The sequence below is a fragment of the Talaromyces amestolkiae genome (assembly GCF_001896365.1).
Source record: "Talaromyces amestolkiae strain CIB chromosome Unknown scaffold14.1, whole genome shotgun sequence".
Classification (NCBI taxonomy): domain Eukaryota; kingdom Fungi; phylum Ascomycota; class Eurotiomycetes; order Eurotiales; family Trichocomaceae; genus Talaromyces; species Talaromyces amestolkiae.
Window position 1 is genome coordinate 1 of NW_024468050.1, and position 137,463 is coordinate 137,463.

The 137,463-nt window shown below is 47.3% G+C and overlaps 40 protein-coding genes across 40 annotated transcripts; 21 read left to right on the plus strand and 19 right to left on the minus strand.

Annotated features, from left to right (window-relative positions):
* Window positions 1–537: 537 nt before the first annotated feature.
* BHQ10_006977 (uncharacterized protein) lies at window positions 538–1,653 on the plus strand (the record flags this gene model as incomplete). Its single annotated transcript, XM_040879621.1, has 1 exon — window positions 538–1,653. The coding sequence occupies one exon, from the start codon at window positions 538–540 to the stop codon at window positions 1,651–1,653; it is 1,116 nt and encodes a 371-aa protein (XP_040735481.1).
* Window positions 1,654–2,641: 988 nt separating this feature from the next.
* On the plus strand, window positions 2,642–5,776 carry BHQ10_006978 (uncharacterized protein; the record flags this gene model as incomplete). The annotated part of the gene is made up of 2 exons (XM_040879622.1): window positions 2,642–3,698; window positions 3,900–5,776. The coding sequence occupies 2 exons, from the start codon at window positions 2,642–2,644 to the stop codon at window positions 5,774–5,776; spliced, it is 2,934 nt and encodes a 977-aa protein (XP_040735482.1).
* Window positions 5,777–7,848: 2,072 nt separating this feature from the next.
* On the minus strand, window positions 7,849–9,568 carry BHQ10_006979 (uncharacterized protein; the record flags this gene model as incomplete). The annotated part of the gene is made up of 2 exons (XM_040879623.1): window positions 7,849–9,496; window positions 9,555–9,568. 2 exons carry the CDS (start codon window positions 9,566–9,568, stop codon window positions 7,849–7,851), a joined length of 1,662 nt encoding a protein of 553 aa, XP_040735483.1.
* Window positions 9,569–9,969: 401 nt separating this feature from the next.
* On the plus strand, window positions 9,970–17,890 carry BHQ10_006980 (uncharacterized protein; the record flags this gene model as incomplete). The annotated part of the gene is made up of 2 exons (XM_040879625.1): window positions 9,970–11,327; window positions 11,383–17,890. The coding sequence occupies 2 exons, from the start codon at window positions 9,970–9,972 to the stop codon at window positions 17,888–17,890; spliced, it is 7,866 nt and encodes a 2,621-aa protein (XP_040735484.1).
* Window positions 17,891–18,127: 237 nt separating this feature from the next.
* On the minus strand, window positions 18,128–18,730 carry BHQ10_006981 (uncharacterized protein; the record flags this gene model as incomplete). The annotated part of the gene is made up of 1 exon (XM_040879626.1): window positions 18,128–18,730. One exon carries the CDS (start codon window positions 18,728–18,730, stop codon window positions 18,128–18,130), a length of 603 nt encoding a protein of 200 aa, XP_040735485.1.
* Window positions 18,731–19,178: 448 nt separating this feature from the next.
* On the plus strand, window positions 19,179–21,821 carry BHQ10_006982 (uncharacterized protein; the record flags this gene model as incomplete). Its single annotated transcript, XM_040879627.1, has 4 exons — window positions 19,179–19,220; window positions 19,291–19,674; window positions 19,728–21,595; window positions 21,647–21,821. The coding sequence occupies 4 exons, from the start codon at window positions 19,179–19,181 to the stop codon at window positions 21,819–21,821; spliced, it is 2,469 nt and encodes an 822-aa protein (XP_040735486.1).
* Window positions 21,822–22,109: 288 nt separating this feature from the next.
* Window positions 22,110–23,039, minus strand: BHQ10_006983 (uncharacterized protein; the record flags this gene model as incomplete). The annotated part of the gene is made up of 2 exons (XM_040879628.1): window positions 22,110–22,775; window positions 22,857–23,039. The coding sequence occupies 2 exons, from the start codon at window positions 23,037–23,039 to the stop codon at window positions 22,110–22,112; spliced, it is 849 nt and encodes a 282-aa protein (XP_040735487.1).
* Window positions 23,040–24,182: 1,143 nt separating this feature from the next.
* BHQ10_006984 (uncharacterized protein) lies at window positions 24,183–25,973 on the minus strand (the record flags this gene model as incomplete). Its single annotated transcript, XM_040879629.1, has 4 exons — window positions 24,183–25,296; window positions 25,345–25,567; window positions 25,615–25,673; window positions 25,720–25,973. 4 exons carry the CDS (start codon window positions 25,971–25,973, stop codon window positions 24,183–24,185), a joined length of 1,650 nt encoding a protein of 549 aa, XP_040735488.1.
* An 8,868-nt stretch (window positions 25,974–34,841) lies between these two features.
* Window positions 34,842–36,273, minus strand: BHQ10_006985 (uncharacterized protein; the record flags this gene model as incomplete). The annotated part of the gene is made up of 4 exons (XM_040879630.1): window positions 34,842–34,951; window positions 35,028–35,212; window positions 35,289–35,874; window positions 35,994–36,273. 4 exons carry the CDS (start codon window positions 36,271–36,273, stop codon window positions 34,842–34,844), a joined length of 1,161 nt encoding a protein of 386 aa, XP_040735489.1.
* A 2,494-nt stretch (window positions 36,274–38,767) lies between these two features.
* Window positions 38,768–39,312, plus strand: BHQ10_006986 (uncharacterized protein; the record flags this gene model as incomplete). Its single annotated transcript, XM_040879631.1, has 2 exons — window positions 38,768–39,058; window positions 39,127–39,312. 2 exons carry the CDS (start codon window positions 38,768–38,770, stop codon window positions 39,310–39,312), a joined length of 477 nt encoding a protein of 158 aa, XP_040735490.1.
* Window positions 39,313–40,042: 730 nt separating this feature from the next.
* BHQ10_006987 (uncharacterized protein) lies at window positions 40,043–46,521 on the minus strand (the record flags this gene model as incomplete). Its single annotated transcript, XM_040879632.1, has 6 exons — window positions 40,043–42,282; window positions 42,349–43,182; window positions 43,243–44,176; window positions 44,226–45,719; window positions 45,883–46,174; window positions 46,226–46,521. The coding sequence occupies 6 exons, from the start codon at window positions 46,519–46,521 to the stop codon at window positions 40,043–40,045; spliced, it is 6,090 nt and encodes a 2,029-aa protein (XP_040735491.1).
* Window positions 46,522–47,316: 795 nt separating this feature from the next.
* BHQ10_006988 (uncharacterized protein) lies at window positions 47,317–48,680 on the minus strand (the record flags this gene model as incomplete). Its single annotated transcript, XM_040879633.1, has 6 exons — window positions 47,317–47,624; window positions 47,689–47,798; window positions 47,856–47,937; window positions 48,005–48,066; window positions 48,127–48,404; window positions 48,480–48,680. The coding sequence occupies 6 exons, from the start codon at window positions 48,678–48,680 to the stop codon at window positions 47,317–47,319; spliced, it is 1,041 nt and encodes a 346-aa protein (XP_040735492.1).
* A 2,550-nt stretch (window positions 48,681–51,230) lies between these two features.
* BHQ10_006989 (uncharacterized protein) lies at window positions 51,231–61,818 on the plus strand (the record flags this gene model as incomplete). Its single annotated transcript, XM_040879634.1, has 8 exons — window positions 51,231–52,187; window positions 54,184–54,298; window positions 54,365–54,900; window positions 55,089–55,284; window positions 55,342–55,529; window positions 55,607–58,444; window positions 58,547–59,721; window positions 59,778–61,818. 8 exons carry the CDS (start codon window positions 51,231–51,233, stop codon window positions 61,816–61,818), a joined length of 8,046 nt encoding a protein of 2,681 aa, XP_040735493.1.
* A 289-nt stretch (window positions 61,819–62,107) lies between these two features.
* On the plus strand, window positions 62,108–65,242 carry BHQ10_006990 (uncharacterized protein; the record flags this gene model as incomplete). Its single annotated transcript, XM_040879636.1, has 4 exons — window positions 62,108–62,482; window positions 62,542–63,130; window positions 63,181–63,962; window positions 64,016–65,242. 4 exons carry the CDS (start codon window positions 62,108–62,110, stop codon window positions 65,240–65,242), a joined length of 2,973 nt encoding a protein of 990 aa, XP_040735494.1.
* Window positions 65,243–65,422: 180 nt separating this feature from the next.
* BHQ10_006991 (uncharacterized protein) lies at window positions 65,423–66,544 on the minus strand (the record flags this gene model as incomplete). Its single annotated transcript, XM_040879637.1, has 1 exon — window positions 65,423–66,544. One exon carries the CDS (start codon window positions 66,542–66,544, stop codon window positions 65,423–65,425), a length of 1,122 nt encoding a protein of 373 aa, XP_040735495.1.
* Window positions 66,545–67,269: 725 nt separating this feature from the next.
* BHQ10_006992 (uncharacterized protein) lies at window positions 67,270–68,223 on the minus strand (the record flags this gene model as incomplete). The annotated part of the gene is made up of 2 exons (XM_040879638.1): window positions 67,270–68,007; window positions 68,131–68,223. The coding sequence occupies 2 exons, from the start codon at window positions 68,221–68,223 to the stop codon at window positions 67,270–67,272; spliced, it is 831 nt and encodes a 276-aa protein (XP_040735496.1).
* Window positions 68,224–72,541: 4,318 nt separating this feature from the next.
* BHQ10_006993 (uncharacterized protein) lies at window positions 72,542–74,623 on the plus strand (the record flags this gene model as incomplete). Its single annotated transcript, XM_040879639.1, has 1 exon — window positions 72,542–74,623. The coding sequence occupies one exon, from the start codon at window positions 72,542–72,544 to the stop codon at window positions 74,621–74,623; it is 2,082 nt and encodes a 693-aa protein (XP_040735497.1).
* Window positions 74,624–76,185: 1,562 nt separating this feature from the next.
* BHQ10_006994 (uncharacterized protein) lies at window positions 76,186–80,017 on the minus strand (the record flags this gene model as incomplete). Its single annotated transcript, XM_040879640.1, has 3 exons — window positions 76,186–78,452; window positions 78,503–78,776; window positions 79,028–80,017. 3 exons carry the CDS (start codon window positions 80,015–80,017, stop codon window positions 76,186–76,188), a joined length of 3,531 nt encoding a protein of 1,176 aa, XP_040735498.1.
* Window positions 80,018–80,454: 437 nt separating this feature from the next.
* BHQ10_006995 (uncharacterized protein) lies at window positions 80,455–82,329 on the plus strand (the record flags this gene model as incomplete). Its single annotated transcript, XM_040879641.1, has 5 exons — window positions 80,455–80,956; window positions 81,006–81,042; window positions 81,106–81,225; window positions 81,273–81,407; window positions 81,462–82,329. 5 exons carry the CDS (start codon window positions 80,455–80,457, stop codon window positions 82,327–82,329), a joined length of 1,662 nt encoding a protein of 553 aa, XP_040735499.1.
* Window positions 82,330–82,881: 552 nt separating this feature from the next.
* BHQ10_006996 (uncharacterized protein) lies at window positions 82,882–84,650 on the minus strand (the record flags this gene model as incomplete). Its single annotated transcript, XM_040879642.1, has 2 exons — window positions 82,882–84,141; window positions 84,192–84,650. 2 exons carry the CDS (start codon window positions 84,648–84,650, stop codon window positions 82,882–82,884), a joined length of 1,719 nt encoding a protein of 572 aa, XP_040735500.1.
* Window positions 84,651–85,805: 1,155 nt separating this feature from the next.
* BHQ10_006997 (uncharacterized protein) lies at window positions 85,806–87,970 on the plus strand (the record flags this gene model as incomplete). Its single annotated transcript, XM_040879643.1, has 3 exons — window positions 85,806–87,573; window positions 87,631–87,695; window positions 87,758–87,970. 3 exons carry the CDS (start codon window positions 85,806–85,808, stop codon window positions 87,968–87,970), a joined length of 2,046 nt encoding a protein of 681 aa, XP_040735501.1.
* Window positions 87,971–88,533: 563 nt separating this feature from the next.
* Window positions 88,534–89,389, minus strand: BHQ10_006998 (uncharacterized protein; the record flags this gene model as incomplete). The annotated part of the gene is made up of 3 exons (XM_040879644.1): window positions 88,534–88,683; window positions 88,737–89,226; window positions 89,283–89,389. 3 exons carry the CDS (start codon window positions 89,387–89,389, stop codon window positions 88,534–88,536), a joined length of 747 nt encoding a protein of 248 aa, XP_040735502.1.
* Window positions 89,390–90,500: 1,111 nt separating this feature from the next.
* On the minus strand, window positions 90,501–92,431 carry BHQ10_006999 (uncharacterized protein; the record flags this gene model as incomplete). Its single annotated transcript, XM_040879645.1, has 5 exons — window positions 90,501–90,941; window positions 90,990–91,418; window positions 91,471–91,922; window positions 91,972–92,159; window positions 92,415–92,431. 5 exons carry the CDS (start codon window positions 92,429–92,431, stop codon window positions 90,501–90,503), a joined length of 1,527 nt encoding a protein of 508 aa, XP_040735503.1.
* Window positions 92,432–94,015: 1,584 nt separating this feature from the next.
* BHQ10_007000 (uncharacterized protein) lies at window positions 94,016–95,122 on the plus strand (the record flags this gene model as incomplete). Its single annotated transcript, XM_040879649.1, has 1 exon — window positions 94,016–95,122. One exon carries the CDS (start codon window positions 94,016–94,018, stop codon window positions 95,120–95,122), a length of 1,107 nt encoding a protein of 368 aa, XP_040735504.1.
* A 174-nt stretch (window positions 95,123–95,296) lies between these two features.
* BHQ10_007001 (uncharacterized protein) lies at window positions 95,297–96,187 on the minus strand (the record flags this gene model as incomplete). Its single annotated transcript, XM_040879650.1, has 1 exon — window positions 95,297–96,187. One exon carries the CDS (start codon window positions 96,185–96,187, stop codon window positions 95,297–95,299), a length of 891 nt encoding a protein of 296 aa, XP_040735505.1.
* Window positions 96,188–98,237: 2,050 nt separating this feature from the next.
* BHQ10_007002 (uncharacterized protein) lies at window positions 98,238–99,233 on the plus strand (the record flags this gene model as incomplete). The annotated part of the gene is made up of 2 exons (XM_040879651.1): window positions 98,238–98,314; window positions 98,366–99,233. 2 exons carry the CDS (start codon window positions 98,238–98,240, stop codon window positions 99,231–99,233), a joined length of 945 nt encoding a protein of 314 aa, XP_040735506.1.
* An 876-nt stretch (window positions 99,234–100,109) lies between these two features.
* Window positions 100,110–105,250, plus strand: BHQ10_007003 (uncharacterized protein; the record flags this gene model as incomplete). The annotated part of the gene is made up of 13 exons (XM_040879652.1): window positions 100,110–100,616; window positions 100,662–100,824; window positions 100,883–101,786; window positions 101,838–101,960; window positions 102,005–102,276; window positions 102,328–102,375; window positions 102,422–103,085; window positions 103,136–103,213; window positions 103,263–103,827; window positions 103,876–104,127; window positions 104,172–104,912; window positions 104,968–105,012; window positions 105,068–105,250. The coding sequence occupies 13 exons, from the start codon at window positions 100,110–100,112 to the stop codon at window positions 105,248–105,250; spliced, it is 4,545 nt and encodes a 1,514-aa protein (XP_040735507.1).
* Window positions 105,251–106,033: 783 nt separating this feature from the next.
* On the plus strand, window positions 106,034–107,286 carry BHQ10_007004 (uncharacterized protein; the record flags this gene model as incomplete). The annotated part of the gene is made up of 2 exons (XM_040879653.1): window positions 106,034–106,229; window positions 106,280–107,286. 2 exons carry the CDS (start codon window positions 106,034–106,036, stop codon window positions 107,284–107,286), a joined length of 1,203 nt encoding a protein of 400 aa, XP_040735508.1.
* Window positions 107,287–107,809: 523 nt separating this feature from the next.
* Window positions 107,810–109,536, plus strand: BHQ10_007005 (uncharacterized protein; the record flags this gene model as incomplete). The annotated part of the gene is made up of 2 exons (XM_040879654.1): window positions 107,810–108,384; window positions 108,447–109,536. The coding sequence occupies 2 exons, from the start codon at window positions 107,810–107,812 to the stop codon at window positions 109,534–109,536; spliced, it is 1,665 nt and encodes a 554-aa protein (XP_040735509.1).
* A 314-nt stretch (window positions 109,537–109,850) lies between these two features.
* On the minus strand, window positions 109,851–110,945 carry BHQ10_007006 (uncharacterized protein; the record flags this gene model as incomplete). The annotated part of the gene is made up of 2 exons (XM_040879655.1): window positions 109,851–110,584; window positions 110,639–110,945. The coding sequence occupies 2 exons, from the start codon at window positions 110,943–110,945 to the stop codon at window positions 109,851–109,853; spliced, it is 1,041 nt and encodes a 346-aa protein (XP_040735510.1).
* Window positions 110,946–111,618: 673 nt separating this feature from the next.
* Window positions 111,619–112,747, plus strand: BHQ10_007007 (uncharacterized protein; the record flags this gene model as incomplete). Its single annotated transcript, XM_040879656.1, has 4 exons — window positions 111,619–111,655; window positions 111,728–112,236; window positions 112,283–112,446; window positions 112,495–112,747. 4 exons carry the CDS (start codon window positions 111,619–111,621, stop codon window positions 112,745–112,747), a joined length of 963 nt encoding a protein of 320 aa, XP_040735511.1.
* A 388-nt stretch (window positions 112,748–113,135) lies between these two features.
* Window positions 113,136–114,269, minus strand: BHQ10_007008 (uncharacterized protein; the record flags this gene model as incomplete). Its single annotated transcript, XM_040879657.1, has 1 exon — window positions 113,136–114,269. One exon carries the CDS (start codon window positions 114,267–114,269, stop codon window positions 113,136–113,138), a length of 1,134 nt encoding a protein of 377 aa, XP_040735512.1.
* Window positions 114,270–115,918: 1,649 nt separating this feature from the next.
* On the plus strand, window positions 115,919–117,464 carry BHQ10_007009 (uncharacterized protein; the record flags this gene model as incomplete). Its single annotated transcript, XM_040879658.1, has 8 exons — window positions 115,919–116,027; window positions 116,081–116,130; window positions 116,187–116,427; window positions 116,478–116,558; window positions 116,616–116,689; window positions 116,745–116,979; window positions 117,035–117,114; window positions 117,168–117,464. 8 exons carry the CDS (start codon window positions 115,919–115,921, stop codon window positions 117,462–117,464), a joined length of 1,167 nt encoding a protein of 388 aa, XP_040735513.1.
* Window positions 117,465–117,735: 271 nt separating this feature from the next.
* Window positions 117,736–118,397, minus strand: BHQ10_007010 (uncharacterized protein; the record flags this gene model as incomplete). The annotated part of the gene is made up of 2 exons (XM_040879660.1): window positions 117,736–118,082; window positions 118,145–118,397. The coding sequence occupies 2 exons, from the start codon at window positions 118,395–118,397 to the stop codon at window positions 117,736–117,738; spliced, it is 600 nt and encodes a 199-aa protein (XP_040735514.1).
* A 1,208-nt stretch (window positions 118,398–119,605) lies between these two features.
* On the plus strand, window positions 119,606–120,859 carry BHQ10_007011 (uncharacterized protein; the record flags this gene model as incomplete). The annotated part of the gene is made up of 1 exon (XM_040879661.1): window positions 119,606–120,859. The coding sequence occupies one exon, from the start codon at window positions 119,606–119,608 to the stop codon at window positions 120,857–120,859; it is 1,254 nt and encodes a 417-aa protein (XP_040735515.1).
* A 383-nt stretch (window positions 120,860–121,242) lies between these two features.
* Window positions 121,243–122,254, plus strand: BHQ10_007012 (uncharacterized protein; the record flags this gene model as incomplete). The annotated part of the gene is made up of 2 exons (XM_040879662.1): window positions 121,243–121,895; window positions 121,951–122,254. 2 exons carry the CDS (start codon window positions 121,243–121,245, stop codon window positions 122,252–122,254), a joined length of 957 nt encoding a protein of 318 aa, XP_040735516.1.
* A 181-nt stretch (window positions 122,255–122,435) lies between these two features.
* BHQ10_007013 (uncharacterized protein) lies at window positions 122,436–125,217 on the minus strand (the record flags this gene model as incomplete). The annotated part of the gene is made up of 6 exons (XM_040879663.1): window positions 122,436–123,468; window positions 123,541–123,680; window positions 123,725–123,830; window positions 123,883–124,143; window positions 124,207–124,436; window positions 124,780–125,217. 6 exons carry the CDS (start codon window positions 125,215–125,217, stop codon window positions 122,436–122,438), a joined length of 2,208 nt encoding a protein of 735 aa, XP_040735517.1.
* Window positions 125,218–127,361: 2,144 nt separating this feature from the next.
* On the plus strand, window positions 127,362–129,911 carry BHQ10_007014 (uncharacterized protein; the record flags this gene model as incomplete). The annotated part of the gene is made up of 1 exon (XM_040879664.1): window positions 127,362–129,911. One exon carries the CDS (start codon window positions 127,362–127,364, stop codon window positions 129,909–129,911), a length of 2,550 nt encoding a protein of 849 aa, XP_040735518.1.
* An 831-nt stretch (window positions 129,912–130,742) lies between these two features.
* Window positions 130,743–134,377, plus strand: BHQ10_007015 (uncharacterized protein; the record flags this gene model as incomplete). The annotated part of the gene is made up of 3 exons (XM_040879665.1): window positions 130,743–131,244; window positions 131,305–134,259; window positions 134,319–134,377. The coding sequence occupies 3 exons, from the start codon at window positions 130,743–130,745 to the stop codon at window positions 134,375–134,377; spliced, it is 3,516 nt and encodes a 1,171-aa protein (XP_040735519.1).
* Window positions 134,378–134,825: 448 nt separating this feature from the next.
* On the minus strand, window positions 134,826–136,247 carry BHQ10_007016 (uncharacterized protein; the record flags this gene model as incomplete). Its single annotated transcript, XM_040879666.1, has 3 exons — window positions 134,826–135,242; window positions 135,297–135,503; window positions 135,561–136,247. The coding sequence occupies 3 exons, from the start codon at window positions 136,245–136,247 to the stop codon at window positions 134,826–134,828; spliced, it is 1,311 nt and encodes a 436-aa protein (XP_040735520.1).
* Window positions 136,248–137,463: the final 1,216 nt, after the last annotated feature.

A 137,463-nucleotide genomic window follows, 5' to 3' on the forward strand; every position in this document is an offset into this window, starting at 1 on the left:
ATATATATATATATATATATATATATATATATATATAATTTTTTGCCTCTCGTTTTGAGTCGAAAATTTTCTGCGATCGTCTAATTTTCCGCCTGAGATTAGTCGGTCCTACATTTGCGAGAGCAACCATGGGTTCGACAATCGGCGACAGAATGATCAGGTCGCTCCTGGAGCGAAGCGTCGCTGATGAAGCCAGTTCGGTCAAATCGACATTTTCTAGTTGGGATAATTGTATGGCCAAGACTTATTGCAAGTGCGTATCTTTTACATGTATTAGCTCCCAAGACGGAAACTGACGATTAGTCTAATAGATGGCCTGTTATTGCCGGTATTATTGTCGGCTCTATTATTATACTGGGTATAGTAGGCTGCTTGGTTAGCTGTCTCTGCTGCGGTTACCAATGCTGCAAAGGCTGTTGCGGCTGCTGTTACAGTTGTTGCGACTGCGGCGGCTCTCGACACAATCGAGGAGGAAACAAATATGCGGAACCTCCTCAACAACAACCATACTATCAACAACCCCCACCGCCAGAACCTATGAATTTCGGGTACAGACAACCCACCGCCGCAGCATCGTCGCTGTCCGCTGGACCGCCACCCGCATATCGTGGGCCCAATACTGCTTCGTTTGACCAGCCGAGCAAGGCGGCGCATGTGCATGTAAATGAAGATGAGCTTCCACCGATGCCGACGTGGGCCGATGCACAGACCCGGCGGGTTGAGGATCATCATGTCGAGCATGAAGAGGTGGAAATGGACAATCTGCAGGGAATTAGAGATCATTCTAAGAGTCCTCTACATCACAATCCACGAGTTTCGCCTGCACCGGTAGCTGGAGGGTTGTCACGCGGTATGTCACGAGGCGGATATGATCAGGTCCCTGGTACATATCCCAGTCCGCATCCGAGTCCTCAGCCAATGTACGATGAAGGATACTCTCCCAACGGAAATACTCCCAACGGACATGGAGGTGGTTATGATGGAGCACACCCCGGCAATGCTATGGGTGGGAACCTCAGCGAACATGACGCATACTTTAACCACGGCGATCAAGGACATTATGGAGGTAACCAAGCGGACACGCATTACTTCAACCAGAGTCCTCATTCTCCTGGAGCCCAGTCACCTGGATATGGCCCGCCTGCCGCTGCGGGATACGCCCCTCGTGCATCGCCTGCACCATATCGCGGGTTCGAAAATCAGCCTCCCCCCAGGGTACAGGTGCCCAACTTCAGCGGACCGCGCGCGTACAACCAAGCCTCATCTCCCCGATCCCCACCAGCCATGGGAGGCGGCTTCTCACCCTACGACCAGCAACAACAACGCCAACCACCAGGCTACCCACAAACCCGCAGTCCCCCACCAGCCTCAAACGGATACTCTCCATACGACCATCAACAGTCCGATTATTACCATCCAACAACCCAAAGCCCACCACCATTACAGCAGCAACAACAGGGTCATCAAGCTCCTCAAGGCCAGTATAGAGCATTTTCGCCACAAATAGCGTCTCCGCCTCCGCTCAATCAGCATCATCAGGGTGGCTCTTTCCTAGAAGATCCGGATCATCAGTCACCTAGCGGAGAGGACCGACCACCTAGTTTGTTGATGGCTGGTCGACGACCAGCGCCGAATACTCATCGCGCTGTATAATCTTGTTTTCACTGGTGTTGATGCGTAAAATTAGAACTTTCCGCAAAATGATTGTTCCTTGTTCTCTTTTCCGAATTTGGCGTTTTGAAGGAGTTTGACTCCGCGGCGTTTCTGGTGTTATTTTTTGAACTTGAGGCTTTCCTGGTTCGGGTACAACGGATGAATGTATACAGACTTGTCTAGATGATTTTGATATCGATTGCTGCCAGGAATGAATGGGGCTTGTTTGCTCTGACTATGTGTAATGGACTAATTCCTGGATTAGGAAAATGGATTGGAAATGAGGACCACGCACTGAAGTCGGGTGGATTGTTTATACATATATACCATGCTTATACGTTTCATAGCTGCAGTACCTGGTTGGTAGGTGGTATCTGTAAATGCATGGACTATTCGATCCATTTTTTCCATATACTGCACGCACTGAGGTCGACATACTTGTATGCTACAGATACATATTTCAGAAGCAATTCACACATATTTTAGGTACATATGTACCCAAGAGCCTAGTGTGGCGGTTCAGCGCTGCGGTATGGGCACTGAGCAGCTCGGCCAATACCTTGTCACGCCATCCGTAGGGGATGCGCTCCCTGCAATGCGAACCGTTGGTTGGTGTGCATTGGTACAGACGGACCGAGTCAAAAAGCGCAGAAGATAGTAACTTTCTGGACGCCGTGTGATGTAATGACCTGTTAGAATTGGACCGTTGTTTTTTTGGCGGAATGAGGCTGTTCGTTCATCACCAATTAGACTGAGACGAGGATACCGTATCATGAGAGCGGCGGGGTTTGTGCAGCCTTTGCCCCTCAGCCTTGTCCTAAAAAGCCTCCGGTGCCTGCCTCCTCACACTTGCGCATTCAGATCAGACATGTACGAACAAGCTTTTTGGTCTCCGAGGTCCCCTCTTATCTGCCCCTCATGATCAGTAGAGGCAGACCAAACCCAGCACCAGCTGCCGAATGTATTCGACAAGAAGATCTCGACTCCAATGTCGCCGTCTTCTGCAGCGCACTCACCACGGCCTGAGTCACGTAGTGAGTTCGAAATTGCCATCATATGTGCGTTACCTACCGAGGCGAGTGCCGTCGAAGCGGCATTTGACGAAATCTGGGACGATGGAGGAAACAAATATGGCAAATCGGCCAGCGATAGCAACGCATATACAATAGGGTTAATTTGCAATCACTATGTTGTGTTAGCTTATATGCCAGGCATGGGCAAGAAAAATGCAGCCAGTGTCGCCGCTCATTTCCGGTCAAGCTTCCCAGGCATCAAGCTTGCTTTACTGGTCGGTGTCTGCGGGGGAGTTCCAAACGGGGGAGATGGTGAAGAGATCATTCTGGGCGACGTGATAATCAGTGACGGGGTGGTGGAATACGACTTCGGGAGGCGTTTCCCTGGAAGTCAATTCGTCCGGCGAGACACACCGATGGACATCCTCAGCCCACCCAGAGCTGAAATCCGAGCAATGCTGGCCAAGTTGCGAACTCAAAGAAACAAGAACCTCCTTCATGACAAGTTGGCGAAAAATATTGATGTATTGTGTCGGAAGCTTGGCCTTCGAGGAACCAGATATCCTGGCACCAAGTTAGACCAGCTGTTCCGCCCTAGCTACCAACATCGACATCGCGAACTGAGCGATTGCAAGGTTTGTACGGGAGGTAACATTTGCGGTATCGCCCAAAAGATGTCTTGTCAGCAGCTAGGCTGTGATCAAACGTATTTGGTATCTCGTCAAAGGCTATCGATGGCGGAGAATGCCACCTCGGCAGCATCGCCAAAGATTCACTTCGGCCGAATTGCTTCCGGAGACACAGTGATGAAGTCTGGAGAGGACCGGGACAAGATAGCAGAAGAAGAAGATGTAATAGCTTTCGAAATGGAAAGTGCAGGAATCTGGGACGTTTTCCCCTGTCTAGTCATCAAAGGTGTTTGTGATTACGCAGACAGTCACAAGAACAAAACCTGGCAGCCATACGCTGCAGCGGCAGCTGCAGCCTGTATGAAGGCCTTGTTGGACTTTTGGGTCACAGTTGATAAAAACAGTAGGTGAAGCTGTTTGTCCCAGAAGGTATAGTGAGCTGAAAAGTATAAATATAGAAAGAACTAGGCCCGCCTTTATTTCTCTCCCTTTCAATATAGAAAAAGAAGGTAAGTAGTGAGCAGATCACCAAGCATCCTTTCCTATTAGATTCCTGCATTAGGTTTTAGCCGTCAATATCCGTTCGATCGCTAACATCAATCAGAATGTGGCCGTACCCTCAGTTTTCGTAACATCGATGCTCGGTATCAAGATATTTCTGTGGCCCACAGAAGCACTTGCTCATGGATTTTGAAAAACTCGGAATTCTGGCAATGGCAAAATCGCCATGACCTCCAGAACAACAACGGCCTTCTTTGGATCAAGGGCAAGCCTGGAGCAGGGAAATCAACATTGATGAAGTACATCTTCAAGCAGACAAAGGAGACACTTTTCAAAAACCATGTCATTGCCGCATACTTCTTCAACGCTCGTGGGACAGATCTCGAAAAAACCCCAATTGGAATGCTTCGATCGCTGGTATATCAATTGATCGATCAAGACAGAGGTGCATGTGAGCGCCTTCTTGTTCTTTTCCGAGATAAACTCAAAAAGCACTTTCAGGGACATTGGGATTGGGGAAGAGGAGAGCTCGAGGAGTTTCTTTCTGTCGAAGCAAATCGGACCCCCCCCAAGCCCATAATCTTTCTCATTGACGCTTTAGATGAATGTGGTGAGCAAGAGGTTCAAAACGTCGTAACTTTTCTCGAGTTGTTGAGCACAGATGCTGTGCAAGCTGGAGTCGAATTACGTATCTGCCTTTCAAGTCGTCATTATCCTACAGTCAGTATAAGAAAGTGTCTGGAATTGATTGTCGAGGAGATACAGGAGCACGACGACGACATCAAAGTATACATTCGGGATAGACTGATAGAACGAACTGAAAAGTTTGAAGGCCAGATTCTCGCCAAAGCATGTGGCATCTTCATGTGGGTTGTTCTAGTCGTGGCCATGCTCAACCACGCGTTCAACCATGGAAAGATAGAGGCGATGCAGACTCTGCTTGATGAGCTTCCTCCTGACATTGAGCAGGTCTTCCAGACTTTGCTGAACCGAGATATGGATAACAAGCACGAGACAATACTTGCAATACAATGGATTCTCTTCAGTAAACGGCCGATCCAGCCGGTTGAGCTGTTCTGCGCAGTGCAAGTTGGAACTACTCCAAAACAAATCAGTCCCTGGGATACTTCGGAAATCACGAGCAACAAGGTCAGTAATCGTATCATTCATTCCTCGAAAGGTTTGATCGAGAGGCGGAAAGGGGAGACCACTTTGCAATTTATTCATCTGTCCGTTAATGACTTCCTGCTTCGTAATGGAAGATTGAGGACTTTAGACTCGAAATTACGGAATAACCCTGTTGGCACAAGCCACGACTATTTGAAAAGATGTTGTTTGGCGTACCTGATGAGCATGCAACTGCCCATTGAGTATGACGCTTTTGTTGCTCAGAGGAGCTACCCTTTCCTGCCGTACACGTCCAAGTACATATTCTACCATGCCGAAACTGCACAAGCATCTGGTGTCTCACAGCGATCGTTCTTGCAGAGCTTTTTGACGCAACCTCACAAAGGCAGGATCCTGACTGCGTGCTATAGGCTGTTCAATGACTTTCGGTGTCGCAATGTGCTGCAAATCCTAGCACTGAACGGCTATATTGAGTTGGTTCGTGTGTTTTCCCGTTGTACAGGCTTTGATGTGAATGCACACGATAGTGGATACTATGGCAATGCGCTCCAGGCTGCTGTCACTGGCGGACATCCAAAAATGGTGAGTTTGCTCTTGGGCCTGGGGGCCAATGTCAACGCAAAGGCTGGCAAATACGGCAATGCTTTGCAAGCGGCAGCATGGCAAGGTAACAAGGAGATTGTGGGAATTTTACTACGCCATGGAGCCAATGTTCATGCGCAGGGAGGACGGTATGGAAGTGCTTACAGGGCGGCTGAAAAAGCCGGGAAAGTATCCATTATGAAAATGCTAGATACAGCAGAGAGCATCAAGGCGGAGAGCTCAAGGTCGAGTGCTTGTATCATTCTGTGATCTTTCAGTAACTTGCACGAGGTCATATGGTCCATCAATGTATGTATAGGTGTTGTAACCTCATTTGCGTCATCAGGACATGGCTTGTATGTGATTAAATCCGGCATATGATCTTCATTACCTCGGGCATTTCTCGAGCATTTTTGAGAAATACACATGTCATACTACCCTGGGGTACAAGAGTCCCGATCTACTTCTTTCTCCGTCACGATCTAGAATGGTAAAAGTAATATAAGGTCCTGTGGAAAATAGAGTAGAGTAGGATGCCAGGGGAGCAATTTCAATTGCTGTCAAGGGCCCATTTCACACAATCAATGTCGGCGAAGGGTGGTACTGTCTCGGACCAACCATGAACTACCGATAAGAAGTGACTGGACGAGTATAATCTGAAGAGACACGGGTTTCGAACGATCGCGGTTGTGTTTGTCTAGGATGCGGTGGAATGAATGAAGATAGAAGACAAGTCGACAGGTTGGCGGGAGAAAAGGGAGGAGGACAGCACAAAAATGGCTCCTTCCAGCCGCTCTCCACTCTTCATGGTTTCATAACCCTTAGGCCTAGGGCTGACAACGAAGCAGTCTACGTGTATTATATCAATGAAAGTAGTAAAGCTGCTGCATACTCGTACTATGTGTATATAGTACCTGGAAATCCTGACTGGACCCGAAATCATAATTGATGCAAACATCGATAATTATACATTCTCCTTTACCCTTCGCAGGGCGTATCGGTCAAGTGGTTTCTGTATGAGAACATTGTGGTAGAACGAAGGAACAGATAAACAGAACGCAAAAAGCCAGAAACAAGCAGTAAGAAAAGGATGGAGGTGGGTTGACATGGATTCGTTCGTTGCGTAGCCTACACTGTCAAAGCTCTGCATCCTCAAGCGCTATCGGTGGGAACGAGCGATATTTGATACTCAGGCCGCAACAGACACACCTATTTCATTCGCATCTCATCGACATCATCGCGCTACTTCTCAACTCGATCCACGAGAATTGTGATCGGCTGCGTTGACTGTCTACGGGCCAAAGGATCCGTCCTGCTAATGAGAATTGTCTTTTTATCCATTTCTTGCATGGAACTGGTGCTGTCGTTTGTCGCAACAGATGAGGCGGATGACGAAGCAGACAAATTGATCCGAGTTAAAGCATTGACATGACATTCGGGGGATGTCGGATCATCCAGCGATTCTGATTTAGGCTGCTGCGGGGGCCTTACAGTTAGAATTCTCGTTTCATATGACACATCACATAGCTAGCGGCATGTATGCGTGCCATAAGAGCAGCATGCTTCTCGCCTTGGGAAGAGATTGCCCGACGTACCTGTACGGAGAGTTCCATGATTTTCTGAACTCGTAGCCAGGAATACGCTGCTGTTTCAGAAATTGGAATTCGTCCAGACTTGGATGATGGATAACGAGTGACTTGTGAACGATTCTGGGTGGTAAAGGAAAAATATGAGGAAGATGTGACAGCTGTAGAAGTCGTTTGTTGTGAGCTCGACATGTTGAGTTGAAGCACGAGGCTCAGATCGTAAATGTTAGGACTCTGTAGTGTACAGTGGAGCATTAAAATGAGGATTGAATTATTCACGCGACTTTCTGCCAAATCCAGACTCACGTCAGCTTTTATACTTCGTAAGCTAAGAAAAGAAACGCACTGCTCCAGACTCCTCTAGACTGGTCAGGACCATATGTCTCATGCCAGTGATTGGTGGCGGTTATTGATATTGTTGAACAATCACCGTTGTCATATGTTGATGCAATGAGCGAATAAGGCGATTCTATGTCGAGCTTTGTAATGAATGGTGGAGTCGAATAGTCTCGCTTAATGGGAGTCTAAGCATACAACAATATGATATGGTTAGTTGACAGGTTGGATGAAGAAGAAAAAAAGATACGAAGATTGACTGGATTAGATGTCCTATTCCGGGAGAGATTTTAGAAGTCTTTTACGGAAGGAGACCGTGACGATGGGCGGCTGAGGCAGTTCTGACGGATCGCTCCTTCCTTCCGGACAAAGCCAGTTGATTCGTTCTATCTCTTCATATTCTTGGCCAATTTTCTATTTTCATTCTTCTTCCAGGGAGAAATCGTGTTTCTTGAAGGCGTCCTTGAAAGCCTCGACATCTGCAACCTCGTCCTCCATCGATTGCCCACATTCCCTCCAATCTATTCTCTTTTCGAGTCGTAACAGCTTCGCCATCACCCGACGACCATATTGCAAATCGAATTTGAAGTCCGGATTCAGCGGCAGAATCAAAATCTTTTCCCAGCCACCGTTCGTCGACCCCGCTTCTTCCTTCGAGTCATCGGCGTCGGTTGCGGGTCGTGATATCCAGACTCGAAAGTAATCTCCGACTTCGTTTGCGCCATCTTCATTTGAAGAGGATGTGATCTTTGGGTATTGCAAGTTTTCGGCTTCGACTTTGAACGCCGCTTCTACCAAGCCTTTGGCAATTAAGTCCGACGCAACAGGGAGGTATTGCCAGTGTACGTGGATACCATTGCCACGACTGACTTCCCAGGTGACTGATCCCAGACTGCTTTTGCTTTTCTCACGAACCATATCGTTTAATGCATTACGGTACCGTTGCATCTCATCATATGTGCTCTTTCGCGCCTCGGGATCCGCTATCGATGTGAACGTAGGGGAGTGTATGAGAGGGATTATCAACATATGGCCAGGAAAGCCTAAGAGCGGGTAGGTATCCGACTTTGTGAGCGGACCTTTTGCTGTGGTCAGGTAAGCGTCATTGCCTATTGAGGTAATGATGTGTGTAGCAATGTTCGGATTAGATAGACAGAAAAAGCACTCTCCCGGGCCTGGTGGAGGCCGTCGCGCGCGTTTATGGGGTCTCTCATTACTGCCCCTTGAGAATCGATGAAAGCCTTCATTTTGACTCTCCAAGGCAGGTCTCTTTCTAGCAACACTGGTAAGAGGGGATATTGTGGTACCGGTAGGTACAGTATCGGGAATTGGGGCTTTCGGATCATATGTAAACGCATACATCCATTTCTGCCCTGCTGTATTTCCATAAGGAGCCATATTGATAAAACGAGTCAAAGATTTCACGTCCGGATTGTCATCTGTCGGCACGTGAAAGAACGGTTCTCGTTCGTAGAAAAAATCGGCCTTGGAGGAGAAATGATACCGCGGTTTCAATGTCGAGCAAACATCAGCTACGCACTGAACGCCTTCAGGTGCTACTTTGCCGTCTGATAGAAGAACCTGAGACCGTGCTGTGATACCCTTAGGCCACTCATACGTAATCAAGATGTCAGTATCATGAACGCCGTAAAGCGAACGAGCGTCAGATTCCGTATAGAGCGAGTGAAATCTCTTGTTGATGTTTGGGTCGGAATGGCCGTCTGTAGCGACCTCACCTCCGAGAGTAGCGATTCTGATGCCTTCTGATGTCTTTAATGTGCCCCTTCTTCCGATGAAATACAGGTTAGGGCATACTTCATCGTCTGCCTGAATTTTTTCAACAACCCTAGTCGGAATCGGATGTTTGCCGACACTGAAGTATGTTGGCAGAGGAACGGCAACATTGCCCGCGAGTAGAGCTGAAATTTGATTCAGTTCCTCCTCGCTTGCGCCCTCACCAAATAGGTCGCCAACTATAATGGCAAACGCGAAGTTCTGCTTTATTTGAAGTTTGGCGACCTTGGTGAATACTTGTTGAAAGGAGCAATTGACATTGCCCAGGACCAAGCTAGTGGATATAGTCAGCTCATATGATCTTTTTGTGCACGGGAAAGGAAAAGCAATACATTTTTGATGCCATTATTATTCAAAGAACTTGTCCAGAATTTGACGTGTATGAACTTCACAACTCGAATGGCAATGAAATAGCGAATCTGTCACCATTCAATGTTTAATATTGACCGGAACTTCATTTGACGCGCTTGTAAGCTCGGATTCGCCAATATCAGGGTGCTTCTGATGTTTTCGACGGAGAGAAATGAGCGAATGCCGTCATTGGAGAATGCGAACGGATCACGTGCTTCTCCGCGGAGCTGTTCGACTGAAAAGGACTAGCGTGATCCGATAAGCGGCGCAACGTTTCTCCTGATCCGACAACATTTTTTTTATTGATAGCGCCTACCTCGACTGCCTCAATCCATATCAACATGCCATAAATAACCCGCCTGCTGCCCACCCCAGTCGCCTATCCATTCTCCGACAATGGTGGCACCTTCATTAAGCTCGCGGGGGAAACCTGCGAAGTTTCTGAAGAAAGGCACCGAAACAACAAAGTCTCATCGCTTCGAGACTTTTTCGCAACGAGTCTCGAAGTTGAAGATCGACCCGATTCACCGCGTGCGACGAACTGACTTCGGCGAAGAGGATGGCGAGGATGATGAGACATTTTCACACTTCCGGTCCTCATTGGACCATTGGAGTGAAATGAATTTGTCTGAGTTTTTTACCGAATTCGTTCGCCGTGTCAACTCGCTCTCAGAAAGTCTTCCGCAAGTGCTATACCATGAAGAAAAGATTATGGCGCTTTTGGTCGAGTTTATTGATAAGAGGGACAAATTGTCGATCGAACCGCTTTTGAGTCTCTTATCACAATTCGCAAGAGATTTGGGTGTACGATTTGAAAAACACTTTGCGACTAGTGTTACTTTGGTCGCATCCGTCGCGGCACTTCATCCAGATGTTGAAGTAATAGAATGGAGTTTCACATGCCTCGCCTGGATCTTCAAATTTCTCTCTCGACTTCTTGTACCGGACTTGAGACAACTTTTGGGTATAATGAGTCCATATCTGGGAAAAGAACGACAGAAAACATTTGTCGCACGATTCGCCGCCGAGTCCATGTCCTTCCTGATTCGCAAAGCTGGACTTGTTTACCATAAGAATAAAGCTCCATTGAATCGTGCTATATCTTTCTTGTTTGAAGATCTACGAAACTCTACAGAGTCGCGAAGCCTCGAGACCTACAAGGAAGGCTTAATGGTCATGTTTTCAGAATCCATTAAGGGAATCAAAGGAGGCCTATATTCCAATGCTTCAGATATTCTGAAGTGTCTGATAGAAAATGCCACCGTTGATGATGAAGTGCACTTTTCTTTGGCTGAAGAAGTGGTCTGCGGTGTCCTGACGAATATCATTCACGTTACAACGTCCGAAACATTCCCTGAACTTTTGAAAGTGGTCTGCGCATACGTTGAAGGTGGCAAAGCAGTACTTAAAGCGTCTCATATGAAGCTTTCTTCGCATTTAATATTTGTCTGCGTGACTACTCGAAAAGCAACACGAGTCAAAGATTGGAAGGACGTCCACCAAAGTTTGTTGACGCTGCTACAAAGAGCATTACAGGGATTAGAATATCATCGCGATACTCTTCCGCGAATTCTTACTTCCGCCGCCTACGCCTTGCAACTCTCGCCAATGGACGAAATGATGCCTTTTATGCGACCCATCATGGAACTTGTATCCGACGAGCGTTTGGCGCCCTATTTTTTGTCCTTTTGCTCAACTTTCTCCGAATTCGGGCCTGAAAGATTTCAGATCGTTGTTTTGCCATATCTCCAGAGGTAAGAGCACCCATCTTCATTCGGTCCCTTATATTGGCTAATTCTCGTGGTCCAGATTTTTGATTTCTTCTTGGAAGACTAAGGAAGAAGACTTGTGTTTTTCACTCATTCAGCTAGAGGAAGTCGGTTGTGTCACGTCCATACCTTCACGGCCAGGCTTCATTGCTTGTCCAGCAGAGTGGAGATCGCATATTCTCCAGAAATTGAAAAAGCCTGGCTCGTCTTTGACTGAGACCGCCTTGCTCAATGCTTATACCAAACTTCGCGCGGCAGTCTCACTTTCTAATGACGCTGCTTTTCTTCCGCAGATAGTGCAATCGCTCCATAAGTTGGTAACGGAGTCGTTCGATGAATCAGCTCTCGAAGACCAGCCACTGCATATGTTCTCCAGTGGTCAAGGGTTTCAGAATTATGTTTTTCTCGCCGATCAATGTGCTTCCCTGGATAGATCCCTTTGGCAGTCGATATTGAAAGTCGGACCTCGATTCATTCGTCGAAAACCATTTTTAGAGGCCACGTTAAATTATATGACACGCCTACCCGGCCTTATCACTGAGACCAAGGAGGATCTGGATAATTTTGCATTTAGTCTTATCGACAATCTTACATCGCCGTCACAGGCGTTGAGATTGCTCTCACTGAAAATACTTCTCGAGCTGGCCAATGCAACAACTGGTGATCTACAAAACACCATCGGCATCGCAATCGAGATAGAAGAAAGTGAATTATCCCTACAGACTTCTCGATTTCTATCTATGCAGGTCCGCAAGCTTGGCTTGTTATACCCACAGGTCATCGATCATACTTGGCTCTGCAGATTGGTTCCTAAGTTCTGCTTTGGCCTGTTCTCCAAGCAGCTAGGACAATTGTGGATTGATTCCGCTGAGACTTTGAAAAATGTCAGCAAAAACCCTGCTGGGGAAGTTGTCGTCACTGAATTGTGTATGCTGTGGTTACAGCATAATGTTGATGCCACAAATGATGAATCTACAGACGAAGAGCCGGGGAAGAACTGGTCGGAGTTCAAATGTGATAATTCGCTGAAGATCGAAAAAATAATTGAGGCCAAATTTGAAAAAGCCAATGACCCGAAAGACGAATTGATAGAAAGCTTCACTACTGACCATAAACTGTCTGAACTGATTCCCGTGACCGCCAGAGCTCGATCTTTACAAGTTCTACATGTTATTCCTGAACTCGCGGAAAAGCGTGCTCGTCAAATTGTTCCTCTTTTCCTTCGATGGGCCTCGACCGAAATTGACAACGTGAAGATCGTGGAAAGCGATGCGAAATTTTCCGAGGCTGTTGGAGTGGTAGATGTCACTCCGATCTGGGCTTATAAGGATCGCCTAGCGCTGCTTGGCTTGTTCGAGAAGTTCATCAACCCCCGATCTCTCTTCAAGTCTTCACAAGTGTATGATGCTTTATTGAGTCTCACCGCCCATGGAGATTCTGCGGTTCAAAAGTCCGCACTGAAAGGTCTCTTTACCTGGAAATCACCTGGTATACGTCCCTACGAAGAGAATTTGCTCAACATTTTAGACGAATCTCGCTTTCGCGAGGAACTTTCTGTTTTCGTTCATATCGATGATGAAGATAGTAAGATCGAGAAAGGTCACAAGGCAGATATCCTGCCAATTCTTCTACGTCTTCTCTACGGGCGTATGATATCTAGAGCTGCGTCTAGTTCCGGCTCTGGTGGCCAAACCGGAAGGAGGAAGGCCATTCTTCGTATTCTTGCTCAAATGTCGGGGCCAGACTTCGAACTCTTTGTGCAGATCGCTTTTGGGGTTTTCTTTGATGTGGATCTGCTCAAGGATGGCCAGATTGATAACCAATCTTTCGAATCGGAGTTAGCCAGCGAGCGGAAGCAGGTCGGTTTCCTCAAAATGGTTGAAACGATGCTAGAGACCCTTCAGAGCCGCATGCATACATATGCTACCAAGTCAATGGATGCGGTATTCTACTGTCTTGTGCGAGCCTCTCGCTTGCTTGCCTTGGACTCGCCGGACCTAGAAAGTAAAGCCGCAGTGCTGCGAGAGATTCGCAGCGTGGGTATCCGCTGCGCTAGTATGATTTTCTCTATCGCTCCAGATATTGACTGGACACCGTTCGTGGGTCTGCTATTCACCGAAGTAATCAACTCCAGGCTGGAGAACTTCGCCATCGAGAACGCACAAGGAATTTCTTCTTTTCATCGACTTTTCCACGAATGGGTGTCTGCTCCGAAGTCCGTTTTCTACTTGACGCGATTCAGCAAAGACGTGATTCCCGCTGTTGTCGATACATTGACTGTTCCATCTGCGCGCGATGATGTCAAGGTATTTATTCTGGAGCAAATAGTACAGCCCATTATCAATCAGTCTACTGGTAAGGCTGTCGATGAATCTGGAGAAATGAGCGAGGTCTCTTTTCAAGCTATACGCGAAGAGATACTTGCGCCATATGTGGATCGCATTCTGGGAAACCTCAGCAAGCTTTTGCAATCAAATCCTGCGCGTCCTGTTCTTGTGTCTGCTGTGGAAACATTATCCCTAATAGCGCCTTGCGTGGAGACATCTTCTGAAATTGCCAGTCTTGTGCGTATATCCACCTATCTTCTACGACAACCACATGACAAGATTTCACCCAAGACCAAGTCAGGTTTGTTGCACTCTCTGCAGCATTTCATACCCTTGTCTTCAATTGATAAGGACCCTTCATTCTCCGAGGAAGTATTCTGCACGGTGTCATCTCTATTCGACTATTTCAAGGATGAACAGAACCGCAATGTCTTGTCTGCTGTTTTACACGAATTTGCCAAACATGATCCTGAGCTAGAGGAGGTCGGCGCTCTCTGTGCTGATCTCAATTCTATTGACACATCGAAGCTTGATAGCATTGACTACGACCGGCGACTTGCGGCTTTCAGAAAAATCAACGAAAATTTGTGGACAAGTCTCAGTCCTAAGCAGTGGCGCCCTCTCCTGTTCAATATGTTGTATCATGTCAAGGATGAACAAGAACTCTCCATCCGATCGAGTGCTTCATATGGTATCAAACGTTTTATTGAAAGAGCTGCAGATGGTGAATCGAATAGGTCCGACTTTGCTACCCTCAGAGACAGCGTTTTGCTGCCAGCTCTCCAGAACGGTGTGCGTCAACGATCTGAGCAAGTACGATCAGAATTCATAGTAGCCCTGGGTCATTTGGTAAAACTCAATCCCACCTTACCAAGCGTACAAGATATGCATGTGCTTTTAGTTGCTGGAGACGAGGAAGCTTCATTTTTCAACAACATTCTTCACATCCAGCAACATCGACGCATGCGTGCCCTACGCAGACTTGCAAGTGAGGCGTCAAGCGGAAAGATCAACTCTGCGAACATAAGCTCGATCTTCTTTCCTCTAATTGAGCATTTTATTTTCCATATCGCTGAAGACGAGACTGCCCATAATCTAGCTGCAGAGTCTGTAGCAACTTTGGGTTGTTTAGGTGAGTGGTTGGAGTGGAGTCAGTTTCGAGCAATTTTCCGCAGGTATCGTGCAAATATGACAAGCAAGCCCGAAGTTGAAAGGAATATGATCCGGTTGCTTGGTCGCATGACTGACGCCCTGTCAACCGCTTTCACACAACGCTATCCGAGAACAAACTCTGAGGATACTATGGAGGTAGATGGAGATTCTCCTTCAGAACAGCCTGCTAAATGCCGCCTGGCCCTGACGCTACCCACACCAGAAAAGATTTCGACGGAGCTGACAACTCACTTCTTGCCTTTCTTAACGCAGTTCGTGCATCACAAAGATGAAGCTCAAATGAGTCTCCGTCTTCCGGTTGCTGTGACCAGCATCAAGCTGCTCAAACTTTTGCCCGAAGAAGATATGGCTATCCGCCTTCCAGCAGTTCTGTTGGATGTCTGTTACGTTCTGCGAAGTAAGGCACAAGATTCCCGAGACAATGCCAGGAAGACTCTTGCAGACATTGCGATCATTCTCGGCCCGACTTACTTTGGCTACATTTTGAAAGAGCTGAGGACGGCTCTCGCTCGTGGTTACCAGCTCCACGTTCTCTCTTTTACCATGCATTCCATTCTTGTATCGACCACAGATGAATTCGAACAGGGCTCTTTGGATCACTGTCTTGAACAAGCTGTTGCAATTGTCATGGATGATATTTTTGGAGTTGTTGGCCAGGAGAAAGATGCCGAAGACTACGTTAGTCAAATGAAAGAAGTCAAGAGCAGCAAGAGTTACGATTCGATGGAGTTGCTTGCTAAGAACAGCTCTGTTACACGCCTGGGTGCGCTCATTGCGCCTTTGCAAATGCTTTTACGGGAGAAACTTACAGCTATTTTGGTGAGAAAGATTGATGAGCTCTTCAGGAGAATAAGTCTCGGTCTACTGCGAAACCCGGGTGCTGAGAGCCGGGATATTCTTGTCTTTTGCTACGAAGTGATTAAAGAATCGTACAAAGATCAAAATGAGTCACAGGCGCTGTCTCACACAGAATCGGCAAGGAATAGGCGATTCCTCATCAACATGAAAGGTATGAAAAGAGGAGAGAAACGCGGAACTACCTCGTCATATCTCTACAAGCTATCGCGGTTCTCGCTTGATGTCCTTCGATCAGTCCTCAACAAATACAGTTCCATACTAACTGCAAACAATCTGGCTGGCTTCTTGCCCATTGTTGGGGACGCAGTGATTCAGTCCTACGAAGAAGTCAAGATTTCCGCTATGCGTCTGCTCTCGACCATTATCAAATTACCTCTCCCTGAGCTCGACCAAAATGCGCCAACCTATCTTGCCGAAGCTGTTAAAGTCGTCAAAGAAGCTCCAAGCACTAACACGGAGGCCGCACAAGCTGCACTCAAATTCATCGCTTCTGTGTTGCGAGAACGAAAGACGGTAGAATTGAGGGATAATCATCTCTCGTATCTTTTGAAGCGTCTCACAAATGACATTGAGGAACCTGATCGCCAGGGTTTAACCTTCAACTTCATTCGCGCTGTGATGGATAGGAAATTTCTTGTTCCCGAACTTTACGAGTTGGTCGACAATATTGCAAGAATGATGGTCACCAATCAGACCAAGGCTGCTCGTGATCTGGCTCGGGGTGTGTACGTCCACTTTCTATTGGAATATCCTCAAGCCAAATCTCGCTGGTCCAAACAGCTAGCTTTCCTTGCAAAGAACTTTGACTACCAGCACCGTGAAGGACGAGAATCTGTCATGGAAGCAGTGCATCGATTGTTGAACAAAACTGGCGGGGACCTTGGCCAAGATATCATCAGCACCTTCTTCTTACCGGTTGTGCTCGTCATGGCCAACGATGAGACTTCTGAATGCCGTCAAATGGCCGGTCTTCTTCTCAGTGAATTCTTTGGAAGAGCTGATCGGGAGCGTCTACAGATCATGCTGAAGCCACTGCACTCTTGGCTCGAGCAGATGGAGAACAAACAACTCGCAAACACCGGTCTACAGGCTATGAGAATTTTCTTTGAGGCGGAAGGTACCGAGAAGGAAAAGGAAAGCCGATTCGTTGTCGAAACCTTGCCTGAGCTAATCAATCCAATTATCGAAGACACGGAAAGCGAGGATTGGGAGACGGTCTATTTCTCATGGCAATTATTCCTCAAGGTATGCAAAGCCGTACCTTCGGTTGCTTTCAGTGAAAAGTGTTTGGGCTTGTGGTCTAGCGTCCAAGAATCTCTCTTCTATCCACACGCTTGGGTAAAAACGTGTGCAGCAAACTTGGTTGGATTATGGCTTGCAGATATAGCCAAGTCGAACGCGACCGAAGGCTATGCCAATGTTCCTTTGGCCGGTAAACATGGTCTTAAGCTTGACAAAGACGGAATGATCAAACTCACCCGCGGCAGTATCCGTTCCATGCAAATTCCAGGGGTTAGCGAAGAGCTTGCCATGCAGAGCGTCCGTAACATTGTTTTCTTGAGTCGATGCTTTGCAATCAACGGCGTTGAGTTTTCTTCGAAAGAGGCCGAAGAAGCCAAAGAGGATGGACCAGACGATGAGAGCGATGCAGAAGAAGAGAAGGCTGATATGGAAATCGCCTCGCGCAAGAGTCTGCTACGCTACATCTTCCAACAGCTATCTAACATACTACGCCGAGAAACGATCTCCGGAAAACCCAGTGCACTTGTACCCAAGTCCGCAACCATGGTTCTTTTGGCAGCAGTCTGTCGTCACCTAGACGCTGAAAAGCTTATAGGATTCTTGCCAATTATCCTTCTTCCTCTACAGCATTTGATCGATCCAAACATTCCGACTCCTCGATCCAACGATCCAGAATTTCAGACAGGTTGGAAGTCGTTAGTTACAAATGCCCAGGAAATCTTGGATCTTTTGCAGAAGAAGCTCGGTACGACCGAATATGTTGACCAGATGGCTCGTATTCAGGAGAATATTAGAGCACGCCGGGAACAAAGACGGGCCAAACGTCGCATTGAAGCTGTTGCCGATCCAGAGAAATTTGGTCGCGAGAAGAAACGTAAGAACGACAGGAAGCACGTCAAGAGGAAAGAAAGGGGTCAGGAATTCAGGGAGCGGAGACGAGGCTTCTGAAATGTGCATAATACGGCGTTATCTTTGTCGATATCTTTGTAAATAGTTTAGAGATTAAAAGTGAATTGAGAAGTATGAATGACTGTCTATGATACATGTTAAAGATCAACCCAAACCCATGCCTGTAACGCTGCGTAAACCGATCCAGCAAGATAAACACTTTTTCATATATGTACATAATATATTACAAGAGACATCATCCCGATGCTCATCGGATCAAAGCTCCTTGGAGAGAAATCAAGGCGTCTCCTTGGGACTGACATCCGAGCTGATATCAACACCCTCCTTATTCGACCCAGCCTTATACACAGACCCATCCTCCCAAATCTCCAAATCGTCATTCAAAACGCCCTTGGTAATCCTCATACCCTTCGTACCCAAGATATCCTCCAACGAACTCTTCTCATCCATAAATATCCCGAGATGATCACTAATAACGTGGCGCGCGCTGCATGACGGGCACGTAATCAACACTGTGCCCTTGTGATATCCATGCTTGGACATTTGATGATCCGACCGTTCACCGCAGGGCTTGCATGTGAATACAATACGATAAGCTGGTTCTTCTGCTCTCCGTGCGGCGTTTTGTTCGGCGTTGGCTGCGTCGGTAGATGCGCTGGGTACGCGGTCGGTTAGTGGTCGTAGATTGGGGTCTGCTGCGTCGGAGGAGCTGGAGTTGTATCTTCGGGTGTTGTACGCGTATAAAGTGCTGGCTCTCGAGGAGAGTGATAATGGGTTGTAGGTGCTGAAAGGAGATGGAACTTTGATTGAAATCCGAGTTCGGGGGAGATGGCCGCTTGAGGTGCGGAAAAGACGGAGGAGAGTAGTTGGTGAGCGCATTCTGATATTCTATCGTGCTTTACCGAAGTGTTGAAAAGATATTCGCTTCTTAGGAAAAGAGGATAATGCGAAGACTGGACTGAGACTTTTAATATGTCATTATTGCCCGTGACGGAGGCAACGTCTAAAGCTCAAAAGATTGCGACGGATCAATACTTTTTCCGACTCATGCTCTTCCGGAGAAGATCGCGGAGAAGCTCTAAGGCCTCGAGACATCACATCTAGCAAAATCGAGTTCGCTCTCATTTCTTATTCATATTCATCCGATCCCTGGGCTTTATATTTACTTCAGATGGAACGCTGAGTCTGAGATTGACACCGATCAATCTCAGGCTTTGACTGTTCGCAACCCCTCAACGGTTTCCGGCCCCGCCTATTGAGCTCTACTGCACCATCGTCGAACACATTCTTATCTACTCAACGTCTGCTTTTTTCGATCGTCGAGAAGATGGCAATGAGAGCGAGGCAAAAGGTCCGAGCTCCTAGAAGGGTAAGCATACTTTTCAAGTCACAATATAAGCGGTGTCGTCTTAGAAGTATACTAACACCTCCGGCAACAGGCACTAGGCAGCAAAAACGACGACTTTGAAGCCATATGGTCTGTCCTCGGTTCTGCACTACGCGAAATTCACACCAAGAATGCCTCCTCGCTATCCTTCGAGGAGCTCTATCGTAGCTCATACCGAATAGTGTTAATGGGGAAAGGCGACGAGCTCTACGAGCGAGTTAAGCAACTAGAGCAAGAGTGGCTGGGCAGTCTTGTCAGTCAGAACATTATGTCTTCGGTGTCGCCGGTGTTGCTCCTCAATATTGAGCCTACGGATACTACGGATCAAGCGAATGAGCGCAGGGCTGCTGGGGAGAGGTTCTTGGCGGCGATGAGGGGGGCTTGGGAGGATCATCAGCTTTGTATGGGCATGATCACGGATGTGCTGATGTACATGGTAGGTTCAGTCAACTTCACTATGACTGACGACGCTGACTCTATCTGTAATAGGACAAAGTCATGAACAATGATCAGAGGCCTTCAATATACACGATAGCCATGTGTCTGTTCCGGGATCACGTCCTACGTTCGACGGTTCCTGACAGTAACCTGACTATATACAAAATTCTCGAGTCTACTGTTCTTTTCATGGTCCAGCTGGAGCGAACAGGAGAAATGATCGATCGACCGTTAGTCCGGCATTGTATCTACATGTTAGAAGGACTCTACGAAACGCTGGAGGAAGAAGAATCGGCGAAGCTATATCTTTCCGTTTTTGAGCCCACATATCTACAGATTAGTACGATATTTTACCAAAACGAAGGAAAACGATTACTCGAAACTGCAGACGCAGCTACATTTTGCCGCGTCAGCTCCGAAAGGATATCAGAGGAGGAAGAGCGCTGCCACGCTACATTATCACCCTACTCGGAGCAAAAGATCAAAGCGGTTATAGACGAACAATTGATCAGCAAAAATATTGCCGATGTTATTAACCTTGAAGGCAGTGGAGTCCGATATATGCTGGATCACGACAGGACACAAGACCTTGCCAACGTATATGAGCTCAATGCTCGAATCGACCCGAAGAAGGGCGCATTAACAAAGTCCATCCAAACCCGCATTGTTCAGCTGGGTAATGAAGTCAATGCCGCAGCCAAAGCATTTGCGACAGCGCCTCCACCGGCCAAATCCACAGAAGCCGATGGCGAGAAGAAATCTGAAAAGGAGAAACCGACGGCGCCACCTGTGAACCAACAGACAGCGGCAGCAATCAAATGGGTGGATGATATTTTAAATCTCAAGAAAAAGTTTGACACGATATGGGAACGGGCTTTTGCGTCGGATCAGGGCATGCACACATCCTTTACTAACAGTTTCTCGGATTTTATCAACTCGAATAACCGAAGCTCGGAGTATTTGTCGTTGTTCTTCGATGAAAATCTGAAGAAAGGGATCAAGGGCAAAACTGATGCCGAGGTTGACAGTCTTTTGGAGAATGGAATTACGCTGTTACGATATATTCGCGACAAGGACTTGTTCGAAACATATTACAAGAAACATCTTTCGCGACGGTTGTTGATGAAGCGATCCGTCAGCATGGATGTTGAGCGACAAATGATTTCCAAGATGAAGATGGAGGTTGGCAATCAATTTACACAACGACTAGAGGCAATGTTCAAGGACATGGCCGTTTCGGAAGACTTGACGAACAATTACAAAGCGCACATGTCGCGAACAGCGGCTGACTCGAAGAGGTTTGAGCTAGAAATCAGCGTCTTGACGAGTACAATGTGGCCGATGGAGATCATGTCAAGTTCCAAGGATGGCGATATGCAATTACCTTGCATATTTCCCAAGGATGTCGACACAGTCCGACAAAGCTTCGAAAAGTTCTATCTTGATAAACACAGCGGCAGGAAATTGTCATGGCAGGCATCGATGGGAACGGCAGATATCCGGGCTACTTTTCTCCGCGCAGAGGGGAAATATGCCCGTCATGATCTGAATGTGTCGACCTATGCCATGATTATTCTGTTGCTATTCAACGACCTCCCACTCGACGACTCATTAACGTATGAAGAAATTCAAGCTCGCACCCGCATCCCAGACCACGACCTTATCCGAAACCTACAATCCCTCGCCGTGGCCCCCAAAACCCGCGTCCTGAAAAAGGAACCCATGAGCAAAGACGTCAAACCCACGGATCGATTCTTTTATAATGCATCCTTCAAAAGTCAGTTCACAAAGGTGCGCATTGGCGTGGTGAGCAGCGGCGGCAATAAAGTCGAGAATCAGAATGAGCGAACCGAGACGGAGAAGAAGATGAATGAAGAGCGAGGAGGGAGCATTGAAGCAGCTGTTGTTCGCATAATGAAGTTTGTCTCTCCTTTTACTTTCTCTATCGCATTTAACTAATATCGTGACAGACAACGGAAAAAACTCGCTCACTCACAACTCCTCACCGAAGTACTGGGTCAACTTGCCGCCCGCTTCGTGCCGGACGTGAACATGATCAAGAAGCGAATCGAGAGTCTGATTGATCGTGAATATCTGGAACGAATTCCGGATTCCGATCCACCTGCTTATGGATATGTAGCGTAATTTTCTTTTTCTTTTCGGGCCTCTTTTAGCCAGGTGGCGCACGTCAATTATTATATGGCAGGGTGGGTGTTTTTAGACGCATGATACCGGCGCATGCATGGCTTGCTTKGGTGGTGATAGCTTATATTCATCTATAATGGAGCGTTCTGCAGTATCCATAACTGTACATATCTCAATCCAGTTCTCGTAATTCGTGCCATGTTGTAATGCACCACGTACGTTCCAAGCCCAAACGCTGTGCGCATCCCATCCATCTATATATACTCCAAACGCCATTCCCACCTAAGATCACAGGATTTCAACATCCCCCCTCTCCCACGCCTTCTTCACACCTTCCCACCTCCCCACCCAAATCTCTCCCATCTTCATAACCACTTCCCCCTCCCTCTCCTGCTCCAAAATCTCATCCGCGGGCACCACGACCGCAACCTCAGGCACCAAACACCTTACAACGACAACCTCACGCATATCGGGTCCCTGGATCATACTCGTCCCTCCAGCATTATCATCCAGACGTCTGAGTTGCTGTGGAAAGGAGGCTAGGAAGCTAAGCCTATAATGCGATGCGAGGAGATATTGGTGCGAGTATAAGAACTGAGCTTCTGATTTCGATAGCGGCGTTGTCGATATTGTACCAGACGCTGATGTAGGGTTTGGCAATGTATCCTCCGTCTTCACGCCCCCTCCCCCTTCCGGATCCTGCGATTGGGAAGCCGTCGAAGGCGCCGGCGGTGATATAAGAACGAGATAATGCATCGCATATCTCGTAATTTTTGATAATCGTTGGCGCAGATACGAGCGAATCAGGTACTGGGTCCGCGACAGATCGGTCTGCAATATCGAGAGCTTCAAATTGAGCGTATTATTCTTATTATTGTTATTACCGCTAGTATTCGTGTAATCGTTATTCGAGTTCTCGTACGAAGAAGCTGTGAGGTCTTCTATATTCTCGACCTGCACCGACCAACCAACCCGTCAGTACTCCCTATTATTTTCTCCTCTTTTGTGATGTTTTGTAGGGATGGTTTGGGATACCTGCTTCTGCACCCTCTCCATCATCCTATCCATCAATTCCGACGGCCAAGGCAATACCTCCGACACAGCGCGTTCGGCGACCCATAGCCGCGTGAGGTGTTGATGGTCGATGGTCACGGATTCGGGGGAGAAGTGGTTTGTTGTGGCGCGTGTGACGGAGGCGAGGATGTCGTCTATGTCCATGATTGCTTTTTTATAATCCGGCGGAGGGCGTGTTCGAAGGCGTTTTTGGAGAGGCGGTGGTGGTTCATTGTATTGAAGTGGTGTGTCGAGAAAAATGCGGAGTAATTCAAGGTTTGTACTGGTGGGGAAATGTACCTTTCAAGGTGGAGATCGCTAGCCCTATCTCCTACCAGGCAGGTGACTACTACAACTACAGTATTTACACTGAACGGAAAAGATGAATTAAGGATATCATAGCTCAGCTACATACATCTAACGGCGCATCTCATGCTCCTTCCTCGCTTGTTTTCTGAATATGCATATGTACAATTCTTTCTGTGTGCGTACACGTCCAAAGTGATGGTGATTAACAAAATTAGAATGCAAATATCGTGGAGTGCACACTTGACACAACATTCCTCCACAACAAATGCAGTATTAACAAGGCACAAACAGACTCGGACGTATGATTTTGGGCAGTATTGTCGTTGTGTTGTGACAGAAAACAGTACCGCGAAAACTGTACAAAAGAATTTAAGTGATTTCGCTTTGTCGATTAAAAGAGTAGACTGGAATAGGATGCAGAGAAGCGGAAGTTGGACAATCTATTAGTCATATGCAGAGACTGTCCAATTCTCGGCCGGTACCGGGTTATGTATCGAGTGATGTTGTATTGTTGATAGCAGATGCCATCTGAGCAGGTCGTCACATAGGAAAGAGGTTGTTGTTGAGTATGTAGCGATCGAGCCGTGGTTGTAGTCGACTGTCGCGTCCGTCGTGGGTCAAATTGACATAGGTAGATAGAAAGAAAAGGCTGGCTCGAAGACAATAAGTCGTGTCATAAAAGTTGAAATAAGAAGGGTGCCTTGGCACAAGAAATAAAAAGACAGAACCGTATGCGCCTGGGTATCGAGAACATTGTATGAATAGTCGTCTTATACAATGTGTGAAATTCTTCCTTCGGAGTGTGGTGTGTATCGATACAAGTGACGGGGTGAGGCGAGGAGAAGAAGATCCGGTCTTGGAGAGAAATCCGAAAGTCGAAAGAAAAAGAAATAGAAAGAGATAAGGATAGGCATGACAACCATGATATACGTCATGTGTGATGTGTAGTAATAGGCATAAACCGTAAGCGTCACCCATCAAGGGGACTCAAATTGCAGCTTAATAAGAAAGCATACGACGACCAGGCATGCGTCCAGCTTCAGGCGCTTCAAAAGGCGAATCCAGGCCTCGAACACGGTCGTTGTTGCTGCTGCGGCAGCGTCCTGTCGGGCTGTCTTCCATCTGAGGAGACTGCTGTCCAAAAGCAAATGTCTGAGCGCGGATAAACTTTGATCGCTGTTTGACTCTTCCAAGCCCTCGTTCGCAAGCAAATTCGTGTTCCTTGGATGTCATTTCCACATAGTTCTGGGGATAGCAGAGAGATCGATGTTGCGCAAAGAATGCACTGTATCCTCCGTCCAGAATGTACATTTCCGGAAAAGTCAAGTTAGGGTATCGTTCAATGTTAAACGCGCGGTCCTTGTGGCGGATAAAGGACGCCATGATGGGAGCCCGGTGGGCAGAGTATTCGCAGTGGAAAATAATAGTTGTGCCTGGTTTGGGATCGGCAAAGAGCTGGGTGGCCAAAACCTCCTTGTCATTGAAGTTCACAGCTCCGTTGATGTGTCCGCCTTCGTATTCATATTCAAATCGGCAGTCGATGATCATCACGTTTTCGCAACGATCCTTGAACTTTCCATCCAGAATATCGACCAATACGCCCTTTTCAATACGAGGGAGACTATCAGGTTGGTCCGCAGGTACGAAGTGTGGCAGTTGAAGAGTATGTGTAGGCTCTTCGTCCATGATCGATGCTAGAGTAGGCTCAGGAACCATATCCGGCTGCTTCTGGCGCACAATGTCCTCTGGATGTTCAAACATACTGAGGGACCTCCTGCACTGCTTGCGCGGGCGCATGAAAGGGTTCCCACAAGCGTTCTTACGGACAGCATTAGGCACTGGAGATGCAGAACCACTGTTACGACCAAAGGGTTGTCTTGGGCGTGGACCAAGCAAGTTAGAAGACGAATTCTTTACAGTCATTCGATCCTGTGGCGGCGACGACTCATTGAACATGTCAGCTAGAGACATAGAGTTGGACAAGCCGCTGGTTCCACTGCCGAATTGAAAAGGAGGGCACTGGCTTTCGGGTGCCAGTCTGTTGACTCCGGTCTGAGTAGAGTAGGCCTTGGTGCGAAGCAAAGATGGGCGCAGAAGGGGTGGGCGTATACGTCTGCCATCAGTATTAGTAAGGTTACTCGACAAGTTAGGATCGTCTCACTCTTGCGGAACACCAGGCGAATCATCTTCCATGGGTGATGCTTGTAAAGAGCCCCCTGTACTAGTGCTAGCGGTCGAAGGCGTTTCCGATTCCGGTGTCGGTGACTGGAGCACCACATCTGTCGTTGCAATAGTGTATGGGAGTTTGTGAGGAAGCGGAGATGTCTCCATAATATCCGTCATGGGCGAAGAGGCCGGCAACGGAGGTGTGGTCATCATTTCGTCTGAGATGTTAGCTTGACGCCGCATAGCAGGATAGCATTTCTCTTACCATGTCCATGAAAGATGTTTGCTGAGAACAATGATCGACGAGGCGTAGCCAGTTGTGGGCTATTAAATTAGCAATTGATTAGAACGAGACTGTTGTTTGACTCACCTCTGGTCGATGTGAAAATTCTGGGACAAATCGGCAGCCAAACTCGCGGCCGGAGAAGGACCTGTGAATTGTTTGACATTGAAGTAATCCGAAGTAGGAGCCTTCTTCATAGAAAGGTCCTTAAAATTGAAGCTACCAGGCCCAAAACCACCAATTCCGCCCAGCGATCGAAATTTGGGAGCATCGTTCCCAAAACAACGGCCAAACATCATTGAGGGCGGCTGCATTGCAGCGAGTGGTGAGGAATGCTCCATCTTGAGGTGGATTAGACGGGAATCAATTCAGCTCAACCGGTTGTTGTTGTCCCATAGACGATCATCCAAATGACGTGAGACGATTGTTTGTCTTGCTTCGAATGGACGACGGCCCCAGCAATTTTTCTTTCCGTCTTGACTTTTTGTTACTTCTAACTGTATTTCCAATTGTATGCTCCTGAAACCTTCCAACAATGTTGTCCAACAGAGGTGAGGAAGCGAAGTGGTGGTACGGCAGAGGCGAGCAACGGGTTCAGATCGACATTGTTTCCAACAGCGAGTAAGTAGTCCAATTCGTAAGCGATCGTAGGTATCATTCGACAGTTGGCCAGGACTGTTCGTAATTCGACGGCGCGGTCTGTCTGTCGTGAGAATAGTCGGAGTGAAGAGTACGACAGAGGAAGAGGAAGAGAGATAGAGGTAGAGAGGTAGAGGGAGAGGTGAAGGTAGAGAGGTAAAGAGAGGATCGTGGTGGAGCGAACAATGGACACCGTTGTGGATGAAGAAAGAGAGAGAAGAAAGGAAGAAAGAATGTTGAAAGGAAAAGGCGAGTTAAAGAGAGAGAGGGTAGGTGAAGCTGAAGAAGAAGAGGAAGAGACTTGTTGCAATGGGCAACCAGCAGAAGGGCAGTTCCTGGTAATTCTTGTAACTTACCCGTACTGGAAGTGGGGAGATATCCGCTGCCTGAGGCTGCCGTACGCAGCAATACGTACTTCGTACGTATTTCCCTATTGAGTCTATTCTTCTTTTCTTAGCATTAGTATCTTTATGTACCATTTGGTCTATTCACACGTATCCTTATACCCTCTATTCTCAGTATTCTTGTAACTTGTATACACATACAGACATCCATCGGAGGATACTCGCACGGGCTGGCAACAGGTCACAAACCGCCTAGCAGTCGTAGCTAAGAGTAACACGTTCCAGCTGCACCTTAGCGACCTTCTCGGCGCCCATTGGGCCAAACCCACGTCATCTACATAGCTTGGGCGGGCCAAGGGGACAACGATGTGATCTCAGGCAAGGAACAAGCATGTAAGGTATTCTCTGCGGAGTATTCTCCTTGAATATTTACCCCGTTCCTCAATTAACATTTATTTCTATCTGCTAGTACGATTCTATCGAATATAAAGTAGAAGTATGCTCCTTGCGGTCGTCCCTCAAACCCTTGGCTCTAACCCTTTCTCCTACCTCGTACGAACGACGAGAGTCAGAGTACAGCCTTGTACGGGGCTTTACTTAGTAGTCAGATCACTGTAGTAACGAATCTAGCGATTGATTAATTAATCTAAACTAATCAAACGCCAGCCAGCCAACCAGCTCGCCCCAAATTCCGAGCCACAGCCCGTATCATAGGGCAGAGCGAACAAGGCTAGAACCAAGTCAGTAAAGCCGATAGGCGCTGCTCAGCAACAACCGCCTACCTCTGACAGGGTGCTTGCACGGCTAACAATTTAGACGGCTTAGTGCGATGATTATTGGTTTTAGGCTTTAGCTACGTAGCACGTACCGAGTAGTACTGTATGTACGGGGTATGGAGTCGGCCTTGCTCTTGAATCAAGGAGCGATACAAGCAAGGAAATATCCGACATTCACCATTCAATACATATTTCCTATATATAGATTTGAATAAAAATGGACTTTGGATATTAAAGAATAATCGCTTTCTTCCTTCCTCTCTGTTCTTTCAGTCTTTCAGTCTCCAATCTTCTACTAAAAATACAGAATACGGTGTACTCCGTACATTGTACTCCATACATAATGAGGCGGCTTGGTCAACCCGGCAACAGAGCCAGCAAAACTCTGGCTCACTATATCTAGTCTCGAAAATTTTTCTTTCTTTCTTCTTTTGTTCGTTCTTTTGTTCTTTTTTTGCCGAGGGCTAAAATTACCTACGAGGTTGAGATATAATTATCTTGACAAGCATCCATTTGTTTGTATGTTCAGGAACGAATATTCTGAATTTCTGGCGGCTCCTGCCCATGAGTTGCAAAACGAGTAACTCTGGTGTAGTGCGTGCTAGGAAAAATGCCATGTAGATCAATGCTACATTCAGCAATTCCTGTTAGAGTTCAAACATGTGGGTTTTGCGATCGCCGTTCGGTGCGATTCTCAGTGAGTACGCACCTACGTAGTTGTAGGTAGCTGCTGATTAGGGCATCTACTTGACATCAATTGATTCAGACTAATATCCAGAAAGTCAACACCACCGTCTCTCATTTCGATTCCTATCTCGACAGACCAAATCTCGATCATAGACATACAGCATACGTAGCGTACCCACTTGCAACTCCTCTCCGATCCGAAATCGAGCTTAAAATTTTTCTGTTCTGCTTCTCGTCGTGTGCCGTTCTCCACACGCGTTCCCGTGCCTTGGGAGCCCCTCGATCGAGAAGAATGAGACGCATCATATATTACTACTACGTATACGTACTAAATAGGTGGGAAAAAAATGCGATCTTCAAGATATGTGCGGGTGTATGTCTGGATGCTACGTGGTATCCATCTCATCTTTAGAGTCCGGTGTTTGTTTGTATTGCATCGAGTCATGGGCCTGCATGTTCAGCTCAAGAAAACATGTTTGGATGTTGTGATTGGTTGAGTCAGAGGCTCAAAGGGCGTATCTATCTGCAGGACTGCAATAAGTAGAACGATCGGATCCGTCAGCCATCAGCATGGCACACGCATAAGAACGGAGTAGGCGTGAATGACATCGACGGTGAGAATGGCGAGCATCGCTGACTCCGCCGACTCGCCGAGTGGCTTGACCTGATCAACCCCGCACTAGTTAGAAATATATTAGATGATAACTCAGTCGGTCGGTTCGGTCGCGTTTCAATTATTGTCAATTTGTTACAGTCTGCGTTGAATAACTCATGAGTTTACTATGTGTGATCAACAGTGCCCTTGTTCGCTATCGCAAACTGCGGTATAGAATAGGCACTTCCAGCATAGGTAGGATAGGATACCCTGTCATCCGTCGATAGTCATTCGAGCGGCAGCGTAAAAGGCAGAGGCCAGCGGCCGCATTCATTCAGCTCAGCCTTCTCAAACTCTGATTGACCCATCACGCATCTCACTCACGGCGCTTAAGCCTTATGGAACTCGTACGATGCCAACTGATTGGCCGCTGACAGGGATCCTGCGCCATGTGTTTGGAGTTTTGTTCTGCTAGCTGTGCTAGCTTACTCTAAAGCGATGCACTGATGCAGCGACCTCGGTCTAATGTGCTATTTTCGTTTAAGCCGTCACACGCGAGCCATGCAACGAGCGAATCAGCATCCGAACACAGACAGGATTATCGTATCGGATTGCATTCGACGAATCTGATCATGGGATAACTCGTAATGTTTGACTAGCAGATAGATTAAATTGCGTTTTACCCACTAACTGGGCTGTTGGTGTCCCTCGTCCGGTGTTTCGAGATTGACCTTCCAACACTGGATTTACGAGTAGGTAATCCGTGGGTTCCGTACATGCATGACATAGACCATGGCCAGCTGAAGGGTCATCCCGGTAGAACGAAAGTTCAAAAGCTGTCGCGGTAGTCGCCACGAATTGCTCTGAGCGAGAGCGCACTTGTTCGTTGAGTCAAAAGCAAGCAAAAAGAAGCCGCGTCTGCCAAGAAGTAAACAACGCCGAAAACGCGACTAAGATGCCAAGTCCCGTGACCGTCGGCCTGCGTTACGCGCTCTGATTGGCCGAGCCGGATGCTACCCTTGTGCCTTAGCCTTGAGGCACCTTATGCACTCCGTCTTTCTTTCTCTTATCTCTCCATTTTCTACTTTGGCCAGACAGAGACGATTGATCATTGGGGGCCGATTGACGTCAATGGACTCAATCTGCCCCTCTTCGTGAGTCCTTCTGTGTCTCGACTCGCGAGATCGCCCGCGGTTATGCACATCCTTCACATCCTGATTCCGACTATCAAAACAAACACACCGGCATACAAGACGTGTACGACCAAGACAACATGAGACACTACCCCTCATCTTTCTCTCCTTCACAATCGAATAGTAATCCACGCGCGGTAGACTGGTCATGCTAAGAATTAAGAACTCAAGCCGAAGACAAGCCGTGAAACGCGTTCCTCAGCACAGACCTGTCGCTGAGCCCGTCAACACTAGCGACTCTAGTCTTGACCATCAGACCCGTTTCCAATGGCTGGACCATCTGTGACGTATCTGATTCTGATGATTCCTTCAAATCTTGTTCTGCCCTCCATGTCGACTGTGTGGTGAGTTCGTAGTGTTGGTTATGACGCTATACACTTTTCAATCGACGCGTCGTACGTACTAACAACAGTAATTAGACATCATGAACACGGGACCGCTCAAACCCTAATCAAAACAACTAACAACTCTACTACGTATACAAGTCACTAACGAACAGACTACGTAATTGACTTTTGATCGTTTGATGTTTGTTATTGGCAAGAGAATCGGGATTGGATCAGTCGAAAGTTGAGACTAATGCAAAACATGAGATGGACTAGATAGCTACACCGAATGTCTGACATCATATGTAGTATCATTCTAGTACTGATTTTCTACAGCATAGCATGTAAACAAAAAAATTGCTGCTGCAGTATTGGTAGATGACTTGCAGTTCTAGATGCGAGTAGTAGTTTGATGGGATACGTGCTAACGTAGTTGCCCAAATCCATGGGACGGTCGTGGAAAATGCCATGATCCACGCCATGCTTCATCAACAGACGCCACGTTGAGAGGTGCATTGAGTGTTGATTCTTTATTGATGGCGCATGTCTGTTCAGTGTCAGGAATCATGCAAAGTTACAAAAACATGTGGTGTTTTGCGTATACATCAAAAGTGTAGATCGAACCCTAACCCTTGCCGCGGTGAGTTAGGGTTTGTCTGATCACGTCAAAGCCTACTTCGTATTGTATAGGTGTAGACATCAGATGACTTCCAATACTTAAATGTATCGTAAATTAGCAGATCGCGATCTGGTGTTACATTCACTCGATCATCAATACGGTCGTTGTTTCTCGTTTGTCAGTATTGACAATGGATGCTGTATAGAGATCCATGAATATATATGTCACGTCCCGCTTTGTATAGCAATACTGGTTCCTAACATCGATGCCGTTGGAGGATAGATTAATTGATGTCTGGTGTATACTTCATGAAACGAGCACTCTCGAGACTATCCAACTGATAGAGAAATATAGCTATGTTTCTAAGTAGACATGCCTCCTTAGCTGTCAATTTCGAGGTACCACTTACGAAACCAGTTAGCCTGTCGGGGCACGGAATTAAACAGAGGAGTGATTGAACAATGAAGCATATTCTTTGTTAACAGAAATGCAGTTCTAGCTTTGAAGTGAATACGGATACGGCGTGACCATGTGCCTAGAGCAAGGAATCGAATGACTTGTGATTCATATGCCAGGGAGAGGTTATTGCATATCCAAGCAACCCGGACGTTGTCCACAATATGGAATTGTTTATTGAATGATTATGTACGTTGATCCATTATAGTATGTTCTGGAGAAAATTCAATGTACTCCAGGCTGGATATGGGTAATGCCTTTAGCTTCAATATCATTCAACACTTGATTACCGGTTGTAGTCTTTGATAAAGATAGATTATCTGATCGTAACTATCCAAGAATACTATTAGCAGTCTATCATGAAGCAATATTCCCCTTGCAATCTACTAGACCACGAGCAAGGAGAGTCACCGCAGCCCCACGATTGATATAGAGCCTCACACCATTGAGCGAGATCCTTGAAACCTGCAACTTAAAAGTCACATACAACTACACAGCATCGAACGATTAGTCAAACTATACAGATTCCTGTTTGGAGCCTTTATCAAGGAAACGAAGGGGTTACACAAGAATCCCTGTCTTGGCGAAAAATTCCTAGTCAGGTTAAATCTTCAATCAAGGGGGGCACCACGAGCAAGGAGACAAAAGATCCATTCTACCTAGTATTACTTAGTATATACATGCATAGTAAACTCCTGGCAGGTGGTCGGAAATGTATGAAATATCCCCAACTCTCCGCAATTTTTGCATCTTTACTTTTTCTGGTTTGGCTTTCAGAGCGGGCGGGAGGGAGGGAAATAGATCGCCCTTGAATCTTGCATTGTCTCATTCTTCATCTGGTCAACTGGTATGTTCGGAGAATTTTCTTTTTCTTTGATAGACAGTTAAGACGGTGTCAAGGTCTCTTTCTGTCATTCCTTTTGTCCTCGCATGTCGTCTTTCTGCATGCCGTTGTTTCTTTCTTTCAGCAGATGATCAAAAAATACCGTGTACTATATATTAGATTAGAAAGAGCAAGTCTGAATGCAAAATCTTCTTCAGTGTCAAAAATCAAGATTTAAGGAATTGTACCTCCTTGCTCTCTAGTACATAACCCACGGGTCAAAAATCAAGATTTAAGGAATTGTACCTCCTTGCTCCCTAGTACATAGCCCACGAGTCAAAAATCAAGATTTAAGGAATTGTACCTCCTTGCTCCCTAGTACATAACCCACGAGTCAATCTACTCAACCCGGGGAATCTGCACATAATAACCTGATGAACCTGGAAATCGAGATGCCAAGTCTATAAAGAATGGGTCTATTGGATCTACTATATATTTATATTCCCTTACCCCTTCAAGCAGTCTGGTTTGATTTACGTGGTTCGTGCCTTGTGTAGGGATGTAGTTGCATACATACGTTGCATAGGCACGTAGTAAGGGGCTCGGCGGGGGTAATTGTCAACGTGGAGAGATGTGACTTGCGTGAAATAGACCGATTCAAATGCTGGGGTTTGATGTGATTTAGATTTAGAGTCGTATCAATACTTGAAAGTAGTCAATCGTGTGCATGTATTTCGTTGTAATGCGCTTGGGATATCTACTAGGGGGCGGGATACAGAAACACAGTTGTAGATAGAGTGCATCGAATTACTGTAAGACATTGAGCCTGACACGAATTGAAAACGAATCGAGTTTGGACTTCTGAGTAGAGCCTTATGAATAGAGCCTTAATACAGAAAGGATAGGAAATATGACGATCCATCGATATCTTGCACCTTGTGTCAACATCTAGTGAATGTAATTAATTACATCAATAGATGTAATCCTACAGAGAATCTCTGGAACCTGTACGCCACATGGTGTAGAGAAGAAGGTGATTCTTAAACGCTCCGGCACTGAGAAACAGTTGACAAGTATCTTCATTTCACTGACACAGAAAGCGAGTAGCATCTATGAACGATCTGAGATGACACCTGTGGAGTGGAGTGCAGTTTCTACCTAGATTATATTCAAATTCAGAATTTAACTCGAAACAGTACGAAGAGAAGATTCAGAACGCTCGTAGAGAGTTTAGAGAGAATCTCATTCGTTGGGCTATATGACAGGACTTCTTGACTTGTGTATGCATTGATTATCGGACAAGAAATCTTCTCAGACTAGCAGCGCTTATGCATATATAGCAAGATATAGACAAATGTAGACAAAGTCCATACCCCAGAGTCAATTTAATCGACATATTCATGACCGGCAAAATGGGCCTAGTCTTTACAGTCTTTGCGGGATTTCAATCTTGCTTATAGACAGTTGTTCATGATAGCAAGAAATTTTTATTTCAGAATGAACTAAGAAGCATGGTAGTAATTCCCCAAGAATAACGCAACAAATTGGATGCATGTATTTTGGTGTAAATAACATAATGAATAAAATGGGAAAAGAGAATGGATATTTTTCAAGTCTTATATGAAAGAGTCAAAGAGTTCATGAATCATATGTTCTATTGGAAAAGAAAGTTAAGCATTGATATCACTAATGATCGTTCATACGCCCCTCTTCTTCAAAACTTTGTTAAGATTACGTTGAAAGCTGCCGATATTCTCAGGTAGCAGCATCGTATAATGAGCTCCATTGACTTCATGATATTGCACATCCACGACAAATTCTTCCCAAGCACGAAGATGCTGATCTAACCATTGTTGCTTCGTAATACCTAGGATTGTCAAAGGTCTACAATAAAAGACGTCCATCGCGGTCACCTTGCCACTAGGATTATAGTCAATGGCCTGTGATTGTAGCGTGAAACCAACATCGGCCCAGTTTTTCAGATTGGCCTTCGAAAGAGCCAACTCTTCAAGTCGTTCCGGGCTAACAATCTCTAGCAATTAATCTATTTGAGCGGATTTGGAAGATCATGTGGGCATATATGGAGCTACCGTGGCTTGTCATACTTACGAACCGAATAGCACGGCGCAGATACAAGCGGTAAAACCACTAGGCACAGATATTCTTGCTTATAATAGATTCTGTTGTAGTTTGAGAGATTTTCCTCTAAGCGAATTGAACTATGTCCGTATGGTTGATTACTTGTTCATGCAGGATAATGATGTACATGAGTGACGACCCTAGAAAAGCCTCTACATATATTGAAAGAAACATTTGAACCAATCGGGGAACAATGATAATAATTACCACTTTGCTCATTGGAAAATTACTGTACAGCGTGGGAGATTACTTAGAGGGAACTATTATCGTTGCATACTGGACTCAAGTCTACTTAGGTACAGAGTACAGTGTAAGTTTGTAAAAATTGGTAGCTTATGGTTGCACACGAATTAGTGACTATTCCTGCATCCTCAGGACAGATGACAGGATATGGCTTCTAGTCATAACTTTGAACTTCGCTTCTAATTATATAATGTGTAATATTTCATCTCGGTCTTAAATTGGGCACGCAAAACAAGCTCCAATGACTTAATAGGTTTGTTTAATTCGGCTGTTACCAATAGATGTAATCTCTAAGGCATTGTCAATCTTTCACTCATGACCCGCTAGACTCATATTGCTTTGACTTGTGTAAATGATATCAGAATACGACTATGCAATTTCTGCCTCGATGACAGACTCGGCACCGAGGCCATGGTGATAGATTTGGACAATCTTGAAGCCCGACTCTTCCAGCAAAGCAGTCCACTGTGCTTCAGTTCCTGTATCATGGTTAGTCGGTCATAAATAAATCCTTCAAACCTTGAAAATTAATATAAAGAAATGTCATTAACGTACTCTCCATACCGGAGACCATTGCCATCATTGCAATGTCAGAAGAGGTACCGGTCTCCTTGGGCTCATTCGCATCAAGGACAACTTCATGAAGAAGTAATTTGCTGTAGCCTTTCTTCATTCCTGCTTTCTGATTACTGAGAATCTTCTTGCAATCTGCGTCAGGCCAATCATGAAGAATGAAATGTCTATAGAGAGGCATTAGCAGAAAATTCTTGAAAATAAATGGCGTGTACACTCGTCTAAGAATTTCTCACAACTTACAGGTAATAGGCTGCAGCACCTTCAACTGGCTGAGGTGTGAAAAAATCATACTCCATCTTCTTGATTGCTGGAGTAAGCTCTCCTGCATTCTCAAGCACAGGAGCTCGATCTTGAAGCACGAGAGTTTCCGGCTTGAAATCCGAGATTTTCGAGAAGGAGAGCAGATCATGACCCAGACTACCACCAACATCAACCAGAACAACGCTACTTTGATCAGTAAGGCCGCTTAGTAACTTATCAGTAGGGTAAATATGAGAAAGAGTCGGTCTGTTTCCGGCATAAGTCTGCATGACAGTGCCAATGACTTTCTCGGCGTCAGGATGCTCCTTCAGCCACTCCCAGAGAGGAGCTTTGGCCCATTTGGCAAAAGAGCCATTGGCTTGATCAGTCGGGTTCTTGAAGCCAAGATCCTCCACGTAACTCGGGAGTGTATGTAGAGCAGGCCCCTGAACGTCAAAGTACAAGGTGACGGTGCTTGCAATTTGAGGGCCACTTCCGAGAGCTGCGGCGAATGGGGTGAGACCAAAGACTCCGGGCTTGACAACTTTGAGCAGATTTGTACCAGCCAGCTGCCAGATAATTCGGGCTACAATTTTCGCATATGAAAATAAGCATTATGGTCCTGGTTCAATTCCACCGTCTCAAATAAGAAATGGTATTATCCTCTCGAGAGAGTACAACTGCGCAGAATATTTCGAAACTTACAAAGTAGCTGAATGTCACAAGTGACAAGGTTGGAAATTTCTTCCACAGTCTTAGGAGCGCTGCCATCAGCGACCCATTTAGCCCATAGACCAATTTTATTGCCTATTTCTAAACAAGCCATACGTGATGGCTCAATCCATGATTGACGAAAAGCTGTTTCCCACGGCGACTCAAGGCGGGCAATTAGGGCTCGCGCCTCCCTAACAGCCTGTTGACGATCAGACTCGGAGGTGAAGGACTCTTTTGAGATTGAATGCAAAGTTGAAGCAATTTCCGCCATTTTGAATATTTTGCGAATCTAAGACAAATTATAAAAATTTTTGGGTTCCATACACTGAGGGAGAGTGCTGCTCTGAGGATTTAAACTCGCTACGTTCAATCATGATTCCACACCTAGTGGTATCTAGGGAATTGTTTTCAGCTTACTTTCAGCCGATTTCTAAGCGATTCAGCTGTTGGAAAATATTTGTCAATGAGAGTGTTCAAACAAAGACATCGTCAAATTACCCCTCAGCGAGTATACATAGCCCCCTCATCATTTGCTGCGGTATACAAGGGTGCGAAGACTAGTCAACGGCTAGAAAGGCGGCGCAGAGGCACAGGGAGGTCATCAGAGTCCAATCTGGACGATTCCAAATAGATTAATATGTAGGGTAAGTTCTAAATATAAGAAATTACGTGGGTGAGTTGTCACGTTGAAGCCTGTCGTCTCTAACCCAATAATTCCATGTCGTGGAGTGACCTATAGCCGCAGCTTTTCCATATTTCAGCGAATGAAATTATACTGAGCGTGATGATACTGTTGGCTCATATGAGTGAACTGACTCGAGTGATTTCAAATCAATGCTGCTTAGCTGTAGGCAACAACAATTCAGCGCGTTTCGGCGAGTATGTGGGTATGTGGATGATGGCCGTATATGTACAGATTTGACTTGACTACAGGGAGTTTTTAACAGAGTTGATTATACGAGATTTATGACATGCCTTTATATTATCATCTAATAATATGACGACCTTACTCAGATAAGGATATATACACAGTCGGATGATAAGCTAGACATTGACGAATGGCTTCTTAATGACATCTCTCTGATAAACGTTATACCACGTGCATATTCTAGGCATGGATGATTATGTCTTTACTACCTAAAACATGAGTCATCCGACTCTCTTCATGGCAGGTTGAGTCGTTGGTAGTCAGCCATACCAAAATTCGGTTCTTACAGTGTTTCCACAATTATGAATACAAACCTGTGTGGGTTACATTTCTTGGTCTTTCGAAAGTTCATCGAAGGGTTATCTCTAGGTTGCTCGACTGTGGTATATGAATCGACTGTATATGTCTATCACTCCAAATCTTATTTGACGTAAATCAGGTACATTTCGTTGCGCATTTGTCTAATTTCTGACTATACCTTAGGATACCTAGCTATAGTTAAAAAAAAATGAGTCTTACATTCCCGAGTGGACATCAGAGATTTAGCCGCTTCCTTTTTCCATCTCAACTACACGGGGTCCATAGACTTGTTTGTCAACTTCTGGCTTCCTTAGACTGTCCGGGAAAGGGAAGCGATGACAAGGCATCGAAGAACATAAATACTTAGCTGAGCACCCCCTCTCATCGGAAGTGGATACCTAGACAGGTCTGTTGCTAGCACAGCAGGAGCGACAAAAAGTACCCTATGGATAGACACTGTGGCAGCAACGACAAGATTCATACTGAGAATATGGTCTAGATTAAGCACTCTTTCTCCGTGTATGGTTTACCGTTCTTCGCCTGTCAAATGCAGTCATCTCACTATATTAGCGTCAATGCAATGCTTCCCATAAGCCTTGGTAGATCGTGCACTATGAATCGCCACATTCGAGAGGGTCACACGACAGTACATTCGATTCTATCTACCTCACTCAGTATACATGAAAATCATGCTTGCGAGCCATTATGAAATACAGAATACCAAAAACATGCAAATTAGCTGTAACGGGACATGACCTCAGCGCTTGACAGGGGATCCCAATGTGGCTGAACACTTGCACCGCCTCCGATGGCGTAGACCATATCAAGAAATTGCAAGTTTATGCTATATGCTACCTAAATGGAAAATTATGCCGACCTTCCTATCCGGACAGAACTTGTGTGAGTAATTCGGTCCTGTAGGGTTCAGCCTAGGGCAAATTTAATCACTGTGCCGCCCGAGAAAAAGATGGAAAGAGATCGCATGAATTTACGACTGTCAGGCTGTAGCATTGTACGTGGCTTAGTCTTTCTCAGGTATTGTAGCCAATAGCGCATATTTTTTAAATTCTATGTCTGTCCAAGGACTTTTTACCTATAGTAATCCATGTCATGATAATACCTTCTCAGCCACTTGATGTGCCACGACGAGGCACCTAGAACTGCATTCACTCTGAGGACCTTTTATGATTGGCTTATTTCTAGTAGAGACTGCGCCATAAAAAAAAATAAAACAAGCACTCAGGACAAACGGATTGCTTTAAGAAAGGCGTAATTCTTTGTACTATGTCATTAGGGCTAGAAAGAGGCAGAATTTCACGCAAATTGCCGTCCATTATGCCATATGACAATGACCAAAAAAAACCAAAGCGTGTCGCTCGTAGACTCTCTATTATTATAAATTGGTATCTCATCTAAGTTCAGGTTACTTTGAAGGTAGACAAGCCGACTGCCTAACATCTCTCATCTTCGTTCCGCAAAAGCCTATATTGCAGCTGTCCTGGAACTCTCATACAAGGTTTCATCGGCCAGAGCAACCATGGCCAAGAAATCGAAGCCTACCTCTTCTTCTCATATCAAATCCTTCTTCGATGACTTTCCTGATTTCGTACCTGAGCCCCCCGCCGGTCTTCGTGAGAATTTCGCCCGTCTAGCCGCTCACAGACAATGGAAGAATGGTTCCAAGAACTACAAACGCAACTGGAACAAGTATGTCAGAATGGAATTTGATAGTGAGTTCGGAACAAACTATACTCGATTGGAGTCATGGCAGAATCTCTGCACCGAATTGGGGATCGAGCGTCTTCCGTCAATTACACAGTGCAAAAAGGTGAGAAAAATTGTTTCCATTAGAAGATGGTAGAGCTTGGTACTGACAGTAAGGGGCTGGCCCTGTAGGCACTGTCGGTAGTCAACGTGAACATTGTCGATTTAATGGACTGCCGGAGATCTGGGAAGAAACCTCGCCTGTTTTCATCTCTGAATGCGCTTCGAAAGTATACCAAAGAAAATGATCTGTTTTTTCCCCGAGACGCAGCGAAGGAAGAAGGATTTGTGAAGATATTGCTCAAGCATATACTCTAGTACTGTCCTGCCTTTCAAGGCGTGAGATATGTTCAAGGAAATCACTAGGTTGAGGATACAAGGAGGGGATTAGGGTCCGTTTTGTGTGTGAAGGATTGAATTTTGCTTTGCTTTTCGTTAAAAACGAGTCTATGTAGCACGTGCCAATAAATTCATCCTCGACTAGATCAGTTCACAGTCAGAGCTAAAGTATCATAATGGTCCTCTTTAAAAAAATTAGCAGGTAGCTGAATATTAGCCTAGAACATACCACGACAGCCACAATATGAGTAACCAGAATGACTGAAAGACAGTAAGTTATGTAGATATAGCACGACTAAATTGATAGAAGAGATGAGAACCAAAACCTCCTTTAGATAATCAAAAGAGCATTTGCTAGCGTTGCAACTCCACCTGGCATATTCAATGATGCTTTCATGAACAAGAACGAGTTTTTACCAGCCTATCTACCCTTCTCCGACATGCGAACGTTGCGAGAACGCTTTGAAAGTGATTATCAAACACGTATCGTCTCTATTCAGCCCAATGTGGAAGACTAAAACAAGGATCTATGGACATTATACGGCGGAATGTGGCTGTTTTCTTCGCTATATGTTTCCGTTTATCAATTGTTTCAATTCAATCTATCATATATAACGTACAATTTGTAATTGATCTATATTAAAACACTCAATTCAAATTCACTTAATCCCTTATGGAATAAAATTCGAATGCACGAAGTCCAATAATATTAATGTGATGAAAAGTAGGTAAAAGCTTTTTCCATTTGCGCCTGGAGAAGATGGACATGTCCAGGCGAGGACAGCTCAAAATGATCTCCCGACACAGATAGAGCCATAATCTCTCCGCTGGTGAACTTTTCCCAACCATTTGGGCCCAAATTTTCGGCTCCGCCCTTATCTGGGACAAGGCAAGCAAATGTTCCTAGGTTGGGGTCTTCCATAAAGCCCGGAAAAGGCCTGGTTGGAACTCCCTGTTCTTCTAGCTTCTTCATCAGCTCAGGGTCATCTGAAACACGGTTGACCAAACCTCGCTCAGCCCAGATGACGGCCGTTCTCGCAGGTCTCTCCGCGGGGGTCATTGGTTGCGGTGTATATTGGTTCATGGCAATAAAGAAGGCGCGAAAATGATCACGGCTGGATCCGAGTGTATTCCATAGACCGTCCCTGTTGACGGCTTCCTGAAAGACCTCATAGCTGAGCTCATCCTCGGCAAGGAGTGTGCGCTGATCCGATAACCGCGACCGCGGGCAGCACATGTCAATCAAAAGGAGACCTTCGACCGTTCGCCCAGCTGCGGCAAGCTGCCGCGAGACCTCAAAGGCGACGAGACAGCCAGCAGAATAGCCACCGATCATGAATGGACCTGTATCGTGCGCTTTGATCAAAGCCTCTACAATTAGCCTAGCGACACCTTCAATACCGACGTCGCTCGTCATGCGGGATGGGCAGCGGAAGTATGGAGAATCGACGCCGTAGACAGTTTGCTTGGACTTGAATGGCCGCAAGTGGATGAAACAGGCAACTGTGCCTGTACCGTCGGCTATCAAGTACAAAGGCGTTTTGCTGGTATTTGGGCGGCCATGCAAAAGTGTGATCCTAACGTTGGGAGGTGGTGAAGTATCAATCGCTTCCGAATTTTGGGATTCTAGTTGTCTGTCGATATTTACCACACTTGACTGAGTGTTAGAGACCGACTCTGGTACCGAAATAGGGACAAAGTCACTATCAGGAGTCGGGGAATAAGAATCCTCATCTTCACTAGAATATATCGCCTCCATAACATCTTCTGGGGCTTTGGCAACTTGCCTGTCAAACGCGAGACGGATATCGCCAATTGTGGGATAGTCAAAGATAAAATTAGCAGGTAGTTCGACGCCCAAGTCCTTAGTAGCGGCGACAACCTCGATGGCCATGATGGAATCGACTCCAATATCAGCTACAAAAGTATCGTTTGTAAACTCAGAGATGTCGCTCCCAGTCGCTGCGGCAAGACAGTCCATAATAACCTGTACTTCTCTTCTGTCTGAATATTTATCTTCGATATGGGCCTTATCCATTTTCTGTTCCAAAGACGCTACTGCTAAAGTAGCAGACAGGTCATTTCGAATCTTACTTTTGGCAGAAACAGACTTTTGGACTCTGGAGGTCGCATCGACATCTTGGGATTCTGAAGAATGTGCACCTTCAAGGATATGACGCCAAACAGCCGTCTTGAACTCTTGGTAGCGCAAATCAATGGCTCGCATAACGATCTTGAACGTTTGGGGGTCGAATACATAAGCTGCGCAGAAAGCCGTGCCATTTTCCCATCGCGAGATGCGTGTGTATGTCAAATACTGCTTTCCAGGCACGACAGGAGCTAGCTGCTCAACAGAATCGTAGCCCATGACAACAAAGGTCGACTGGGGCGACTTGCTCGGGTTGCCGTTGACCATAAATCCCGCCAAATGCAGCAAGGCCTCGGCCCAGTATGGTGAGAATGTGAATCGGGTGCCCACCGGGTCAGGCTGCAGCACGACTGTGGCTGCAGCCTCTTGAAAGTCGCTAGCTAAATAAGCCTCCTGAACGCCTCTAAAGTCAGAAGAGAACTCAACAGCATTGGCAAAGAGCGCGAAGAAAATATCGGGCTGGATTCTATGACCTGAGCCTTCCTTAGAAAGCCGGATTCGCTCTTCCATTTTAGCCCTAATGAAGAACGACACGCGGTCCAAGTCGATCAGTGCCTTTTCAGGGTTTCGATACTTGACTCTCATTGACCCGAGGTTGTGTGTTTCGCCTCGCTCTGAAGTGACCTTGAACGTAACTAAAACGAACTCGGCAGATGCAGTCTCCATCGTGGCTGTGGATATCAGTGTGGCCTCTGTTCCGGCTAGGTCTCGAGTCAAGGGCGCGAGGAGCTCAGGGTCGTGGAAGCTCAGATGGGCCACGGTAACATGTTTCCTGCCGCTGTGTTCAAGTGCATACTTAGCTACCGTTGCAGCAGCATCACTAAAGACACTTCCTGATGCAAGCCCAATATTTTGCATCTTGTGACCTTCAATAAGGCCCATAAATCCGTGTCCAGAGATACCAGCTCGGAAGGTAATTTGAACCTTTGGGGAGAGTGTCTTTTCGACGAGATACTGTGCGGTCGTTGATAAGAAAGGCTCCGACGAGAATTCAGCTCGGTTCCTTTTGGCAGATTCAATCGCAATATTCTTGTCACTGTCGGTGATCCAATAGTTCTTGACGTCCCATGTATATGTTGGGAGTGGCAACAACTCGAGGTTGCCCTCGTAAGGTGCATGTAGTGCAAGCCAGTCCACTTCGACACCACTCGTATACATATTCGCTAAGCTGCTAGAAATACATGACCAGTTACTCTTATTTGCATCCATGCTGTAGTTGAGTTTATGAGGCGGCGGTGCAAGTGTATTGCGGACAAACGAGGTGCAAACCGGACCCGGTCCGATCTCGAGCCAAACCGGATCCTTGAGGACAGACTTGACGACATTGAGGCCGCCGCAAAAGTCGACTGCCTGGCGTGTTTGCATGACAAGGTAGTCTTCGCTGAACACGCCTGGTCTATCGACTAGCGATGCCAATAATGTTGAGACTACTGGAATCTTGGGTGGCAGATAGGTCACACCGCTTGCGAGAGTCTTATAGTCATGTAGAATTGGATCAACCTGGAACGAGTGAAATGCAAATGGGATGGATAACATAGCAGTGCGCGTTTTGACGTCGTAAGCCGTCATATCGGCCTGGATATCCGCCAAATCCTCAGCCGTTCCACTGATTACAGTAGCATTAGGGCTATTGATGCAGGCAACGTCACAGGATGTGTCGCCGAACTGGGCAAGATGCGTCCGCACAATGTCTACTGGAGCTGATATTGAAAGCATAGCGCAGGAACTTGGTTCACATCGCTCTAAAAGCAGTCGCGCACGGTGGCCAACAAGGTACAGTGTATCAGTGATTGACAGCACACCTGCTGCGTGGAGGGCGGCGTATTCTCCAAGACTATGGCCGATGGCCATGACGGGTACTATACCGACGGATCGCCAAAAGGCAGTAAGGGCAATTTCCAGCGTGACAATAGCAAGCTGGGTCTGCGCGGCGTTCTTGGTCAACAAATCGATGGTTCCATCAGTGATGATGTCTAGGAAGGCTGGAAAGCCGCTAGCGTCGCAGACTTCAACGCAGAAGTCAACAGTTTTGCGAAAAACCGAACTCGTACGGTACAGCTCAGCACCCATACCAGCGTAGCTTGAGCCTTGACCGGTGAATGCAAAGATAACCTCAGCAGGTGAAGACTTGAAAGATTTGGACCGCTCGATCTCGGTCTCGAGCTTGGAAATGGCCTCTTGTCGCGTAGGTGCTACAATCGCAAACCTGATAGGATGATGCATTCTCCGTGCTGTGGTTGAATAGGCGATATCCTGAATCCGAGCATCGGAATTTGCTCGCAGCCAACTAACAAGTTGACGCATGTGAGCAAGGTGTGATGACGGCGTTCTGGCCGATGTTGCAATCACATGAGCCGAACGGGGATCAGCGTCTTTGTGTCTAGCCGGGTTTTTCTTGTACTCTTCGAGAAGTACGCATGAATTGCCGCCCTGGAGATTCTGTGGGTTAGCATAGCCGCGAACAGTACAGTATGGAGTGAGACTTGCAGCCGCGTCAAAATTGTTGATGAGAATTCGTCTCGGCTTTCCAGTGATGTCTTGGAACTGGATTGCCTCTGTCGGAATCACAATGCTGCCATTTTGCAAATGGACACCCACATTGGGGTTCAAATCATGTGGCATGCCAGCCTGTGGGGGAATCATACTTTTTTGAAGCATCATGATACTCTTCAGTAACGAAGCCATTCCAGCAGCCTAAAATAGATAAGCATCTACCGGACCTTACACAACAGGGAATACTCACTGATTCACTGTGGCCAATATTGGCCTTGACGGCTCCTACCGGTAGAGACTGCCCGTTCGGCCTGGGAGAAAAGACTTTGGCAACTGCTGCCATTTCTGCCTTATCCCCGACTTGGGTTCCTGTACCATGCATCTCGATATAGGAGACATCGCTGGGGTCTAGACGGGCGTTTCGTAGAACTTTGTGAAATAAACGCTCTTGTGCGTTTGCGTCCGATGTCGTGATGGATGTTGAGTTTCCAGAGTGGTTTCTGGCCGACGAAGCGATTACAGCCAATATGCGGTCATTGTGGGCGATGGCATCGTCGATTCGTTTTAGAACAACAGCACCACTAAAATCTGCACGGCAGTATCCATCTGCATCGTCGCGATATGTCTTACAGTTTCCAGTGTCGGACAAGACACCAGCCTTGCTAAGAATGGAGAAAGAATGAGGATCAGACAATATATTTGCAGCGCCAGTGACCGCCATGTCTATATCACGAGAGAGTAGGCTCATACAGGCAAGGTGAAGAGCAGAAGTGGCTCCAGCACAAGCTGAATCAATCGCATAGGTTGGCCCCTCCCAATTCATCTGATAAGCCAGTCGACCTGGGCCAAAGCCTCGCTGGATACATTGCATCGTATAGGCGTCGCAGCTCAGTGCACGGTGGCAGACCTTATGCCAGTCCTCGGCGCTTTGACTGAAGAAGACGCCAATTTTGTTCGGATCAGTCGTCCTGGTTTGTCCTGCAGAATATCCTGCCGTCTCCAGCGCCTCGTAAGCATTCATCAAAAAAAGCCGGTGATTCGGGTCCATCAGCAAGGCCTCGCGCGGCGAGATATGGAAGAATTTGGCGTCAAAATGGCCCGGATTATTCATGAAGCACCCATGCCGACAAGTTATGGTACAATTCCCCGCTCCAACTGTCCCATGCTTGGAACAGTAGTATTCGCCTAGATCAAAGCGATCTGCTGGAATTTCTTGGTAGCAGTCTTGGCCAGTGACAACAACATTCCAAAATTCATCCAAGTCCTCGCTGCCAGGTCCTTTTCCCGACATTCCCACAATGGCAATACCACCTTGACGCATACTCTTGTTTGACGGACAAGCCATGATATCGTCGATCGACACGTGTCTTTCTAATGTACCAAGACCAGCTTTGAGAACATTGGCGAGATACGCTGTGTGACCGCTGGGACCAATCAACTTGACATCGATATCCTGTGACGTGTCTAAGTAGGTACTGAGCTTGCCCACCGTTTGCACTACATCCAACCGTTGAGACAGCGTCTGTAATGCCGCGACCCTCAGCAGGTGTCCCCAGTTTGAATACGTTTTCTTTGCATCATTTTCAGCCATCCCCCATATTTTGTACCCTGGTCGAAGAGGTGTAGATAAGAGACTGGAATTTCCAACAACGAAGTCAATGTCGGCCTCGGAGATGTTGAGCGTGTGCTGCATGGCACGTATTCCTGATAGCTCGTTTTTGGGAAACCTTTTCAGTTCCGAGCACTGGTTAATAGTAACCTGCAATACAGAAGGCGGTCCTATTATTGTATTCCAGCGATCTCCCGTGATGGCGACTTTAACTCTTTTTGAACAAGGTATGCCCTAGTTATACGTACGAGGTCAGTGTGCTATATAAAAGTCACTTTCTTAAAGGAAATGGTGTTACCATTGCATCTTGAAATCGTTTTAGAATTGATTCGAGCTCATGAGCGGCCACGTCGACGATAACCCAACCCCAGACCCCAGTGCGATCTTCCATAGCTCTCGATCGAGTAAACGTAAGACTACAAAGTCGTGCGTATGCCCGGCCGGCCTCGATAGAAGCATCATACATATTGGAGAAGTTGGAAGCAATTGGCGCTGCAACGGCGTTCCAAAGACCTCCAGATATACCGACTAAGTGCGTCTCTGGCGTACCCTCACCTGGGTTGAGCAATAGTGGTTCTCGGTATGCTACGCTTCGAACGGTCAGCAAGCCACGTTAGATCTTGATTATCGGGGAAACTCACTCCAACATGAGTGCTGATCTCACTGTGTAGAGGAGCAAGGCGTGCACCATGCCTACCGGGTCGCCTGAATGGCGATATTTCTGAGCAAGCTCTTGGAAATTGGAACAAGTTCCAAAAGTCTCCCGCAGAAAATTTTCCATAGCTCCTACCTCGGATTTGAGGGCAGCGAATAACTGTACCAAGAATGACTGGAGCCATGGTGTTTTGGTGGCGTAGTCGTAGATGTAGTCTATACCCTCAACCCATGAGTCTGTTACATCCCCACAAAGGAGGACGACGGGATGAGTTGAGCCCATCGCTGTTCAGTAGTAACGATGAGTCGCAAGAAATGCCTAGCACAGCATTGATGAAGTGTGCCATGCATATCCTTTTGTTAAGCTTCTTCGACTAGGACGCCCCATAGTATTTGCCTTATGACACCCTTGTCCCTCTTATCTCAAACCTTTTAGAGGTCCCCACCCACCGCAATTGCAATCTGGCCTGGTTCCCGATTGCTCAATAGTCATGTTACCTAGTAGCACTCGAGCTATACCAATATCTGTCAGGCATATCTTCGATTCCCGACCGGGAATACAGGGGTCTTCCCCCCGGGCTCTAGGATCCGCGCGTGGCGTACTGTCGGCCAAGCGGCCTCTCGAGCAACACTTTCGGATCCGCTACTTAAGCGAGTTTAGCACTGCTATATATTCTATGTAAATTACTAGTCTGTCACAAGACTGACTGGGCATTTAGTTCGTTGAACCTAGCCTAGTAATTACGCCAAATACCCTACAGGTATTGCCCGCTGGGTAACTCGAAATCCTAGGGCTAGACAGAGAATAGCCCTAAGATGATCTTGACAGCAACATCAGTTTATTTTAACTTGGATTATGTAAGGGCAGTAATCAAGGATCAATTTGCTGGCAAACATCACTTGTCTTAAGATACTAACATATTCGCTATTGCACACCTAAATACTGCTGGCACTTACAATATCCTAGAACAGCAGATTGTAGATATGTCTTCACTGAGCTGCAAGATTCCTAATTACATGTGTATGCAAGATTGCTAAATCACCCAGGGATCCTATATTTACCAAAAGTCCTCGCAGTTCAAGCTAAAGTAGCCGCAAGGGCTGCCTTTGACTCTGCAATTACGTCGAACGACAGCACGTAGTCATTAATAGCGTCGGTGGAATCAAACTTGACTCCAGGAACATACTTGGCAGCAGCTTCACGGACGCTTTGCGGTGGAGGAGGGTTGGTGTTAGAAAGAACTTGCAATGCTGAACCTCTGTTTCGTCTGACTTGCTCAAAAATCTGCAGCCGACTTTCAATTTCTCCTTTGTCATGAAGCTGGTCAAACAAGACACCCAGCGCTCCTCCATCCTCGATTGCCTGTCCACCACCTTGACCCTGGACTATTTTTCTGGAATTAGCAAACACTACTCCTAAAAACTCGGAACGATTTAGATAATTACTTACAAGTAAGCATGGGATGAGCTGCGTCACCAATCAGAAGAAGTTTGTCCTTGTGCCACTTGTTTATCGGTCCTCTAGCAATCAGTTTCCAGAATTTAACGTCTCTCGCTTTTCTGCATCGTTTGTAAGCAGGTAGCGCATGGTAAGCGCAAATTTCTAATTCTACTCACTTGATGACGGTCTGCAGAGTTGGAGCAAAATGATTTTTGGAATATTCTAGCGGCGTGTTTGGCTCCACCATGGTCCGGAAATCTATATTCAGTATCATTATGGAGTGCTCGTCGATTGTCAAAACGGCTGAACAGTGCTACTCCCATACCTTCTCCTACGTGGGAAGTATCGAATTCTCGCGAAAGATACAAGAAATTCTGCACCTCGTTACTACACCGAAGCTCAGTCAGCAGCTTTCAGATAATCTTGTTTAGGAAATCACAAACATACCTTCGACAAGGATACCAAACCAAGCCAGCGGCACCCTCGGCTGCCGTAAAGTACCTCGTGGTTGAGTCTTGGATCATATTCGCAGTCTCTGGATCTGAGAATAGCTCATCTTTCGGCACCAACCACCGCATACAGGCCCAACCTGTGTCGCCAGCTGTGACGACCTCGTCACCGAGGACGTGCTTGACAGCTTCGGAATGCACTCCATCTGCAGCGATGATGAGATCGGCCTGTAAAATCTCCCCAGTAGCTGTTGTGACTTTACCATGTATGGCGTCCTGGTGTGAGTGACAAGCGTGTTAGCAGCGTCTCATACAAATTTCATTCGAATTCTTTCACTTCTGCTTGCGTACGTAGTTGATAACCTTGGACCGCACCAGGACCCCACAGGGGCGTCCAGGGCCCTCCTTTTGGGTGGCAAGCAACCTCAACTGGCTGTGAAGATCTTCTCGATGAACAGCATACAAAGAGTCATTGACATCCTTGTAATAATTTGGAACCAGCACCTGCATGTTGGTGCCGTTGACAAGGCTCGTTTTAGTTATTGAAACCATTCTGGAACGTTCAGGGACAAAGTCCCACGACTGAAGGACCCGCGTGGCATTCGGCTTTATCGTGATAGCTGCGCCTACTTCGTGTAGCAGAGATGATTGCTCGAGTATCTGTACCATTCAGATGATACTTTCGACCAAGTCAGAAGGATACTAACTGTTATATTATGGCCTGCTCTACGCAAACTAATCCCTGCTCCGAGGCCAGCAATTCCGGCGCCGACGATGATAATGTCCATGTCTCTACTAGGCTAGATGCTACCGTAACTGTTTCCCAGTAATAGTAAAGTAGATCGTGATCACAACTTGCTGCTGAAAACGCGCCCTCGCTCTACTTCTTTTCATATATACAGTTTTCGTGATAAGAATCGAAATTTCGGCGATTCTGATTTCCCCACTCATTGTCATGCAACTAAGTCGAACTGAAGATTCTTCGGGATCAATCTACACTAAACATCGTTTCTCTGCGGCAGCATCGAAGGAGCACTGCATTAGCTCCAGCTTTCGGCGAAGCGGCCCGCGGGTCCAGGCGTTTTGGCCCCTAGCTAGCCCTAATCGTTCCTGCGCCGGGAATCGTTAGCGGAGGCTTTAAGGCATCCAACTAGGGCGTGGACGAAGCTCTAGTGCGACTTAATACGAAGGTACATGGTACGTAGTATTTAAGACATTCTGTATCCGTATTAAAATACAGAATATACATCGACACGTATTTGGCTGCCTTGACGTGCCGGTACAGCTGGCGCCTAGGAACCCCTTCCCGTGTTAACTGTTCTGTTATGGCCACCAGGTGATCTAGATCCCATCTGACACATGGTTAGCGCAGCTGTTAGCCTAGTTCACTACTTTATCTTGATGACTACTCCGTAGTAGATACAGTGGCTGCCCCCGAAGTATCCGTTTTCGATGTTTCGTTGTTCACCGCATTGGTTACTCAAATTAACCTGGGTCGTTAGCCCAAATAATTTCTTGAATTTCATTTGTTTCAGCACATAACCGCCCCCATTCTCTTTAGTACTGGTACGTATTCAATCTATAACTAATTAGCTATGGAGAGTCACCAATAATTATCTCTAGAGACTTTCTTCTAGAGCAGTAGAACTCGTTTAGATATCCTTGATGGGGTTAGAGGCGAATGAATATACATAAGTATCAAGGTTGTTCCCCTACACAAGGTTAAGAGCTCTCAGGATCTAAGTCTGCTGGACAGTCCGTACCCACTAGGTAGCGTATTTTCCGGTGTAAAGATTCCCCTTTTAAAAGTAACTCCGGGAGCTTTCCCTTATACGTAGAGTTCTTCAATAACCATGGCAGTTATAGCTCCACCAGTAAACAGAGTATTTGAGGTTGATGGCGTTAGTCGACCCTTTTAATCGAACTGCTACCCCTCCAAAATGTCTTGCTAACGCCTTTACTAGTATGCATTTTTAAGCATGTTAGAATCTCTTAGTTGTTCGCTGGGAGAAATTAGCGCATCTAACAAGATTGATATTTCCTTCCTCATTTGGCAGTGCATTCGGAGCCCTTCTGAATCTAGGTACTTAGGTGTTACCAGACTGTAGAGATCTCAATGCCATCTGGAGCGTGCTTCTACTTTCTCTAATGGGTTTGAAGTTATAGATGAAGAAGTTCTTGCTTTTCTTCTGCTCTTAGCTGTTCCGGATCTCTGGTATGAGCTTGTAGTGTATTATCTATGCCTTTATTATCCTTTTAAACGATAATGTGTGATTTATACGACATTTTACGGCGAGCCCCGGCGTATAAACGATATTAGAGTTGATAAGTACTGCTAAAGCTTGCATATACGCACCGTTCTATCCAAGGGCCTAATTCCCTGTACAGTCTAGAGTGCGTGGTTCTCAGCATACTTCTCTATAAAGGGACCTACTATAGGTCTCTTTAAGGTTATATGCAGCGCTACCAAATACGCCTTCAGCTGTAATTAGCGTATGCCCTAGACTTTCTATGTTCTAAAGGTGGAGTTGGCGATGCCTATTCTCCAAACCACAGTACCTTGGAAACGTGCCACGATTGGTCTACATATGGGTATGTGCTCGTATCGCGCTGGCCTAGCGCTGGTGCAAGGGTACATTAGGCGATCAGAGTGCAACAATTATACGCTTTTAATACTGCTGTATTAAATCATAATTTACATATCTCACAGATGTTTGGTGTATGATTGACACATACCTCCCGTCGAGAATGGAGTCATGACCGACCTTCTAGTACGGCGCGATCGCCGGTAGAATGAGATAATGATCACTGAGGGGTTGACCGCAACTAGCACATGTCGAGTGCAGCTTCAAAGCATGCCACAGGTCTCCGTAATCTATCCAAACTCTATACGCTAGGTGAGAAGTGTCTTCGCAACAATCAAGTTCATCAGTGGCAATGTCAGGAAAAACAATCCGATTACGAGCGTCGTGCAACGCATGCAACGAGTCCAAAGTACGGTGTAGTCAGGACAAACCGACTTGTGCTCGGTGTGAGCGTAATGGATTCGAATGCATATATGGTCTTTCGCGGCGTACACACAAGGATGCCCCGCGCATCTCAATGACGCCGTCGCAGCGACCCTCGCGGTCTTCGTCCAATTCCAATTCCGATACCAGGAGTGATATTCAAAGGCACGGATCGTGGTCAACGAAGACAGCTGGTGATATCGTAGCCAAGAGGCGTGCGATGTCTGGCAACCGTTCAGCTGGCACGCACGATGCAGCCCTGCTTGACGATTACATGTCCTCTGCCGAACTTCACTTTATGATATCATCCCAAGAACAGAATGATATTATCACAACGACGTCGCAGGCTCCAGCAGCGTCTGTACATCCGGAACAGCTAGCAGACTTGAACAGCCTAATCGATCCTCTCATTACTTCCGCCACGGGCTTCCTAAGACCAAGCGCTCAGTATGCTAATTCCTGGGTTATGGACTCCCTCTTTGGGGGTAATAATACCAACAACACCGACGTGACCATGTTTGAGGCACCGCAAATAATGCCGACCAATTCAAACACAGAAAAATCGTCACCAAGTGGCGGCGAATGCAACTGCTACGAGGGCATCACAGAGATACTAGTGTCAATAATCTGCGGCGACGAGGACCACCGACAACTATCGCTCGACGCGCAGCTCGCTAGGTTGAAGCGATGTATGGTGGCATGCGAATCTTCGATGGGATGCACGCATAGTCGTGAGGCTGCGGAGCCTGTACATGTAATGACTATCGCCACACTGATTGGCTATGTCATTGACGAGTTTGAGATGCTCGCCCGCGAGAACTCGCAACGCACAACGTTGGCGGGGGAAATAACGGTTTTTGGACACACAGAGAGAGAAAGTAATGATTCTTCATGCTCGGACGAGTTTACATCTGCTAAAAGTGTCGTCACTGCCGCTGGTACGTCCCTGCGGAGCTTGCTAGAACCTCGGCTCTCATGGGGAGTGCTCGAGCTAGAGGATGACGATGAGCTTGATCTCCGCCGACGCTTGTACCTGCTATCGTTTCGCAAGGTGAAGAAACTGCTACGGCAGCTGACATTATGTCTTCGTGATCTACATGACACGCGAACCGGACCTTATTGTCAATCACGGCACATGGCATTCTCGATGTCTTGTGATTACACGCTACTATGCCTGGAAAGGAAGGCTAAAGTCGTTGGGGGGCTTTTATCAAGCGCTCCAGGAGACGAGATAATAGACCCAGCGCTCACTTAGCACATTACTTTGTGACGGGAGTTCGAGATTGACGGCGTTTTGTTGTCCATTGTTTCAGGGGCACTCTCTTGATCTTTTTTTATGACGACGAGATATCTTCATAGTAGATGTAGATATTCCGGCAAATAGACTGTATGAATCACTCCAAATTTACATTGCCAAAATCTTGGACTTCTCTCTTATGAGTCTCAAAGCTGTCTACCCCTCCAAAGGACTGCGACAGTGTGCTTAATGTTGATTGTATCGTACTGGCGCAGCGATAGAAATCCACTAGGATCAGTTGAGGCTTAACAACATCCTGTCCAGGGGATTGAAATTCTACATGCCGCTAAAGATGATTTTGGGACCTACTATTACTCCTTAAGGAAAAGCCCCATGCATGTACGAGCTCTATCCCCTGACAACTTGCCGGCCGCGACAACGCACAGCAACAATTGCATAAATTACCAACCCCTTGTCCGGGCCACGTTACTAACCAGGCAGTCATTTTTCTGAATCTCGTATTCCAACCCATCCTGGTCTTCCCCCGGACCTTAAATAGGGCGCATGCCACATGGAAGCTATCTTCATGCATCCAATTGGCTAACTTTTCACTTAGCTGGGGGCGGTATGGAGTCCAGCTGCCAAGTAGACAATTACTACTAAGAAGGGGGCCTGGCGGCTTGTAATTGACTAGTATTTAGATAAATTCCAACGAGGCCTTACTTTTCAGTATCTACATACATATACGTATCTTTGCGGCAAATGAAAATTCGTAATTCTACCGCCTTAGTCGGTGAGGATGTTAATGAATTTCAGCTAGCACGCATTGCACAGACTTACAGCTGCGTATTTGGCAAACAGGAAAAGTAAATACTGCCGGAATTTAAGTAGTGGCCCCCAATGTGCATAACATCGCGGGTGGATGGGGAGATGACATGATATACTGCCGCTAGCGAACCAACTTCTAGCGAGTCTGCATGATGCTGGAAAGATGCCCCGATGCTTAAAGCGTCATCATGTTTTTGAATCTTCAAAAAACATTGCCTGGTCCTGGTTCTAATGCATAGCAACGACCTGCTCTCACCCTCAAGGACATCCATTGCATACCTAGGCATTACGGTGTGCTTCAAGTTAGGCTACAACGTGAGACTTGTTTTAAGTGTTCAAAAAATGATCTTATATCTTGTTTTAGGCTGAGCAACTGATCCGAACGGGCTATCAGGGCTTCTAACATTCAAACCCTACACGTGCCGCTAAGTACACTACAAAAGAGATGAGGTTAGGCATCTAGAGGTGCGCTGATAAGGTCGACTGTCTTCATAGCTGGCATGGGCGATCAACGAAATTAGTTTGTAGAGTAACCGAGCCAAGCTCTAGATTCGTTGTTTGCTTCGTCCTTTTCGACTAGGGATAAATCTGAATGTAAATTACAAGTCGAAATATTTAGCGGTCGTTATCAGGACTCTAAACAGAGTTATTGTAAGGTAATTACGCCAACCTTACTTAGGCCTACCGTGCATGGTTTGGTGCACGCTTTTCGGGAAATCGTAAACGATTCTCAGACAAAATTGCTTTAGATACGGATAGACACAAAATGTCTCCGAGTACCCAATACCCACCGCTTATCCTAACAATGCCGACTTGGGCCGTTTGCCCGATTGCTGCTCGGGAACCTCGCGAGAATGGACCTGACGCTGTTACATAGATGTCAGAAGATGAGAAGGCATTGCTTACACCCGCGCGATGTAGGGACATAATATTGGGCTCTCTGTCATCTGTAGCACATTGAACATGACGCATTGTCAAACAGCCCTGTGCACAAATGGCTAATGACATACCCATCGCGGTTATAGGGCTGGCGTGCCGTTTTCCTGGCGACGCCAGTAGCCCATCAAAGTTCTGGGATTTGTTGAAGGAAGGCCTAAGTAAGCAACAAATCATCCATGGTCTAGTGATATACATGGCCAGAACGCGCTAATTGTTCAAATCAGATGCCTACTCTCCAATGTCAAGCAGATGGAACTCGGACGCTTTCTACCACCCCAACAAATCTCGCATCAATGTCCTCCCTACTAAGGGTGGGCATTTCCTTTCAGAAGACCCGTACCTGTATGATGCTGCTTTCTTTAATATTACAGCTGCAGAGGCCATTGCCTTGGACCCCAAACAGCGGATCGCTATGGAGGTTACATATGAGGCACTTGAAAACGCCAATATTAGCCTCCAGGACGTCTGGGGTACCCAAACGACCTGTTATATTGGGTCCACAGTGAGCGATTACAGAGATGCCCTGATTCGTGATTTTATGCAGACGCCTAAGTACCACCTTCTCGGCACTGGTGAGGAGATGATTTCGAATCGAATCTCACACTTCCTCAACATCCACGGTCCAAGCGCCACGATGACGACTGCGTGCTCGTCGAGCCTTGTAGCCACTCACATGTCCGTTCAAAGCATCAAATCGGGTGAATCGGACATGGCTATCACTGGCGGCGTTGGACTCATGCTCACTCCTGATTATACCACAGTAAGTATCCAATCCTTCCAATTTTCTTAATTGCCTTCCGACTCTTGGAATTACCAGTCAAATTTCTAGCCTCTTTTCAATGCCAATCTCTTATTTGTGAATCTCTATCTCGTTCCTTCACCAATAGCGTTGCTTATGTTCAGATCGGGAAATCATGTCAGAGAAATTCTAACATGGACTCGATGTAGCATCTGGCGAATCTGTCATTTCTCAATCCGGCTGGACAGTCCAGAGCTTTTGACGAGAGTGCAGGTGGTTACGGTCGCGGCGAGGGCTGTGGAATCATAATACTAAAGCGGCTCGATAAGGCACTGGCAGACGGCGACAATATACGAGCCGTCATASGAGCCACAGGCGCAAACTCGGATGGCTACACGCAAGGCGGTACGTGTCCCATGTATTTAATTCAGACACCATCTGATGACAGTATGCTTTTTGCAGTGACAATGCCGTCTTTCGAGGCCCAGGCAGCCCTCATTAAGCGCGTTTATGAGACCAATGGGCTAGATTTCAGCTCCACTCAATATGTTGAAGCGCACGGTACCGGAACAAAGGCTGGGGATCCAATCGAGGCTGAGGCGATTTATTCCACTATTGGGATGAATGGCACCAGAAAAGGAAAGTTGTGGGTGGGAAGTTTGAAACCAAATGTAGCATCCTCTCGTAATGGATTCAGTACAAACAACGCTGACCAAATACAACACAGATAGGCCATCTCGAACCCGCCGCCGGCGTAGCATCCATAATAAAGAGCATTCTAGCGCTAGAAAACCGACAGATTCCGCCAAATATTCATTTCCACAACCCGAACCCAGCCATACCCTTTGACGAGTGGAATATTGCCGTGCCTACTCAACTTACTCCGTGGCCAACGGCTCATACAAGACGTGTGAGCATCAACGGCTTCGGTATGGGCGGGACGAATGGCCACGTAGTGCTAGAAGCCTTTAATACAGCAGCCTTAGCGAACGGCACTGCACAGAAGCATGACAGAAGTCTTACTGTAGCCAAACCTCATAATGGGCCCCGGCTATTCACATTCAGCAGCCACGACCAGGCTGGGTTCAAGCGCAATGCTAACGCCCTGATCGAGCACCTAACACGCCTTGGACCGGGAGCATCGAGACCCGAATTCCTAGCGAACTTGGCATACACACTCTCTGGTGCAAGATCAAAGCTCTCGTGGAGGACTTATTACATTGCAGACAGCACACCGGACCTTCTCGAATACCTCGAAAGCCATTCAGATGAAGGTGCTTCCCGGGTCAATAGCTCGAGTGCCATCACAAAGCGTATCGGTTTTGTGTTCACAGGCCAAGGCGCCCAGTGGGCACGAATGGGCGTCGAGATGCTGGACCGCCCTGTTTTCAGGGCATCGATTAACAATTCTAATCAGTTCCTCAGGTCCATGGGCTGCACATGGGACCCCATCGATGAGCTTCTCAGGAACCAGAAAGATGGCTCCCGCCTTAGTCAACCCGATATCAGTCAACCCATATGCACTGTGCTACAAATCGCCTTAGTTGACGAACTACGGGCATGGGGCATAAAGCCAAGCAGGGTAGTCGGCCATTCGAGTGGCGAAATTGCTGCAGCTTATAGCATTGGCGCCTTAAGTCACCGGGACGCTATCGCCGCCGCCTACTTCAGAGGTATAGCTGTGATGAAGCAGCACACTGACGAGCTAAAACTCAAGCTCGGCATGATGGCTGCAGGTTGCTCGCGTGAGGAGGCTGATGTCTTGATTGCTGAATCCAAGCTCAACCGTAACGGCAAAGCTACAGTTGCCTGCGTCAACTCACCATCGAGCGTGACGCTTTCCGGACAAGTCGAATCACTGAAGCAGCTACAGGCCGTGCTAGAGGAGCGGAAAATCTTTGCACGACAACTTAAAGTTGAGACAGCCTATCATAGCACACACATGCACAAGGCTATGGACTTTTACCATTCAAGCATTGCCTATATTGAGCCCCTGCCGGAATTCGAAGGCCAAGGTACGATGATCTCGAGTGTAACAGGATTTGAAATCAGTCCCGAGCAGGTCGGGCCATATTATTGGGTGCGCAACCTCGTTTCTCCCGTGCTCTTCTTAGATGCTGTCAAGGAGCTTATTTCGCCAGATGAGGAAGACGGTAATACAGTCGACCTGTTGATTGAGGTCGGTCCTCACGGTGCTCTTGGCGGACCGCTTGAGCAGATAATGGACCACTACGGCATTAAGGAAGTCAGCTACGAGTCAGTGCTCATGCGAGGCAAGGATGCGCTCAGGACGAGCCTACAGCTCGCCTCTAAGCTATTCGTGGCCGGCGTCCCGCTTAAGATCGATCAAGTTAATGGCGATCTAGTTGCCCATCTGCTGAATGATCTGCCGCCGTACCAATGGAATCACTCGAAGGCCTTTCGCCACGAGACGCGCATCCAGCGGGAGCTCATGACACGGCATTTCCCCAGAAAGAGCCTTCTCGGCACGCAGAATGCCATGATGGATGAGACTCAGCATGTCTGGCGCAACTTCATTCAGCTTAGTGAGGAACCCTGGATCCGTGACCATCAGATCGGCAACACTGTCCTGCTGCCGGCAGCAGGCATGATCAGCATGGCTTTTGAGGCGGCGCAGCAGCTGGCCGAGTCTGGAAAGGTACTACGCGCACTACGGTTGCGCGAGGTCTCTTTTGTTGCTAGCATGGCTTTGCCTGAGGAGTTAGGGACGGAGGTTATTACAACGCTGCGGCCTCATCTTGTAGCGACATCAGGCTCGACGTCGGCCACTTGGTGGGAGTTCACAATATCGTCAAGTGTGGGTGTAGATCAGCTACGCGATAACTGCCGCGGCCTTATCACTCTGGACTACAAGGAGTCAACAAGCCTACAGATGGTCCAGGAGAATGCTGAACTCGAGGCCGCCCGAATTTTTGATTTCCACCGCATACTCAAAGAGTGTCCCGACACACTATCCAAGGAGGACTTTTACGCCCAGTGTGCTAGGGTTTCGTGGAATTATGGTCCCTTCTTCCAGGGCGTCGAAAAGATCCACCTTGGTGACGGTCAGACTGTGTACGACGTCAAGCTTGTCGACCTTGGTGAGACATACAGCCGTGGATTAGAACGCCCATTCCTGATTCACGGACCTGCGCTCGACGCCATCATCCACGGAGCACTAGGTGGCACCTACAGGGACAGGTGCCTTCAGCAAGACAAACCGCTGCTACCTACGTACATTGGCGAGCTTGAGATAGCGCTAGATATTCCTAGCGACACCGGACACGTCCTGCCTACCTCTTGCGTATCCAAGAAACTTGGCTTTAACGCAATCTCTTCTAATATTGTCTCGTTCAACGATGCGGTCACCAGGACTTTCTTATACATTGGTGATCTTCGACTTACTGAATTAGACAATGATGATAAGCAGGGCAATGACAACACTGAGCCCGATCCTGCCGATATCACCTCTGAGGTGCGTTGGAACTATGCACTCGATCTCATCAAGCCTGAAGAGCTTGTCAATGTCATCTCTAGAGTGCCTCGAGACGATCAAGCTGCCGAGGTATGTTTAAACCATATCTTCCTTCACAATTCATCCTATAAAAAGTTGGACAATGCATGGAGTAGAATCATCTATATTATAGGTTGCTAACCATTGCCTCAGCTTCTTCATCTGATCATACACAATGACCCTACGGCAACCGTCATAGAGCTCATCTTGGATGATGGTGACGGGAATCTTTCGCATGCCACTGTTCCACGACTACCTACGGGTACCATTTTGCAAAGCAGGGTAAGGTACGCGATACCTCCAGGAATTGAGGCAAATTTGAATGATCTATCCGTATCCGGGGAATCATTCTCACTAGGTAATACTAATGGACCGTTGCCAACCGATATCGCAATGGCAGATGTACTGGTCATTCCCCAGTCACTGAGAACCCACGATGACTTGGAAGAAATCATGGCTCSCCYAGCTGGACTTTGCAAACCGGGKGCACATGTTATCTCAACGCACGACAGTGTAGCCTCACTTGCACTAGAATCAAAGGGATTCTATCGCGTTTTTGGTGTTGAAAGGGCCGTACTGTACAAGCAGCGACCCGAGCATGTCAACGGTGTGAATGGCACGTCGCTAAGGAAACGTGACTTTGTCATCATTGAGCCGTTTTGTCCTTCCATATTGGTCAGATCTTTCTCTAACGCTCTGAAAAACGCTTTCGAAGAGGAAGGTCACAAGTCAGTAGCCACTGCGTGGACGGAGCTAACCATCCAATGCGCCGACGAAGCCAAGGGAAAGACTTACATCTCTCTCGTGGAATTAGAGACACCACTACTCAACGAGCTCTCTGAGCCCGACTTTGAAAAGATCAAAAAGCTACTACACGACTGTGAACACCTGCTTTGGGTCAATGGTAGCCACAATCCGTCCATGGCTGTTGTGGACGGCTTCTCACGAACGGCAAGGAACGAGTACGCAAGCCTCAAGTTTCAAGTTCTACATCTCAGCAGCCTGGAAACGTTACTGCAACATGGACCGTCTCTTGTATCAAAACTATCGACCTCGAGTACCACAGATGATGAGTTCCGTGAGCTCGGAGGTCTGCTACAGACAAGTCGCTTCTTCAAAAGCGTCACTGGCAACGAGGCGATGCGCTACTGCCTTGAAGATTCAATTCAAGTACGGCCCTTGAAAAATGAAGTAACACCAGAGGCACTCCGACTCACGATTGGAAAACCTGGCTTGCTCGATTCACTGTCTTTCATCCATGACGATCGTTTTGATGCTGAGCTTGGAGAGATGGAAATTGAAGTAGATGTCAAGGCAACAGGCATAAAGTTCGTTTAAGTCTCCAACATATTCTTCTTCACAAGAGCGCTAACAGTGCATTTAGTTTCAAAGATGTCATGGCGTCCATGGGCCTAGTCGAGGTGTCACTCATTGGTCATGAAGCTAGCGGCATTGTCGTCGCCACAGGCAGCAAGGCCGTCGAACGTTTTCAAATTGGGGACCGGGTCGTTGTATCCGGAGAGGGAATGCACGCAACAAGACTCCGGAGCGATCATCGCCTAGCTGTGAAAATACCTGACTCTGTATCCTTTGAGGAGGCAGCTGTGATGCCAACGGTACATGCAACCGCGTACCACGCTCTCGTCAACGTTGCCAAACTCCGCCCGAACCAGACAATCCTGATCCATGCAGCAGCTGGCGGAGTAGGTCAAGCGGCGTTGCAACTGGCCAAGTACCTCGGCCTCGTAGCCTATGTGACGGTTGGGAGCGAGGACAAGCGCGCACTAGTCATGGAAAAGTATGGTGTACCATCAGAGTCCATCTTCAACTCTCGCGACGCCAGTTTCGTCAAGGCTGTCAAGCGCGTGACGAACGGTCGGGGCGTTGATTGCGTGCTGAACTCGTTGTCAGGGGAACTACTACGCATGTCGTGGGAGTGCGTCGCCCCGTTCGGCACCTTCGTGGAGATTGGCCTCCGTGATATCACCCAGAATATGCGCCTTGACATGCGTCCTTTCATGAAATGCACCACCTTTGCCTTTATTAATTTGACCAAACTCTTCGAAGACAAGGACATTGCCGGTCAAATTCTTCAAGAAACTTTTGCTCTGGTCCAGAAGGGTGTTCTCTACGCGCCTAGTCCATTGACAGCGTACCCTGTCAGTCAGATCGAGACGGCTTTCCGTACCATGCAGCGCGGCAAGCATCGTGGCAAGCTAGTTCTATCGTATCCCGAAGGCGCCTCCACCAAGGTGTATCGACGCGCCAGGGATGCCCTCAAGCTCGACCCCGACGCTACCTATTTGATTGTTGGCGGGTTAGGCGGACTGGGGAGAAGTCTTGCGCGCGAGTTTGTAGCTTGTGGTGCTCATAATATTGCGTTCCTATCTCGATCAGGCGCTACAAGTACTCAGGCTCGTTTTGTTATCGAAGAACTTTCAGGATGCGGTGCTCAAGTCAAGGCCTATCGTGCTGACGTTTCTGATGAGACGTCATTCCTCGCGGCCATGAAGCAATGCTCGAACGAGCTGCCACCTATCCGAGGAGTCGTCCAAATGGCCATGGTGCTGCGGGACGGAGTCATAGAAAACATGTCCTACGCCGACTGGAAGGCGCCTCTGCAGCCCAAGGTGCAAGGCACATGGAACCTGCACAAATTCTTCGATCAGTCGCGACCCCTCGACTTCTTCATTGCCTGTTCGTCTGTGTCTGGCGTGTGTGGTAACGCCGGTCAGGCGCAGTATGCTGCTGGAAACACATTTCAGGATGCATTGGCGTACCACCGGCGCATGCAAGGGCTCAAAGCTACATCCATTAACCTGGGCATTATGCGCGACGTCGGCTCCCTCGCTGAAGCTACTGCTACTGGCATAGACAATAACCTATCCCAGTGGGAGGAAATTATTGGTATTCGCGAGTCAGCCTTTCACGCCCTCATGAAGAGCCTCATTATTCGCCAACGCGACGACACCTACCCGGCTCAGGTGTGCTCTGGCCTTGGCTCGGCCGACCTCATTAATGCTCACAGCAAGCCTTTGCCGTCCTACTTTGCCGATCCGCGCATGGGGCCTTTGGCTGTGACGAGCGTTGCCGCCCACACGTCTACCGGCGAGCATGACACGGCAGCTTCGCTCGCTTCTCGCCTCGCGGAAGTCCACACCCCGGAGGAAGCTGGTGTCATTGTCCTAGAGGCTCTAACACAAAGAGTTGCAGACATGCTACAAATTCCTGTGTCTGAGGTCGATTCTAGCCGGCCTTTACACCGTTATGGCGTGGACTCGCTTGTGGCGCTCGAGGTGAGGAACTGGATCACAAGAGAACTCAGGACAAATATGGCGCTATTAGAGATCCTAGCCAGCGTGCCAATGGCGACGCTAGCCGTTAAGATTGCCCAGAAGAGCAACTTATGTGCAGGTTCAGATTGACCGAGATGTACCTTATATGAGATAGACTAGATAGATTGTATAGAGATGATGACAGTAAGATTGTTCAATTAATAGACGCAATTCTGAATAACCCTATTTGACCCTAATCAATGTCGATAAGGAGAGGCGCTAAACCCGATTCGCTAGCTGTTGCCGCGGAGCTTAAAAATTTCAAAATTTCTCATCTTCTCGTCTCCGCAACAAAACAATCAATCATATTGAATCACTTTTCAACGTAGACACAAGAGGTCCTATTCGATCTCTCGGCGTCTTGAAAGAGGTTCTGGATATGTCGACAGAAAATTATTCCAGAAAACGCCGTCGCGAAACCTTCAACATCGACGTGAAACAAGTCGAGATCTACGAAGACCTCGCCAATGAAAAAGATGAGGTCCGATTAAAAGCTGCACATGAGCTAGTCTCGCGCTTCACGCCAGAGAGCAAGCCCACTGAGGATCAGGTGCGAAAGGCGCTTCAGAGGCTTTTCCGTGGTCTTTGCAGTGGTCGCAAAGCGGCTCGTATTGGGTTCTCGATTGCCTTGACAGAGGTGCTTGCGCAGGTGTTTGCGTCTAAGCAATCTGCTGATTTAGTAGATGTGAACGTTTCTGAGGCAATCAAGATTTTTTCGTCTGTGACGGATCCCTCTGGCGGTGAGCCTGGTCAAGTATGTTTCTTTTCTTCATAGTTCGTGCGTGTGTGTAAGATCACTAATTAGTCGCTCAGGAACGAAAGGATTACTATCTTGGTAGACTTTTCGGAGCCGAAGCCATTATAAAATCTCACATCCTGTTCCAGCCTGGTGTTTCCATCGAAGAGTGGAACACCGTCGTAGGTATAATCATCGACATCGGCAACGCCAAGCCCTGGCTACGAGAAGAGTCCGGCTGGGTTCTCTATCGAGCACTTCACGAACTAGCAACTCAAAAAGCTGACGTCAAATACTGTGAGAAAATGATTGAAATCATTAGCTCAAACGGGTTTGTGAAATCGCCAGAGGGGGTGGCCATGTGGCTCTTGGTTCAGGACTCGTTTCCTGATGCGAAGCTGCCGTCAGATGTTTGGAAATATAACAATGATCCACTCGACCGCCGTGATAGACGCACCCTTGCAAAGATCATGAAGCAGGTGTCCGAGGCGGAGGATCAGTCAGCTGCGTTGGGTGTTTGGAATTCGAGGTTGAATTTTGCCTGGGATGCTGTTCTGAGTAAACTTGCAGACTCTAAGCCTGAGGGCAAGAAGGAGAAGAAGGACAAGAAGGGCAAAGAATCGTCTCGTATTACGTTTGAGGAGTTCTGGACAGAGGTTGTTGACGGTATGTCTTCACGAACATGAACATAGCACCTACTAACAAATTCTTTACAGACGGTTTGTTTGCTGCTGCTTCCTCCGACGAAAGAAAATACTGGGGCTTTTTGCTCTTGATGAAAATCATCGACGAAGGCACTCTCCACCGTGCAGAAGCTGTCTTCACCAAGAACGTGGTTAGATGTCTTATGAACCAACTCGCCGTTGAAGATAGATACCTTCATCGAATGGCAGTCAAAGCCGCGAAGACAATCCAGAAGCGCGTATCAAAAGAACCGCCTTTTGCTGCAATCGCAGTGAAAGGTCTTCTCTCTGGGTCGTTGCAATTTGATCAAATCACAAAAACGAAGACTGTCGAGAAGATTGTTCTCGAAGCCGATGCAGAGTCCCTACAGATGATCATTGAACGTTTGGAGCGTTTGATTGCCACTCCGGGCGTTGAGGAAGCTAAGGCGGCTGCGTCAAGTCGTCAATATCTCGCAGATTTGTTCGTATCGGTTGTCCGAACTCGGAGCTCCGCGGGCGAAGAGTTCACACCTGTCTTGCAGTACATTCTGTCGATTCTGGTCCGCTATGCCTACTTTGGAGGCGAGCAAGGAGATGCCAATCCAGCAATCTCTTTAGCTTCTCAAGAATTGTTCCGCAACAGGATCAACAGCTGTCTGAACAGTCTGATCAGCAACATCAAAGATCCGGCCGAAGTCGCATACACTGTTGTTCGACAGATTCGCGACCTTCAAAAGTCTGAAGAATACGGCAAGTTCATTATTGAGATCGATGGAACCATTGCCGAGTCTGTTGATGCGGCTTTCAAGTCTCTCAAGAAGCTTTCGAGCAAGGTAAGCACCTCATTTTCTCACATTCTTTACAATATGATACTTACGATCTTTAGGTCAAGCAAGATGACAAAGCCAAAGACGCCAGCATCCAAGCTTTCCGCCTTGTCTATTCCCTTACTATCCTGCAAGTCTACAACGGTGACGCAGACGCCGTCTCTATGCTTGACGAACTCGCATTCTGCTACTCTAAGTTCTGGAGCGACAAGAAATCAAAGAAAGAGGATAGATCCGACGCATCCAACGCTTTGGTGGAAATCTTGTTGAGCTTTGCGTCCAAGCCTTCGAAGCTGTTCCGTCGTATGAGCGAGCAGGTCTTTGGCGTTTTTGCGGATCAGATTACTGCTGATGGGTTGCAATCCCTGATTTCGGTGGTCGAGGTCAAGGAGAACTTGGCTGGTCAGCAGGAAATGTTTGATCAACAGGATGACGATGAAGACGGAGACGAAGAGATGGAAGACGCAGATAGTCTTGATTCCGACGTAGAAGTCATTGACGTTGATGATGCCGACGAAGACGACAGTGACGATGATGAGGACGATGATGACGAGGACGATGATGAAGAAGACGAAGAAGAACTCGCCGCCTTCGACGCCAAACTCGCCGAAGCCCTCGGCACCCACCACCCTGGTGATGACGACGAAGACTCCGACGCAGACATGAACGACGACGAAATGGAAGCCGTGGACGAAATGCTCGTCAAGGTCTTCAAAGCACGCCAACAAGCAACCACTAAAAAGAAGGACAAACAAGACGCAAAGGAGACTATGACCAACTTCAAAAACCGTGTTTTGGATTTGCTCGAGATCTATGTGAAGAAGTGTCATACGAGCGTTCTGGCATTGGATTTGATTTTGCCGTTGTTAAGGTTGACACGGAAGTCGACTGTAAAGCAGATTTCGCAGAGGGCGAATGAGGTTTTGCGTGAATATACTCGGCTTTGCAAGGGGAACGCAATTCCCTCGTTGACCCCGAACGGCGCAGACAGCGACGCGGAGGAGGAAGAAGACACAATTGAGTCGGTCTGGGACCTCCTCCGCGCCGTCCACAAGGAAGCAATGATCTCTGGGCCAGCAGCACACTCTTCCTCGGCCAGTCAAACAAGTATCTTCCTCGTCAAGGTGCTCGTAGCACAGGACAAGCAAAACATTTCACAAATTGTGGATATCTATGCAGAGACGAGAAAGGCGCAGATGTTGAGTAATAAGTGTCATGTGCAGCCGGGATTCTTTACGGATTGGAATAATTGGTGTGTGAATGCGGGAAAGAGTATGAAGAATTAGGTTGTTCGTTCGTTCAATTACCAGGTACATATGTATATTGTTGAGTAGTAGATGGGCGTTATAGATGTCAATACATATGTTACATGATAATCTAATTTCAAGGGACTAGGGATCGCAGTAAAATAAGAAATATAAACATCCTGTCTTCCATTGATGCTTCGACAAACCCGACAAAGAGAATTAATGAAGAATCTTATGTTTATCCGTCTCCATCAACACCTCCAACTGCATTCCAACCTCAATCTCGCCTTCACTCCGTGGAACACTATGCATCCCAAAACACGGCTTATATTTGGAGCCCTCATCAACTCTACGATAAGACATGAGCGTATTCCACGGCTCGCGCTTGTGTTTTTCGGCAGTCGTAGGTTCGACGTTGGGAACTTGGCAGCGCGCACAGCGAGCAACGACATCAATGACTATTGGCTTTGCCTCTCGCTTCGCTGCTGCAGCCTCACTCGGCGTTGAAGATTGAGAAGAAGACGTGATCTGCACAGTAAGCCACGAATCCTCCGACCAAGCCCGATTCCCCTTAATGATAATATTCGGCCTAAATCGCTCAATCGTAATCGCCTTCTCCCCCTTTTGCGTCAATCTGGAATTGAGTTCCGTAATCGACGCATCCGAAGCAATGAGCAGCGGCATCTGATCCGGGAAATACGTTGATTGATGCCGACCCAAGAGCTCAGGTTTTGCATTCGTGTCGAGTATGCGATCCGTCGGCCCTTTGTAGACGAGTCGCACCTCCTGACCCAAGAAGCGGGAAAAGGTTGAATTGACGTCGGCGCCGTACATGTATCCGTCTGTATTGTCGGACCAGATTTTGACGGGGATGAGGGTGAGGTTTTGCGCTAACCATTCACGACTTGGGTAAGCGTCTATGCGGATTTGCTCATCGCCCACACTGAGGATTAATTGTTTTCCATCTTCGCTGATGGCGGTGTTGATGAGAGTCATGCGCGGGTTTTGACGGATGGTCACAAAGTCGTGAGTTTTGGCGTCGACGAACATCCATTGTCGGTCCAGGTCTAGGCCGTGCATTTGCATTTTTGTTTTGCGGAGACTGATGCCACGGCATGATTTGACGGGGTATACTCGCAATTCAATAATATCATATACTTTTCTCTCACCCAGAAATTGACCTTTGAACAATCGACTGAGAGTGGAGGTTGATTGAAGTTTGCGCAGTTGTGTCGGCGCAAAAGTTGCTAGGATCCATGATGCGATGACCACGGCGGCGGCGCAAAGGATTGTGAGTGAAGGGAGCGTTAGGCCCCGGATGGATATATTTTCGAGATCCATGTCGAATCTTGAATTGCTGTGACAATCAACTGGAAAGTGGCTGTTCTATATCTGTTGTTGATGCTGTCTATTGCCGATGTCAACTGCAGGGCCGAGTGATGACCAATGATGTATATCCAGACGGGCAGAGCTATGTTCCACAAGTTTGACAAGCAGTCTATCAGCAATGACTCATTGGTCAAGCTGCCGCTCCTAGCACAGCACAAGAATCAGTAATCTGAAGGAGAGAACGAAATACGAACAAAATGAAATTGCGAAGGATGATTTATAAGAGCCGGGCCCACCAAGCTGACATCCGCTGTCGCCGCGGAGTCCATTGGCCAATCATAGGCCGATTTTGCTAGTATGTAAACAGTAGCAGCGAGAGCTTTTCCTTAGGAGAAATGTTTCTGTGGTTGTGCAGGGAGAAATCAGTTTTAATATTCTGTGAGTAATGATGCATCCGGTATTTTGTAGGCTTTTATGTTGACCTGGCTTTAATGCTTTGATTGTAAGTATGTCCTAGACAGGTATCATTTCCACTTGGTACATAGGTAGCAAAGAAAGACATTGAACATACAGATATTTACAGTCAATTGATAAATCGATCAAAACTATAATATATACAGATACTCAGGCCAGTCGTATATATAATATGGTCTCACATACATATCCACAAATAGGCTAAAACATGCTTCGAAGCTATGGAACTGAGACACATCTGAAAAGAATCCCCAAACGGTCGATTATTCACCATCCACCCAACACTTAATCATAGACTTGATCAAAGCAACGGCGACCTTGGTCCCCAACTCTATACTCGCCGGATCCGTGGTGACGGGCACGTGATAAAACACTATCGATCGATCGCGGCCTTCCTCGAGAGCCTGCGCAAGACTCGTGTAGAATATGAAGTCGCACGCATAATGACCCGCATCATTAGAAGTACGCAGGTCCGTATCCGCTGGCGCCAGTGATTTCCAAACTTGCAAAAAATGCTCGTTGGCTGGGTACGGGACCAGTTTCAATCCTGATGTTCGAACATCCTCATCACGGACGCCACCATCAGATCCATCGGCAGGACCAGGCATCAGAATAGGCGGATACCCTTTCCCTCTCCATATCTTCTCGCCATCCTGGTACCCCGTCCGTCCATCTACATCCGGTATTCGATAATTATCGCGATGTGCCTGCGTCTCTACGGAATAATAGTGTCGCGTAGAGGCAATGCCCATATGCACAATCAAATCGGGCCGGATGCCGTTGTGTTGGCGAGAGTAGTCATCTAGGATGACGGGTAGTTGCGCGCGGATGGTGGCGTAGGAGACTTTGATGGGCTCCGGGTGGACATGTATGCGTACTTGTCGCGGAGATGGGATTGCCGTTCCGCTGATTGTTTCATTTTCTTTTGGTGGTAGGGTAAATGATGATGGGAGAGACTGAGCTATCAGGAACGAGGCATTGACGTCAAAGCTTCTGAATGGCTGTACATTGAGACGGATTAGTGAACTTCGAACAATGATTCGACAACAAACATGAGACAGAAAAATATATGCAAGGACATAATCAAAGGCAAGGAGTGCGAGTTTTTTTTGGGGTATACGTACTCCGAAACCCGTCACGAGGACGTTTATTTCTTGCGATGTTGGAGGTGATGTTGGATCGATTGCGGGGTCCACCACGATTCCGACGTCTCCCATGGTGATCACTCAGGTAAAAATTATTGGATGTAGCGGTCAAAGGGAGACGCAAATAACGCAATGAGTAAAACTGAATGACAGCTTTCTTTTTCTATATACAAGGTTGAGCGTTGCTGTATTGAAATAGAGATGAGCAAAGATGGAGATTGTTAGTGTACTGATATAATTGACACCAATAAGCACTGACGAAACCAGTCAAATTCGATGGATTTTACTGGCTGTTCTACTGTGGGTCTCAGAAGCATGTGTTTTGATTGGATGACGTCCTCCGATCACTGGATCTGGGCACTGTTGAGCACGTGACAGTTCACCATCCTCAAATGACTCGACTTCTGACTGGATACTTGAATTCAATCATTTTAAACAAGACATGAAATATATACCTACCTGACTAAACATGCACATATCTGCGCGCCGTCCAGAATCCTGCTTGACAGTACGCGCATCCCAGAATCCCGACCGAACACCGACTCCCCAAAGTATTCCCAAGAATCCCAACTAGCACATCTCACTTTCCGCAAATCAGAAAAATAGGAACACGCCCATAAATCCTATTGGCCCAACAAGAGGAAATGCACCGCACTGCAGCATGCAGCCCCAATATATTTGCTTGTTTCTGTGTGATGATTTTCGTGAGCTTCAGCCAATGCGGAGCGGAGGTTTAAGTTTTTACCAACAGTATACAAGTACATAAATACGGGCCTTACGTGGTACTGTCATCCTATGCATAGAGAGACTCAGCGACAGCATGGCAATGGATGACGATTTGTTAATGGTGACAATCATGTCTGGCTCTACTGCGTCTAGTGGACAAGTGCTTCAAGAATGAGGAATACATTCTACAATAGCTGTCATCTAGAGCTAGATACCTAAAGTTGTCATCGGCTCTTCCGCATGATTCAGTCAGCATTCCTGTCTACAAACTCAAACTCCGCATTGCCCGAAATAAGGTTTTCCTTGACTTAATCTTCGATGCCTTCGGAGGCTCGAATCTCCCTAAGTATGCTAAACATCGCCTCTTTCCTTCACGTCCTGCGTAGTATCTCCAACCAGGAAACTCTGATGCGGGGCGGAGTGGAGCGATACAGCTGGTGCTTTCATGTTGCAGATACATAATTCACGAATCAGTAAGTCTCGGGTGTCGACGTATCGATAGCGTCTGTTTTGTATCTACATACGTACTTGCTCTTGTTAGGTAAGGGTTGGTGTATACGCCCGAGATATCAAACTGCATATACTGTACATGTACAGCATGCGGTCCACTGTGAAATATGTGGGGGTTTAGTACTCGACTTCGAAGAGAGATCAAACTTGGCCTCTGGGACACTCTGAGAGTCGAGATTGGGTAAATCCAAGGGTTGAATTGACATCACATCACGCCGCTGCTGCTCTCGGATGACAGTCTGGTCTCCCCATCGCAACATAAAGTTCACGAAATACAGGCCTACAGACACAGAGTGATAATAAATCTTGTCCGCTGCCTTTTCTTGATACGTAGCGATAGGACGTGTGTCGAGAGTCCGGAGTACATCGCTGATCGAACCATCGTCCCAGTTATCCCAATGAACCGATCCACAACGTAGGAGCCTAATTCCTGATAGGCTCAAAACGCGACCACAACGGCTCAATTTCCCTCCTGTTTCAACTTTACACGCAAGGTATTAATTTTTCGCTTCACTTTGAACCTTACTGGAACTTTTTAGGAGTCTATGCATTAGCACGGAGTAACTGTGTAGTGGGACACTACGTAGTTAGACTTAGGGCTAGGCCATAATAAAATACGTAGACGCGGTTATCAGTACAGAAATATTACATTGACGCGCGCGCGGACGCGTTTGCGGGGTCATGAGCGCGTATCCCTGCAAAACACGCGCTCTTTCCTTTTTCGGCGTTTTGCAACTTCCGCTCTCTGGACTCTTGTCTCTTCCTATCAACTTTTTGTCTTACGGCCCGTGCCGAAGACGTTATCTTAATAGAATTGCCATTAAGATTCGGCTTCACACTGTTAAGTTGAAATGAAGGATAACGAGAATAGAGTCAGGTCTCTTTGTTTATCGCGAATATGAGTTGTCTCATTGAGGTGGAGCGCCTCGACCGCGTGTCAACGGCGCATCAAATATCCAGCTAGCCCAACATCAAAAATATTCAGAACATGGCCATTCGAGGGCCACTTCGTGCTCATGGATCACATCTACCTCAATCGCTGGTACCCAGATCAGTTAATGGTCGGTACCTTGGTAGATACCGCATCCGACAATCAAGAATCCAAGACGAGAATTGCAGCGCGCCGATTAGGTGACCCGTTGCATACAGTGCGTAGCACCCCACTTTTTTCTCTTGTGACTTAACATCACCTGATATTAATTTCAGGCAATCTCGCCGTCACTTCACGCGGCACGGTGGTACTATCTTGGTAAAGCTGGTATGGCAAGATACAAGACACAAGGATCCATCCAAGGGTACATGATTCGTTGGGCTTGTAATCTAACAGCCATGACTCCATAGTTCAAAGTCCAAGCGGATCACTCGAAATTCAGGGCTTCCCAGCCCCCTCAATTTTCATGATTATCGCAAATGCCATACGCACAGTCATACATGATGCTCTTACCTGTTGGGAATGCACACATTTGTGATTCGATGGCGTATGCGGAATTTTAAGCACGGAGTACAGAGTGCAGCATGACTAGACAAGCCCTAAGCCCGAGTGTGTCCTTACGTTGTGCTCCGTACGGAGTAGACTCCAGAGAGACGGTGTAGGACCTTAGTTCAAAGAGAGTACGTACGTAGGACGTACCAGCGATGAGGATTAGACTTCGACCAAACTTCTGCTATCAATTGCGCTAGCTTGCTGTCACCAGCGTTCGCAGGCTAGGTCTTAGGGCCTTAGGCATGACCGTTGTGCCGACACCAGGCACTCCGGTTCGCGAAATTACTGCTGCTGTGGGATGAGCGATGCTCATTCGACATGCAATCTGCATTGTGCAGTATGTACTGTGCCACCGTACGTAGTGCGTACAGTACACTGCACATCGATAGCACCGCTTTGGCGCTACCGGCGGATTGCCAGACGATCTGGATGTCTTTTTCAGACTTCGCCTTACTAGCGTCGTATCTTGTCTTGTCTTTTCTTTTTTCATCGTTGTGGTAAACGTCTGGTTGGTATCCCCACTCTGGCGGTAATTGTACGGAGTATAGAGTAGGTATACAAGTTGGCAAGCAGTCAACCTGACTGCGCGTAGACGTGTGCGTTCTGTACGTATGTAGTTTTCATGTCCAGATAGCATTGGACACGATCCTGGTGGCTCCACCGCACAACAGTGAGTTAGCAGCGCGAACAGTCGTAAAATAGGCCAGTTGGCGGGCTCGCTAGACAGGGAGTAGTTAGCCCAGCACTAAGGACTACTAATAGTTTTACTAGTACTACGAGGAAATAGCAGAGACTCGGGCGGTGAGTGGGCCTGGTGCTGCTGCCCTTGGCGCCTCGCCCGCCTGGACAGTGGACACTGCAAAGTTGAGAAAGGGAAGAAGCACAGTCGCTCCCTCGTCCGTTAGTTCCTTCCACTTTTCCCCTGTCCGGCCGCGCTTTCCTCCCCCGAGAGTCGATTCCTTCCCGTCCTGCCAGCGACCGGCCTCAACTCTCTCTCTTGTTTCCTCTCTTCTTCCATTTCACCCCATCAACAACGTCGTCTCCCCTTCCCCTACCCCTTCCCCCTTCCCTCCCCCCGACGGTCAGCATCTCATTTCTTTTGTGTGTTTGTGTGTTGGTGGATTGCCAGTTTTTAGACTGTCTTGTCAACGTTATCGTGTTCGCGTGGATCATTTGGTAATCGATAAGCGCATGCGATCCGGGGAGGCTGGGAAACTCAACTTCACCACTGCCTATCGATAGTACTGTCCCCCACGACGACGACTGATATTCCATTCCAATACTGTCACATCTCCTTCGCGATAACATCATTCTCTTTTATTTCTTTTTTTTTATTTTACGATTTCCTTTTTCCCTCTGCGCTTAGAAACTCCTTGTGTCGGGAGTAAAGGAACCTCGATCGCCGGAACGGACTAGCTGGCAATTGGAACTGCACTCTACCAGTCGCAATTGGCTTTACAACACTGGAAAAACAGAATAGGGGCCCAAATAATAACCATACGGCATAGTATTTTGGTGAACACTGGACGGCATCAAAGGACAATCGACAAGCTATGTTGCATTGACCAGCGTTGAATTAATCGAGTGAACAACGAGCGTATTGGAGGGTCACAACTTGGACTTTGGCCCTAGAAACCAATCTCTCTCGACAAATACACCATTGTCGCAGCCATGGCGCAAGAGCGTCAGGGCTTATCTCGAACTCTTCCAAAGAGCTTCACGTTCTCTTCGATCGAATCATCCTTCCCCAGAACTCCAGAACACCCTCGCGTCGAACCGCAGATCCCCCCTCCTCCTCGACATTCAAGTTATCGCATTAGACGGCCACGATTCGACAGTCATGCTAGCATATTCTCAACCATGTCTGGCGAACCCAACATTTTCGACCTCAGTCGTCCGGATGTTCCCGTGCCTTCTATCGAATTCCCAGTATCAGATACGATGTCTGAACCCGATATCACAACTTATGAGTCGGTTTCGTCCGAATTTTTACAAGTGCCAGCATTAAGACGTATGGATTTCAAGACACCTCCAGCGCAGATCCGTACAGAGCCTTTCAATTTCCCCCGTGCTACACCCGATCCTACGGAGGATGTTCAAGATGATCCCATTGAGAGGCCAAGCTCTAGGGCTTCCGACTCGTCTGTTTCTTCCATCGAGACATACACTACGCAGCCTTCTCTTGGTGGCAGTTGCACAAGCCCTGAGAGTGAGATATACGACCCGTTCAGCTTTCAGCTTACTGATACGAACAAATATGTTCTTGAGACACCTCCCAGCAGCAACCCAAATCGCGGCAATTCACTTGACCTACCCAAAAGAAAGACACGGTGGAATGCAGATATGGACAACCATCTGTGGAATACTTATCAGATGTATCTACAGGATCCTACAACAACCCCATTCAAAACTCTTCCCGGAAGCCTTCCGCCTCTCGGGGTCTCACATCGGGTTGCACGAGAAGCAAAGAAGACTTGGGCCCGGCTAAAGTCAAGAAAGGAGAAGGAAACCGTTGACATCGTTCCAACGTCCATAACAGGCGACAATGAACAGTCAACCACCCCTGCTGAAAACAGGAGTGGAAGTTGTACGCCCACTGCCAAGAAGCCGGCTTTGCCTTGTTGGCCAAGATCCGAAGCAGCTACACGACGACGACTCAAATTTCTCTGCAAACGGAAACTTTCGATTGCTCCTCATTATCAACGCTTGCTGCAGTCTCGTAGTCCTTCACCATTCCTTGATGTCTTCACAGCACCTCCCCGAAGACCAGTTGGCCCAACATTTGACCACAGTTCATCAACTACTTTCATGACTCGGGATCTCGGCGTGTCTCTTGTCTCGAGCTCTTTACCAACTGATTTTGCAAACCTTGGTGCCATCGAAACACCCGCTGTCCAGCTGGCGCTTCCGGTTGCCCAGCCGGCCCCCTCGGTTGATATTATGCAGTCACCCCAGCAAGTTTCCAATACTCCAGCCTCTATTCTCAGCCATGTTTCTTCTGTTCAGGAACCATTCCCCCGTCTTGGTTCGCCTTTCATGTATAACACATGGGGMCCTGAAACCTCGCGGCGCGAATCTCATGGCGCAGCTACTCGCGGGCTACGACGAGATACCATTCATGTAGCTGGATCACGATTGAGGTCGCCCCCTCGCATGGACCTGCCATCAAGCGTTCACAAACGTCGAGCACACCATCGATTAGAATCGAGTCCCAATCCAGGTGACATTCAGCGTGGAATTCGGGACCTGGCTCGGGACGGAAAATTAAAAGACGGCCAGCGCCGTGTCCGACTTCGCAATCGTGGCAATACAACTAGTGGTGGCTTCAGCTCCAAGGAACGCATTGAACAACTCTTTTCACCGACATCCCCTTTTACTTTTCCTGGCAACGAAGCCAGCTCATCAGAAGTCCCTCAGGAGTTCCTCCGCCCTCGCGCCGAGACCATTCGCCGTCTGGGTTCACCATTCCAACCCGAATCCACCCCACGTTTTCATCCCAGATCTCCTAGACATGCCCCGTCCCTGTCTGACCCGTTCATGAACTCCTCTATCAAGTCACAAGTTCATCTTCACCATCAGGGTGAAGTCGCTGCTACAGAATCACGAGTGGCCGCAGGTGGACTTCCGTACGATCCTACCGAGGAAGGACTTACTGATGCGGAGAGAATCCGACGGCAAATCCTGAATTTGCCGTACACCAAGAACTCACTGGTATGTGTCAGCCCATTTTGGTACCTTGCGTCATTAGATTAACATTGTCGCAGTAACCGCAATTTTTCGAGACTGCACCGGGCTGTTTGGCCAACTACTTCGATTCTCTTCCATGTATAGCATTTTTTTCTTTTATTTTCAGCTTTTTCAGATGCATTATGACTTCGGACATGCAACAGAACGAAGTACGACTTACTTAACGACTGACGACGTGATCATGTGACACGAGTTCGTATGGAAGCACGAAGATTTTTGCGATTTTTGGTTTATCTTCGAAATGCTTGCCCTAATATTCGTTAACCCGGAACTTTTTAAACTTTCGTCCGGATGAACAGCACCTCTACAAACATTTCTATCGACTCACTGTTTTCAAGCGTTTGGTAACCTTTGTTAGAAGCACTTATGATACTCACGTCGGCTATGACTATTTTGCCTATTGACTTCTACGCCAATTTTCTTTTCGCTATGCCCTGATCAACGTGACGCATTGCACTACACATGTTGGCAAAAACTTGACGCTTTCATGCTATGAGCGACGCATGACAAAACCAGCCAACGTCAACTACTTTCATTCAAATTTTCTTTTCTTACAGCCCATCATTGCATGAGGTTTTTTTCTGGGTGGTCACCAATCCCCATTGCAAATATCACCAGGATTTGGACGGTCTGCCGATTGGAGAAACCTCGCACTTTAACCTCTCCGCTCATACATACCTCGATCATTTCGACACCACACTATCTTTAACAATTTTCTTTCCTTTTCCGCCTTTCTCATCCTCGTCAAATGTTTCAACCTCCTCTAAACTTTTCGACATATGAAACACATTCATTCATTCAACCACCTTGAGTGTACAGTCCTGCGTCACTGATCAAATTTCTCAACAATTATTTTCCCGTTTACCTGAGGCCCATTGAGTCTCAATTGATATGAATGAACTCATGATGAAACGATCCCCCCGCCTAAAAAAAGTTTTGAGGACGACCAAAACATCATTCAATTCAGAATGAACATTTGTTCTTTCTTCTCCTTCTTCTTCTCTTCTTTTCTTATATTTTTTATTTCTCGTTCTGCATCTAAAGATTATAGATGATGATTCATGATGATGAAGTGATGGATATTTTCTGTTCATGGTTTTTTGTTCTCATTTGATGCTTGAATTTTTTTCTCGATTCTATTCTTATCTTGTGTTTCAATTCTAGAGAAAAAAATTATATTATTTTTCATGCTTTCATCTTTCGTGAGTAAAGTAGTTACAGAGAACATTGAAGTAAGACGAGGAATAATAATCGCGCTTTGTGAGGGGTGTGAATATTAAGTTGTCAACTGGTCCTCAGTAGATAGAGTATTGAATGAAGTAGAGCACTAAGGAGAATTTGTATAGAATTAAAACGTTATGAAGTAAGAAGCTAATAACAAGGAAAAGGTCGTAGACATGCGTGAGATTGGGGTATATCGGGGTATGGTATGTACTGTAAAGAGGCATCAAAATGCAAATTGCGAAGAATAAAGTGCAGAATAAAAAATGCGTGATGTGACCGAAATGTAATTTGCGATGATGACAGTCATGATTTTGCTTCGGTGAGAGAGGACGGCGGAAAGCTGTTCATCGCTCCTTTTCTAATCGCTCGCGTCGGCGGGATAGATGAGCTTCCAATTTTCGGATCTGCAGAGAAAGATTCTTCTTTTCTGCGTTGACGGCTAGCCAGGCTTCCATTCTCTCGCGAACGTGTTTCAGGGACCGCAGGACTGGTAGTGATGTTGTGGATTCCGACGATTCTTCTTGCTCCATGCATGCCCATCGCTCTGTGCACGGGTTCAACAAAAGGTCGAATACGTCGTTCCAAATTTCTCTGTCCCAGTAGCGCTTGAATGGTTCACGGATGCGGTATCGTTTCATTCCTGAGTTTCCATCTGCGTTGGTATCGGCGCTGGTATCTGCGTCGTCCATTGAAACCCGTCCACCGGATGAATTACGTCCGTTGTTGACGGGGACAGATTCGAGGTATTTACCAAAAAGCATCGCGTGAATCGTGCCTGCAACTCCGTACAAGTCGATCTGATATGTCCAAGGTCGCATTTCGCGTACTTCATTGCAGTCATGTTGACTCATCTCCCACTCCGCTATGAACTGAACGTCTGGTCGGAAGGCTTTCATGTCGATACCTCGGCCGAAATCAATTAAAGTGAGGCCCTTCTCTCGCCAGCCGCAGAGTCCACGAGCAGAGTAGTGGATTTCACTGGGGTCGGCTATGGAATCTTCATCTGCGAGGTCAAGGAGAGATTCAGCTGGAGGCGATTGCAATGACGACCTGCTCTTCTTATCCTCAAATCGAACTAGACAATTGTCGGGTTTGATATCTCCATGCAGTATACCGCAGGCATGAAGCGCTTCGACTGTGCGGAACAATTCCACAGAGAAGAACATAGCGAGTGCTTCGTCCATGCCAGCCTCTGAGTTCCCAGTGTTAGTGATAGCTTCTGTCCTTATGATATTGACCAGATCCAAGAGCGTGCCTTGTCCTTGATAGTCCTCTACCAAAAACGACTCGTCCCTGAATAGATGGAGCTCATGTGCTTTCACAATGCTCTCTGATGCCCGACAGTAGTAAGAGGAAGCACGTATACGATCATGCGTCAACTTGATCATGTAAAATTCCCAAGCGCTGGGAGGGTCTGTTTCAAGTTTGATGGCTTCAAGACTACGCCGCTGAAGATTTTGCTCGTGCTTTTGTTTGAGAGAGGAAGTGTTATTCCCTTCCGTATCGCTATCAGAAAGGTAGGAGTCAATGTCTTCCCCGCTTTCAGCAAGATAAACTGGAGCATAAGCGCCAGCACCGAGTTCGCGCCTGATTGCATAAGTCCTGCCACTGCCGGGAAAATTTAGTACTGGGGGAGTGGACGATAGTCTCTCGCTACCCTTTGTCGGTTTTTTCATGGATCTGGAGTATTTCATGATGTCTGCTGCATGTGCTCCAAAGCTCGATGAATGATCATAGTAGCCAGCGAAAGATGTAAGAGGCGGCTCAATCATCTTGAGGATCTTGCTGCGGATTGCTCTGTCACTTGGATCACATTGGGCATCCTTGATGATGCAGTCAGCGTTGGAGATTGCGAATGGCGCAACTTGCTTGACCGGAGTTCGTCGTAAAGTCTTCACGCCGAGGCTAGGTGACTGAACATCTCCGACATTCGCGTTCAACGCACCCGCATCCGGAGTGGCAAGCAATAGATCTCCAACTGGTGAGCCGGACGGAGTAAAATCAACCTCGGGAACTGTCTTGCAGGGCGTTTTGGTCTCGTAGTGCCGATTCCTTCCGGCCGTAAAGGAGGGTAAGGAAGACTCTGTCTTCTCGATAATGGGGGTCATAAAAGGGAGTCGGTTTTGAGCCATCATTGCGGCATCCCGATATGGACCAAGAGGTGGATTGTAGTCGTCTGGTATTTCAGGAATGTACTTGGTCTTAAAATCTTCGTCATCCGCATTCTCGACAAGTCCGTGTTCCGCAGAAGAGACATTGGGAATATGTTTGCTGGCAGTAAATTCCGTCCATTCGTCTTCATGTTCACTACCTTCGTCAATTGGTTCATCAACATCAACTCCTCTTGTCTCATCATCGTCAAATTCGCTTTGMCCTGCCGATATCCTGCCGGTGCCGGTGCTTTCGCCGCCACTTGTGTAATCGTCGTCCTCGTATTCACTATCCAAGAAGCTGTCGCCATGGTCTGCATTTTCAGTTTCGGTTTTCAAGGGCTGATTGAATATACTATAAATTTCATCTGTGGCGGCCCGAGTATGGAAGGTCATCGTTGGCTCAGAGTTGTTCTTCTTCTTTATCCTTGGTCCGGTTGGAGAATCCAGATTGGTTTTGACTATTCCTGTTAGCGTACGACATCCAGACATCCCACTGATGAGAACTTACTAGTCTGTGTTTCTCCAACCTCCTTGACTTTAATCTTTTTGACTTTGGATAACCTCCTATCTCGATGATCATCCTGTGAAGATTCTCCAAGAACAAGCTTTTGCTTCACATCTTGGGCAAGCAATCGGTCTGTACCTTCTTCCAAATCGGATGGCAAGCGTCCAGCAGCGTTAGTATGAATCTCTTTGAGTGGTTTCTTCGGCGTTGACCAGTCTTTCTGTAGCCATCCTCGACTGGCGGCTCGGAGCTCTTCGAAGCAAACCTCATTGTTGGGCTTTTTGTAGTCTGGGTAGACTGCTTCTAAATTGACAAAAACACGTTCTCTCCTACCAGTCCGAGGGTTTATGGCCTCTCTTACGTGATGTTGGGGTGTTTCGTTCCGTGATGGTTGGGTGTTTGATTCAGTTTGCACATTTGATTTTGACTGGATACATACAAGACAAAAAACCAAAGTCATGCCAGCAATTAGTCCTATGATCGTAAATATTTGGAATCCAGAGGGAAAGAGATTTACTCATGACTCACCTCATCTCTGAATACAGCCATTTTCTGGACCGGTACTGGTTTCTTCTCCTGCTTCAATGTCTCACCAACCCAAGGTTTGGCTTCCATTTCGTTTTCCTTGCGCCTGTCTCGAATCGACCCAATGCTATCCCAACCTTTCGACAAACTGCTCACTGGCGGTTGGTTAGAATCTGGATTATCCGAATCGGAAAACACAGCAAGCTTCTGTTTGCTGGACTTGGTAGCTGCACGACCCCCGGAGGCTCTAGGTTGAGGTGCTTGAGGGTCGGCAACCCGCGCGGTTGCGAATGGGTCAACTTTTGCCGCCAAGGCCGGCCGCACAGTCGGAAGAGCAGGGGAAGATGGTCCATCGCTGCCTTGAGGCTGTTGTTCTAATCGTGTCTGAAATTCGCCATATCTGCGTAGTAAGCGCTCCTGGGGACGTGCTTCGCGCTCAATGCCAAGCTTGTAGATTTCCTGCGCCTGAGCCCATCGTCCCGCACTCTCAAGCCAATTGGCGAATTCTTCGTAGAACAGGGCGAGGCCTTCCCCGACATGGTGGCGAGCCAAAAAGGAGAACGTCTCACGCGGCGCGTCTGAGAACAATCTGATATAATGAAGCCATAACCGGAGATATCGAGGGTCATTTCTATAGTGTGTTGAGTTTAGAAAGGCCTTTGTTGCTCGTTCCAGTAATGGCAGAAGCCCGGATTCTGCTGTTGCCTGTGCCGATGGGTATGCATTTATGGCCCATTTCACGTATCTGTCATATGCATCGAGTGGATCATCGGAGTCGGCGCTTGCTTGCAATTCAGCCTCGTATTCTTGTCGAATCGCGTCATTTAGGGTCCGGGTGTCATTCGGTGAGGGTGTGTTGTATTTGTCGCCGTTACTACCAGATGAGAATATTTGTGCCAGAGCCTTTGCGGATCTTCCACCTGGAAGAGATTGAACGTTCTCCTTCTGTGCCTCAATCACGTCGAAGTTGATCAGGTCTTCAGAGACCGGCATGTTGACGGTCGTCAGTCACGGATTTTCCCAGAATAGTCGATTTCCAGCAGTCCAATATAAACCTAAAAGCCGTGCCGTTCGGAAGTTCTTTGGTCCGTTCTGCTGTCTATGTTTGTTAGTGTCGAGTCGATTATCGTGTTGAGGAGAATAGTCGAAGTCTCGTGTTGATGGCGGGACAATAATTATTTCCTGGGTGGAAAGGGAAGGAGGACACATAGCCCGCGCTAGTGTTGCCGCGGTAACGGTCACGTGCATCATTTCAGTCCCCCAGCCCTGATACCAATCTTTATGAGCTTACACATCTGATGAGTCTTTGTGAAATGCTCTACCTAGACAACTGATCCAATCAATGCATTGTACCAGACGAAACATTTGAATCACCCTACTCACACTCATCCCTAGTATGCCCACGTTGTTTGATTTTCAAGGGCCTCATAATGCCTACACGAAATTCGCGTCCAACTTCGGATGCCCTCGCCTCGGCCGCTCAACATAATAGGAAACGAGCGTTGGAGGAGACTCCCGAAAATACATCGTCACCAAGACGACCAAAACGTACAAAGTCCACCGTCGATAGTTTTGCAGCGAAGCCAGACCCCTCACCCGCAAGTCAGACACCCAGTAAACCTGTAAAGCAGGTGAGCGCAAACAGCAATTCGACGGTCGCAGCCATAGACCTCAAGGAGGAGGAATCGTTTGAAGGCGATGATATAAAATCGTCGATTCATATCAAGAAGCAAAGATTGTCTACTACAGCACACGGTTCGGATACAAAGGTGAAGGAGAAAGTTGAGATTGAGGAAGAAGAAGACATAACGGCCGCAAAGTCTACAAAAAAGCGGAAGACAAAAGCCGAAAAAGAAGCAGAGATGCTCCCGCTCGCTGCTAGAACAAAGGGCCTACAGATGTTTGTAGGAGCTCACGTCAGCGCCGCCAAGGGTTGGTCAGTTCTATCCAATATCGTTTCAATGCGCTGAACATAGAACAGGGGTACAGAATTCCATCCTCAACAGTGTACATATCGGGTATGTCTATACATTTCCTTAATCATGTCTTTGAGCGGAGTCAGAACTGACAACGCTCATTAGAGGAAACGCCTTTGCGTTATTCTTGAAATCTCAGAGAAAATGGGAAAATCCACCCTTGCAAGATGAACATAAGCAGCAGTTCTTGAAATTTTGCATTGATCATGACTATGATGCAGCGAAGTCGGTTTCCCCTATACTGTCGCTCGAATTTTACTAACGTCAGTCAGATATGTCCTACCACATGGCTCCTATCTTGTAAACTTAGCACAAGAAGACGAAGCAAAGGCGAGTCAAGCCTATGACTCTTTTCTAGATGATCTGAAAAGATGCGAAAAGCTCGGTATCAGGCTCTATAACTTTCAGTATGTTCAGATTTCTACAAGTAGGTAGTGCATACCCACGTTAACAACTTAAAGTCCAGGAGCAGCGGGCCAAAGTACGGTGGAGTCAGCTATTTCACGACTCGCCAAATCGTTGACGAAAGCATTGGCTGCAACTGAAACCGTGACCCCGGTTTTAGAGACGATGTGCGGCCACGGAACGACTTTAGGCGGTGATCTTTCCGAGCTGGGAGCCGTGATCTCACAGATTCCGGAAAAGTACCACTCACGCATTGGAATTTGCATTGATACTTGCCACAGTTTCTCCTTCGGTTATGACCTGGTGACTCCTAACGGATTCAAGTCGTTTTTGCAGGATTTCGATGAAAAGATTGGATTGAAATTTCTGAGGGCACTACATCTTAACGACTCAAAGGCCCCGAAAGGTAGCAAACGTGATCTTCACGCAAATATCGGTACAGGCTTTCTAGGTCTCCGTGCTTTCCATAACGTCATGAACGAGGAGCGCTTTCAGGGACTTCCTATGATTCTCGAGACTCCTATTGACCGGCCTGCCCCTTCCAGCACATCAACAAAAGCCAAAGGACCTAGCAAATCTAAAAAGGAAGAAGATGAAGACGACGAGTCGTGCGGTAGTGATCATGATATCGACTCCCCCAAAAAGGCCAAAAAGGCGCGAAAAGCCCCTTCCTCACAAAACAAACTCGTTGAGGATAAAACTGTATGGGCCCGAGAGATCAAGTTGCTCGAGTCTTTGATAGGTATGGACCCCGAGAGCACAGAGTTTCGTACCTTGGAAACTCAGTTGTCTGAGCAAGGACGAGCAGAGAGACAAAAACATCAGGAGCAGTACGAGCGGAAACTCGAGACGGAGGCGAAGAAGAAGCAGAAGGAGCTCGAGAAAGGGCAGAAGAGTTTAGATAGTATATTCAAGAAGAAGTAGTCATCATGGATATAATGGTTGCAATGCATTCATGAAAACCTACAAATATGAATGGGAATTAAGAATTCAATGTTTTGAAGCAAGATATCATCCAAATCTAGGTACCATCTAGTTAATTTAATCATCTCGTACACCTCGACTGAACATGAAGCCATATCTAGAAAAGCCTGACCAACAACACCTATAAGATACAATCGTCAATCTTCTATAACCTCCGAAGACAAGAAAAGAAAAGAAAATAATAGAGACATCGAATACATCCACCATAAATATTTATATCAGCAAACACTCCGTTGACCTGAAGCGGGAGTAGAGGAAAGGAAATCTGTCATATTGCAACGTAACGTGCATGTCCATGCACAGGAATGAGAGACACACGCGGAGTAGATCAGAATCTAAGAATGTAATACATATATCGGGGGGTATAGGTTTGCATCATACACCAGTTGGTAAGTAATTTTAAATCAAAACACCAGTATGATGGATGGGAACAGGAAAAATTGGTATCTCGACAAACGCTTGTTATTGCAAAACAAACATGACGGCGGATTTTTATGCAGGATCAGATATGTTCATGGGTGAATGAGGGACAGATTGCGGTTGTTGTTGGGCTAGCTGTCCGACTCCTCCAGGTGCTGTATATGTTCCGCTGACGTGTACGGGAAATGAAAAACGGCCACGTCGGACGTCATTTCGTGGTGTAATGTTTACATTTTCGTCGCCTTCGCCGCTGCTAGAGGCAGTTTGGTCGTCGATATCTGCTTCATAGGTATCCCAATTGCTAGCGGTGTGGGGATTGTTGATGATTTCATGGTTTGGTGCTTGGCTCATTGCAATATGTTCGTCATTCGAGTCTCCCAAGTCGGGAGAGACGCTGTACTCCTCGACCTCCGTTTTTTTCTCTAGTTCTTGTCGTGCATCACGCCTCATTTTGCTGATTTTCATGTAGTTGTATGCTGCTATACTGGCAATGGTGACGAATAGACCAGATACATTTACTGGCGTCAACTTATCGTGGAAGATGACGCCCGCAGCACTGATAGTCACGACTTCCTTGAATATTCCGCATATACTCAAAGTCACCACAGAGGAACGTTTGAGTAGGGCAAACTCCGAGGCGATCATGCAGAATGCCAGAATTCCGGGAAATATCAGTAACACAATCCCATAGAACTGCCCACGTGCTTCTGCTAATGCTTTGATGCCTGCAATAATCTCGTTTGGTCCCTCAATGCCCAGCGCAATCGCAATCAATGCGATGAACATCACTGGTGTAAGAAAGAGCATCGTCGAGAATGGATTTGAAGTCGCCGGATGCCGAAGCAGAAGAATCTGTGTAAGACCCCATCTGAAACCCGAGAAGAAGGCAGAAGCAATGACCAAAGCAAAGCCCCGAGCATCAAAAGCCGTCTCTCCGGCGACCATCATAACGACTCCAAGGGTCATGGCAGCGATAACAAAAATGAGTTTGACTGACGGCGTTTCCAATCGGAAGACAAATGCAAAAAGGAGCACGAAAGCAAGTGCCGACGACTTGCACATGGTGAGAAATGTAAGAGATATATATTTCAAGGACATGTTGCCCAGTCCAATATCCAAGGAGGTAGCAGTGCCACAAGGGACTAAGCGGGTGAGATAAAAGGATTTTGTCATAATTGGTTCGATGGAGTTAGGCTGTCGTTTAGGACGAAGCGAGGGCACGAAGTAGAGTATGAGGGCGGCGAGCAGGAGTTGGACGAGCATATGTAAACTGGTCGTGAAAAGCGGGAAAGGAAAGACGACATCATCTTCTGAAAACATCCACTTATTATACTGTGGAATGATTAGTCAAGCTGTGTTGCACGCGGCCATTGTGTACTTACTATAGAAATTGACAATGAAAACAAATACCATAAACCTATTAGACCTGCATTGACCGCAAGTGCCGTCGCTACATTTTTATCCGCAACCACATTGCTCGTTTTGCCCTTGACGCCCGCAATCTTCGCATCTAATCGTCGTCGTTGTCGCTTGCGCCGTCGCCGCCGTTCATTTCTCTGCTTTGCCGTTAATCCGGTTTCTTCGTCATCGTGAATTCCGTCGTCGGAGTCATCTTCATCTGATTCTGCAATAGAGGATAGATCTGATGAATCAGTATGATCATGAATCAGGGATTGCTGCTCCTCGCCATTGGGTCCGTCTTCTTTAGGACTCAGACGACCTTCCCGGTCTGTGTAGGTGTCTGTCGAAACTGGGTGAAGCTGAGACGAACCCACTGCCGTCAGAACAGAGCTCCGGCGTCTATGATGGCCTGTGATATTTCTTGACGCACCAACCGCCATTTTGTTTTATAGTTTGGCGGAGGTATATTTTCAACGTTTCCGGTCAATCATCTGACGTCTGACGATAGGGGGGTCGGTCAAGTGTAATGCAGGATTGCCGCTGTCGACGATGGCGCGATACCAAAATCCTGTACTTGCCGATTATCAATTGACAGGTTAGTCAGTACTCCTCACTGCACGGCTGCAGAAAGCTGAGTCGTGTGTCACACAAAAAAAATGCGCCGAAGTCTGGCCGTCAATAGATAGGAACTAGATTTATGGAGACAAAGAAGCGGTCGCTCATGAGGGTATTTAGATGAAGAGAGAGAGATAGATAGTTAAAGAAATATTCCAAGGGAGTGACTGCTGCCCACCATGCAACTGAACAGAAAGGTAATCACCTACAATCGAGGCAGGTTGAGGCGGAATCGGGGGGTGAGGTGGTGGATGAAAAGCAGGACAATAACACTTCGTTATGTCTCCGGGGTATCCTGGACGCCCCTTTGGCCTTAGGTAGGATTGGGCTTGGCGGCGACGGCCAAGTAAGGCTCTCGGCAAGCTGATTGGGCGAGACTGCGGGCCATGCACAGCTCAAAGAGGACTAGCTCATTACCTTGGCGCTGGAACTCGGTTGATGCCTTGGGGCCTCGAGGCCTCGAAGTTTTGGCCTTAGGGTTATTGCTTTGTTCACCGCCTGCCGTTTGTGCTGTATTAGGGCAGGCAAAATGAACGACGTGGAATTGACATCCGACCTGAAAGTCAATCATTCATCCTGGAACGCTTCTTGATAGGGTGTTTGTCCCATAGAAATGCATGCTCGTGACTATGACAGCCGTGTCTTGGTCCACTTGAACGGAACTCACAGAGATCAGACCAGCCATTGTTGGCTATCGGCCTGCGGAGKAATCAGTGGAAAACCACTTGGGAACATGCTTATACTCTGTTCCTCGCCCTGAGCTGTTTTGCTATGATGATGCCATATTCTCGTCGTTGGCCGGAGTTCCCGGTCTTCTGGTATCCTCCGCTGAACAGTATATCTTGAGAATTGCCCGGGTTTCTCCCACCAGCCGTTGTATTGTCGACATCCTTCTCTAAGTTCAAGGTGTTTCGCAGGCCGGAAATCGATACTACCCATATTCTTCGGATCAGTCAGATCTTCATAGCCACATACTCATCATGCCTGCCCCAGGATATAAGGCAATTGAAGATTATGGCATTATCGGGGATATGCACACGGCTGCTCTCGTTAGCAAGGAGGGAAGTATGGACTTTCTCTGTTGGCCCGTCTTTGACTCGCCATCAGTCTTCTGTCGGCTGCTAGACAAAGATAAAGGCGGTCACTTCTGCATCCATGCCAATATCCCGCATGATGGGATGCCTCTGAGTAAGCAGAGATACCTCCCTTATACAAATATCCTGGAAACCCGATGGATCCATGAGCAGGGAGTCCTCAACCTGACGGACTTTTTCCCCGTTTCCAACCACAAGTCCCCCCAGTCTGACAGACACTTGTCCGGATACTGTGCCTGCACCGAGCCAGGCGGCAACCGCTGGAAGACTGGTGCCAAGCATTCGGGGATCATCCGTCGAGTGGAATGTAGTCGAGGTACCATGGGTGTCAAGGCGGAATTGTTCCCCGCATTCAATTACGCCCAGGATGGTCACACTGTTCGCTGCAACCTCCAGCCCGAGGAAGCAGACAAGCATGCGCAGACTGTATACTTTGAATCACCCCAAGAACGGCTTCAATTGGACATCTGGGTGGACAACAAAAGAGAGGGACAAGGTTCCCCCCGAGCTACGTACCGCCTCGAGAATAGATCAGGTCATTTGGGTCAAGGTCTTGTCGTTGATATGGAGATCCAGGAAGGACAGTCCATGATCTTTGTCCTCCATAGTCCTGAGAAAGCTCTACCGGGTCCTACGCAGCTTGCCTCTTACCTCTCACGACTTGAGTCAGAGACCTTCCAGTTTTGGACTGACTGGAGCCACAAGTGCACATTCCGCGGCCACTATCGCGAGACTGTAGAGAGAAGTCTCCTCATTCTGAAGTTGTTGACCTACAAACCTACGGGAGCCGTTATAGCAGCGCCAACATTCTCACTACCAGAAAACATCGGCGGCTCTCGTAACTGGGACTACAGATACTCCTGGGTCCGTGACACATCCTTCACTCTGTATGCATTTCTGAAGAACGGCTACGACGAAGAAGCCGAAGCATACATTACCTTCATCTTCGACCGTGTCTTCCCGCCCTTGACCCAAAAGGAGTATACAAAGGAGTCAAACCGGCCCTTCTTGCCGATAATGTTCACAATCAGAGGAGACTCTGAAATCCCAGAATTTGAACTAAACCACATGGACGGATATCGCGGTAGCAAGCCCGTCCGTATCGGCAACGCGGCAGCCTTCCACACACAGCTGGACATTTACGGTGAACTCATGGACAGTATCTACATGTACAGCAACCACGCCAAACCAATCCAGTACGATCAATGGCTCGGCATTCGTCGCATGATCAATTACGTGATCCAAGTCCGCGATGAACCGGACATGTCCATTTGGGAAGTCCGCGGTAAACCGCAACACTTTCTCTACTCCAAAATGCTCCTCTGGGTTGCGCTCGATCGCGGCGTGCGTTTAGCAGACAGGCATTCCACACTCCCCTGTCCCGATAAGCAGCAATGGATCCGCGTCCGTGATGATTTGTACGACGAAATTATGGACAAGGGCTTCAACGAGGAGAAGGGATTCTTCTGCCAGAGCTATGAGAACACTGAAGTCGTCGATGCGGCCCTCATGATTGCGCCGTTGGTGCTGTTTGTGGAGCCGAATGATCGGAGGTTTTTGAGTACGCTGGTTAAGGTGTTGGAACCGCCCGAGAAGTCGGGGTTGACGAGTGCCAGTATGGTGTTTAGATATGATCATGAGAAGGCTCAAGATGGTATGCCTCCCCTCTCCTCCTTTTCTTCTCGACGACCCTTGCTGACCTAGCGCATAGGCGTCGGCGGCCGCGAAGGGGCCTTTATCATGATCACCTTCTGGGCTATAGAGTCCATGTTCCGGGTAGCCCCCCCATCCCTCCCCTTACTACCCTAAGAAACCTTACTAACGACGGAAAAAAAAAGGCATCAAAATACACCGACACCCTCCCCAACGGTGACGACATCCGACGCAAAGCAATCGCCAGCTTCGACAACGTGCTCTCCTTCGCGAACCACTTGGGAATCTTTTCCGAAGAAGTGGCCATCAGTGGCGAGGCAATGGGCAATGTGCCGCAGGCGTTTAGTCATTTGTCGTGTATCAGTGCTGCGATGAATTTGCCTGAGGTTCGTCATTAGATCCTCATCTGGGGGAGACAAAATTGGTAAGAAAGAAAAAAAGAAAAGAACAGATTGAATGAATATGTGATACTAGATTGATATAGAATTTGCTAGGCATACTTGAGTAATATTTAATGGTTTTATGTTTTGTTGCTCTACGTCAGGAAGCGATTGAATGTTTAATTTGTATTCTCATTTTCCTCATATGGCCTCTCCAGATATATTGATGGTCTTCATCAAAAGACTCTTCTGTTTTCTCCTTTTCTCTTCTCTAGCGGCTCAATATCTCTCGTGAAATAGATGATACCACATAGCTTATAGCATAGTGTTCAACGACTAGAACCAACTCATATTACAGCACGATTTGCCATGAGACAATCACTGTATACTGCATCGGTTCGCTCGTTTCCTTGAATCCATAGGTGAAGTGTGATTTTTGACATCCCCCAATCATGGCTCGTGTCACTCGGCGGTAGAAATGTATCCTCAGCTATACTTCTGTAAGAGCTTCGACACGACTGGCTTTCGAAGCGAGGGGCTAGACCAGCATCGGTGGTGTAGCCCTATTCGATGTATATTATCTAACCACCTTTCCTCGGTGTGGGAACAGGCGAGTTATCAAAGCGACTGGGTACTGCAACTCGGTCTCTACTCTGTCGAGCGAATTGATTGGTGCTCCCGATCGCGGCGCTTGCGTTGCGGAGTTCGATCTTCTTACGTTCCATTTCCAACTGTAACACGAATTAGTACGCCAACAAGAAGCAAGCGATGCACATGTACGAACCACTTTGCGCACACGACTCAGTGCAGCAGAATCATTCGCAACCAGAGCCCGGCAATCATCCACCCGATAAGGTTTGGCGATAACAACGGCGTCCGCAACAACGATGCTAGTGCCATCCCATCGCGCAGGCATGGTGCGGCTAAAAGCATCAAAGATATCCTGTGCCTCCCGTGTCACGCCCTTACCGCGCCTAGCTTCAGCTTCTTGCAACTTTGCTATGGCGCTGGCCTCTCGCGCTTTCAGAGCACGGGTCTCTAGAGCTTGAAGCGCAGGAGCTCCGTCGACGACACTTGGTGCGGGAGAAATGACTTGGAAGGATTGAATGCGAGATGCGGGTATAATATGGTAGTCTCCAGACTGGTTCGGGCTGGTAGGGTTTGGCGAGGTTTGAGTGGAGGTGTTGATGGCAACGAGGTTCGTTATAGGGCAGGCGGTAAAAAGAGTACCTTCGATGGTGGATGTGTTTGGAGCTGCTGTTGTGACGCGAATGCTATAATTGAACACTTAGAGTTGTCCACAAGCCTCAATTTCTTCCAGAGTACGTACCGTGCACCGATCGCTTTGCTTAATGCTTCGTCCGTCGGGGCGGCTGCACCAGAGCCCGTCGCTTGCTGAGTTTTGGCGTTCATACTTTGGCGCTTCGTATCAGCCATGAATTATGATTTTTGGAGATAGCCTCTCGTTTTGCTGGATATAGCACTGTCCGTTCGATCGATGTCTCAAAAGCAAATCAACGTGCTTCGTCGGCTAAGACACAAAAAGCAATGACGGATCGTTTCCACTACCACGCACCAAGACACCTCGAGTGTATTATTCGTCGTGCCGGCAAATAAAACGGTACAGATGCGAAAGACCCGTCAAAGTAAGAAAGAAATGCTGTCGAGAAAGGAGCGACTAAAAACAAAGAATTTGCGTCGACGAAGCAAAAGGGGAACTGAGGGAATTAGAACAGACTTGCTAAATCAGAAGCTGCGAAAATGAATCAAGAGAACAAAAACGAAAGAAAAGGCACAAGTCGTCTGAATATAGAGAAAGGGAGGAGGGATCAAACTCCTCTAGTGGTGATGGAGGAGGAGGAGAGCATGCGACGTTGGCGCAACAGCAAGAAGGAAAGCGAGAGAGAGTCATTGTGCCCGGTTCGATGTCGGCCCGATCATTGGTCCATGATTTAGTGGAGGCTTACATTATAATTTAATTATCGACTATGTCGACGACATCTCTGGATCACATGTCGGATTATTGAACGATATTACTACATTTCTTCATTTTACAGCGCAGTAAAAAGAACCTCCATCCATTCGACTAGTAATAGAAATACGCGTGCATCAATCGAAGGATTCCTGCCATAAGGCATCAAAGCTTCGACATACGAGCGAAAAGATCTCACTATGTTCTCTCGGAGAAAAGAAAGGGAACAAATCTAGTCCTTATCCAAGTCCATACTTATCAACGTAGATATTCATCTAGATTAGCTGGGTAATGATCTACCTAAGCCGAAATGATACACGCACTCTACGACAATATTGAACTCAGAAACTAAAAGCCATCATTTAACTTCTTACTGTGACAGAATATGAACACATCAATCATTAACTATACGGATCGTTCGTTCGTAAAGAACGTGCGCACTATGAGCACTCTAAATACACGGCAAACACGTTCGTTCTCAAAATTTCTAAATATGGTTTCCACCTGGGAAATGACAGTCTTTTTTGTTCCTTCTCCCATTTCTGGAGCCCGTTATAATCATGCGCAATCAACTTCTTAAACAATGTAGGTGGATGCAGAAACGTCACCACCACGGCCAGTCCAGTTAACGTGGATATCCTTGCCCTCGGGGTAGGTGGAGCTGGCGAACTCGGGCTTGATGCGGAAAGTGTGGGCACCGAAGTAGTCACGCTGGGCCTGGAGGAGGTTGGCAGGGAGCTCCTTGGTGCGGTAGCCGTCGTAGAAGCTGAGGGCAGTGCTGAAAGCAGGGGTGGGAATACCCCAGAGGGCACCCTTGCTGACAACGTCTCTCCAGCCAGCCTGAGCGTTGTGGATAGCCTTGTTGAAGAAGTCATCGAACAAGAGGTTCTCGAGGTCGGGGTTTTTGCGGTAAGCGCTGGTGATATCCTTCAAGAAAACGGAGCGGATAATGCAGCCACCACGCCACATGAGGGCAATGGAAGGCTTGTTGAGCTTCCAGCCGTATTCCTTGGCGGCCTTTTACGGTCAGCTTGTCTCAAAGGTAGAGATGATAAAAGTACGTACATTCTGGATAAGCATGAAACCTTGGGCGTAGGAGATAATCTTGGAAGCGTACAAAGCTTGCTCAAGGTTGTCAATGAAAGCCTGCTTGTCACCTTCAAACTTGGGGGTAGGGCCGCCGAGGACGCTGCTGGCACGGACACGCTCGTCTTTAATAGCAGAAAGACAGCGAGAGAAGACAGCTTCACCGATAAGAGTGACAGGCATGCCGAGGTCGAGGGCGTTGATGGCAGTCCACTTTCCGGTACCCTTCTGACCGGCCTTGTCGAGGATCTTCTCGACGAGGGCTGTGCCGTCCTCATCGTTGTACTTGAGAATATCACGGGTGATCTCAATCAGGAAGGAGTCGAGGACACCCTTGTTCCACTTGTCGAAAACTTCGCCGATCTCGTTGGGGCTAAGACCAACACCGCGCTTGAGGATATCGTATGCCTGTCGATATCATTAGTCATGAGCCTTCTAAACGTAAAAGGATACAACTCACTTCGGTAATCAATTGCATGTCACCATACTCAATACCGTTGTGAACCATCTTGACGTAGTGACCGGCACCTTCGTCACCGACCCAGTCACAGCAAGCCTCGCCGTCGCTCTTGGCGGCGATGCTCTGGAAGACATCCTTGATGTAAGGCCAGGCCTCTTCGTTACCACCGGGCATGAGGGAGGGTCCGTAACGAGCACCCTCCTCACCACCAGAGACACCAGAACCGACGAAACGGATACCCTTGGAGGCGAGGTACTTGGTGCGGCGGTTGGAGTCAGGGAAGTGGGAGTTACCACCGTCGATGATAATATCTCCCTTTTCGAGGTGTGGGAGGATGGACTCAATGAAGTCATCGACGGGCTTACCGGCCATGACAAGGAGCATAACGCGACGAGGCTTCTTCAACTTGGAGCAGAATTCCTCGATGGAGTGAGCACCGACGACGGACTTGCCTACTCTCGTTAGCTCCTAAAATAACGTTGTTTGTCGGATTTGACATACCCTTGGCCTCGTTGGCAAGGAAGCGGTCGACCTTGGAAACGGTACGGTTGTAAGCAACAACGGTGAAACCGTGGTCAGCAGCGTTCAAGATCAGGTTCTGACCCATGACGGCCAGACCGATGAGGCCGAAATCACCACTAGGTTCAGGCCGCGCCGGAGCGCCGACATTAATGCCGGCGAGGCGCGCGCTGAGGTCAGTCAATTGATCATGTAGGGGAAGATTTGCGAGATAGAACTTGATGCGAGGGGAAAGATGCAAGCGTGTCATCAGATCTCACGATGAGCTGATTGCAACGCAATGCGATTTTGAACAATTAAAATAGGCAGCGACTAAGCTTGATGGAAACATCGTAGCATATAACCGCCCTCTTATGTTGTTGAGTGAGGACAACGGGTTGATCAATGATGGCGGGGAAGCTGGCGGAAATGGAGGGGCTACTTACACAGCTTGGTCGGCCATGACGACAGATATAACAAGGTTTGTTTATAAGGAGAAGAAGAGAGTAATCGAATGACGCTGTAGAATTAATCCACAGAGTAATCGTGATGTGAGGAAAGAGGAATGGATGGTTGGAGAGGATGGTGAGGGGAGAGAGAAAAATAGAAGGGAGAAAAACGGAGCGTCAGAGGTTATCGGGTGAAAAGGGCAGGTAGGAGGTAATATTAATCAGCTGGGAGGCTGTTACAGAACAGGGAAGGAAGGAGTCCTATCTGAGGCTTGCTGGTTTCTCTGGGCTACGGCTGCTAACAGCTTGCTCTTACACATCGAATCTGCTAAACCCATTCCTCCACATTCCGTGAAGCTAGTTGGTCGCCGCTGCTTTACAGAATGCTCGAGAGTTTATTCAGATCCTCCCCTCCACGGAGACCGGGCTGGACGGAGTCAGTCACGGAGGAAGCGGAATCGTAGGCATCTCATTGCCGTCATCTTGTACGTACGTAGTATGTACTAGTATGATGGTGGGACCGTTTTTTCGCTCACCACGGCGGGGCAGTTGATTTCCGCTGGGACCGTTTTCAATTTCCACCATACAAAGCGTGGGAGTCTGTAAGATAAGTGGGATGCGCTGTACTGATTACACCGTACTTACTACGTAGGACAAAGCCTCCAAGCAATTGCTATTTTCCTTATGGCAAGTTGTATCGACACAATACGGCAGGCTCCCGCATGACGTACATGGTATCACCACTGGAACATCAACAGTCTCAAACACCTCTCAATACCTTCACCGCGAACAATTGTATTATTACTTGAAGAAAGCCAGAAAAAACGCAAAAGCAACTCTTCAATTGCCGACAGTCGGATATCTCGCCGGGAGACAATGGTCCGGAAAAAGAGCGTTGCCGCCGCGGATTTGGAGGGGTAGAGGAGGATGACTACTGCGTACAGTAATACTAACTAACATCACCACCACACTAAGTCGCTGCACGGGCGACACCCAGGCTTTCTCGCCGTCCCGGTGAGTACCTTAGTCCACATACTCCATACAGATTTTAGTAGCCTATTTATCCGACTGTATCGGCTAATCAACTCGACATTGGAACTAGAGTGTACTCCGTGTACTCCGTAGCCGTTATCGTAATAAGTTACTAATAAAGACCATCGAGACACGAGAAAGTGATTCATGCTGAAATCATGTCTAAATGATGACCAATCAGCACGACGCTGAGTCATCAGACCTGGCCAGCGCCAAGCTTGATGCCAAGACTCCGACGCTAACGCCTCTACAGCCAGCAAAATCTTTTTTCCGTTATTCTATGGCTTTCCTCGCCAGAACTCGCGATAACGTGGATAAGGGAAGGAATATTCTCAATCTTGAAATTGCTATCTAAGAGTTGCTCGTCGTTCATCACTGAAACTCTCTCATATCTGATCTGATCAAGAGCATAACGCGTCATCGTATCATACTGCCGACGCGACCACTTCATCTGACATCGAAATCATAGTGCGTCTTCTGGTCTGAAGGTACGTTACTGTCTATCAGCTTGCAAGGCTGCAAGCACCTAGCACAAGCACACGCTTTGATTGAACGAGTCGTTCATCATGTCCTTGCCACCACCTCCAGGTCCTAAACAACCTTCTTCTCTCCCACCGCGTCCGCCGTCGTCATTCAAACCAGCCTATTCCTCCGCGCCTTCCTATTCATCTCCTGGCACTAGTGCCGCTTCCACAGCTAGTCATGGCGCAAGACCAGCTGCTTTCACGGCCTTTGCGCCTCGCGCGGTAGCTTCGAGTCAACCGTACCGAAGCAGTCCTGCTGTTTCCGCCGCGCCTCAACCTAGTACGACATACCAACAACCAGCAGCACCGGGCTATTCGTCCACTTACCAGAACCCGCAACAGTCTTATCAAGCAGGCGCACAGCCATACTACGGTCAGCAATCTGGATACGGTGACGGTCAATATGGCGCCTCTGCTGTGCCTCAGATCGCCAACCCATTCCCGATCCCCGGGCAGGGACGTGATGGTGGTGTGGACCCCGAGATGGAAGCTCAAATTGCGCAATGGCAAAGCGCATACATGAATACAAGCGAAGATGGTTCAGCAGCTACGGGCCAGGCAAAATTAAGAAGCCGCCCTACACATTCTACCGCCAGCGCAACAATCTCAGGCACACCTACATACAGCGGCACCGCTTCACATACACCTGTCCCTACTCAACCGGATTCCAAAACAGTTGTTCGTCAAGGAGGCGGTCAGACTTGGACAGATTCCACCCTCCTAGAATGGGATCCGGCTCATTTCCGACTTTTCGTCGGTAACCTCGCAGGCGAGGTCACCGATGATTCATTGAAAAAGGCATTCGCCAGATACCCATCGATTCAAAAGGCGCGCGTTATTCGCGACAAACGGACGGAGAAGAGTAAAGGATATGGATTTGTCAGTTTCAGCGATGGAGACGATTATTTCAAGGCTGCGCGAGAAATGCAGGGGAAATATATTGGTTCGCATCCTGTTCTTTTGCGGCGAGCGATGACGGAGGTTCGGCCTGTGCAGGATAAGAGGGACAAGAAGGGGAAGAAGGGTGGATATGGAGGAGGAGGAAGTGGTAAGAATCAACCGCACGGTACGGTGGGTGGAGGGAAACCGAAGGGAGATGGTGTGAAGAAACAGGGTTATACCAGGGGTGGGTTGAAGATTCTTGGTTGAGTAAGTGTATTATATGCATCTAGTGGATAATCAAAACTTAATGTTCTTCTAGCACCTTTCATGTCTATATATGTAGGTTGAGTCGTCGACATAGAGGTCAAGCATAGACAGCAACGCCAATCGAAATTAAACTCCAAATTGAATGTGCTAACCGAACATGCTGAAATGAGCTTGTCACAAAAATACTCGATTAAGTGAAGCCTCTCGCTGCATCCTTTCGTTCCGCGCATGAATGCAATGAGCCGGAAAATCGCAATCATCCCAACAATTCCACTCCAATGGCTCTTTTCTCGCGGCAGCGGCAGCGGGACCCGAAGAAGCGACAACATGCAACCTGCCCGTCGCAGGAAACAGCTTGTACGCCCGATCCTCGTCGGCGCCATCTTCCTCCGCCTCGTCTTCTTCATCGGCAAGCGTGCTCTCACTCTCATCAGTGTCATCCCCGTCATCATACCCCCTTCTCAACGCATTTCTGAACTGCCTAACGTCTCTCCGCCACTCATTCCACTCCTCCCATCCCGCATAATCGAACTGACTGCGACAATATTTCGCTTTCCTTCTGCGATCCTGTCGATTTCGAGATCTGCGAAAGTGGCGTTTGAGTTGTTGGTTGTATCGATATCTATCTAGGCCTGCGTCGTCTTTGAGGGGAAGAATGGGGCGACGGATATCAGGCTTTTCGGCAGATAGTAGAGAGGATAGGAGTGGTTGGTCTGGTGATAAGTCGGTGGGTGAATTGAACTTTTTGCGTCTTGATGGTGAGTTTGTTGACTCTGAGAGCATGCACATGCGATGACTGCAGTTTAGGCAGCGACTGGTCGTGCCTATGCGCCAGTTGCGGTTGCAGGTGTGGCAGGTCCATGTCCATGACATGGGACATTTGGGTGTTTCGAAGGGATCGAAGTAAGAGATTGGCGAGGGAGGGGAGGAGGGGGGTGAAGTGGGTGACTCTGTAGAGGATGACTGGGACGTAAAGGGTGAGGATGAAGATAATGACGGTGATATTGGCCATATAGTGTCATTGGGCTTGCGAGAGCCTTTTTCGAGACGTGAGAGGAGTCGCATGTTGACGTCTTGACGTCTTTGAGGTTGACAGAGTAGGTGCAGGACAAGTCAACTGGAATGAGTATCTGAGATGTCAGTTTGAGTCTGACTAGTTGCCCGACCGGCTGGTTGATTGCCCTGTCAGTGGAAACAGCATGAGCAGAGAAAGGCAAATTCTTATACAGGGCCTAGACGTCACAAAACCTTTCTATTGCCCATCGACAAATGTATTATCCCTCACTTTTGCTTTATCTCTGTACACAAAGAGTCACCAAATACAAAGCTGAGTAGGGCAACAATCCCCATTGTTACATACCTCCACGATACAGTCACTACAGCAATTCTTGAGGTACCTTGTATAGTCAATCAGTCCTAAAAGGGTACCAATTCTAGATTCTCTGACAGGGCAGCACGGTCTGAGTCAGGCCATCTCATTGACAAAATTGATCGGCCATTATTGAGGTCTCAGCTTGTCCTGGATCTAGACAATGGTCTTTTGCCATCGTCTTGTCTGGTAGTTTGTTACTTTGAGAGATGACAAAGAGTGATCTTTTGTCGTGTACCTAGGATGGCAGTATTGATACTACTATCAGATTCATACTACGTATAGAGTATGTATTTTTGCACTATGACTCGGAAAGAAACATTTCTAGCGTATCCTTAACCAAAACAAGGAATAAATCAGGAACTCCCAAACCCTAGCCCTAAGTAATTGGCTGAATCGAGAAGGCTGGACACGCTGTGGGTCTGACACCTAGCTCCCGCAAACTAATCCCTTTTAGATCCTAGCGCACTGCTAAGAACCAATAAGCATCGAGAATTGCGGTCGGGCAACCCAACCTCTCCCTCAGGAAAGAAATGGCTGGGTTGCTGTGGCTTCAGAAAGAGAATATATACATCTCTTCTTCGATTCTAATAATCATTTGATTTCTGTTCCTTACATATCTCAGTATCATCCATACAAAATTGATTGCAACATTGCAGTATATATATACATACCTGTTTCAACTTCGACTTCGACATTGAAAGTTGGGTAACCGCCCGCCTCCACATTCCGTGCGATAAGCTAAGATAACACTCTTATCGAAAGGTATGTCAACATTCCATCAAAAGTTACACTTGTACCACAGAACTAACATCTATCGCAGTATCGAAGCAGAAGAGAAGAAAGAAGCAAAATGCAGCAAAACGACGTCATCGCTCTCATCGTCATCCTCCTCTTCGTCCTCCTGGCTATTGTCGGATTCATCATCTACGCCATGCAGAACCATCTTCTCTTCTTTTCGAGGAGGCGCGTTGTAGACGAAGAGGAGTAGTAAATCTTCTCCCAATTTTCTGATACACAATTTTTTCCTATTATATACGACTACGACATAGACGTTACGATTTATTATTTGCGTTCAACGACGCTACATGTTGATATACCTCTCGAAACTGGGCGTTGCTACTACCGACTGTTTGATGATTGCATATGCATGCTGCCGCTCCTACACGAAAAATAAAGGCTGCACGAGGAGTTTGGAGTTGACTTTTCATTTTCGAACATTTTTACCGCCCTTGGATATATTGGAGGCCGATTTGAAAATACACTATCTCGATGATATGGGATGATTCTTGTTGTTTATATTCCTGAATGTATGATTACCCATGTATGTATGTACTTACCAACGCCATGATACAATATTACGATATATGCCGAATCTTCAAGGAGTGTTTGCTATGCCATCTTTGTAGGTTGATTTCGGAGATGAGATGGATCTATGAGGAAGTGAGTCAGAATGCGTCAATTTCCTGCGTTTGTTTTGGATCTACTGACCCTAGCACAATGTCTTTCCTCTTTCTTTCATGGGTAAACTGCCTGTCTCTGTGAATCAGACCGTCACATGCCTTTGATTCTGCTTTGTTGGAAACTTCCATCTGTCCCTGTTGTCATGGGGCCTGTCCTCAAAGGAGCGCCGAGACGGGACTATGAGATAGTGCTCTGTGAGTATGAGAATTAATATCCTCATCTCTTCTTCCCTCATACCTGGCACGACACTCATTCCCTCATTTTGAGTGACAGACTGGCAAGATGTTTCCCATCAAGACGACCACAAAGTCTGTCATGCCCCCCATGAGGATTGCACAGGTCTTGAAAAGCTTTCAGAAGTAAGAGCATCTCTCCTTTACTGAAATTTGATAGTGCCTGACACGTCCCAGGACCCATGGTCTGCAGAGATTCCACACAAATCAAGCTTCTGTGCAGCCTGTGAAAGAAGTCTTGCCCAGTCAAGCATCCTCCAACTTCTACACAAAACAAGTCCCTTCGCTGCAGCTTGGGGAGAAAGAAGGCTGCACTGATCAAACATCCTCCACCAGCAGTGCCAGCACCATAGAACCAAAACTGCGCACCTGTCCCTATCTAACGACATACATCCCAAACCTGCAAAGCACCAAAGACCAATACAACCAAATAGCTGTCCACTTCGAAACGCGCGTCAAGTACCTCTGGAAAAAGATCTGGTTCGGCCTGTACCAAGTCGAACACGAAGACGAAGACGGCCTCACGCACGCCACCAAGATACGCAAACTCTATGCGGGCGCCGGCATGGGACACTTACTCCGTCAACCATATCACCAAGATGCGAACGTCAAATTTCGGGGGTATTGGGAGTTCGTCGGGTTGGGCAAATTGTCCGAAGTACTGGTTGAATCTGGTCCGACGGATTGCTGGCCCGTCATCGGACGTTTAAAGATGTACGACGGTATGGCGTTGGACAATATGCAGCACATCTCGCTTCTGCTAAACGAGTACGAGAAACAAGTCTACAAGTTAGCGGAGCTGTATCATTTCTTGGAGCTGCAGCAGATTCCGCAGTTCAATTGTGAGAAACCGACAGATGGACATGTGAAGGTGGTGCTGCGAGGGTTTCAGGAACGGGCGGGTCGGATTGTGATGGTGCTGTCGAAGCTGGATTTGCAGATGGGTGCCTTGCAGCGGAGTATCAACAAGGAGGCGTCGATGCTTCATGGTCGGTTGGATGGGCCGGAGATGTTGGATTTCAAGAAGGAGGTCCTCAAGCCTTGAGCTCTTGGATGAGGACGTGATTGATGCTGATTTAGGGTTACGGCATCGGTAATGGATTGGAATAGACATTGAATTAAGATACACTTGGTCTCTGGTCAAAATGGTTGCATGATCATTGTAGACGAAGCGTGGAGAGAGCACTCTGATTGGCCGCATCCGGCATTTAGGGTATTGTTCAGGCTCATCATCAACATCAACCCCAGCTATCAATGATTCAATCAGGGTTGTTCTAATCGTGCTCCACTCGTAATACGATCTGTACTTGGATTAAGCATATCGATCTAGAACACCTATTCCATGGACACAAGGTGTATCTGATCCGAGGCATCCGGATGCCAGGTCGCAGCCAAGGAATGATATCACCATGAACACAACATTGAATGACCACAAGCAGAAACTGGATTGAAGATCACATCTCAATGTTCCTTAGTAACCTAACTCCATTAAACCTGCCTAAGCATTGTTAGTGCAGATGTCGAGTAAGGTGGTACACGAAAGCAAGGATCGTGGTGCTACACAAATCAATATGGAGCCAAACTAGACCGCGCATCGAGGGAATCGAGCGAATCACTGCCCGCTCCAGCGCGTAATACACTGCTTCGTCCGTCGAGTAATTAGATATTCCTGGAGTATAGTTTTTCTCGTATCACTTGTGTTAAGAAAATCATCTTAGTATACCAGGTAGTTATCTCCGTTCCTGTGTAGACTGTAGTTACGTCACTATAGGGTTGGTCTGTCCTTAAGTCCGTCGCGATATTCTCTCCTGGTACCTACGCCCTACCTCTCCTGGCAGGGTAATAAATATTTATATGTTTATTCCTCCGTGTCAATGGCTCTAAGATAATTTCGGGCGAACGTACCATTCCAAGCCTCACTATGGCTACCTCCGACACAGAGCTGCGTGACCACGCGAGGTCCGAGAATGCACTATCAGAAAGAACAAATTACAATGACTCCAGTTCGGAAGAAACTGAGTTTGCGCCCGTTCGGTCTGGCACGTCTCGCCCGCAGAGACACGATGAACATGCGCAAACCCACGAGGACGAGCATGAGAACGAAGACCACTCCCTTGCCCGACGACAAACCACAAACTCGTCCCTTGGCAGAGAACAAACAAACGAAGACTGGGCCGAGATCGAGCGCTTAATGTCGCGCATGTTTGGTCGCGAACGAAAGGAAAATTCCGAGGAAGAAAAGACAAGACACTCCGGCGTCCTATGGAAGAATTTAAACGTCAAAGGTGCTGGGTTGGGTGCGGCGCTGCAACCTACTGTGGGCGATCTGTTTATGGGATTGCCTAGGAAGATCAAAGGGTTGCTTACGAGGGGGAGGAATGGTGCTAGTACAAAAGTGCCTGTCAAGACTATTTTGCATGATTTCACGGTTGGTTCCCTTCACAGCTTGTATGGCTAAGTCTGACATTGATAGGGCTGCGTACGACCTGGAGAGTTGCTCCTGGTCCTTGGGAGACCTGGGTCTGGGTGCTCGACTTTTCTAAAGGTAATTGGAAATCAGCGGGCTGGATATGAAGAGATCGAAGGAGAGGTTTCATATGGAGGAACGGATCCACAGACCATGGCAAAGAACTATCGTTCCGAAGGTGTCTACTCTATTCCAGCCTATTTATCATCCCATTCTAATATAGGCAGTTTCGTATAATCCCGAGGATGACCTACATTACGCGACCCTCACCGTCAAACAAACACTCAACTTTGCACTTCAGACTAGGACACCTGGCAAGGCATCTAGAAACGAAGGGGAAAGCCGAAAAGACTACCAAAAGACCTTTCTCAGCGCCATCACCAAACTATTTTGGATCGAGCACACCATGGACACCAAAGTAGGCAATGAGCTCATTCACGGTGTGTCCGGGGGTGAGAAGAAACGAGTGTCCATTGCCGAAGCGATGATTACAAAAGCCAGTACGCAATGCTGGGATAATTCTACTAAGGGACTTGATGCCAGCACGGCGTTGGAGTATGTCCAAAGTTTGCGCAGTCTGACGAACATGGCCCAGGTCTCGACTTTGGTTGCCTTATACCAGGCAGCTGAAAGTTTGTATAAACTCTTTGATAAAGTCGTGCTGATCGAAGAAGGTCGTTGCGCATATTACGGTCCAATAGACAAGGCAAAGGCGTACTTCGAGAATCTAGGTTTTGAATGTCCTCCACGATGGACGACTCCAGACTTTTTGACTTCGGTTAGTGATCCACATGCTAGGCGTGTCAAGTCCGGCTGGGAGGATCGGATTCCTCGAACTGCAGAGGAATTTGAAAGTATCTACTTGAAGAGTGAACTATACCAGGCAGCGATCAAGGATGTCCAAGAGTTTGAGCAAGAGTTGGGAAAGCAAGAAGAGACGCGTGAAGCCGCACGGAGTACTATCAAACAGAGGAATTTTACCCTGTCTTTCCATCAGCAAGTACTGGCTCTCACCAAGAGACAGTTCCTTGTTATGATAGGAGATCCACAGTCACTATATGGCAAGTGGGCTATGATTCTGTTCCAAGCTTTGATTGTTGGAAGTCTTTTCTACAATCTTCAGCCGACAAGGTAGGGTCACCGGTGAAACTTTGGAGATGAACTATTCCTAATTTAATACAGCTCCGGCGTCTTTCCTCGCGGTGGTGTCATGTTTTATATCCTTCTTTTCAACTCGCTTCTTGCCCTTGCGGAACTTACTTCAGCATTTTCAAGTCGACCAATTTTGTTGAAGCATAAAGCATTGTAAGTGAACAGGTGAGATACATGAACGATTACTGACATTTTAGTTCCTTTTATCGACCATCGGCATATGCCTTGGCTCAAGTGGTGGTTGACATGCCACTTGTTGCAGTCCAAGTCATTATATTCGATCTTATTGTATACTTGTTTGTGTCCCAGTCTAACTATGGTATCGGCCGTACTGACTTGCATAGTATGGCAGATTTATCACGAACGCCATCGCAGTTTTTCATCAATCTTTTGATTATATTTGTGTTGACAATGACTATATACTCTTTCTTTCGGGCCATGGGCGCTCTGTGCTCTTCACTTGATGTTGGTATGTTGCATGGTCATGTCTGAATATTGCACAAAGACTAACGAACTACAGCCACTCGAATCACTGGGGTTGCCTTGCAAGCTCTAGTCGTCTACACAGGTGCGTATTTGTGTGTTTAGCCTACTGAAAAATACTAACAGTATAGGCTACCTCATTCCTCCATGGAAAATGCACCCATGGCTCAAATGGCTTATCTGGATCAATCCAGTTCAATACGCTTTTGAAGCCCTCATGGCTAATGAGTTTTACAATCTCAACATCGAATGTACCCCGCCCTACCTTGTACCTGAAGGCCCAGATGCATCTCCTCAACATCAAAGCTGCTTTCTTCAAGGTAGCCAGCCAAACCAAATAGTTGTACAAGGTGGCGACTACATTGAAGCCGCATACACATATTCGCGATCTCATTTATGGCGCAATTTTGGCATCATCATTGCATGGCTCATCTTTTTTGTCGTGCTGACCATGATCGGAATGGAGCTACAAAAGCCGAATAAAGGAGGTAGTTCCGTGACTGTTTTCAAGAGAGGTCAAGCACCGAAGGGTGTCGATGATGCACTTAAGAACAAGACCAATCCTGGAGACGAGGAAGATGGAAATAAAGTGCAGAACAATGTCAACACAGAGGAAGAATCTGCTGGAGGAGAAAAGAGTGTTGAGGGTATTGCAAAGAATACGGCTATATTCACATGGCAACATGTTAATTACGACATTTCGGTTAAAGGAGGTCGGAAGAGACTCCTGAATGATGTCCAGGGCTATGTAAGGCCTGGTCGACTGACTGCGATGATGGGAGCTTCTGGTGCTGGGTAAGTGTCTCGATTTGTCAAAATGATAGGATCTGACAATATGTGTCCAGAAAAACCACTCTTCTCAATGTCCTTGCTCAAAGGGTCAATACAGGAGTTGTGACTGGCGACTTCCTGATCAATGGCCGGTATGTTTTTTTGTATCAAGAATTGATCAATTTCTGACAGTCGTTGCAGTGGGCTGCCTAGAAGTTTCCAAAGAGCAACGGGATTCGCAGAGCAGATGGACGTTCATGAGCCTACCGCAACTGTTCGCGAATCTTTAAGATTCTCTGCCAGACTACGACAGCCGCGTGAGGTTCCTTTGCAAGAAAAGTACGATTACTGCGAGAAGATCATTGATCTGCTCGAGATGCGGCCAATAGCAGGTGCTACTGTAGGTTCTGGTGGCTCAGGACTTAACCAGGAACAGCGCAAGCGTCTCACAATCGCAGTCGAGTTAGCAAGTAAGCCCGAACTACTTCTCTTTCTTGATGAACCAACGTCTGGTCTGGACTCACTTGCGGCGTATAATATTGTACGGTTTCTTCGTCGCCTCGCCGATGCCGGACAAGCTGTGCTGTGCACAATCCATCAGCCATCGGCAGTTTTATTTGAGCAGTTTGATGATCTGCTACTGCTGAAGAATGGGGGCCGTGTGGTGTATCATGGAGAAGTAGGTTCAGAAGACTCCCGCACTATGATAGACTACTTTGAACGCAATGGCGGAAAAAAGTGTCGAAGGGATGCGAACCCTGCAGAGGTATGTCAATTTGCACCATGCGCATGATTAAAAGCTTACTGTGAATAGTATATGTTGGAGGTCATTGGAGCTGGTAATCCGGATTATAAAGGCCAAGACTGGGGAGATGTATGGGCCAGCTCTGAAGAACACGCCGCGCGAACGCGAGAAATTGAAGAGATTGTTACATCGAGGAGAAACGACACGACGAGTCAAGAGACAAAGGATGATAGAGAATATGCCATGCCGGTATGGGCGCAGATTATGACGACCACCAAGCGGTCGTTTATAGCATATTGGCGGTCACCCGAATATCTTCTTGTATGTGTCTGTTATTATCTGCTGGAAGTTTACTGACTTTTTAGGGCAAATTCATGCTCCATATCTTTACCGGTCTGTTCAATACCTTTACATTCTGGAAACTTGGACATAGTTATATCGACATGCAGTCGAGACTGTTCTCTGTCTTCATGACTCTGACGATCTCACCTCCACTCATTCAACAGCTCCAACCACGATTCCTCCATTTCCGAAATCTGTACGAATCGCGTGAAGCCAAAGCAAAAATTTACTCCTGGCCAGCCTTCGTTGTCAGCGCTGTTTTACCCGAGATTCCATACTCAATCATAGCAGGCTCTATTTATTTTAACTGCTGGTACTGGGGCATCGGATTCTCTCGAGACTCGTTTACTGCTGGTTTCACCTACATCATGATCCTTCTTTTCGAGCTTTACTACGTCAGCTTCGGACAATTTATTGCCGCTCTCTCGCCCAACGAACTATTCGCATCGCTTATCGTACCAGCCTTCTTCACTTTTGTTGTCTCCTTCTGTGGTGTCGTGGTGCCTTATTCGGGTCTGCCCACTTTCTGGAGAGCATGGATGTACTGGCTTACGCCGTTTAATTATCTACTGGAAGCACTTTTGGGTGTCTTGGTGCACGATCAGCCGGTGCAATGCGTGGCTCGTGAGGAGGCTAGATTTACTCCACCGCCAGGCTCGACTTGTCAGAATTATACCAGTGCTTTTACAGCTGAGGCTGGTGGGTACGTCACCGAATCTGATGGGATGTGCTCTTTTTGCGCATATGCCACTGGCGATCAATTCGTACGCTCCTTCTTACTTCCTAGGATTACGTCGTTCAGACTAACAGTGACAACAGGCCTCCAGCTTCAACGTGTTTTACTCCCATAAATGGCGCGATTTTGTAAGCTCCTTTTGCCTCACACATCAATTGAAATCCAACTAACTGATACCGATAGGGCATCTTTTGGGCATTTATTCTCTTCAATTTCTTTGTGGTATTCGCACTGTCATGGTTTTATCTCCATGGCGTCCAGGACCTGAAAAAGGCACTGAGTGTACAAAAGGCGAAGAAGAGTAGCAATTCAAGCGGCGGAATGGCTGAGAAGAGTCGTCCAGGGTCGACTTCTTCTAATGAGTAGGTTTATGCCCCTGTTTCATTTGTATAGTACCTAGGTGATTTGAAAGAAAACACTGTAATCTAGATAATAGGGCGTATGGGTTTGGTTTTATGCCATGAACAATTCGAGAGCATGTACACGCTGGTTAAATATATATTGAATCTCCCCACTATAATTATGAGTATAGCAAATTAATCAGTCTTCGAGTATTTTAGCAAATTCTCATCTCACACAGCGCGTGAACATTGAAGCTCACTGATAGTTTAAACACTGCATAACATAAACTAGACATGTATATAATTCATAGGCTTCACTAATAACGCTTAATCGTTCCCGAAATCTCTTGAAATACTCTGTATATATGATTGACATTGTGGATGATCCTCTGGGACTGTAGATCTTGACGAGAAACGAAAGGTTTCCGATTAGGCAGTTAGGGCTATGGTCTGTGGGCCATCGGGGCTTATCGCGTGGTGCTTCATGAAGCCGAGCAAGCAAGATTAAGCGTCGATCAAGTGTGGGGAAGTCGGCTTCTACGCTATCGGCTGCATGCCTTCCACTAACTAGGTATATTCATACTTACAGACATTAAAATGTATTGATGAACTCCGGGTTACTATATCCTGATGAGCGTGTGTCAACATGATTTCATCCTCAAGCGCAAGCATTCTCTCCAAGCGCATTTTGGCATCAGCAACCCCCACAATATGGCGCTCTACGCGGACCGGGGTAAAGAGGAGACAAGCCTTGCTAAACATAAATTATAAACGTGCATTTTCAACATCAAAACCACACCGCGAATTGATGGATTTGACCGGATTTACTGAAGAGCAACTCACGGTCCGCGAAGCAGTGGCGCAAGTCTGCTCTCAATTCCCGTCCTCTTACTGGCAGGAATGCGATCAGGAAGAGCGCGATCCCAAGGACTTCCATGCTGCGCTTGCCAAAGATGGATGGCTGGGGATTGCCTTGCCTGAAGAACTTGGAGGGTCAGGACTAGGTATGGGGGTTTACATCTACTCTAAATACGATATAGTATTGACTTTTCAGGCATATCCGAAGCTACAATGATGATGCAGACCATCACCCAGTCCGGCGCAGGCATGGCAGGCGCACAAGCAATACACGCCAATGTCTACGCAACACAACCACTAGCCAAATTCGGTACAAAGGAGCAGGTCGACAAAGTAATCCCCAACATCATCAATGGCACCTGGCGCACGTGCTTTGGTGTGACGGAGCCGAATACGGGGCTTGATACGTTGAGGCTTAAGACAACGGCAACCAAGAACTCGGATAATACGTACCTTGTCTCGGGTCAGAAGATTTGGATTACGTGTGCGCAGGTTGCGTCTGTGATGATCCTGCTTGCGCGAACGACGCCGCTTGAAGAGACTCAGAAGCCGACGAAAGGATTGTCGATGTTTGCTATCAGCCTCGACCGCAGCAATCCAGGGCTAGAATTGAAGAAGATCAAGAAAATGGGTGGCAGGGCCGTCGACGCTAACGAGGTCTTCTTCGATAATTACGAGATACCTGCCGACACTCTCGTCGGCAAGGAAAACGACGGATTCAAAGTCATCCTTCACGGAATGAATGCCGAGCGGTGTCTGCTGGCTGGAGAAGCTCTAGGTCTCGGATATGCTGCACTCGAAAAGGCCTCGTTGTACGCGAAAGAACGACAGGTTTTTGGGCGGCCGATTGGCAAGAATCAAGCTATCGCGCATCCTCTAGCAGACGCATACATGAGGCTGGAAGCTGCTAAACTCGCTACGTATCATGCAGCACGGATGTACGATGCGTCCAAGACCGACAGCTCGGTATCACTCCAAGCCGTGGGGACGGCTTGTAACAGTGCTAAATACTTAGCTGCAGAGGCGGCTTATACAGCGTGCGAACGGGCTGTTATGACGCATGGTGGTATGGGTTATGCGGTGGAATATGATGTTGAGCGATGGCTGAGGGAGTGTTTTGTGCCGCGTATTGCGCCTGTCAGTCGTGAGATGATTCTGAACTTTATTAGCGAGAAGGTGCTGCATCTCCCCAGGAGTTATTGATATGGTCATCCTATTCTAAAGCACGTACGCTTTATTTATATATTGTCGGACCCCCGGCACCCCCTTTCGTAGCAATCAGACAGAAATGAGGAATCAATATAGATCCCTTTTGAGCTTCACCTTATAGGCTTTGCGGATTAGCCTGTTCCCAATCCAATTGAGCTGATCTTGGACCGGATGAATTGACACCTAGCAATGTCGGTTTCGTGTAGAAATAAGCTGAAGTCGGTTGATCGGCAATATATGTAGGTTTATCACGTGATGCAGGACGCCGAGAAGATCGACCGGCATTTGCTCGTGAGAGATTCCCCAGATTACTTAATTCAAGATTGGACTTGGAATACGTACTGCAAGCAACGTGGCTTCAAGCTCTTAGAGCTACTGTTCCAGGATCAGTATTCCTGAATATGCACGATCAATAGCACATACCCATTCGCGCCCTCTACTCATTCGTTACGCTAGCGTTTACCTCGCCTTCCCCGTGTCTAAAACCTGATTCAACACCTGGCGAAAGCCGCGCGAAATGGTCGACACCGAAGATCAAACGAGGAGTCCCGCAGACTCAGCTGCAGGTGATGATGGAGGCCATTCAGGCACAGCTAAAGGCACCACCGCCAAGGACAAAGAATGCCAATACTGCCACCAAGCTTTCACATCCTCCTCGCTCGGACGACATCTCGACCAATACCTCTTCAAGAAGAAGCCCGACGGAATTCACGACGTCGAAGAAATTCGTCGAATCCGCAGTAGTATAACTCGGCGACAGGCGCGCACCTCTGCCAAACATGAAAGCCCAGACATAGGCTCGCGCAAAGGTCATAACGACTCTCCGAGTGGTAGCGCTCACGAGCCCCCCGCGCGCCCGCGAGAAGGGCCTCGATTTCTTTTCAACACACCTTCTTGGCATGCTACGGGCGTAATAAACAACCTTTCCGAAAGCGCTTCGCAAGATGTAGCCAATTCCTCGCGCGCTCCCGTGTCTCATTCACCTGGTTCGTTGGATTATACAGGTCGAAACTCGAAGACCAAAGATGCGGATACTGTCAGAGCATTGGAGTTAGCGTTACAAGAGGTTTTGGATAATATCAAAGCTGCGACGTGAGTTTTTCGTGTATATTCAGAGCATGAAACCTAAAAGAAGCTAATGATCGTATGAATAGAAGCACAACCCGCCCTCGACTGTCGCCTTTTGAATTCGATGTCCAGGCCGAAACCTTTCCCTCACTTGTCCTCAAACTACTCCCTCCTCCTCCGACACTATTTTCAGTTCAGCCTTTTCCAACTAGCACATCATTCCCGTTGGATCCTCCTAATGCAGGCCAAGCCGATCTCGTCCGTCATGCCCTCAAAGCGCACATCGAAAAGTGGCGTAATGAACAACTAAGCATGTCAAATATGAACCAGGCCGGTAGTCGAACAAAGAACAGCCATGTCAATGAGCCCCAGATGATAAATGCAACAGCCCAGCAACATGACGAGATCAGTTCGCGGCACCTCGACTTGGCCTATCAGAATTGGATGATGTTGTCTTTAGAAGTCAAGAAAAACACTTGGCAGTTGGAGCTCACAAGGGCCTTTGTGCGCGAGTCAGAAAAGCGGAAAGATCTAGAGGCCCAACTCCACAGGGTGCAGCAAGAAGCCGAAAAGCTGCGAGCGCAAAATGAGAGGCTAAGCTCTTGCCAATGGCCGCGCGAATTTGCGCTGTTCCCGCCAGATACGCTGCCATTACCGCGTGATGCAGCTCGTGAGCTAGACGCGATGGACCACAGCTTTACTAGCCCCGATTCTTCACGGTGGGATTACGACCAGCTAGTTGCGAAATGGAAGCGTGTTGTGATGCACGACAAAAGCATGGGACGAGTCGGGGCTCCCTCGTATAGAGGCCTTGATGAACCAACTCCAGAATCCACCATACGCCCTAAACTGAATGCTCCAGGCGCCGAAAACCATAGCGAATTCCCATCATTCGGATATGTTGCGCCAACAACGACGACTTCGGCTAATATACCCACCCAACACACGTCGCCGTACGATGCTGCGCACCAGGCAGCGAAACGACAACGACTGATGAACGGGGCCGCGAAAGATGTCGGCCCTGTTGCAGAGAATGATCATTACAGGACTAGTCCACAGCTCGCGAATGGGACCGCCACGGGATGGAGTCCGGCTTCTGTACAGTCACTTTTGACGTCGAGCAATCCATCGTCTACTTCAGTTCCTGCAAATAGCAATCGATATGGCCCTCCTTGAGAGCAATGATGATATGAACAGAAAAAAATCTTGAGCGTTTTTTTTCTTCCTGCTATTGTGATTGATTTTTGTTTCTTAGCTACATTTTGAAGATGCAGTGGAACATTTTACTTGAGCGGTGGACTTGACTGCATTTACGGAACTAAACTTGCATAGGAGGGAATAATTATGGATGTAATGTATATTGTGAACATACCCAAATAATCAGACATGTGATGATCTATTATTAATCCATACGAGCAAGAAGTGTGAAAAGAACTTTAGTGCTCATAGCACGTTCACAAGGCGTTTCATCATCACCATCATCATACCTGTTAAGCGGACGACATCGACTCCTTCATCTGCCTAACATTCAGATTCACCCTCTTCCTCCCCATCCACCCTTGCCAATTAGGATACTCCGGCCCCGGCCAATCGCACAACCAACCGGGACACGTCTCCGGTATAATTTTCGGTACACCATGCCACGCAAATCTCGAAGGACCAGACATGTACACCGCATCCCCCGAGCGAAGTCTAATCACCTCGCATCCTTCCCCGTCGTCGTGGCTAATCATGAACAGCGCGTCGCAGCCGATACTGACACTGATAAGGCCAATGTCGCATTGTTCGCTTACGTCGCGATGCATGGACAAAGTATCGTTCGCGGAATAGAAATTGACGATTGCTGCTTGAGCTTCTGTCTCGGGGAACGCCGCACGCAGTAGATGCGCAATGTCTCTTGGGAATGCGGGTGGTTGCCCGTCGGGGTATACTTTGGCAGTCCAGTTGTATTGCCCGCCGAGTGTGATCCAGCGGAGTTTTTTGTCGAGCATGGCTTGAATGGTCATGGGKTTGTGTATGTGAGGATCTTTGGGTGCAAAGGTGGACGTTGGATCGGCTTCAAAGAATGAGATGGGCAAATTATTAGGTGCTTGAGGGTATTCAATGTCATAGTGGAGATGTAGATTTGTTTGGTGTTCTGGCACTGAGAGATCCCGGTGAAGCATCAAGTCCAGCAATTTGGTCTGCACTGTTGGCGGATATAGAGATGGTATCATATGAAGACCTGCAATACATCTCAGTCACACGACACTCAAATACATATTCAAGACTGATTTACCAGATACTTTCTTATGTGTCAAGATAGGAATGTCCTCAATAAGGMCCCCGCCATGATGATCTCGGGTAGTCGAGGTATTACCAGTCCTACCCACAAACTCATCAAACGCCAGACGAAGCTCTTTACTATCTATAAACCCAGATATCGCAAATGGACTAGGCAGATTGTCGACGTTCAATTTCTCCAAGTCGACCATGTCTTGGTCATTGTCAACCTCTGGTAGCTTGATCTTTAGGTATTTCTTGTAGACATCGCGGACTTTTTCCGGAGGGCGATCATGGGCATTGAGACCTTTGATTGTTGCCATTTTGGGACCGCCACCAGTTCATGATGATGTATATGGCAGTGCGTGTGAAGTTTAAGTTGAGAGTAGATAGACTGCAATCTATCACATCGTACTCCCAATGCTTCAGACCATTCACATATATCTGAACGCGATCTTGAGAAAGAAAGGAAAGAAATAGAAATTCGAGATGACGATTGTGGAATTCCGACAGAAACAGGCAAAGCGTCTTCTTTTCCTTCTAGAAGCTTTTTAGCGCCTTTAGCGCGACATATCACCACGTGACGTAGCCTCTGTCTCTCACCGCCTTGGACGCGGCGGCGCTTTCCTTTTCTGTTTTGTTTGTGTACAAAACGCCAACTCCAGCTTGGGCTTAGCTCTAACTGACAGACACTCAAGGCTTCGTTCAGCCCACCATCACATCCATTGGTTGACGGACAGTACCTTCAGACTCATTCGTCGTCGTATCTTATATTATTTACATATTGATATCGATCACCAATCTCGACTGCTCTCTCATGATGTACTGTTGAGATCGTTGATATCTTTCAAGCGTACTAACCAGCAGCAACCCCACGATCACCACGCGATTGAGCAGTCTGTGTCGTTTACCCACCAACGTCTTTCTTCAAGCAATTATTGCTGTGTCATATTTCCTTGGAATTTTCAATTATAGTTGTCGCATCCGCCAGCCAACATGGAGAATTATGAAAAGATCGAGAAGATTGGAGAGGGTACGCTCCCTTGCCCCACACTCGCCTGTTCATTCAACATCTGGTTCCAAATACTAAAATACTTTCTGATAGGCACCTATGGTGTCGTCTACAAGGCGAGAGACCTCAACCATAACCGTATCGTTGCCCTGAAAAAAATCCGTCTCGAAGCCGAAGATGAGGGCGTACCCAGCACCGCTATCCGAGAAATCTCATTGCTGAAAGAAATGAACGACCCCAACGTCGTCCGCCTATTCGATATCGTGCATGCCGACGGCCACAAGCTTTATCTCGTTATGGAGTTCCTCGACCTCGACCTCAAAAAGTACATGGAGGCACTCCCCGTCAGCGAGGGTGGTCGTGGAAAGGCCTTGCCGAATGGATCACACATCAACATGAATCAACTCGGTCTAGGAGAGGCCATGGTCAAAAGATTCATGGCTCAACTCGTGGAAGGTGTTCGTTACTGCCATAGTCACAGAATCCTTCACCGTGATTTGAAGCCACAGAATTTGCTTATTGACCGGGAGGGTAATTTGAAATTGGCTGATTTCGGTCTTGCCAGAGCGTTTGGTGTTCCCTTGCGCACCTACACACACGAGGTAAAGTTTTTGCATTTGCATTTCCAAAATCAGGCTAATGTTTTAGGTTGTGACGTTATGGTACCGTTCACCTGAAATTCTTCTCGGTGGACGGCAGTACTCGACTGGTGTTGATATGTGGTCTGTTGGTGCCATTTTTGCCGAGATGTGCACTCGCAAACCTCTCTTCCCAGGTGACTCGGAGATTGACGAGATATTCAAAATCTTCCGGTAAGCATTGACCCAGGCTCCCTTTTTTTTCGGTTCTAATTTACATAGATTACTCGGAACTCCCGATGAAAACACATGGCCCGGTGTTTCCTCCTTCCCCGACTTCAAGTCTTCATTCCCCAAATGGAGACGCAACATGAAAACTCCCCTGGTGTCCGGATTGGAGCCTGCTGGTTTGGAGCTTCTTGAAATGCTTCTGGAATACGACCCAGCGCGTCGTATCTCCGCCAAGCAAGCCTGTGCACACCCCTACTTCGCACAGGGCAGTGAATACTACTCTGGCCGCACTCGTGTTCGTTAGAACTGAAATTTCAGTTCATGCCTTATCTTTATGATCAATTTATGATTGACTCGCTCACGCATGTGCAAAACGCCTCTATGACCATTGACCGCGTGGTTTTCAGATTCAAAGGCACCGAGAGTTCCATTCCACGTCACGTTCCACGATCCCTCCCCATTATTCTGACTTACACGACATTTTTTTTCCTTTGTGTGTCTGGGCGTCTTTTCATTGTGGGGTTCCTTATGGGAGTATTTTTATGTGGCATAAGCAACGGATAGGAGATGGATGGAAATTGGTGAATGGGTAAACTGTTTTATATTGTTGATTGATGGGATTATCCACATAATACATACCCTTTGTTTTGTTCTTGACATGCTTGCAATAGACTGTTCTTCAACATCCGTTTTTAGTATGAGGGCTTCTGCAATCTGGCATAGACGTCCTCTGGCAACAATTTGTTTCCATCAGCTGGCCAAATCACCAACTTGTCGCCTTGGTCAAAATCATATATGACGACACCAGCTCCGCCATTTGCTTTTACAACATTAATAATCTTCTTGATCAAGACAGCCAGCTTTTGTAAGTCGCCCTGATGATCCTCCTCCCATTGCTTGATTTCACGGGTAAGATTCTCGACTTGCGGTACGGCGAACAGGCCTTGCTTGTGAAATGCACGGACGAGATTAGGAGTTTGAGATACCCACAGATGCGGAATGACTTCTTGAATGTCAAAAGGTTTGTACGCGCTGCGTGTCTTGATTTCTAGTGTCGATTCGATTGGCACTGCTTCACCTTCTTTTTTGATCATTAATTTGGACTTGGCAGAGGCGGGAGATACAATAGAAGAGGTTGATCCCAGAGATAGACTTTCGATCAGCGAGGTGAGATCCTCGCTGTCCATCTCCTTACCCTTTGTGGGCGCGTTATCGACGTACCCATCTGTCTCGTAACGAACGATGAGCTTCAAATCACTGAACTGATACGAGATAATTCGGTGATGTCCAGTGCTGCCACTGATCTGCTCGCTAGTGTACGCCTTCTCGAACTCACAACCATACCCAACGAATTTATCTGGAGCGATAAACCGCGATACCTCGGCCTCTGAACGACAGAAGATTGCAATGTCGTCGATAACTTCGACCTTGATAGTAAAAGGCTCCCTTCCATTCCTGCTCAAACTTGGGTTGATGAATGACAAGAGTTTGCGGATGTTGTTTCGATCAGTCACGAGGCCAACCGACTGAAAGTCGAATGAAGGGTCTGTAATAAGCAAGGATCGAAACAGAGGCTCGAGTGGACTGTCTGGATGGCGAGCGGCGTTCTGGGCTGAGTAGATAAGGCCAGAGTCCTTCGCTACTTTTCGGGGGGCCTTTGGAGGAGACCAAAGGGCGGGCTTTCCTGGGACTGCGATGGTGGGTTCAGGCGCTTCGATCCAGTTGTAAGAGGACAACTGGTGGACATCGGTGATTGATGCTGCAGCTGTAGATCCAGTCTTTGCCAGATCTGTACGCAGAATATCTGCCATCTTTGCGGAATGCATCGTGAATGATGAAGCTCGTCACTTGGAGATACCTTTCAGGGATGTGGGCGGGGTAACAGATTAGGCTTATGAGCTAGAGCAGCGAAGAGGAGGAATGCTGGGTAGATAAACTGATTATCAGAATGAATGGCTATGTCTGATTGGGTCGTTCGAGTCTCTGGAGGGCAAAACATCCATTCCTGGTCCAGACATTGATGCATCTAGTACTCCAAGTCCATCACCTGATCCACCGACTATCAATCTCGTCGGTATGCATCAACGCCCAATAGCACCAACCGGATTTCCACCAGTGCACCAACGAAACAACAACGAGTACCACCAAAAAGAAGTCACCTGTTCCTACCGCCACCAGTCAGACCTCCACCCCATACGCCAGCGAGAACAACTTCACCCCTCATACCACCTACGAGGGAAAGTCATGGGAGAAGAGCGTCAGAGAAAGCAAACCATCAATACCTGTTTCATCTACGACATCAAGACCATCGGGTGAAGACATTGATGGCCCAGCCCAACGAAAGTATACATTACGACCACAGAGGCAATCAGCCAAACCTTTGCCTACAGCAGAACCCGTTACTGACAGAGAATCCGAATTAGCTGGCTCCTCCATGATATTCACTGAAACCGTATCTAGGAAAGATCTAAGCTTTTCTAACTCTCGGAACTTTCAAAATTTGGCGACACAGTTTCAGGGAGTGGGTGTTATGGGGCGTCTGTTGAGTATTAGGAGCTGAGAATTGTTCAGAACTAGAGGGTAGAGCCATAAGCAAAAGCAGGAGAATGAGATATAGGCTTTTCTTCGGAAAAGAATATCATGGCGCATAGTAACGATTGCATTATTAACAGCTGCCCAATAAATATAGGTTTGTTTACATAGGAGAACATTGAAAATAATCGTCCTGTCAGGGTTTGATCAATTGGGCTAACCCTGACATCCTTTTTCGGGTGAGTACCTTGGGGACAGCGCTCGGCCATTGGAATCAATAAATGGATCTCCACGACTTTGCTTCTCGACTTCTTTCTATTTTTATATTTATTTCTTCAACCTTATTCCAACCTCATGCGTAATTCTCCTACGTGAGACGACTTTGTATACCATGGTGTTCATGATGTGGTACGAACGGGCGGATCATGGTGTGTTGCTATCAATGTCGGTGTTGTCGGAAACGAGACACGCAGGTACAACGAGCTTTTGGACATAGAACGTCCACTTTGGCTGGGAATTTATATGCTCAACATGCTGTTGCGAACCTCTCCTTGTGCCTATGCTGGAGGGAAATCGCCACGGAATGAAATTTATCTGGACCCGGCATGGGAAGTGCTCGCCTACTATCAATGGACGACTTGAAACATGCCTGAACAGGACCGGTACCCAGACTGGACGTCCCCGAGCATGCAATGCTGGGACTATGGATCGACAGGGTCGCGCTGTTCTGATGAGAAAGATTTTACTGCTACCTAGGCAGAGTGGATATGATTATGAGGAGCATCCACCAATGAGCGCCACGAACGCTCGGGTTGGGGAGTGCTTTGGGCTTTGCAGTCTTTGGTGACTCAAGCCACCGCTGGGCATATGGAGGTGTCGAGTAACCGAAATTTTGCCGTGCCATTTTCTTCACTTTTGAGCACAATCTCGTCAACAGTCTTTCATGCCAACATTGAACAACAAGTCAGCCATGCCGTTACACATGAATCAGTCCCAGCGTCTGCAGCTGGTGATTTGCATATCGCTATGTTTCTTCATTGCAGAAATAACCGGTACAACATGCATTCTTCTCGCTCAGCCATCAGTTCTGACTGTTGTCTTTTAGTTGGATTTTACACACGATCGCTTGCCCTGGTCGCAGATGCGTTCCACTACGTCCGAAACCCTATCTCTCGTGTACTTACAACTTCCAAGAGACTAATACGTCCCAGTTGAATGATCTGATTGGATTTATTGTTGCATTTGCCGCCTTGAAGGTAGCAGTACCCTTTTACGCGCTGATCTCAATATCTAACTCCAACCAGATATCCGCGAAAAAAGACTCGCCTCAAGATCTGTCCTTTGGCTGGCAGCGGTCTCGACTCCTCGGTGCTTTTTTCAACGGCGTTTTTCTTCTTGCATTGGGTGTCAGCATATTCCTACAATCTATTGAGCGATTTGTTTCTCTCCAGCGTGAGTGATCTCTGGATATGTCAGCTATCATTTTGCTAATATAGCTGTAGGCGTGGATCATCCAAAGCTTGTGCTCATCATCGGCTGCGTTGGCCTTGCTCTCAACATCATCAGCGCTTCGTTCCTTCACGGTTGGGCTTCTTTCAAGCTAAAGCCATAGTCACCTGCTGACTGATATCTCCTTTCAGAACACGATCATTCTCACAACGAAATTCCAGGGGCTGTCGATACGGCAGTAGGTACAGAGGATGGTACAGAACTGGTCAGCATATCTCAAGCTCCGAAAAATACTCTCTCCCCGTGCTCATTTCTCTCAGGTCTTCGCGTTGCACGACAACCACCGACACAACAACCTCCAGCCGTCCAAGAGGGGGCACGATCTTGGCATGCTCGGCGTCCTGATACATGTAATTGGAGATGCTGCCAACAATGTCGGTGTCATCATCTCCGCGCTCGTAATTTGGCTCACGACGTACTCGGCTCGATACTACGCCGATCCTGCCGTTAGCATGGCTATTGCGATTGTTATACTTACTACGTCGATCCCGCTAGGTGCATATTTCCATTCCATCTTGCAATATCAGAAGCTAATTGGCATGCCATACAGTGAGAAACTCCGGCAGAATTCTACTGGAAAGCGTCCCAAGTGGTATTAATCTCGACGACGTCCGACATGATCTCGAAACCGTACGATCCAATCTTCCCTCCTTTCATGAAGTTGACTAACAATCAAATAAAAGATTCCAGGCGTCCTGTCTGTACACGAACTCCATGTATGGCGCCTCAACCAAGAAAAGGCACTGGCATCAGTCCACGTCGCCATTTCCAACGAGACCGTTTCAGATTTCGTGCAAATCGCAAAGACGATGAATGATTGCTTCCATAGCTATGGTATTCATTCGGCTACAGTGCAGCCGGAGCTGGGATCGGCTTTGACATCGGTGAGTGCGACGAGTGTTGATGGCCAGGACGACTGGTCGCAGCTGTGTCAGGTTAAATGCGGCGCTTCTTGTGAGGTGCTTACCTGCTGCGGTTAGTGTTATACTTGGATTCTGGGATGAAGGACGTATACAGAGTCATTCAATCCGGTTGAACATTTGATGATACCGTAATGAGTGTAATTCTAAGTGAGGATGCCATTATATGGCGGGATAAAAAGCCGAGATATTGACATAGCATTACATGTTATGTGCTTGAATTTATTATTTACAGATTGATTTGACAATTATAATAACCGAGAGACATATTGAGCTGGTCCTCGAGACCAGCTCCAACAGAATTCGCTTATGTCTGATATATAGACCCCATCTAGCTCGTCGCAGGCGTAACCACAGTACTCGTAAAAGTCGCACAAGTCTGCCCCGTCGGATCAACAGTAATCTGCGCCAGACTATCGTGTCCACTCTGACAAGCACCACTTGCACTCTTCAGTTCACCGCCAGTGAACGAGACAAAATCTATATTCGGAGTAGCGCAGTCCTGGGCCAGGAAATCTGTGCCGTTGAAGCCGACGCAGGCCTGCACGTTTACGAGGTCTGGGTGGAAACCGGCTGTGAAGGAACGCTGAACAAGGAGGACGTTCTGGTTTCCCACGGTGGAGGGGGTCATTTGTCGGTCTGATGAGGTATTGACACAGGCGGCGTCGACGATCTCACCTGAAATTCAGATATTAATACATATGATTAGAATAAGATGATGTACATAGGTCGTCTCATACCATTATTGCGGAAAGTCAAACACTCGTTTCCAGGGACCCCGTTGACTTCGAACAAAACCAGAGTCTGGGAGCCTCTCGTGACGGTCGTGGAGCCTGAAGCGGCATTTCCGGCGGCAGCAGCACCAGCAGTCCTGACTGTAGCAACAGCAGCGGTGGTTGCTGTGGCAGAAGGGTTTTGGTGGTGTTTTCGGGGGGCAGCAGCCGTGAAAGAAACCATGCATAAGAAAAGAGAAAAAGATTGTATGGTCTTCATGTTGATTATTAAATTTATCGAGTCAATGAATATTAAATATGAGTATCGATAGATGCAGGCCAGCCGCTGATGTTAAGAAATGAAAGTGAAAGTAGACCTGATGCTATACAACTCATGAGGACTGCGAAGAACCTTTTATACTTTAAGTCCTGGCCGCTTAATCTTCACCATTTCATGTAAAGAGAATAAATCTCAAGTATAATACAGCCCAAAATCAACGAAACCGGAAGAATTTTCATAATCCTATTGTCTCAAATTCAAATTTACTCTGATACGTTGGAGCTATTCGGTAGATGATACGAAACCCTGATTACCCCGTGCTTCCACCGTTAAGGCACCCTTCACCTACAAATTCGACACTGTAAGAAATGGAACCGGGTCAGTTGAATGTTTGAAGAACCTCCGAACTCTCTTTCAACCAGAATAAATCCACAAATGATATAACTTCAATTGTTCCAAGTGCCAATAGAGCCCACACGTGGTTTGAGAGATTTATACTGCATGATTCAAGTTGGGAGCTATGATTCGACCTACTGTAATTCATAACAAATTGAAAGAACTTTTTATGGATTTGGATATGATTAGGACGATTAGGACTGAAAAACCTGTAGAGAATGGTGCACAAATAGACATATGCTATAGTTAACCCTTAGGGTTTCACCTTATCTTATCGCCGCTCTTTTCCCCCCGAAATAATCGGACGACTAAGGACTTCCCCCAATCGCATAACGTCAAATTCGGAGCCTCTTCATTGCATCAAAAGGAGAGTATCGGGATGTGCCATGCGCTTACCTGTTAAATTTCGAGATGTATTGACTACTCAGGGAAGCTCTCTTAGCTCCCTACTCATCACACGCGACGGACTGACGGCGCGTCGCGTCTTTGTCACTCACTGTTCGAGGCCACTTTTTGTACGTCGAACCTTCGCATCAATTGCACTACCTGCACTAGTCGAAGATGTAGTAGAAGTGCCTGTTGGTGGAGCCGGTTCGATTACACTTACGTGAGTTATCGCTCCTCGGCTTTTTGCAGACCATTGCCTAACGCGGAACAGAGTACTAAGGCCGTTGACGGACAATGCCCAAGCAAACCCAAAGGTGGTCTTGTATCTACCTCGAGGTCCTATTTTTCAAGATGAATCAATTGTGGGCGTCAGATATCAGCGGACGCTAGACTACTTCACGCATGATGATGACCATCATGGCACCATGTTCTCGAGCAGTCTGTTGAGTCGTGGTCTCTCCACTCCACAGGAATTAATAGCTGCCATCACGGAGGCAAACGTCGTTACAGTCAACTACAGGCTTGGATATACAAATGCAGAGGCAATGATATCGAGCTCAGGAAATAGCCGTACTCGCCCATTCTATAGATACCCTACGCCGGTACACGATACGCTCGCCGGATTTGATTGGGTCTTGGAGACTCTTCGTCCTGAGCAGCTATTTGTTTTTGGATCGAATATTGGAGGGTCCTTGGCTACTATGCTGTCCTTGACAGAGTCCCAACACATACACGCCGTCGCAGCCCATGAACCCGTCTGTGATTGGACTGGTCTCGATGACTATTGCACTATCGACTCGGAGATGTTGACTGGATCTGGAGGTACTATCGAAAAACAATCAGAACTCATCGTGCCCGAAGGAGAGAAATCACAGCAATCCCCCGCGCAACCTGTCCAGACGAAGCAACCATCAAAGCACAGAAAGAAACCAGCGCCATTCGATCTCGTACCTCTACTCAACACGAGAAAACATCTATTCGAGACACCCTCCAAATATTTCGACTCATTTGCCTCGCCTATACTGTTTCTACGCTCTGCCGGAAAAGATGTTCCGAAGATTATGCCTGAATATTTTACTGGACCAGAGTACCCAGTCCCTGTCTTGAAAACCTCAGTTACCGAAGAAGAGTTGATTGACCTATGGGACATTCAAATGCATATAGAAGACGAGCCCAAGGTTACCGAGCCTAAGACTACAGAGGACGCCATGCCGGTTGAAGAGCGGCCATCACGGCGTCGCAAAGCCCTCTCACGATGGCCACCATATGGCCTAGATGCGGGCAACGATGGCAGAAGTAGATTCGCTAAGCCTACTCGACTTCAGATTACTTTGCCATGGGTTAGATTCTATGCACGACTTGGTTCTAGTGAAGAATTAAGTGAAGCAGTGGTTAATTCTATTGATGACAGCAACCCGCCTAAAGCCAAAGCAAATTCGAGAAAATCGGCAACCGAGAGTACTTCAGTTCTGGCGACCCAAGCTAAAGATATGGTCTCTGTTATGCGTCGCGCGTGTTTCTGGAGAGAGGAAGCTGGGAACGGTGAAGAGAGGGTGACGCTGCGCAATGTGACTGTTACTGCGACCACTGATTCTCGGCAACTCACAGATCCAAATTATCTCGAAACTATACACGAAAGTGCCAATTGGTTTAGAGAAGTGATGTCAAACTCTCGGTAGCATCGGTGCGAAGTTTACTCAATTCGACAAAGGAGTCATACTTGAGAAGGACTTTTGGATCAAGTACCACCCTCCGTACACTTACGGATCTAAATCTAGAAGGACCTAACATAGAGTCCATTCAACAATATGGACCGACGGAGGTCTTCTCATTCTGATTATGTCTCTAAAACATATATGCTTAAATTGGTAATGAAGGGCAGTCTACGTGTACCAATTTCTTTTTAGATCTTGTTCTAGAGATCAACTTTGTAATTTTCATATTATCGGTGTCCCCACTTTCTCCGCATGTTGATCATCTCCGCATTTACGCCTTCCTAAACCTCAACACTCTCTACGACTCCTTGCAACTTATTAAAATAACACAATCGTAATCAATCATCATGGGCGGCGGCAACAACTGGCCCCCATCACACTCCCCTCCCTCACCTCCATCTCCAACAACACAAACTCCACACTCCGGCAACCCCATTATCCCAGGCTGGTACGCCGACCCAGACGCACGCATCTTTTCCTCCCAATATTGGATATTCCCTTCCCTCTCCCTCTCCTACTCTCAACAAACCTACTTCGACTGCTTCTCCTCCACGGACCTGGTACACTGGACCAAACACCCACGCATCCTCGACTTTGCCGACATCTCCTGGTCCACGAATCGAGCCGCCTGGGCACCGACCGTGGCATACAAAAATGGGACTTATTTCATGTATTTCTCTGCCGGTGACGGCGCCGGGATAGGAGTCGCAAAGTCGAAGACGGGCAGACCCGAGGGCCCCTATGAGGATGTTCTCGGAAAGCCGCTTGTGGCTGATGTATTGTTTGGGGGGCAGCCGATTGATCCTGCTGTTTTTGTGGATGATAATGGAAGGGCGTACTTGCTTTGGGGTGGGTGGTCGCATGGTCTGGGCGCGGAGTTGAGTGAGGATATGGTTTCGTTCAAGAGTGAGCCGGTGGAGATCACGCCGCCGAACTATGTGGAGGCGCCGTATGTGATTAAGCGGAAGGGGGTTTATTATTATATGTACAGTGTTGGAGGGTGTGTCAATTTCCTTTCCTCTGCTCGTCTGAGACTAGCTAATGATGTATGGCAGTTGGGGTGACAACTCCTACGGCGTCGAATACGTGACATCCACAACCTCACCACTCGGCCCATTTACGAAAACATCGAAACACATTCTCTCTCCAGATCCTGATGTTGCGCAGGGCACTGGTAGTAATGGCGTGATACACGTCCCCGGTACGGACGAATGGTATATTGTGTATCATCGTCGACCGCTGGGTGATTATGATGCTAATCATCGATATGTCTGTATTGATCGGATGGAGTTTGATGAAGAAGGCGGTATTAAACCGGTCAGGATTACGAAAGAGGGAGTTCAGGCTAACCCTCTGTGATTTGGACTGTATCTTACTTATGATGATACATGTGAGTTTTGATTTTGTCATTGATAGACCCTCCCAAAGTATACAAGTTGCAGACGCGTAAGTTATAATCCATACCGAAAAGAATAATATACATCTGAAAGTAGTAAGGCCGTTCGTCTATACATCATTATAGTGGTTATAGTGCAACGCTCTACTCCTTAAAAATGAACGACGCCCTCGTCTCAAACGTCGCCGAAACAGCCGGATCATCACGATCCAGCGGCGCTTCACCATCGTAGCATCCCGGCCGTACAACTTGTAGCTTCAACTCGGGATCTTTGGAGAACACTTTTAGTCCAACAACGCACACTGCATTCCATGGGTTGACGCTTCCATCTCCCCCTCCGCTATTTGGTGGTGGCGGACCTGGGAATGATGCGGTAGATGAAGGGGAAGGACGTGCTGGCGAGTGTTCTGGTGGCATGTCAAGGTCAGAGTCGAATTCAAAGTCTTGCAATAGTTCCATCATTTCCTGGTAGCGACTGGCGCTTGTTTTAGGGTAGTCTGTTCTGAGCATTGGTCGGATCGGTCGGCTTGATCCACGTGCTCTTCGTGTTGTTGGCTGCGCAGATTGCAGTCCGTTGCCAATACCGTTTCCATTCCCATTGTGTGCACTGGTCATCTGATCAAGATTGTCGTGTCCATTTCGAACTTTGGGAGTCAAGTCTGCGTCTTCTACGTCGTCTTCCGACTCGGCGTGAAAGTGCTTTTCCGCTTCTACTTCCTCTCGAAGTCGTTCGCGTCTCATCATCCTCTCTCTTCTTGCTTGGATCTTTTTCTCTCGTATATGCTGTTGCTGTAGCTTTTTCATGGTTTGATCACGAAGCTTCTGTCGTTCCAGGAATCTTTGCCGTTCTTCGCGCTCCTCGCGCTCCTTCTTCTCTGCTTCTGTTTCCAATGAAAGGCCTTTGGTATGAGCCAGGTCATATGAAAGACCAATCTGCACCAGCTTCTCTCGTCGACGCGACGCAGTGGTCCGTACTACGTCTACAGGGCTGTCCACATTCTTCCGTCGGTAGGCCGTCACTTTAACCAAGACGCAGTATCTTCCGGCGTCAAGAGTAATATCTGTATTCACTGATCGAGACATCATATAATTCGTGGTGCTGCGAACGATGTAATCCTCCTCACCTTCCTTCTGGAGCCGGAATTGCAGGGTAAAGTCGTATTCCCCTTCGAGGCCTCTGAAATATCGGGTGTCAAGCTGTGACATCACAACGACTACCGGACTAGTACGCGAGATTTCAATCACGAACTTTTCGCGAGCATAGTCTGCTGACCACGGCACGTTCAGACTCATCCATTGTTGGGTCAGTGTCCATTCGGGTCCGAAAAGGCGCGTCCGGTCGAAGTGCTGATACTTTCTAAGAAGGTCCTCATATGAAATCCAGAATACCTAAAACGTCAGTTTAAATTTCGACATTGAGTATGTTAACATACCCCATCGTTGCCAAACTTGTGATTGAGCAATCTCATCCACTCAGGAGTCCACTCCTCGGAGCCGTCACTCCATGCGCCACTCCACTCTTTCTTTCCCCATGGGTTTCTACAAAGGTCAGTAAGCTCTTTCCAGCTATCTCCGTCAAACTATAACTTACCTCAAGCGAAGTAACCTGAATCCGTTGATTTCCTTTGCCTCCATGATCGAGTATGAGTGTCCTTCGGATATACCTTTGCGCTCTCTTGGTGGTCCTTGATATTTTGGATCCAGCCAGTTTGAGAATATACCTGTTGCGCAGCCGAAAAGGAATTGTTTGTTGACATTCATCAACTCTTCCTTCCAGAATTTATCTTTGTCGAGAATATTGGTCGAAAGAATCTCGGAAGTCACTCCACCCGTAAGATCTTCAATTGCCTCTCTATAATCAATAAAAGGTCAGCAAGACAAGTCCTGTCTTTGCAAGTCGACATGTAGCACGTACCCGACAAAACCACCCTCAATTGCAGTATAATCTCCATGTGCCTTGGCGTACGCCTTTTCTAGCAAAGGAAGCCATGTCTCGTTATCGTCCGAGCACTGTGCAAAATACAGCGCGCGAGATCCAGTCTGCCAAACCTTGCGATATTCCTCCTCTGTGTCCTTTCGATTGATATCATCCCAAATTGGTCGTTCGTCGATCGACTCGTCGTAGTCGGCCGCGCGGAGGTAGAGCTTATCGTCAATTATACATTGTTGCCATTCACCATCTGCGATGAAAGATTAGCAGGTGTCGCTCTATGGAGCTATATACTAACCTCGATAAAATACGAAGCCGTATACACCAACTTTTTCATTCCGAGCAACGCATAATCGGTCAATTAATCCTTGTTTATTTCCCATGGTACACAGAGCAGCCATAAGCCAACAATCTCCGTCTCGTCCCTGGCGCACATCACCTGCTGTTGGGCCATTGATATAAAATTGTGGGTGGTCAAAAATATCCTAAAATAATCAAAAAAAAAAAAAAAAAMAATCCAGTCAGCTCTTGTTCTCGGGTACTATGCTAGATACATACCGTCACCCTCCTGACACCTCTGGGTCGCATTTCCATATTCTCTTCGGCTAGACCATCGAGACAATTCCTCTTTCCAGTTTTCAGATCGAATTCGATGTCGAAATGCGGATCACTGTATCTCTGATTGATACGTTCGCATTCTTTGACGATGCGCTCAACAGCTAATTCGCATTCCTTCCTGGCTTGCTCATAGGATCTCGCGGCGTCCGAGCCTTGAACGACACCCGTCGGTTGTTTTGCAGCTTTACTGCGAGCATAAGGATTGTCAGGCAAGATGGTGAAAATCTTTCCGGGGTACCTGGTGTTGAACTGATTCCAGAATTGCTTGATTGTTTCTTGAGGCGCTTGGTTTGGAAGAGGTTTGTTGCGGGGTGTTCGACTGCTTGAACGCGGGGACTGCGAGTATTGCCGCATCATTTCGATCTCGTCTTCGTCCATTTTGTAATTTTTGTATCGTCCTCTAAACACAATATTTGCGCAATCGCTTTGTCGCTTTGAGGGAAAAAAGCTCAATGCGGCGCGATGGATTAGCGGTGGTCTCTAAAGCAGCGAGCGTAGCTATGGTGCATCAAGAGTCAAAATTTTGAGCCTGAGAATTCTTGAGATTTTGCACGACTGCAAGAACCTCATTCTAGCCAGCAGGCGTTTTTAAAAAGCCTGCTTCCCCCCTCGCCATGACTTTTCACAGTCAACATCCCCACATAGCTGAACGGCGCAGGAACGGGGAGACCGATTTAGCTTGAAGGTAAATTGTCCAATGGCCACTGGTCGATTGAATCTAGAATGGGGAGTGGACTGAACTAAAGGAAAACACGCGATCAGCTGAACGGCGGCTGGACAGGGCGGCGCCATTGGTGGGTTTCGGGCCGTTTCTCAGCTAGCCTATCGCGCCCCTTTTCATCCATTTGATGTCAATGGATAGAGGCTTGCAGCTTTCATTTTATATTCTGATGGTGTGTTAAGATAATCGGGGCTGAATATGAGAATCGTCAACATTCAGCCTTGACCTGGGGAGCAGTACAAAGATGTTGAAGATCAAAGGTTGCACTGTGCGGGAAACCACCCCGACGCACGTTCCTCCGATAAAGAGACCACCACTATTCCGTAGTCTGAGTCTGATGCCTGTTTAGACTCTTGTTGTTTTCTCCATACTTGCCATAAATGTATGCGGAAATCATAGTTTTTTTGATTGCTCATCTTCGTGCAGATCTCACTGGCTCGTTGAGATCTCATTTTCTGTAGAACTGAACCATATGGTAGCCGGATGACGTATTGTTTTGGTTTAACCCGATTGGTAGGGCTGATTGGCCCCAATATGTTCTCAGCTTGACTACGTCCCAGTTTGATATGCAGGTATTTATTGTATGGACACGTTCCTTGCTTCGTAAGCTGTTGATGTCTTCACACTCAGCATTCAAAGCTACTACTACTCTGTAGTTACGTTACAGCACGTAGAAGAAGCAAGAGCAAGCAACTACAGGCAGGGAAAAAACGATATGACTCCAGCCAATCACGATGCTCTCTCAGACCCACTCGACGCCCGCTGGGTCTCGTGATACGCGCTTAAGCTCACATGATTCTGCACTATTCCTATCGTGGAATAGTCTCTCGTTAGCATCCAGTGCCTCCAACTGTCGATTTTCTACGAACGTGCGATATGTATCTTCAGCCACTGTTTATTAATCGTCAATTTGGAAGTATCATCTATCTGAGTACATGTAGATTCGTAGATGGATTATTCCGTACTCTGTGTTGTTTGCAGATTCATAGCTGCCGACATACTCCAGCCAAGATAAACCAAAGTGGTTAAGTGCATCTCCTCGTCATGCGCCCCGCCAACTTCCGAATACTTCTACTTCTTGTCCGTTCTTCTACCAGAATATCAACAAACATCGCCTCTGTTTCGTTGTGACTTATCTTGACACGAGACATTACTCACTCTCAAGAACACAATAAAGCTCTACTGCTCAGTATCTCTTCCTCTTACAACTTGTTCGTTGCTGTCAACTGCATCGAAGTCCGACAAAGTAAGCCTCCCCACTCACCCGGCTGATTGCTGAAACTTATCCACTTTGTTCACGATTCGCCCTGTTAACTCCATACGTTGTTGTACTCTAATCCAATAAAACTGACCACAATTAGGCTACATTTACACCTTCACTACCTGCCCCGCTGATAAAATCACTTATCCTTGATCGACTACTACAAGCACATACGTATTGGGCACCGGACCTATTCACTAGTTCGTTAGTACCGACCCCTCCCGTTATCGATTATCACCGATAAGTAACTCCTCCAGGCATCCAACTCGTTTGGTGACCTGGACAGTTACTTACCTTTACTTCCTCTCTTTCATCAAGTCACTCTGCACCTGCCTCTGTTGAGTTACTTCTACTATCGTCAAATGCTCTTATACTCTTTCTTTCTCCTTTGTCTGATTTGGCTATATCACTCCCGGACAGCTATCAGACCCACATTCATATCCGTCGTTGTCTGCTTCCACCCATAGATTGACTGCTACAACTACACGCTTCCCATGACATCGGGCAGCCCGCTGCTGTTCTAGTCATATTGTCGACATCATGGCTAATAATCAGGAACCGAATAGCAACTTCGATCCCAGCGCCACCCCCCGCCTTCGATACCCGACCTTCCCTCCGTTAAGCCGCTCCGTCGAAGAGTGGCTGTCTCAATCACGACTGACCATGCCAACCCTCAACCATCCACAACACGAACGTCCCTCTAGCGCGCTCAGCGAGAGCTGGGCCACTCTCAGTGTTTCGGACATACACTCTGAAGATGGAACGCGTTCCGAACAAACGGATATGGCTTCTCTCATCGACCAGAATGGTCCGGATGATGTAGCTAGTCTCGATGGCCGAGAGAGCAGCAGTTATGACGAAGATGACGTCCACAACCTCAATAGTGAGGAAGACGATGACGTGAATGAGGACGGAGAGAGTGCTATGTCAGATTCACAACAGCTCCCATTGCCTCTATTTGCTCGTGAACTCCCATCAGTGGAGGACAGCAACCTCACAACCAAGCCCTTCATGTTCCAGTCATCCGACTCGATCGAATTTTTAGAGCCCGAAAATTGGCCCGAGGTACAGCGGGTTCAGCTCAAGCACACAATCAACATTTTGAATGATGAGGAAACTGCTGTCTTGAAAAATCAGCTTCCTATGAATCTAGATGACTGCCAGCTGGCCATCACTGTGCAGCAGACTATGACCAAACAAGGCTTGGATCTAGACAAACCTTTCCGCGTGCTCTACATGGGTGACCCCGAGTTTCGTAACATCATCCTTGACAAGATCGGCGACGTGCTGGTGTCGAGCTCTACCCGAAGCTTGGGAAGCAGCTCAACTGAGTCTTCTCGATATCATGTGGTTCCTACCTCGTTTGGCGTTGGAGCCACACCAAATTACGCAGAGCTTCTTCCTATTCATGTTCAGCTGATCGTCGACGAGTGCATCGGTGCTGTCTCAGAGTTTCACCGAACACCCAGTGGCACCGACATTACGCTCAACTTCAAGAACCGCCCATCTTGTTCATCTGTGTGGACTGGATCTGAGCATCAAATCCATTCAGAGACTGAGTGGACCATTCCAGATCTTGCGATATTCCTTATTTCGGATCGGGATGATGAAGCCAAGATGCGTGCTAGGCACCTCGCTCAGAGCTTCATGAAGATTCACGGCATTCCCGCTTTGATCATTTCAGAAGAACCCCTCTGGAAGAAGCCTGGGCAGCATCTCTTCCCCTTTGATCATCAGAGCTTACATCTCTGTCTGGAGTCTCGCCGTGCTCTTACAGGGGAAGTTATCGTTGTTGAACGCTACCCGATTGATGTCAAGACTTTTGAGTCAATTACTCCCAGCCAGTTGAATCGGCATCTCGCGTCACTCTCAGAATTGCGACCCAGAAAACAGTCTACCAGTTCAATAACTCTACCACCGAAATCTATCGAGCCGAACCTATTCTATGATGCGGAAAAGTATCCTTCGTCGAGGTTTTTGTCTGCATGCAACGGACGCGCTCAAGAGTTTGCGCCTTTACTACGCGTCTTGATGCTATCAATTGTCCTCGCCATTTCGGTGTCTCTTGGATATACTGCCTTTCGTACCGTGGCTACCTTCATGTTACAGGTAATCGGAGGAGCGGCTATATCTTCGTCGGCTGCTAGTGACGTTTCAAGCACGGTGACAACAACGACAACGATATTTCCATCTGCCAACACCGGGCTGGCTTCGCTTTCACTCAAACCGCATTCTACTGATTTGAGTGAGCGATTCGAGACGCTATCCGTTTCAACTGTAGGCGATTTCTCCGATATTTCAAAGCTACTTGAAGACCGACCAAACAAAAATGACGGCTTCCAATTCCAAGTCATTGGGGACTGCCATGTCATAATCAAACAACCCACAACAGCAAAGAATGTTAGATTCGATGTGCGGGTGACACGGTCAAATGTCTCATTATCTTACGAACTAGAAAAACTGTTTGATGGTGTCTATACTCTTAAGCTGAATCGTGAGGATGCATATGGACTTGTCAATGTCACAGTCTCCACACGATCTAAGCAGCCTCGCGAGGAGACCCTTGAGGTAGACTTTGGCACACCCTGGTTGAAGATTGAGAATTGGAAACGGGCGGCGCACGCTGTATCATCACAGATCAGGAGGGACTTGGACAGCGCTCAGATCGGTCTTTCAGATATCTATACTCGTCTCTCCACAGACGTACAATTATGGGTGGGTGATGCAGTCAAGAAATCGCACAACATTCGAAAGGAAGCAGAATATCTTCGCTACGATACTGGACAGCTCAAGGCAAGCATGGAAAAGATCATGAAACAGTCCAAAGAACTCAGCGAGCTGGTCTCTCGTAGCGCCGCACACCAAATCGATGCAGCTTCTGCAGCCTTGGAGAAGGTACAGAAACATAGCATCGCTATGAACAAAGCCGCTCATGGCTTTCTCGAAGAGACTTCTAGTTTCTTAGGAACTCGCTTGAGGGACATCGACGGCCTGGTACACGATGTCATCCCTTCAGACATCCTGTCACGCGCTCAAAAGTCTGCAAAGAAGCTTACGGCACACAACTTTTGGTCTCCACACCGACCTTGAGATTGCGCACTAGAACATGATCTAAGATCTATGGATGAACTATGACGGATATGGCGAATTGGGTTTGATATGGTTTGGTTTGGCTTACTTTTTCTACTTGCTCGTGTTTCGGAAGGATAATGTTCATGGGTTATGGGTTAGGGACTGGTCGGGTTTTTTCCAATATCAGAGCGCTACGACACAGATACGGGCACATTATATCAGGTGTTATGCTTTACTCTTGCTTTACTCTCTTCTCTTAACTATATAGTTATCTATCACTTGACCATTATCTTGATCCAAGTCGGTCTCACAAGTCCTCATATTTTAGCTATGATGCACAACGTAATTATGATTCCAGATCTTGATTGTAATTCACCAGAGTAAAACTGCCGCAGCCTTTCAAATGTTGCTGTTACCGACTTCTTACCTCCTGAGTCATTGTTTGATCATATTGGTCGCATTGTATTTCCGGTGTAGTCATTGGTAGATAACAGCCCTTGAGGAGGCATTCTTGAGTGCAGCAAGCCATGATATCGTGGCTTCTCATAATTCGACTACATTATCAATAACTGTCTGCTTTACCCAGGGAAGTTTGATTCTGGGCTAGCTAGACATCGACGGTGATGGTCGCGTATCTGGAGAGGTGACAAGTCTACATCCGAACAAACGAGGCTGACGGGGACAAAGAGGACTCATCATCAACTCAGAGAGCCAATCCCAAACTCAACTCTGATCCTCCATTTCCAAGTTTTGTACAACATAAACCATGTCTTTAGCTTCGATCCTTTCATTTCATCTTCCGATAATTTCAGTCGAATCTAACCTTTCGTCTTTGCACTATACCACCCCATGGATTCCATGACTCCAATCCAGCGCCCATCTTTGGGCGAGACAGCCTCTCTAGGTCGCCTTTACGATGCTCGTACAGACAGATTTACCAGCCTGTCACTCCTCCGGGGGCCGCCACCCATGGACGTTATACGAGCTACTGACAACCACACAACGCACTCGTCCTTTAGCACTCGTGACACATACAAGGACAAATTTGAGTCTATGAACATCAGTGGCGATCTTGGCGCTAGCTTCCTATCTGGTCTGGTGCAAGTTGGGGGTTCCGGACGCTACCTCGCTGACAGACGTGAGAGCAGCCTTGTTATGCAGGCATCATTGTATCACCACATCACAACCGTCGACGAGGAGCTAGAACTTGATTCCAACGAGATTCAGCAATGCCTTGCATTCGAAGGACTGTCTCCTGATGCCAACACCACGAGTCTTGCAACGCACGTTGTGACCAAGATATCTTGGGGAGCTCGTAACATAGTTACTGCAAGGCGCGAGATCTCCCGGAGTGAGAAAGAACATGAAGTGATGGGCCAACTTTGAGCCGCCTTCAAACCTTTGAATCTAGCAGCGAGTGGGCAAATAGAGCTAGAGAGTGGTCTGGATGGCGCAGACGACGTGTTTGAGATCACTATTCATGGAGATGTTTTCGCAGACAATGAGCCCCCGCCAACAAATTTTAAGGATGCCTTGCGGTTCATCCAAAGAATTCCAAGTTACATTGCTTCAGCCAATCGTGGAAAGGGCATGCCACTCATCTATACTTTACTACCCCTATCAATGATTTATCGTCGATTTCACCTCGACGCCGTTTGCCAAGTTTCTATAACACAAATTCGGATCGAAATCCTCGATATGTTCGTGCACCTGTTCGATGACCTGCACACCGCCATCCAAACGCTTAACGACTATCTTGCTTTGCTTGAGCGTCATAGCTTTTGTATCCCCAAGGAATATGTGAAAGAAGTCACAGATCGTTTGCGTAATGCAAGGTCGATAGAGGCATCCCTGAAGCTGAAGTATAAGGAATGCCTCGTAAATGTGCGCTCAGGTAGTGCAGATCCCGAGCAGCTGAAGCAACTATGCGATGCTTTCAGCACCGGAGAGTCATCGCCAAAGGAAATTGTTTCAATTACAGGCCGCTTTAAGGGGAAAATAAACTTCGTGCAATACCTTGTGTCCAGAGGCGCGGAGTATATTGGTTTCAATGACAAGGAGCTTAGTACCAGTCTTGCAAAGCATCACAGGCAGGATACATACGTATTGCATTTCACCGAGGCTACGATGACTCAAGAAGAACTTTGGGCTGAGAATCTAGCTGTTCTCCTCGGCCGTATCGAGGACACTCAAGTCGGCCAGCTACGGGTAATCTTGCATGACTGCGATGCCAAGGGGAGTTTTTTGCCGGCACCGCGAATATCTCACACATACGGCTTGCGAGTCATGACAGACGATGTGTTGAAGGAAGTCAAGGACATGGCTAGTGATCCTATAATCCGCTATCAGGAGCAACATCTTGACCGCGAAGGGCCTCCGAGACCTGTTAATTCAAGGACCGTCAGTATACCTTGCCCCGGCTTGGAATGTACACACAGAGGCCCTCGAAAATGGAAATGCTTCCGCTGTCGATCAGTCGTCGAGTATGGGCATGTAGATTCATTCTTATATTGCCGGTGTGGCCGATGCGACTATCAACATTGGGCTTTTAAATGTGAAGAGCCGAAGCACGGGTTACAATTTGAAAAATATGGACCACAGAAATTGCTCGAGCTGCTCCAATCAATTGAGCCATTTGAGGAGCTAAACATTCTCATTCTAGGTCCGACGGGAGTCGGCAAATCGACATGGATTAATGCATTCGTCAATTACTTGGAGTATCAGACACTTGACCAGGCGTTACAAGCTGAAAAGTTGATCTGGCGAGTCCCATTCTCTTTTTCCTTGTATGACTTTGACGACAGCGGTAATTATAAGCGTCTGCAAGTCGAGGGGGGCTTTGACGAAGCTATGTCTCCGTTTCGATCTAAACCCGAGGCAAATAGCATGTCCTTTGAGTACAATGGAAGCAAAGGCGAGTCAGGCACACAGATGACCAACGTTCACAGAATTCAGATGGATGATCAGGATCTACTCATTCGACTCATCGACACTCCGGGAATCGGAGATACGCGTGGGCTATCTCAGCATCAAACGAACATAGAGGATATTTTACAAACGATTCGGATGTACGATAAAATACACGGTATTCTAATCCTTCTAAGACCAGATCATCCACGATTGGACGTAACATTCCGGTATTGCGTGCAGGAAATGTTAACGTATTTGCACAAAGGCGCTGCAGCGAATATGGCCTTTGGTTTTACAAATAGCCGAAGTACATTCTATCTACCTGGACAGACATTCGATCCTCTACGGGCCCTACTTAGTCAGTACAAAGAAGCCAATCTGGAGCTTGTCAAAGACAATGTATATTGTTTCGATTCCGAAAGTTTTCGCTACCTTGGTGCCTATAAGACGATTAGCAAAGACCTAGGCCATCTCAAGGAGAGTGAGGACAGCTGGAATAAGTCACACCAAGAATGCACTAGATTGATTAAGCACTTCAAGGCGCAACCACCACATGCTGTTCGCAGTACAATCAACTTGAATGAAACTCGGAACACCATTCTGCTTTCAACAAGACCGCTAGCAGACATTGCAAAGCAAATAAAATCGAACATTGCGGTATTGAATGACCAAATCAAAGACTTGAAAAGGGTCGAAGTAACAGGAACTGAACTTAGAGACAAATTGAAGACGGAGATCAAAGTTGCTGAAGCCATCAAGCTAGCCCAACCAAACACTGTCTGTGGCCATGAGAAATGCAGATCCTATTGGAAAGACGGAACTATAGGTGCGGATGGAAAGCCGGTGTTCACGACTGTCTATCTTAATATCTGTCACGCTGCGTGCTATCTTTCGTCTGTCGCAGTCAAATTCAAAGGAGACAAAGCTCTGCGGGACTGCGTTGCCTTCGTCGGCGAGGGATATTATGAAGCGAAAGATGGAGAAAATAGCAGCCGTGTTGAAGACAGAGTTTGCTTGCACTGTGGTCACCACTGGGAGGAACATCTCCATATCGACTACAAGTTGAGGGAAGTTTCAAGAGTTATCGATGACCCCAACGTTCAAAAGGCGTTGGAGCAGCACGAGACCGAAATCAAAATTAAGAAGATGGGAATCAAAAGCAAAGAAAAGATCGTGGCAGAGTTGAAGGATACATCCAACAGAATCAGAGATGCTGCTGCACGATTCAGCATCTTCCTCAAAAAAAATTGCATTGCTACCTACAACGATGCGACGATGGAGTACTTGGACCAACTGATCAAAGAGGAACAAGGGAAAGTCTCTGTCGGAGGTAGTCGAGAGAACCTGGATTTCCTCGAACAATATCGCGCCGAATATGAGGAAAAGATCCGAGTCCTTGAGGAGAATTTGTCACAGGGAAACGTCCATGACGAGCTCGATCAAAAGGGGGCAGAACGTTTAATACAAGAACTCTACACATTACCTTACTGTGGACAGCTGCTAAAAACAAACCAGAAGGCCATGCAGCAACACAGGCTACAAACTCGAGAGACAATATATCATTTGAAGACTAGTGAGAAATGGTATAATAATCCCGGTACCAGGATACTTGGATATCTTAGATATCCTTGGGGTTCGTAGGTCAACGACAGGTTGCATATTTCATTCTGGTTCATCGTTTTTCTTCATATGATGAGGTCTTTATTTTGTTATGTTCTTACGTCGTTCTTCTAATTTGACCATTCCCAACACCGAGCGAGTCCATGTACGTGCGCAGAAAAGATTGATAAAAAATCCAATGCTATGATAAGTGGACCAACAAGTAACGGAATTAAAGACTGGAAAATACCTAGGTATGGTTTGTAGAAGGAACATATTGTTAATAGGTGCTTTTGTAAGATAGACAACAATTTATAAACGAAACACAACACGCTAAAACAATGACAAGCTAAGCAAACAACTATATTACTATTATATAGGTCATACCATCATCAAACCTTTCTCTCAGCTCAGACTCAAGCTTCAAGCAGAAAGTCGTTTATTCAACTCCGTAACCGCCTGATCGATAAAAACCCCAACCTGCACATCCGAAATAATCGCATGTCTCCTGTTGATCTCCTGCTCAATCTTTTTGAAATCGTTTCCGACGCCAGGAGCGCGCCACTCGTAGCAGTCACCTGAGAATCGACTACTCTGAACAAGGAACTGGCATCGTTCGCGTCGCACGGCGTCAAAGGTTTCAAAGACGGTTTGTACATCGGCGACAGTAGAGACCTTGTCAGATGCGAGCATGGAGGCGAGAATGGCGCTGCTTTCGATACAGAAACCCGCACCAGAGCCGTGGTGAGGGGATGTAGCGTGTGCAGCGTCGCCGACGATGCAGATGCGACCTTGGGAGAAGGTGGGGACTGGGTGGTCACCTAGGTCGAAGATTGCCCACTGTAATAGCTTGGTTAGCGATGCCACTAATAGTCAAGAGGGAAGGGGACGCACGATGTCCAACTCGGGCTTAGTGAGTTTCAAGAGTTTCTGGATGTAGGGTGCCCAGTCCTCGAAGTCTTTTAGGAGATCTTCTTGACGTGCAGGCTTGGTCAAATGGACACGGTCTTCCCATTCGTCTGTTGTTGTGCGGAAAGCGACCAGATTCAGTGTCTCGCCCTTGTTGACGGGGAAGGTCAGGATGTGCCTATCAGGTCCCATCTGTACGGAGTTAGCGTTATTCAGATCATATCTGCGAAGGTGAGATGGAGAACGTACATGCATATACGAATTCTCAGCCATTTCTTTTCCAATAGCTGCAACGGCATCTTCCATCGGCACCAGTCCACGGTAAGCGTACTTGTGCGAGTAACCAGGCCAAGCATAAGGGCTATCTTCACCAAACATGTGGCGTCGCACAGCGGACTTGATTCCATCGCAACCAATAATCGCATCAGTTTCAGCAGTTGTGCCATCTGTGAAATGAATAACCAGTTTGCCGCCCTCCGTCGCAGGCTCGTCAATGGTAGTAACACGTTTACCGAAATGCGCAACGCCGTCGGGAATCAAATGAACCATCTCCTCCAAGAACCGAGCACGATGCACACCATTCTGACCGAGACTGTTGGATATCGTAAATGCAATATCGGGCGTCTCCTCGGCCGTTAATGCGGTACCATCAGCTCTGGTCTTGCTATATCCATCGACGTAATCAAACCACACTTTCTGTTTGGACTCCCACTTGTTGCATGTTGCGACTTTTGTGAATGCTTCGTAGACTCCGTCGTGGCAGATCTTCATGGCTCCGATGGCATTGGGGCTGAAGGAGACTCCTGCACCGATTTCGCCAAAGGCGTGCGCGGCTTCGTAGATTGTGACTTTGAGGCCGCGGTGGTGCAGGGCGATTGCGAGAGTGGCGCCTGCGATGCCGGCTCCGATGATGGCGATTTCGAAGTTTTTGCTCATTTTGGTATGTGATATTAGGTATTATTTATCGTAAAGTGTTATTGGTTGATTCTCTGGATTGAGTCCTTTTGCTTGAGTATTGTTTCAGATGTTGCTTGTATTACTGTTGCTTTAGGTTGATGTATTGTGTTGTGTGATGTCTGTTTGAGTTCATCGAGGACATTCGCCTTTATATACACAATCCCCTCCATATTGATTCTATCCAGTCGACCACGAAGTAATGCACAAAAAGAGGAGATTGGACAATATCCGCATCTCCCCGAATAAATGAAACTATAATGGCCAACTGCGTAACTGCTCTCGATACTTACTTAGGTGGGGTAACGGTCGGAGAAGGCACTGATTGGATGACCGGCCCTTAGGGTAACGGATGACTACCCGCAACATGTCTGAAAACGAACTAGCGTACGGATAGTCTCCTCACTATCCGATCACCAGAATCGCTCTTCTCTAATCTACATCTGCAGGTAATCATCAAAGTGGGCTATGTATATGCATCCGAAAGCTTAACATTTACCCTTGAGCGCTGGAATATGCAACTATGGAGTCGGAAATCTGTATCGTCGAGCTATTAAACTCGGGCCCTGCTGCCGAGCTTTCCGAGCCGATCGTTATGCTCAACAAACGATTGAGAGGACAGACAGCATTGAGAACGATGATATCCGTGTAGTCATCCGATAACTAAGAACTGATCAAGATGATTCAGCAAGCCAGAACAACGACGGCAGAACGACCGTGATGATGTACTGCATTCTTTGCAAGTCAAGGAAGTGCGTATGATGCTGGCTAAGGTCAACCTACCTTGAGCTATCCACCGGCTTTTAATTATGGACTGCATCATTGATTCATTGGTCGCAGCCGTCCAGATTTTGACCTTCTAGTGGATTAAGGCATGCTTCTTTGACCTTAAAGTAGGTATAATAATGGGCGAACTCCAAGAGTCTTTGATTGTAGATATACAACTCTATTCTTGATAAATACAGGTTCGCAAAAGTAAAGGCTATCGATATGGCACTTATGGCTGTCGCATACACTATCTGATTCTTCGCCACGAAATGGCAACCTCACAATTTAAGCTTAAGCTGATTGAAGATTGATTCAGGGGTATACACACCTACCCACCCAATCATCTTTGGCTATGTCTCTTCCAAGCAGTGTTCGTGAAATAGCAAATCTTATCAAAACTAGCCCTGGGGGTCCTTAATAGACCAAAGCT